The sequence below is a fragment of the Patagioenas fasciata genome, chromosome 16 (assembly GCF_037038585.1).
Source record: "Patagioenas fasciata isolate bPatFas1 chromosome 16, bPatFas1.hap1, whole genome shotgun sequence".
Classification (NCBI taxonomy): domain Eukaryota; kingdom Metazoa; phylum Chordata; class Aves; order Columbiformes; family Columbidae; genus Patagioenas; species Patagioenas fasciata.
This window is the reverse complement of record NC_092535.1, coordinates 15622738-15762604: the sequence shown is the minus strand read 5'-3', so window position 1 is coordinate 15762604 and position 139867 is coordinate 15622738. Positions and strand designations below refer to the sequence as shown.

Sequence of the window (139867 nt, the reverse complement as noted above, 5' to 3'; positions counted from 1 at the left end):
CGCCGGCCGGTGGTTGTGTCTGCTGGGGACCCTGCGGAGCCGCCAGCTTTCGTGAGTGGGGATGTGCCTTTGGAATTGTCATTCAAAGGGTAGATGAGCACAGCTCGGCTTCAGCCAGGACGCCTCTGTGCCTTTAGTTTTTGTTTTTCCCTCACCTTCCCTTTCGTGCGGAGCGGCCCGGCCCGGGACGGGGGGGTGTGGGTGTGTGTGCTGAGGGAACACCTCGTACCCAGCAGCCTGCTCCATGCCGCTGCTCCTTGTCTCTGCATTTATATACGATACACAAATGTAAAGCAAACGGGGGGGGTGCGTGGGAGCAGGAGCGGCTGGGGGCTCCTGGGCCGGGCCTGACGCCTGCAGCGCCTCACGCTTTCCTGCTCCCGTCGCGCCGCCATCTTCGGCGCGGGCAGTGAAGCTGCCGCACTGAGGCCGTGCCTCGTGCCGCCGGGGAGGAAGGGAGCTGGTCGCTCTGAGAGCCGCTCTTGGGAAGCGGGCGGCGCACCCCACTGAGGAGGGGGAGTTAACGTCCTTCGAGTCCTCCTCCTCGGGTACCGGCGCCGTTCGGGCGGTGGCTGATGAGGTGTCTGTCGCGGGGCGGGGAGAGCGCGGCTGCTGTGCCCTCACTACAGATGGCGGCGGGGCGGTCTCTCGCACGGACAGGACGGCGGCCGCGTGGAGCGGCGCTCCAGCCCCTGGCGGAGCTCGCGTGGCTGGGTGAGGGGACGGGACCCCCCCTCCAGCCTCGCTGCCTGCCAGGGAACCCCCTTCCCCTTTTCCAAACCTCCCGTTCCCCCTCAGCTCAATCCCCCTTTCCCAGCCAGAGGGAACCCGTTCTCTGCCCGGCCACCCCTATCTTGGGGTCACTTGTCCCCTGGTTCCTGAGGTTCCGCCGGGTGGGCGTGGGGCGGGTTTGGGTCGGGCTGAGCCGAGGCCCGGCTCCCGGGGGGATGCTCTGCAGGGAACACCCCCCGCCCCAGGAGCGCTGCTGCTCCGGTTTATTTTCATATTTCCCGCCCCTAGCACTGCGCCCCAGCAGTGAACCAGCAGACTGCAGGTACCGAAGAGATCTCCTCCTCCTCCCCACCCCTTAAGGGGCGGTAATCACTGCAGGAGTAAGAAAAGGATGCTGCAGGAGCTGGGGTTGCCTTCTACATCTGTTGTTTCTCGCTTCAGAGCTGCGCCGGGGCTGCAGGACTCTCTGGCCGTGATGGTGAGCGGAAACAACTTTACAACCTGTAAAGTCATAAAACTTCCCAACTCACAAGGTTATAAAGCAGGTGTGTTCATTTCGACGTCAGGCGCAAGGGGGATCGTTCCACCGTTCATGCGCAACTTCTAACAATATGAGGTGTGTTTAAATACAGTAAGGTGTTACGTATTCATAATGACCCCAGGAACGCCTCTACATATTCATAACCTTTCCCACTTCTTCTTAAAATGAGTCCCAGGTGATCATTTCCATAGTCTCCTCCTTGACCCCTCCCTGTTGCACCTGCGCAGTGCCATCTGGTGGTCTTGAGGAGGGGTCTTTGGATGAAGGCTCCTTCAGCCTCGTCACAGTGAACTCTTTACCTTTGGCTCATTATGTTGAATGGACTGGAACCCAAGCTGCCAAGTCGATTGAAATCAGACTGATTCCCCCCTTTTGCTGTAAATCTTCGTTATCTCATGTTCTCAAGTTTACATCTAGATGCTGTAAAACCTCTTACCTTGGCATTCGACGAGGTTCTGTTTTTTCTTAACATAATGGGTTAGTTAGTTAGTTAGTTCCCTCTATCAGTTCCCCCCCTTTCGGGAAGGTTAGTAAATTCTTGTACTAACATGATGATTCCCTATTTAACCTTTTCTCGGACCACAAGTAAGAAGGCTGCTTCGACAGGAGAAGACTTATCTTTCTCCCTCAAAGAACAAACAAATTCTCATGTTGAACAAAACATTCGTGTTGCTCTTCTGGGGCAGCTGATGACCGGGTGGCTGGTGCCCCGGTAGCAATGGCATCTGTTGGGCTGCAGCGGGAGCTCGCGCTCTTTGGCGTGGTGACCCTGCTCACTGCAGTTCCTAGCGCTTTCCTTTTGGGTTTCTTCTTCCCAGTGCGATGGCCAGGTCCAGTTTGGTGTTATCTTTTAAAATCATTAGTTTATACCCCGTTCCTTTTGCTGCCATTTCAGGATCTATAGGCGTGCCTGAGATTTGCATGGCTTGGACTACTGAATGTATTAACCGAACAAAGCACGGGGTCATACGTGGCACAAACAGTAATCCCAGAAATGCACATACTATCATGAAGCCTGTTTTCTTCCACCAGGCTCCCCCAAATAAGTTACCCCACCAATTACTAGTAAGTATAGAATTCCATTTCTGTACTGGTACATGTGCAACGCGTTTTATCTCCTCTGCTATTTTCATTATGGCTTCCCCATTGCCATCTCTTTCCAAACAACACTCCGAAGTATTCAGTTTCCCACAGACGCCCCCCTCTCTTCAGCTAAAAGACAATCTCACGCTACCTGATTTTGGTACACTGCAGCTCTGGTCTGAGACAATTGTCTCGCTCTGAGATTCAGTGCCTCAGCCGTCTGGTTGCTTATTATTTCAACCACTGCTTACAACCGAATAATTTGGTTTAGCGTATATATAGGGGTATGGGATCCCCAGTTTCCATCTTGGGCCCATGTGGCTGGATCATAGTATTCAAATACTCTTTGTGCAGGCCATTCATCATCGAGTCCACCTTTCTCTAGGTTAGTTGCTACCCATAATTTCTGCCCTTGGATTTCACACTTCTCCAATTTTGTTCTATCATAACATCCAGAATTAATACGAGTGTGATAATGTAGAACATACTGGGTTAGTCTTCCTATTCTCACACGCTTGTAGCACTTGGTACAGGGATTAGCCAGGCTAAGTTGGGAACAATAAGTCACCGCTCCTGGCAAGAGGATCAGGTCCAGGTTTCCACGCTCTCTGGCCAAGCAGGTTGCAGCCGGCAGCCGAGTTCATCGTCTTCTCGGCAGCGAGGGCCGTGTCCCCGCCTTTCCTGTTTTTGTCGTTAGCGTGGCGATTATCGTTTCCCAACTCTTGGCCTTCACTTCCTAGGAACAACAGGAGCAACACGGAATTTGATTTCTCTGTCTGCACTCTATTCTTTTCCTCACTGGTGGACTCTCTAAATTCCCATTCACCCCTTCAGTAAATACCTCCCACCATTCTTGGCTATTTTTTTTCTATTCTTCCAGTGGTAACTAGAATCCTCAACCGAGCTCTGGTTTCCTGATCTTCTATTCTTAGACATTTATTACACAATCCTGTTGGTAAGTTCCCTTTGTGGATATGCTTATACCACAGTCCATTTACAACCCCGAGTCAACTTCAATTTCAGTTCGCCCGGTTCTTGAGATACTTTCAAGGTTCTTTCTTCCATCAGGGGTCCTTTAGCTTGAGAGACGTGTGTCCATCTTTTCTCTGCCCTCCAAAAGGCTGGTTCTGTAGTTAACAAAACAAGAAAAAGGCCCCTCCCATCATGGGGTTGAAGTTTCTTCTTTCCAGGTTTTCATTAGTGTTGCCCCCATATCTACCAAAAATTCTACTTGTTTGTTATTTTGGGTTTCTTCTTCCCAATGTGGGAAGCACCACCCAGGCTGGTCCCCCAGAAGGACCAAAAGGTGATTGTGAAAAACAGAGTTTTCCAGGTTGCACCCGGGTTACCCTCCATGGTGTTTCGCAGGCTTTCTTCACTCTAGAATGGCGAATCCAGGCATTCTGTTCTCTAATATTGGTAGCAGTCAGGGGGTCTTGAAATGGACCTTCCTATTATGGTTTCAAAGTTCTCTGCAAAAGACTTCACATACTCGTCAGTAAAATGTGGCCCTCAATCAGAGGATCTAACAGCTAGGACTCCAAGCCTTGGTATTATTTTGTGTATCAATGTTCTAGTCACCTCCTAAGCTTTTGCTGTCCTGGTAGGGAACGCTTCTGGCCAGCCTGAAAAAACATCAGTTAATACCAACAAATATCGGTACCCCCCTTTTCCTGGGAGTTCTGAACAATCAGTTTGCCATTGTGGTCCAGGCCCATTCCCGTTCCCTATTTGACCCATTTCTAGCTTGGGCATATTTTTGGGATTAGTCTGGAGGCAAAGATCACACCGCTGTCACCCCTTCCACCGTGACAGACAAATCTCTAGCTCCTGTTTCCCTAATCAAATGTTTGCGTAGTGGTTCTAGTCCCCAAAGCCCCTTCTTCTGTTCTTCCCTTCCTAAAGGCCAAACCAGGTGAGAGGGGATGGTAAGTTTTCCCTGGGGGGTGTGAACCCACCCTTCCTTATGATGTGATTCCTCTGAATCTACGATGAGTTTCGATTCTCTTTAGTACACTCTGGCTTACCTGTTAAAGAGACCTGCCCGCCAAGGACGAGAGCACTTTGTGTTTTTACCTTGTGCTGAGCCGTTTGATTTGTCTCTCTGTCCGCCAGCCTTTTCCGATTCCGAGCTCGCTTTCTGGTGCGCCTTAATGTGCGTGATTGCCGTTTTCTTAGGAAGTTGAACTGCTTCAGTAGTTTCAGTATCTCCTCTGCATGCTTGATCTGTTTGCCTCGAGAGTTCAAAAGTCCCTTTTCTTTCCAAATTGCTCTGTGCACATGCACAGCCCTGAAAGCAGTCAGTATAGATGCTAACAGTTTTACCTTGAGCTAGTTCCAGGGCAGAGTAAGGGCAATTATCTCTACCTTTTGTGCGAAGGGATTTTTGGCAAAGGTCCAGATCACCTCAGGGCTGGCTGCTTCCGTCCATAAACCACTTTTCAGCGTTTTCAGTAGGAATGTCTTTTAGATCTGGTCGATTGGATGGTGTTGCTTCGATGGTCTCCAGGCAGTCACGATGAACTGGTTCTCCAAAGTTACCACTGAGGAAAGAAGCTGGGTTGACAATGTTGGTGACGATAATTTCTACACCATCTTGTTAGACGCTGGGGGGATACGAGCACAGTCATCTTCTGACCCATGGCAAATCTCTGGACCTCCTGTATATTCAGTACCACTGCAGCACCTGCCCGCGGGCATCCAGGCCACCCCTTTGCAGTTGCATCTAAGTGTCTGGAGAAATAGGCCACTGCTTGTCGATACGGGCCAAGATCCTGTGCCAATGTACCCAAGGGTATTCCCCGTTTCTCGTGAGAGAACAGGGAAAATGGTTTACTCGCATGTGGGAGTCCTAGATCAGGGGCTGACATCAAAGCCTTTTAAAGTTTTTAAAGGCTCATGTGGCTTCCTTATTCCATTGCAGGTGTTTCCGGTCCACAGGGTCCAGGTCATGCACGTCTCCTTGGTTCTAGTAGCGATTAAAATGCCATCCACGTATTGTAGCGTCTGTCCCTCATCAGACGGGGCTTCCCAGGATCCAAAATCTTTAGCAAGCTGATTTCAAATTCTGTCGGGCTATTCTTGAATTCTTGTGGCAACACCGTCCGTGTGAGCTGGGTTTGACATTTATTTTTAGGGTTCTCTCATTCAAATGCAGATATTGTCTGGCTGGCTTCATGGAGAGGGAGGCAAAAGAAAAGGCATCTTTTAAATGTAAAACGATAAACCAAGTGAAATGAGGTGTTAATACTGTCAGAAGGGTGTATGGGTCTGCTACCACTGGGTAGAGGTCCTCAGTTCTTTTGGTTATAGCTCCTAAGTCCTGAACCACCCATTATGACCCATCTGGCTTGCGGACAGGCAACACAGGGGTGTTATAACTGGACTCACATTCCTTTACTAACCCTGTTTGCAGGAATTTCTCTATTAGTGGCCGAATCCCTACTTCTGAGCCTGGGTCAGAAGGTGGGTATCTAAGGGGAAATCCGGGTGCTGTGTGCACGTTACACAGAACCGAGCAGCCCAGCAGGAACGGGCCAGGCGGCGACTGCCCCCCCGCTTCATCCCCCGCGGGCGGCGAGCCCAGAGGAGAGGAGCTGAGCTCCAGCTCCAGCAGCTGCCGCTCTCCCCCCCACACCTTTTTCCGCTGCTTTAGCAGGCACTCAGCTTTTGACTTCTTTTCTTCTCGCCGCAGCTGATCGAGGGGGAGCTGCTGGGCCCTGAACTTCATGTTCAAACTTCACAGCGTAGGCTGGGGCTCCTCTTGCGCTTTTTCTCTCTCCATTTAATTCCTGCGACTATAAACTTTATATGCACTTCCAATTAACTGAGCAATAGTTACGTCCCTCAGCTCCTACCTTTTGTAATTTCTTACAGGTGTCAATAAACAGCATATCAAGTGTCAATCCCTTACATTAATTTTAGATCCAAATCAGTCTGCAATACAGCTCACCCAGAATTTCACATTCACATCACTTCCCCCACTTATTCTCTCGCATGTGTACAGATGCATCTGAAGGGGGAGCAAGGTGGTACTTTAGTAATGGAACCGGTTCTCATTTTGTAATTACCTCCCCAAACAAATTCTTTTGGTACCAAATATAAATATACAAACTAAAATACTGAGCTCAGACACACAAACCAAATACCGAGTTCAAATATGCGAACAGATCACAGTTACAGTTATTCAAGACAACATCTCGATGTTTGCATTGCGCCTTTGAACCGCTCACTGCTCAGCCAGGCGGAGGCACCGCTGGGGCTCCTGACAAAACAAGGCAGTGCGGCTGGAGCCCCATCGGCACCCGCCCCCCCGCCGCAGCGAGCTGGCCCGGGCAAGGCTTTTATCAGTGTCCCATCTGGGGTGCTACGGCTGTTGCCCCAAACCAGGATTCTTTATCCGGTGTGCATACAGAAGAGCCAAATCCAGCACACCGAGATGAGACACAGCCTGTCACAGAGCTGCGCAAGTCTGGATGCTGGAATAAAGCCAGCGTGCTAGAAAGAGAAGTCACGGTTACCACACACCAAACCTTATCACCACATTCACCCAGTTAAGAGCTAAATTGCTCATGGTCACAAAATGTACATTTGGGTCAATCTGTGATCTTACTGTACCATGTAAGCGGCAAAAGACTTATGAAACTGTAATACGTTTAAACAGATACCTACAAAGAAGAAGAAAGTTACTATTAAAAACCATCTTCCATACAGTTCTGCAAGTTTTCTGCGATTCATTTGTTATCAGCTAATTCTCTCTCTGCTTGCTGAAGTTCACACCATTGTGCTTGTAAATCTGTATAAGGTGATTTAATGACCTCTTGCTCAGTTTGCTTGTCGTTCGTGGCAGCTATCAATGCTGCTTCCAAAACAGCAGAGATCTCAAATCTGCTTTCTTTTGCCAAGTCCCTTATTTGCTCAGTTACAGTATCTGGAGCCGACCAATGTCCAGAAGCCCACCTAAGACCCTCAGGAGTCCGGCAAGCCTTATAATCTTTCAGTAAACTCAACATCAGGGAGCAGTCCAGGCCTGGCTTGACCCGGGATGCCATGACCCACTGCTGGAGAACGCGGCACAGACCGATCAGTCCTCCTTTAGAGCCTCTGGCTCCTATCCCCCCCAAACCGCTTCTCACAGAATATCCCACCTCTGACACCCAATAAACTGTCCCGTCCCAACAGGTGGGATGAGGGATGAGTTAACTCTTGGTTTCTCCTTAGCTCTTTGAGTTTTTCTAGTTTCTTTCTTATATCTCCCCAGGACTTTGTTACAAACTGGGGGGTCCACTCCAGGAGCCTGTTTATCCTTTGCTTTTTCCTTGGGTGAACTTCTCTTCATCCCAGAATTGTAGCATGATCCTCCCCAAGAGACTGTTAGGGGGTCCAAAATTCTCACGTGACCCCCCCACCAAGGGACTGTCAGGGGGTACCTCTGGCAGGTCACTCCCCTTCGACCTCTTGTGGGGATCAAACCCACAAAACCTGGCTCACAAAGTGGGGCTCAAACCCACGACACAGAGTTCTTCACTCACTTTGTCCCTTCAGTGGCCAAGCCCCTCGCGGGGTGTTGGAAGCGCACTTAGAAGGACTCCACGCTCCCTTCGCAACCAGGTTGCATCTCAGCCAACACCAGTCACACAGTCACACTGCCCGACCCGGCGGTACTTACAGTCCGCTTTTCCCGTCGGGACCGTCGTGCACTCTGGATTACGGGTAAACTGCAGTATTCAGGGGGAGTGAGCTCCTTTCTTTTGCTTCTGCTTTAATTTTGAATAACGCTGGTAGCTCTCCGCACACCCGAGTGCAAGGGCCCCTGTTAAAGTGGGGCGCCTCCCTTGAACCTGAGGTAACACAGAGCCATCCAAGGTTGTCACGTCGGGGTCACCAATTGAAATAAATAGCTTACACTTTTTCTATGGATAAACAACGTTTAATCCAATTCCTTAGTTGTATTCCTTAAACACGTGTTCATTAGAGCATAAGCAAAACAGCGCTGGGTGCGCAGGGGATTAGCTCTGCCCAACACATACACCTTTTAACAATGGGAAGTGTGCTTAAATATAGTAAGGTGTTACATATTCATAATGACCCCAGAAACGCCTCTACATATTCATAACCTTTCCCCGCTTCTTATTAAAATGAGTCTCAGATAACCATTTCCATAGTCTCCTCGTTGACCCTCCCCAGTTACGCCTGCGCAGTGCCATGAAGATTGGAGAGCCCCGGAGTCAAAGATGGGTCCTCATGGAGGGATGATCAATGCTCGTTTTATTACAATTCTGATTCTATTCTATAGGGTTAGTCCAGTGTTCACGCGGTATATGACACAAGGTAATTAGTTACAACGTAATGTTCACCCGTTACGGCAATAGCAGGTCTTTGTTCTACAAAATAGCACGTCTTTGTTCTACAAGACAGCATACCTTTGTTCTACATCCTCTTTTCGTGTTTTACTTCTTGATAAGTTTCTTTCTATTGATTACCCAAGGACAAATCCTTGCTGTCCGACACGTATGCTGGGTTGTGCAAGTGGGACTGGAAAAGTACCGAGTGCCCTGTTTCTTCAAGCATATTCTCTACAGTGTCACTTGGTGATTTTGAGGAGGGGTCTTTGGATGAAGGCTCCTTCAGCTTCGTCACAGTGAACTTTTTACCTGTGGCTCATTATGATGAATTGACTGGAACCCAAGCTGCCAAGTCGACCGAAATCAGACTGGCGCCCCCTTTTGTTGTAAATCTCGGCTGTCTTGTCTCCTGAAGGTTACAGCTGGGGCTGTAAAACTTCTTATCTCGGCATTCGATGAGGTTCTGTTTTTTTCTTAACACAATTGGTTACATACAGCTCTAAACTGTAAAATTCATTATGTGGCTTAAAGTGTTAGTTCGTTAGTAGGCCCTTATAATGGGGTTGGGTAACCCTTAAAATGTTAGTTCCCTCTATCAATATAACTTCATAAACAAGTTTCATAACTTGTTACATAGAACTTAACCAGCTTTTCCTTTTCCAGGTTCAGAGCCTGTGCCTCATTTGGTTATATCTGTAAACACTGAACATCTCCTCAACAGGAATCACAACTGCATTTCCCACAGATCCAACTTTCTGCTATGCCCAAATTCACTTTATCCTACCTGGCCTCTCTCAGCTCTCAGTCGTACTCTAAATGCTCGTGAGGAGTGTTTGCAATACAAAGTGATGCAATTAAGTCTTTGAGATACTTCCCACTGCTTTACTGAGAGGATGGAATTCACTAGGGGGGCCTTAAGAACAATCCTGCCAACGCTTTGCTAAGCTGGAGCAGAATCGAGAGGCTGCTGCTGTGATACATTACACGGTGCGACGGCTGCTCCTGTGCGGTTGCTAAAGGGAGAGGATTTCACTCTCCACTGCCATCTGCTGGGAAAGGTGACTAAAACACAGCTTAGGCAACAGACAAAAGGCGTTTTCCCTCTGCTGGGAAAAACAAGCAAAGAAAGCTTCAGTTTTTGAATAACAATTAATTTTTCATATTAATTTTTTAAAATTTGCCATTAATTCTTAGAGTAGAATTTATTGACATGACTCACAGTGTCATTCTCCTAGTATTGTGTGAAATAGAAAATATGTATTTGCAGAACATTAGGTACTTGCTTTTAAACCCCACTAGAGAGATACACACCGATTTTACAATATAAATCCATAACACAGTAATAAAGAGCAGGCAATTTCCTGTAAAAAACTGGAGAAGTATTATATATAACACTTCATTAGGTTGCCAGATGTAAACTTCTGCCTGTCTCTCAGTGCAATAGCTCTGCATGAACAGGTTGTTATATACAGGTTAGGAGGAGTTCACGATACATCTGAGTTTGAACATTTTGATGGCTGGTGATGAAACACCAGAAACCAAGCAAACGTAGAACTGACTGCAGGTCAGCCCCGTCGGGCTTTGTCGGGCTCTGTCAGGCTTTGTTGGGCTCTGTCGTGCTCTGTCAGGCTTTTCAGGCTTTCTAAGACTCTGTCAGGCTTTGTCGGGCCCTTTCAAGGTCTGGCAAGCCTCGGAGGGCTCTGTAGGCCTCTGTCAGGCTCTGTTGGGCTTTGTCAGACCCAGTGGGAGCCTGCCAGGATTTGTCTGGCCTTGTTGGACTCTGTCGGGCTTTGTCAGGCTTTATCAGGCTTTATCAGGTCTTGTCGGTCTCCCAACTCTCCTGAAATACGAAGCATGACACTAATGGGATGGAATACTCTTCTTAATCAATGCAGCTGTCAGTCAAATTCTGCCCCTTCCATGCCCCCCTTCCTTGATGCCTTCCAAATAATGAGCGTGCTAGCTGTGATAAAGAAAGGTTTCTAACTGCAGGAAGGAAATTAACTCGTTTTCAGCCAGAGCAGCACAGCCACTGCAGACAAGGACACACAGGGCTCCACAGCTCTGCTTGTGTGGAAGAGCATCCCACTGCCGCTTCGCAGACAGACTCGGCCCCAGCGCCAGCTCTGCAGCAAGCACTTGAAATTCAGACGTGCCGAGACCTCCCTGGTTGCTCATGCAGGGGGTTCCCATGCTCTGCTGGGGACCAGCGTTTCCTCCAGCCCAGGGGAAACAAGGGTGGGCAGGACTGTTCCAGGGAGGGGCCCTGTCTGCTGCCGGGAGGGCTGAGCCCTGTTCCCGGTGAGACTTGTCCCTGCCAAGGTCCAGGAACTGCTCCAGAAGAGCGAGTTTAACCTGCATGACCTGTCAGGGTGGGAATGGCCCCATGAAAACCTCGGCATGGGCAGGGAAGAAGTCACCTGCCACGGGCAGGACCAGTTTGAACCTCAGTAAAAAAGTCCAGGCACGTTCACTGCTCTGCCTTGGGTCATTTGTCTCTACGTGAAGCATCTCAAATAACAAACGGCCCCTTCCTGGCCCACAGATCTTCGTGTTGTTTAAAGTGCCGGATGGATCTGGCAGCCCTTCCCCAGCTCCTACTGGTTTATAGTGAGCAAGGGGTGACGTCTGCCTGAAAACAATTTCCCTGATGAAAGTCAGGGCTTAACAGACATGAAGATTTCTCCCCCAGAGCCATATACCCTTTTGCACCAGGGCAGGCGTGTTTCAGCTTCAGTAGCTCACACAAACACTCTTGCATGTTCAGCCAGAGGCCGACAGAAGGGAGCATCAGAGGGTGAAATGTCCTCTGGAAGGAGCAGAAAGTTACCATCCTCTGTAGGTTTCTCCCCAACCGGCCCATGAATACCTCCGCTTTATTTTGAGCAATGGGCCTTGTTCAAATGCCTTGTTCTGGGGAAAAAATAAAATGAGTGTTTTTAAAAAGAGCTATTTTTTTTAGCGAATGACAGACTTCAGTGCCACACAGGGAACCATGGGCAGTGCGGTGATCAAACATCCCTGAGGACGTACCTCAGCTTCAGTGTCTTTGCATCTGGTGTTTGGGGAGAGAAGGAGCAAACTCAGGCCCTGAGCTCTGAGACCATGGGACGTGGATGGGGGGGAGTGCAGAAATACCTGCCCAAGACAGCAGAGAGCACAGGGCACTGGGGCTGGATTTTAGCAGAGGAAAAATGGGGAAAAACGAGAGGAAGGGAAAGAAATCTGCATTTGTTCAGATTTCCTTCAGTGCTGAAGGGTCCTGGTGCTGGACACAGTGGTCAGTCCCCCTCGCCGGTGAGCGGGCATCACCCGCTTCGGTTGCCAAGGAACCGCTGGAGCATAATGCAGCTGCTCCTGGCAACCATTCCACACCAGCTGGGCACCAGCAGCTGGTGGCCACAGGCAGGACCAAGGCGAGGAAGGTCCTGGGAAAGCAGAGGGAAGAGGCACCCAGGGGCTCATCCCCTGCCCGGCTGTCTCTCCCAGGCTTGCAGAGCAGTTCCTGGGTGACCCGGTAGAGCAGCAGTGCCAGGAGGACCTGGGCTTTCTGGGCCCTGCTGGTGGCTGAAGCGATGGCCGCCAAAGATGAGGAGGACCTGCCGGCCTATTTCCTCAAGCAGTACAGGCAGAACCTCCTGCCCTTGCTCAGGTGAGGGGACTCCTCCACCCACCTCCATGCCCTCCATCCTCTTCTCCTGTTTCCTCCATCCCTCCTTCCCCCACGGTGGCAAACTCCCCGATCTCCACCGCTTCAGTCTCCTCTCCTCCCTCCCTCGCCCAGCCCTGTTCCTCCCTGTGACCCACCTTGCTCTGTCCGAGGGTTCCCTGCTGGGGATGCCGTGCTGCCAGACGGGATCTGAGATGGTGCTGGGTTGCTCTGGCCCGTCATCCCACTCTGGACACAGTCCAGCACCCTGCCCAGGCACCAGACCCAGCGTGTAACCTTGATGGAAACTTGTGTGGCAGGAAACACAGCCTGACAGAGGAGGGCTCCCTGTCTCCATTTGTTCGCCTCCAGGAGAAGAGGAAAGAAGCCAAACAGGTGCAAAAGGCTCTGGAGGAGAAGCGAGAGGTGAGAAAGATGGGAGGGTGCTGGGGCATGGTAGGGGTGTTGTGTTTTGTTGGAGGGCAGCAATGGGCAGGTGAGTGGCTCCGGGTGCGGGCGGCCACGTCACGCTCGCTCTGGTGCTGCCAGGCCTTCAAGGAGAAGATGGCTGACATAGCCCGCCGGTGGAGGGAACTCCATGCCAAGAAGGACCAGCTGAAAAGCTACATGGAGAAATCTATGAGGAGGTTAAAGGTACGCCTGCTCCTGATCAGCTCCGCTGACGTGACCCTGAGCCACAGCGCCACCTTCTCCCCTCCCCTGGGGAGACAGTCTTGGGCCAGCACTTCTGTCCAAGCCTCCCTTGAGCCTGGCGGGGTGAGGAACAGGACTGGCAGGGCATGGGGGTTTGTACTGCAGATGGGGAAAGCCCTGATAGCGCTTGGGCAGCAGGGAGCTTGTCCAGTACCAGTGTGATCTCCTGAGGGCCCCAAACATCCCCCAAGAAGGATCTCAGCCTGTCCCCACTGTTGACACCCAGGTGACTCCCAAGGGCAGATCCCAGTAGGTCTGAAAAGCAGAGTTCTGTCCCAGGTGCCTGTCTCCAAGAGCCAAGGGTCAGTGCAAGAGGGGTGGCCATGTGTTGTGGGGGCGAAATTTAGGGTTCTGCTTACTGCAGAACAATGCTTAGATGTCTCAAAGAGAAGTGCGACGTGGAAGAGTTCGGTGGCAGGTTCACGCTGTTATTCACTGCGTGGGGGAAATATGTCAAGCCGAACGCTGCTGACCTTCTCTCCAGGAGCCTGCACCCTGATAACCGTTCACTCCGGAGTCTGTGTCTCGAGCTCCAGAGGTGAACTTTCAGGCGAGGCCGTATCCGTCACAGTGCGAACTCTCAGGATTCTTCTCTCCCTGAGAACAGTTTGCTGCAGAGTCTGTATTTTGGAGCTCTGGAAGCAAACTTCCAGGGCAGGCCTGTACCACACCATGTTGAACAGGGAGGGAAGATGTTCCCCGGGGTGCTGCAGCACTGCTCTGTCCCCTGTGAGTGTATCTCCTCCCAGTGCTGCTGGGTGACCCAGCTCCATCTGCCCTTGCCTTCCTTTCCTTCTGTGTGTGTGTGTATTGGTGGGGGAAACATCACTAGGAAGATGATCAGCTGCGAGTCCAAGCTCTGAAGAAAGCCGTGAGAGAAAGAGAGGAGAAAACACAAAAGGAGATGGAGCTTTTGAGGGCTAAGAAGAAACTCGAAGCCCTGAAAAAGGAACACCAGAAGCTCAGCAGCCAAGTGCAGAAGCACTCCATCTTCAAAAACTACCTGGAGGATGTGGTGAAGATCTCCCCACAGGTGAGTTTGGACATGAGAGACAGATCATGGCCTCAGGGAGGGCTGTATGTGGATGTTAAACCTGGAGGAGATAAGGCAAGTCCAGGGAAATCATGACACTTGGTCAAACCCAGAGACCTCAGGTGGGATGGGAGGAGGTTCCCTGCAAGCCAGGTGAGCCAAGGAGACCAGAGGGAGGGGAGGAAAAGCAGAAAAGGAGATGAAGGCTTGAGAAAACCCAAGAAAAAGTGTTAGAAGGGGGAACAGCACAGAGCTGAGGGGCATGGGGACCCCTTTGTGTCACTGTTTCACGTGACATGGATGGTTTGGGAGAAGGGCCAAGCTGCCCGAGAATGGGAGCCCAGGCAGCTGTCGGGAAAGCTGAGCCCTTCTCAAGGGTGTGCGGGCGTCCCTCCCTGCATCGCTCGCACTCCTGCGGCCCGGCTGCCCCACTCCCATGGCTGGGTGACTTGGCCCTGGCAGCTGCACTTGTGCTTTGTTTCCTATCAGAGCACTGGGGGGTGGTACAACATCTCCCCTTGCTGCTGGCAGTGGCAGCTCTGGGACCGGCACAATGGGGCCATCAAACAGGGAATGTGGCGACGCTCACAAACCAACTGGGGCAGCAGGCTCGCCAAGAGGGGAAATCTTTCAGCTGGGGGAGGTGTTGTCCCTGGTCAGGACAGGGTGCCAAACAGCACGGGACTTGCAGTCATGAGGGGAGGGCAGGGGCATTACTAAACCCAGGATCCTTGTGCTGCAGTTTGAAGACATCCAGGACGTCATTTCCCGCTACAAGCTGCTGGTGAGGACGCGCAAGGACCTGCAGCAGTCCCAAGAGAAGGACAGGGAAATGATGGAGCAAGCCAAGGTGCTCCTGGATCAGTATGAGGCAGAGAAAGCAGCTGAGATCCTGCAGTGCCAAAATGAGCTGGAGCAGCTCCAACGACGTTTTGCGCAGGCTCAAAGTGATGTCCGCTTCTGGGTGAGGAACTGCGGGATGGGCAGGGGAAGATCTCCAAGGCCTGGCTGGGTGAAGCCACAGGGTCATGGCAAGGCACAGTGGCAGACTTTGTAATTGGAGGAGATGCCTCATTTCATCCCTGCAGCAGGGGGCTGCAGAATGACAAATGAGAGACCAGGTCTGGAGCAGGTTATGTCAGGGCTTAAAACAAGGCCCTCACAAAACCGCCAGGATCTTTCCCTTCTTGTTTGAACTCACAGTCAAAAGAGATCTGCTACCCAGTCCTTGGGGAGGTTTGCCTTGGCACAGACCCCAAGCTTGCTCCATCACACGCCTGTTGGGTTTGTGTAGCCTGGTCAGACTCGTTTCCATTCACCATTCCTTGCAGCATCATCCCTGTCATGGGGCTTCAGTGTGGACCATCTCGTGGTCTCCACTGTTCATGGCTCGGGCCTCAGAGTGAAGCTGGTTTTGCTGATTTTTTATTTGTTTTCATCCTTTGCACAGCATCTGCACACCAGGGCTCACCCCTTCTCCTCCCTCCTTCCCAGTCCAACAATGACCCAACTGGTGGTCATCTGGGCTGTACCAAGGCACATGGATGTGTAGAAACGCGCGCAGCTCTGCTGGCCTCTGTTCCCTTTGCATCAGTCTGAGGGGGCCTTGCCAAATTCCCTTCCTGGATACTCCAGGCTGCAGGAGTTGAGTCCCACCAGGCAAAGCTGGAAAGCGCGTGGTCTGGGCGAGTGGTGGTGGGATGCGCTGCCCCCAGGGTGTCAACTATCGGGGTATCTGGAGGACCCACTAGAACGAGGGGTGCAGGAGCTGGCAGAGAGATGGGGCTGCTCAAGGAGCAGCTGTGGTAGTTCCTGGATCTGCTTCCACCACACCAAGCTGAACCAGCTCCAGCATAGCCCTGGGTAAGGACAGGTTCTTCCTAGCAAAACAAAGGAGTGTGGAAGCCAGGCCCTCCAGCACTGAAGCAGCATCTTTGCTGGGACATATCACCATGCTGTGTGTCTCTCCTTCTCCTCCCCTCCTCAGACTGCTCGCTGGGCCGACATCCAGAACAGGAATGCCAAGAATGCCCTGATGCTGACGACTATGAAGATGGCCGTCCACAACCTCTTCCAGTGCATGAACATGCAGCTGAAAGCCAAAGTGCCTGTGCCGGAGGATGACAGCCTCAGACAGCTGGACATGGTAGAGCCAAGCCAGACCCCCTCCCTGCCCAGAAAGAGGAGCAGTAATGACCCTCAGCTGCCCAAAGGGGGGGGAAAGCCCAGAGAAATCAAGGTGCCCAACAGACACTTCCCTTTCCCCCTGGGCTGTCTCTTGGGCATGGGGAATGGGCGGAGGACACCAGGCAAACCTGTCTCGTCCCAGGAGGCAGAGCAGGGGGTGGATGCCTGTTGGGAGCTGGGCAGGCTGGGGCAGGGGGTGCAGATCCACCCATGGCTATAGTCTGGCTTCATTCACCCCTCTGAGTCACCTGTAAAAGCCCATTGTGGTGGTGCAGATCCAGCAGGGCAATTGCCTTCATCCTCCTGCTCACTTTGGTTGGTGGAATTTGCACTCCAAAAGGGCCAATGGGCTCCTCTCTGCCTCTTGTTCCCACCCCTGCTGTGACCTCTGCCATCTCTCTTCCCTACCTTAGATTCAGCAGTCTATCCTGGACCTCAAAGGCATCGTTACGGAGGTGAAACGGAAGGGCATGGAGAGCCACCGGCGAGCAGCTAAGCGCGAGCATTAAGGGCAAGAGGAGGACAGAGAGCCCTAGGGATGTTGTGTTATGTCAGTGAAGTTTCAAAACCTTTCTAGCTGTTTTGTCCTGCCCAGTTGTTGAGTCCCTTTCATACTATTAAAATAACCAAAGATTTTGAAGTGTCTCTCTGTTTCCTGGGAGGGTTGGAAGCATCAGAGCATCTTCACCCCAGAGGCCGTGGGGTGCCTTTTCTGGCAGGTGGGATTCTGGTTGCAGGAGACGGTGTCCCAGCAAAGCAGGCAAAATAGGGAGAGCAGGCCGGGACAGGAGTGGAGCTTCAAATAAGGATTAGTACTGGTGTTCACATTGGGACCTTCCAGCCAGACTAAGCTCTGAGATGTTGAAGAGGGACGTCACAGCAGGGGGGGCCGGTGCTTTGGAAGAGCTTCAGAGATTTTCCACCACCCCACCCAGCACATCTACAGATGTGGGTTTTGCTGCACAGCCATGTGCTGCGTACTAAAACTCACCTTCCCCCTCAAGATGTTGGGAAGGTGTGGAGAATGGATATAGGTGAAGGATGAACCAGCCAGGGCGGTTGCACCGAGCATTTGGCTGTTCATGGCGAGGGCTGACATGACGAATGCAAAACAAGAGGCCTAAAAATGGCTCTGGAGTCCCACTGTGGAGTTCAGGCTGGGCTCAGAGTCTGTTAGGGAGGACATTTGAATGCACCAAAGACCCAATGACATAAGCTTACAGATTTGTGCATCAAAGAGACCATTGATCACATACTTGCTCCCTTCTCTCCAGTGGTTTTTCCTGTCCTGAGCCCAGAGCAGTGGATTCGGCTAATGCATCCTCCAGGAAAGTCTGAGAACAGAAGGCTGCTATCAGTGAACAAATATATCAAGATTTCAGGGCTTCGAGCATTAAAGGAGATTAACCTAGGGAGGCAGTTTCTTGCCTTTCCAAAGATTTCTCAGCCTGGCCCAAAAGAGAAACATTAGGTCAAGAGCCAGAAATGGAAGGGCTGGATGTCTCGCTGCTCTGTACTCTTGCAATACCAGAGAACTCCAAAGGATCTTGTTTCTGTTCCACTTCAACCACCCTGCTGTGACACAGCCTGAGACATCTCTCTGCAAAGGTCAGAGGTGCAGAAATCATCCAGGAGCCAAGCTTCCAACAGACATTTGTAGTGGCAGAGCCCCCCCCTGCCCCGGGGGGATGGGGTTGTCCCCAGCCTGGCTGAGAGGTGAAGCCAGAGGCAAAAGAAACTGAAGGAGCACCATTAGAAGGTAATAATGAGTGAGCAATCACCGGACACACGCGTGCAGAGCACTGGACAGTACATGCAGCCTATCATGTTATTGTATAGCACGAGTTACAACCAATCACGTTGTTGTAAGGCGCGTGGACAGGGCAGCTTTGCTATAAAGCCAGCCCGGTCCGACAATAAAGCGAACTCTGTGAACATCCCATTGGTGTGTCAGGTTCCGTGTCTCGCATGGAAAAAGCAACATTTCTGCTTTGCTGTAACGTGGGGGAGCCCCTCGCTGCCCCCCTAATTGGCTTGTGGGAGTCAGCAGCGTGGAAGGGAGTTAAAGCCTTGGAGCAAATGTCCTGCTTGCACTGAGAGCCCGCGGCCACCAGCCAAAATACCCTGGGTCTGTCCCCGCGGGGCAGCCACCCCCTGGCTCAGCACCGCCTTGTCCTCTTAGTCCCTGCAGCAGGACGAGCAGCTCAAGTGCCTCCAGGCCAGCATCATGCAGCTCCAAAAGGACTATGAGAAGTTCAGCTCGGCCCTTGCAAACCTCCAGCAGGATGGCCAGCAGGAGCAGAAGGACATCAAGGTGGGTGGCTGTAACCCGCAGGCAGAGCCCAGGCTGGGACCCCAAGGGATCTGTCCCCCTGCCACCCTGCTCGCAGCCCTGCACAGCTTCCCGATGCCTTTCCTGGAGGTTTCTGATGGGGTAGGGAGGGGAGGCAGGGGGTGCTCGGCTGGCCGGGGGGCAGCTCCGACCCTGCCGTGGCGTCACGGGCTGCTGTCTGCCTTGGGAGGCTCTGTCCCACGCCCTGGAGAGGCTCAAGAAGCAGAAAGCAGACAAGGAGCAGCTGCTGGTGCTGGGAATCGATGAGGTAGGGGCTCGAGGGGCCCTGGTGCCAGCCAAGGGTGTCCCGGGCAGGGTGACAAACGCCCCTTGTCCCTTGGGTGCCGGCTGGCAGAACCAGCCAGGGGGAGGGAGGATTTCCAGCCCGGCTGCGGGTCCCTTGCCAGGTCCCTCTGTGACCCCGAGTGCCTTTGGCTGGTGGGAGCAACCCCACGGGGGTGATGGGGTGAACAGGGCCACGTAGCCACTTGTCCCTCTCGTGTTGTCCCTCCATCCTGTCCCCACTGCTCTCCCGCCTTTCCCCGCTGCTAGAAAGCAGACAAAGCCGCCCTGGCTGACAAAGTCAGTCGCAGCCAGTTTGAGGCGTGCGAGGAGCGGCTGAACAAGGCGATGGAGGAGGTGACGAGCCGGGTGACGGGCCAGGAGGAGAGCTGGCACCGGTTCCAGAAAGAGCTGCAGAGACAGATGGACTGCAAGGTGAGGGCTCGTCCCCTCCACGCAGAACTGGCACCTTGGGGGCCTGGCAGCCTGAGGCAGCATCCTTGCGAGGGTGCCCCCTCCCGGCTGTCCCCCTGGGGACCGCCATGTCCCATCCTGGGGTAGATGGCTGAGGGTGTCACCCGTCCACAGCTGGACCGCCGGGAGCTGGGGGCGTTCCGGGAGCAGCAGGAGGAGCGGTGGAAGAGCCTCAGCGGGCAGCTCCAGAAGGCGCTGCAGCCAGAGCGTGACGATGCCACTGGGATTAGCACCAGCTGCAACCTTGAGGAGACAAGACAGCCAAGATTTACAGCAAAAAGGGGGTGCCAGTCCGGTTTCAGTCGGTTTGGCAGCTTGGGTTCCAGCCAGTTCTTCATAATGAGCAAAAGGTAAAAAGTCCACTGTGACGAAGCTGAAGGAGCCTTCATCCAAAGACCCCTAAAGACCCTTCCTCAAATTCACCAAGTGACATTGAGCAGGCGAACAGGGGAGGGTCAAGGAGGGGAATATGTAGATGGTTATATGAAACTCATTTTGATAAAAAGCGGGAAAGGTCATGAATATGTATAGGCGTTCCTGGGGTCATTATGAATATGTAGTACCTTACCGTATTTAAACACACTTCTTATTGTTAAGAGTGTGCGTGTTGGGTGGAGCGAATCCCCCGCGCACCCAGCGCTGTTTTGCTTATGCTCTAAATGTTTAAAGAATACAATTAAGAGATTGGATTAAACATTGTTTATCCATAGAAAAAGCGTAAGTTATTTATTTCAGTACCCAGGGCCCCCCCAGCGGGAGCACTGGCAGCAAACCGGTGGGCACCAGGGCAGAGCCAGCAAAGGCCCATCCTGCACCCCGGGTGGGGCTGAGGTGTCCATGGGCTTCAGAAACACCCCCTGGGACTAAATGGGGGGACGGGGTGAGGGGGTAACCAGGGGGCTGTGCAAGAAGCCGGGCTGACTGTCTGCAGCCAGAGGAAGGGAGCGCTTTGCTCTGGTTCGGGGGACCCAGAACTGGGGGGACGCAGCAGCTCCGCGCCCCGCCCCAGGGGGCCCACAGCCCCATGTCGCAGCACTTTGCAGCCGCAGGAAAGCGCCCGGCACTTCCGGTTGATGGGTGCTCTGGTCACGCCCACAGCCCTCGGCTGACAGACGGGGCCCTCGTTGAACGAAACGCCTGGGAGCAGAGAAGCTTCTGGAGCACTGACCGTATACGGGCCCAGCTCGGATTCCCTTGGGCTTGACAAGGAGGCTGTGGGAGCTTCCGGCGGTTTCGGTGCGGGGCTGTGGGCGGAGCGTTGTCCTCAGACTGGCGGACCCTGCGGGAGCTCCCCAGGCAGAGGCCCCCCCGCCCCGCCGGCCGGTGGTTGTGTCTGCTGGGGACCCTGCGGAGCCGCCAGCTTTCGTGAGTGGGGATGTGCCTTTGGAATTGTCATTCAAAGGGTAGATGAGCACAGCTCGGCTTCAGCCAGGACGCCTCTGTGCCTTTAGTTTTTGTTTTTCCCTCACCTTCCCTTTCGTGCGGAGCGGCCCGGGACGGGGGGGTGTGGGTGTGTGTGCTGAGGGAACACCTCGTACCCAGAAGCCTGCTCCGTGCCGCTGCTCCTTGTCCTTGCATTTATATACGATACACAAATGTAAAGCAAACGGGGGGGGTGCGTGGGAGCAGGAGCGGCTGGGGGCTCCCGGGCCGGGCCTGACGCCTGCAGCGCCTCACGCTTTCCTGCTCCCGTCGCGCCGCCATCTTCGGCGCGGGCAGTGAAGCCGCCGCACTGAGGCCGTGCCTCGTGCCGCCGGGGAGGAAGGGAGCTGGTCGCTCTGGGAGCCGCTCTTGGGAAGCGGGCGGCGCACCCCGCCGAGGAGGGGGAGTTAACGTCCTTCGAGTCCTCCTCCTCGGGTACCGGCGCCGTTCGGGCGGTGGCTGATGAGGTGTCTGTCGCGGGGCGGGGAGAACGCGGCCGCTGTGCCCTCACTAGAGATGGCGGCGGGGCGGTCTCTCGCGCGGACAGGACGGTGGCCGCGTGGAGCGGCGCTCCAGCCCCTGGCGGAGCTCGCGTGGCTGGGTGAGGGGACGGGACCCCCCCTCCAGCCTCGCTGCCTGCCAGGGAACCCCCTTCCCCTTTTCCAAACCTCCCATTCCCCCTCAGCTCAATCCCCCTTTCCCAGCCAGAGGGAACCCGTTCTCTGCCCGGCCACCCCCATCTTGGGGTCACTTGTCCCCTGGTTCCTGAGGTTCCGCCGGGTGGGCGTGGGGCGGGTTTGGGTCGGGCTGAGCCGAGGCCCGGCTCCCGGGGGGATGCTCTGCAGGGAACACCCCCCACCCCAGGAGCGCTGCTGCTCCGGTTTATTTTCATATTTCCCGCCCCTAGCACTGCGCCCCAGCAGTGAACCAGCAGACTGCAGGTACCGAAGGGATCTCCTCCTCCTCCCCACCCCTTAAGGGGCGGTAATCACTGCAGGAGTAAGAAAAGGATGCTGCAGGAGCTGGGGTTGCCTTCTACATCTGTTGTTTCTCGCTTCAGAGCTGCGCCGGGGCTGCAGGACTCTCTGGCCGTGATGGTGAGCGGAAACAACTTTACAACCTGTAAAGTCATAAAACTTCCCAACTCACAAGGTTATAAAGCAGGTGTGTTCATTTCGACGTCAGGCGCAAGGGGGATCGTTCCACCGTTCATGCGCAACTTCTAACAATATGAGGTGTGTTTAAATACAGTAAGGTGTTACGTATTCATAATGACCCCAGGAACGCCTCTACATATTCATAACCTTTCCCACTTCTTCTTAAAATGAGTCCCAGGTGATCATTTCCATAGTCTCCTCCTTGACCCCTCCCTGTTGCACCTGCGCAGTGCCATCTGGTGGTCTTGAGGAGGGGTCTTTGGATGAAGGCTCCTTCAGCCTCGTCACAGTGAACTCTTTACCTTTGGCTCATTATGTTGAATGGACTGGAACCCAAGCTGCCAAGTCGATTGAAATCAGACTGATTCCCCCCTTTTGCTGTAAATCTTCGTTATCTCATGTTCTCAAGTTTACATCTAGATGCTGTAAAACCTCTTACCTTGGCATTCGACGAGGTTCTGTTTTTTCTTAACATAATGGGTTAGTTAGTTAGTTAGTTCCCTCTATCAGTTCCCCCCCTTTCGGGAAGGTTAGTAAATTCTTGTACTAACGTGATGATTCCCTATTTAACCTTTTCTCGGACCACAAGTAAGAAGGCTGCTTCGACAGGAGAAGACTTATCTTTCTCCCTCAAAGAACAAACAAATTCTCATGTTGAACAAAACATTCGTGTTGCTCTTCTGGGGCAGCTGATGGCCGGGTGGCTGGTGCCCCGGCAGCAATGGCATCTGTTGGGCTGCAGCGGGAGCTCGCGCTCTTTGGCGTGGTGACCCCGCTCACTGCAGTTCCTAGCGCTTTCCTTTTGGGTTTCTTCTTCCCAGTGCGATGGCCAGGTCCAGTTTGGTGTTATCTTTTAAAATCATTAGTTTATACCCCGTTCCTTTTGCTGCCATTTCAGGATCTATAGGCATGCCTGAGATTTGCATGGCTTGGACTACTGAATGTATTAACCGAACAAAGCACGGGGTCATACGTGGCACAAACAGTAATCCCAGAAATGCACATACTATCATGAAGCCTGTTTTCTTCCACCAGGCTCCCCCAAATAAGTTACCCCACCAATTACTAGTAAGTATAGAATTCCATTTCTGTACTGGTACATGTGCAACGCGTTTTATCTCCTCTGCTATTTTCATTATGGCTTCCCCATTGTCATCTCTTCCCAAACAACACTCCGAAGTATTCAGTTTCCCACAGACGCCCCCCTCTCTTCAGCTAAAAGACAATCTCAAGCTACCTGATTTTGGTACACTGCAGCTCTGGTCTGAGACAATTGTCTCGCTATGAGATTCGGTGCCTCAGCTGTCTGGTTGCTTATTATTTCAACCACTGCTTGCAACCGAATAATTTGGTTTAGCATATATATAGGGGTATGGGATCCCCAGTTTCCATCTTGGGCCCATGTGGCTGGATCATAGTATTCAAATACTCTTTGTGCAGGCCATTCATCATCGAGTCCACCTTTCTCTAGGTTAGGTGCTACCCATAATTTCTGCCCTTGGATTTCACACTTCTCCAATTTTGTTCTATCATAACATCCAGAATTAATACGAGTGTGATAATGTAGAACATACTGGGTTAGTCTTCCTATTCTCACACGCTTGTAGCACTTGGTACAGGGATCAGCCAGGCTAAGTTGGGAACAATAAGTCACCGCTCCTGGCAAGAGGATCAGGTCCAGGTTTCCACGCTCTCTGGCCAAGCAGGTTGCAGCCGGCAGCCGAGTTCGTTGTCTTCTCGGCAGCGAGGGCCGTGTCCCCGCCTTTTCTATTTTTGTCGTTAGCTTGGCGATTATCGTTTCCCAACTCTTGGCCTTCACTTCCTAGGAACAACAGGAGCAACACGGAATTTGATTTCTCTGTCTGCACTCTATTCTTTTCATCACTGGTGGACTCTCTAAATTCCCATTCACCCCTTCAGTAAATACCTCCCACCATTCTTGGCTATTTTTTTTCTATTCTTCCAGTGGCAACTAGAATCCTCAACCGAGCTCTGGTTTCCTGATCTTCTATTCTTAGACATTTATTACACAATCCCGTTGGTAAGTTCCCTTTGTGGATATGCTTATACCACAGTCCATTTACAACCCCAAGTCAAATTGAATTTCAGTTCGCCCGGTTCTTGGGATACTTTCAAGGTTCTTTCTTCCGTCAGGGGTCCTTTAGCTTGAGAGACGTGTGTCCATCTTTTCTCTGCCCTCCAAAAGGCTGATTCTGTAGTTAACAAAACAAGAAAAAGGCCCCTCCCATCATGGTTTTCATTAGTGTTGCCCCCATATCTACCAAAAATTCTACTTGTTTGTTCTTTTGGGTTTCTTCTTCCCAATGTGGGAAGCACCACCCAGGCTGGTCCCCCAGAAGGACCAAAAGGTGATTGTGAAAAACAGAGTTTTCCAGGTTGCACCCGGGTTACCCTCCATGGTGTTTCGCAGGCTTTCTTCACTCTAGAATGGCGAATCCAGGCATTCTGTTCTCTAATATTGGTAGCAGTCAGGGGGTCTTGAAATGGACCTTCCTATTATGGTTTCAAAGTTCTCTGCAAAAGACTTCACATACTCGTCAGTAAAATGTGGCCCTCAATCAGAGGATCTAACAGCTGGGACTCCAAGCCTTGGTATTATTTTGTGTATCAGTGTTCTAGTCACCTCCTAAGCTTTTGCTGTCCTGGTTGGGAACGCTTCTGGCCAACCTGAAAAAATCATCAGTTAATACCAACAAATATCGGTACCCCCCTTTTCCTGGGAGTTCTGAACAATCAGTTTGCCATTGTGGTCCAGGCCCATTCCCGTTCCCTATTTGGAGGCAAAGATCACACCGCTGTCACCCCTTCCACCGTGACAGACAAATCTCTAGCTCCTGTTTTCCCTAATTAAATGTTTGCGTAGTGGTTCTAGTCCCCAAGGCCCCTTCTTCTGTTCTTCCCTTCCTAAAGGCCAAACCAGATGAGAGGGGGTGGTAAGTTTTCCCTGGGGGGTGTGAACCCACCCTTCCTTATGATGTGATTCCTCTAAATCTACGATGAGTTTCAATTCTCTTTAGTACACTCTGGCTTACCTGTTAAAGAGACCTGCCCGCCAAGGACGAGAGCACTTTGTGTTTTTACCTTGTGCTGAGCCGTTTGGTTTGCCTCTCTGTCCACCAGCCTTTTCCGATTCCGAGCTCACTTTCTGGTGCGCCTTAATGTGCGTGATTGCCGTTTTCTTAGGAAGTTGAACTGCTTCAGTAGTTCCAATATCTCCTCCGCATGCTTGATCTGTTTGCCTTGAGAGTTCAAAAGTCCCTTTTCTTTCCAAATTGCTCTGTGCACATGCACAGCCATGAAAGCATCCTTGGAGTCAGTATAGATGCTAACAGTTTTACCTTGAGCTAGTTCCAGGGCAGAGTAAGGGCAATTATCTCTGCCTTTTGTGTGAAAGGATTTTTGGCAAAGGTCCAGATCACCTCAGGGCTGGCTGTTTCCGTCCATAAACCACTTTTGAGCGTTTTCAGTAGGAATGCCATCCACATATTGTAGCGTCTGTCCCTCATCAGCCCATCAGACAGACAGCATGGTGATATGTCCCAGCAAAGATGCTGCTTCAGTGCTGGAGAGCCTGGCTTCCGCACTCCTTCGTTTTGCTAGGAAGAACCTGTCCTTACCCAGGGCTATGCTGGAGCTGGTTCAGCTTGGTGTGGTGGAAGCAGATCCAGGAACTACCACAGCTGCTCCTTGAGCAGCCCCATCTCTCTGCCAGCTCCTGCACCCCTCGTTCTAGTGGGTCCTCCAGATACCCCGATAGTTGACACCCTGGGGGCAGCGCATCCCACCACCACTCGCCCAGACCACGCGCTTTCCAGCTTTGCCTGGTGGGACTCAACTCCTGCAGCCTGGAGTATCCAGGAAGGGAATTTGGCAAGGCCCCCTCAGAGTGATGCAAAGGGAACAGAAGCCAGCAGAGCTGCGCGCGTTTCTACACATTCATGTGCCTTGGTACAGCCCAGATGACCACCAACTGGGTCACTGTTGGACTTGTTTTAAGCCCTGACATAACCTGCTCCAGACCTGGTCTGTCATTTGTCATTCTGCAGCCCCCTGCTGCAGGGATGAAATGAGGCATCTCCTCCAATTACAAAGTCTGCCACTGTGCCTTGCCATGACCCTGTGGCTTCACCCAGCCAGGCCTTGGAGATCTTCCCCTGCCCATCCCGCAGTTCCTCACCCAGAAGCGGACATCACTTTGAGCCTGCGCAAAACGTCGTTGGAGCTGCTCCAGCTCATTTTGGCACTGCAGGATCTCAGCTGCTTTCTCTGCCTCATACTGATCCAGGAGCACCTTGGCTTGCTCCATCATTTCCCTGTCCTTCTCTTGGGACTGCTGCAGGTCCTTGCGCGTCCTCACCAGCAGCTTGTAGCGGGAAATGACGTCCTGGATGTCTTCAAACTGCAGCACAAGGATCCTGGGTTTAGTAATGCCCCTGCCCTCCCCTCATGACTGCAAGTCCCGTGCTGTTTGGCACCCTGTCCTGACCAGGGACAACACCTCCCCCAGCTGAAAGATTTCCCCTCTTGGCGAGCCTGCTGCCCCAGTTGGTTTGTGAGCGTCGCCACATTCCCTGTTTGATGGCCCCATTGTGCCGGTCCCAGAGCTGCCACTGCCAGCAGCAAGGGGAGATGTCGTACCACCCCCCAGTGCTCTGATAGGAAACAAAGCACAAGTGCAGCTGCCAGGGCCAAGTCACCCAGCCATGGGAGTGGGGCAGCCGGGCCGCAGGAGTGCGAGCGATGCAGGGAGGGACGCCCGCACACCCTTGAGAGAGGGCTCAGCTTTCCCGACAGCTGTCTGGGCTCCCATTCTCGGGTAGCTTGGCCCTTCTCCCAAACCATCCATGTCACGTGAAACAGTGACACAAAGGGGTCCCCATGCCCCTCAGCTCTGTGCTGTTCCCCCTTCTAACACTTTTTCTTGGGTTTTCTCAAGCCTTCATCTCCTTTTCTGCTTTTCCTCCCCTCCCTCTGGTCTCCTTGGCTCACCTGGCTTGCAGGGAACCTCCTCCCATCCCACCTGAGGTCTCTGGGTTTGACCAAGTGTCATGATTTCCCTGGACTTGCCTTATCTCCTCCAGGTTTAACATCCACATACAGCCCTCCCTGAGGCCATGATCTGTCTCTCATGTCCAAACTCACCTGTGGGGAGATCTTCACCAGGTAGTTTTTGAAGATGGAGTGCTTCTGCACTTGGTTGCTGAGCTTCTGGTGTTCCTTTTTCAGGGCTTCGAGTTTCTTCTTAGCCCTCAAAAGCTCCATCTCCTTTCGTGTTTTCTCCTCTCTTTCTCTCACGGCTTTCTTCAGAGCTTGGACTCGCAGCTGATCATCTTCCTAGTGATGTTTCCCCCACCAGGAGATCACACTGGTACTGGACAAGCTCCCTGCTGCCCAAGCGCTATCAGGGCTTTCCCCATCTGCAGTACAAACCCCCATGCCCTGCCAGTCCTGTTCCTCACCCCGCCAGGCTCAAGGGAGGCTTGGACAGAAGTGCTGGCCCAAGACTGTCTCCCCAGGGGAGGTGAGAAGGTGGCGCTGTGGCTCAGGGTCACGTCAGCGGAGCTGATCAGGAGCAGGCGTACCTTTAACCTCCTCAAAGATTTCTCCATGTAGCTTTTCAGTTGGTCCTTCTTGGCATGGAGTTCCCTCTACTAGCGGGCTATGTCGTTCATCTTCTCCTTGAAGGCCTGGCAGCACCAGAGCGAGCGTGACGTGGCCGCCCTCACCCGGAGCCACTCACCTACCCATTGTTGCCCTCCTAAAAACCTCGACACCCCTACCATGCCCCAGCACCCTCCCATCTTTCTCACAGACTGTTAAGTATTACCTTGGTGGTCGGGGGCATTCTGAGAGGAGGGGTGAGGCAGAAGGAGGGGCCTCAGGACTCAGAATGGGGAATGTAAAGGAAAAATGATAACATTCCTCCATACAGTCCTTTAGGGAGGATGTTAAGGTATTGGGGAAACTTGTGATGTACAAAAAGGAAGGATAAATAGAAAATGATAAAGTATTGTGTTTTGTCTGGAAAAAATAGCCCATAATAGAGCGGAAGGTATTCTGACCAAAATACGGATCCGATGACAATTGGCTATGCTATGATCTTAATTGGTACATAAAAAAAAAACCAAAAACCAAAGCAAAACACAAACTGTAGGGGGTTTAAATCTTCCTCCATACCAGGGTGGGTTCCAGTCCGTCCCTTGCTGCAGCATGTTTATGAGTGTAAAGTGTGTGGCCTGATCAGTGTAAAGGGCACATAAAAGGGGGTTGAAGTCTCTTTTGAGAATGGGAAAATATCCTTAATACATAAACCATTGACCAAGTCTGAGACTAGGACTGGATCCAGCCGCACCTAAACTCCTCTCTGAAGGAGTTTAGAAAGCAAGGAGGTCCTTTCTGAACCTCGTGGCTCAACGGGAGGGTCTCCCTGAATTTTTTAGTGATGGGAAATAAAACTCGGCATAGAAAAGGGGACGTCCTGGGCTGAGGTATTGAAAAATTGGGAATTTTAGCTACGGTTGGGAGTAATTTAACTAAGGTGCTTGCAGAGCTGGTCTCTGCTTTCTGTATAACCTCTTGATTCCCTCCCCGACTTTCTTTGTTGTCCTTACTGCTTTTGCTGGGCTTTACCCTGGGATTGCTACAGTTATTTTGCAGTACAGCCAGCAGCAGATGTGTGTGTGTAGGGAAAGAAGTGTGAAGCGGGGGGATGTACATGTGAATGCCCTCCAGTGTTACATGGATGCACTCCCTGGCACCCTGGGGATTTGATTATGTGAGGAAATCCAACTCTTAAGGGAAGATGGGGATCGAGAGAGAAGGGGAGAAGGTGGCACTGTGCCTCAGGGTCACGTCAGCGGAGCTGATCAGGAGCAGGCGTACCTTTAACCTCCTCAAAGATTTCTCCATGTAGGTTTTCAGCTGGTCCTTCTTGGCATGGAGTTCCCTCCACCAGCGGGCTATGTCGTTTGTCTTCTCCTTGAAGGCCTGGCAGCACCAGAGTGAGAAGATTTAGACTGAAGTCGGTGATACAAGTGAGAGAATGAGAGAAAATGGAATGCTATTATTGTGGAAATGTGGGATATTTACCCCGAGGACGGCAACTGTTAGAAATGACTAAAGGAAGAAAACTCAATACACTTTGGAAAATCAGAGGGGCTGAAAATATTTGTGGTGTTTCTTTTTTGTGGGGCAACTTGTTTAAATCGCAAAGGGGCATGTAATTGGTAAAGTAGGAGGTAATGAGGTCTAGTTTTTAGTAAAAACAGAAGCTACCCTATCCCTTCTAAATTCTACCCTAAAAAGATCTAAAACTGAAGAAAGAGTTGTAATAAATGGGGTAGCAGGGAGGAAGGAGAGACAATTATGAATAAATTCCTATCTGTGATAATAAGAATTAAAAGTGTATGGGGAAGGAATATATTAGTGGAAGATTCCCCAGCTTATTTATTAGAGAAAAATGTTTTACAGGCTCTGGGTGTGGAAGCACAGTTACTGCCTGGGGGGGTGATAAGGAGAAAATTTGAGAGCTATTCTATTACCTGGAAGTTTGTGTTGGTTTTGGCCAGGGTGGAGTTAATGTTCTTTGTGGTACCTAGTATGGGACTATGTTTTTTGATTCGTGCTAAAAACAGTGTTGATAATACAGAGATGTTTTTGGTACTGTTGAGCAATGCTTGCACAGGGTGGCCTGTTCTGCCTCCCACACTGCTCCACCAGCAAGTGGGCTGGGGGGAAGCGACAGCCAGTGGCACACTTATCTAAGCTCTTAGACCCAGTGTCTTGAGTGTGTGCAAACTGCAGCAGTCACCGCTCTTCTGGTGAAAGAAAGCAGGAAATTAAACCCTGCTACTTTCCTGTGGAGAGATGACAATGAGCTGCACCTCCTCATAGATGAGACTTCAGGGATAATTCAGGGGAAAAGACACAATGGGTGTGCCATCGTTGAAGGTGTGAGTGGTGAAATAAGAAACGGGCAGGTTACCTAATAACTGGTCAGCTCAAACATGCCAGCTATACGCTGTCAATCAGGCACTGCAAGTGTTAGATGGAAAAGAAGGTACCATCTGTAATGGTTCTAGATATGCATTTGGAGTAGTGCACACCTTTGGGAAAATCTGGGAAGAATGGGGTCTAATTAATAGCAAAAGAAAAGAATTGGTTCGGGAAGAACCAGTTGGACAAGTGTTACATAATCTGATGTCACCAATAGAAGTGGCTGTAGTACATGATGTCCATTAGGACATCAGAGGGGAAACTCCTTTTGTGTCAGGGGAAATTGGTTATCAGATGAAATGGCCTGAGAAGCAGCCTTAAAACCTGAAGTAATAACTGTAAGTTATCTCACGCTTGAGGTCCTGGCCTCACAGGAAATTCCAGTTTTTGATGAAAAATAAGAAGAAGTCCTCCAAGAATTAGGAGCCAGGGAACAGAGTGGGAAATGGGTACTCCCAGATGGTAGAGAAATGTTAAATAAGCAAATCATGAGGGAGGTATTAGCGACTCTACATCAGGAGAGTTATTGGGGAACACAAGCAATGTGTGACGTAATACGGGAATTTATACTATAGCCAAGCAAATTTGTGAAAGATGGGTGGTTTGTAAAAGAATAAATAAAAAGGCACTTAAAAAGCAGCCTGCAGGAGGGCAGGGTCCAAGTTTACAACTCTCTCAAAATATTCAAGGTGATTTGCCTGTAGCTGGTCGAATTAAATACATACTAGTGTTGGTTGATCACCTTGCCAGATGGGGAGAAGCTTTCCTCCTGAGCACTGCCGCAGCAGCAGTGGTAGCAAAAGTTTAATAATAGGTGGACCTCCACAGTTTGAAACTAAGGATTTATTTCTCAAAAACTATACTCGGGTTGTCTTGCCTATCTTCTCTCAGGCACAAGGCCTTCTGGCACAAACTCTGCCTTTCGAGTTTGCAGCTCACAAGTTTCAGCCTGAAAACTGGGTCCTGGTCAAATCCTGGAAAGAAACGGAAGCTTCAGCCAGATTGGGAAGGAGCATTTCAAGTTCTGCTGCTCACCGAGACAGTGGTACGACCAGCTGAGAAAGGGTGGACTCATTAGACACGCATTAAAGAGCCAATCGAACCTCCAAAGGACAATGACGAGTGGCAAGTATTGACAACTGATGACCCCCTTCGACTAAAGATACAGAGATGAAAATGAAATGAAACTTTTGGGGATTGTTAATCCTGTGTATGTAGAATTTACAAATGGGTTACTTAACAAACATCACTGAAACTGAAGGTTCCCTAACAATTTGAGTAGATGATTGCCACATCCTTAACTGTGGGGATGTACAGAGCTAAAGAGAATTGTTATGAAAAGAAACATGTCCAAGGGGACTGAGTCTAAGGATGATTTAAATAAGTGCACAGTTTTTGTTGCTGTCTCTCATTGCCCCTCCTGGTACAGTGTTATTTGGACCACAGAGTTTAGGGGATGGACAGTGAGCAATGAACAGTTATAGAGTTGAAAAGAAAAATTACCCTATCTAAAGGACAATCTCTCCCAGGATGTGAGTCTCTGCAGTGCAACCCTTTGCTAATTGCAAGACAGAGAGCAGATCATTCAGTAAGTGGGGTTTATGGATCACAAATACACATTAGTAGAAAAGATGCCCTGGGAAGGTTCAAAATATATGGAGGTACAAATGCCTGGGTAGAATGGATCAAATATATGGTGCAAAGCCTAAACAAGAGCAATTGCTATGCCTGTGCAGCAGGAAGGCCTGTGGCCCAAGTGGTACCCTTCCCTCTGGGGTGGAGCGAAGATTGACAGGGGATGGAGTGCATCTTAGCCTTATGCCAAGACTCTACGGCATGGAGAAATAAGTCATGTCATACTCTCTCCCTACTATTTCCAGTTTTGCAGGGAAAAATATCAAAATTCCCCTGGCATTTTCAGGAATAATTGGAAATCATACTGCCTGTCTCTCACGACGGGGCAGGAATGATACCAAGTTCCTAGGAACATGAGTAGATATGCAGAGACACGGGAAGTTGGTTCTCATATGTCCTCAAATGCTTCTTGAGTGGATCTTTGGTGGTACTGTGGGAAGATGACACTTCATTCCATTTTATCCCCCACTGGGAAGGTACCTGTGACGCCGTACAATTGGAAATTCCTTTTACCCTGGCATTTGAACACTGTGATCCATCAGGGCAACAGAAAAAGGAGTTTAGGGCTTTCCTCTGATGACAGGGTTTATTTCAATTAGATTGGGGTCCCCAGAGGAGTCCCCAAGGAACACAAAGCAAGAAGTCAAGTTAGCTGCGGGTTCTGAGTCCGTTTTGTTTTGGTAGGTAACTACAAACAAGAATGTAGACGGGATAAATAACATTTATTTATAAGTTATACTAGACAAGCAGTTAAAGGAATCACCAAACAATTAGATGCTACTAGTAGAATGGCATGGGAAAATAACATGGTCCCAGATACGATGTTGGCAAAAAAAGGTGATACATGTCTAACCACAACTTCAGCAGAAGAATTGGCTGAGAATTCAGGTATAGATAGTCCACTCATGGGATTGTTAGAATCTTGGTTTAGAAAATTGAGAGAAATTACTTCTTTAATCGTAGTAACAGAAGCACTGATTTCTATAGCGTGCTACATCATTCCGTGTCTGCGAGGACTTGTTCAACACCTTATTGAGACAGCTCTATCAAAGCAAGTGCCTTTAGGACCACTGCCATGCTCAGATAAAATGACTCCTGCTAATAGAACAAGAAGAAAGAAGGAACAGCAAATGCATAACTCCAGAAGAAAAACGTGAAATCATCTTGTCTAGGCTTGAAGCCACCTATAGAACTGTATCATAAGAAAGTGCAAAACCTCCTCCATTTCAGTCCTGCAGCTCGGCACTAGTTTTTCCTCTTCCCTCCCTTTGCCTTGCTCCCTTCGCTTTCTCCCTTTGTTCCATATCCTTCTTTCCGACTTGTCTCTTGGAGACTTTTGGCCACTTTGGACTCAAGTCTGGGGATGTTTTTGCAGCTTTTCAGAGGCCTCGCTGGTGACAGGGGGGACAGCAGGCAGTGACAGGCCCGGGTCTGACAGGCTCCCCCTCTCCTAGGGGGCACTCGGCTACCACACCCAGCTGACATAGAACCTTTGTCACAATGCCCGCTACCGTGGTGAGGATGCGGGCACTCTGCGGGTGACAGAGACACAGCAGGACTTGGTGTCAGCTCAGCAATTTCTCAGTTCCCCAAAGAAGCTGAATTCTGCAAATTGCTGCTTTTGCTCTTGAAATGATGTCATCAGGTGGGTGTTTTGGTGTAATACACTGAAAACCAGAGCAGAAATGCTGAAATATTCCCACGGTATGCATGGTCTTAGGAGCAAACCACCATGACTCAGCCTAAGTAGATCTGCCGCTTATTCTTTTGTACTGCCAGCAGATTGTGGAAGTAGAGTATAAAAACCATCCTTATGGAGAGATCTTTGTGTTTTAGCCTTGTCTAAGTGTCTCAAGTAGCCGGTGTTTCTGTTTGGGCCTAATCCATAAGGTCTGATGGCTTTCCTCCTCATCTCAAAATGAATGTGGTACAAAATATGTAACCAAGGAAATGTCCTTTGGCCTAGCCTTGCCTTGCCTTGCCTTATTTCCTTCTCATCCTTTTCTCTGTCCCAGCCTGTCGAGGGTTAGGATTGTGGGGTGACAATCAAACCCTGGCAGATGTATTGTTAACCTCCTCTCCCCCCACTTCCCCCTTTTGCCCCTCCTTCTCCCCCCTTCACACTCAGGACAGGCGATTGGGAGGGAAAGAAGGACAGAGAGAAGAGAGTTGGAAAAGTTAAAGATGTTTTACTAATGATACTAATAAGAATAGAGAAAATAATACAAAATATACAAAACCAACCTTGTAAGTCTCAGCAACTGCAGAGCCAGCACCCAAAGTCCTGGATTAGGCTCTGTAGCCAACCGGAGCTGGATTCAGTCTCTCACTAGGCCTCAGTTCACAGGGACGACCAGCAAGGTCCTCTCCTAATGTCAGCCATGTGGAAAAAGGGAAGGAAAAGGGATGAGATCCTCGTGATCTCCCACTTCTATATGAAGTATTCATGTGAATGGAATGTTATTCACCGTCGGTCAGTCTCTCGGTCATCAGTTTTCTCGTTGCCCCTCTCGCGAGATGTCCATCCGTGCTTATAAATAAGTTTGCATTCCATTGCTGGGTGTAACCAAAACATGTGTTGGGTTCTCCAGGAAAATGCAGCTAACATGAAGGCTTTAGCTGACAGGCAAATTCACTAAAAGAGAAACTTGTTTTTAACAAAACAAGGACATTCCACCCCTTATAATATGCCTTTCACTGAATACTTAAACCTTATCAATACAATCTATCAATACAATCTAATTAATCACTACTACTGTATATATATACATATGTACATATATACACGGGAGTAATTAATCAGTGGACCATCCTTTGAAAAGTTCATTAAGTTCATTTTGTCACAACAGTCTCCCAGGGCAGGAAAAATGGTCCAAGTGCATCTCATGACCACTGTTTGTGGGTTAAGGACACCAACTTCGAAGAAGGTGTCGGGCGCCACTCGAAGAAGCCAGCGCTGGTTTCATCACCATTGTCTTGATCTGAAAGACACTTATTAAACATTGTTAGTGCGGCAATTCACATCATACAGTTCAGCATTGCATATTTTCACCTAAAATCAAATCCACTTGAGGTACACACCGAACTTCTCCATCCTTAAGCATCACCCACCAGGTGCTGCCAGGTCCCTGGGCAAAAACAATCCCACGAATAGGTTTGCCTTTGCCTGAGGCAGGAGTAACCCAGACTGCCTTTCCTAACATATTTTTCATGTGTACTACAGGGACTTTATCTCCTTCTACAGTCCATAGAATTTCTGATTGGGCAGGCCCGGCTCGATTGGTTGATCCCCTAGTGTTGACCAACCAAGTGGCTTTTGCTAAATGTGAATCCCAGTTTTTAAAGGCTCCACCACCAAGTGCCTTTAGTGTAGTTTTTAACAAACCATTGTACCTTTCAGTTTTCCCAGAGGCTGGTGCATGATATGGAATATGATATACCCACTCAATACCATGTTCTTTGGCCCAATTGTCTATAATGCTGTTTTTGAAATGAGTACCATTGTCTGATTCAATTCTTTCTGGCGTACCCGGCCACCAAAGGACTTGCTTCTCAAGGCCCAAGATAGTATTTCGGGCTGTAGCATGAGGTACGGCATATGTTTCCAACCATCCAGTGGTTGCTTCCACCATTGTAAGTACATAACGCTTACCTTGACGTGTTTGTGGAAGTGTAATATAATCAATCTGCCAAGCTTCTCCATACTTATACTTTAACCATCGCCCCCCATACCATACAGGTTTTAACTGTTTTGCTTGTTTGATTTCGGTGCAAGTTTCACATTCATGAATAACCTGTGAAATAGTGTCCATAGTTAAATCCACCCCTCGATCACGAGCCCATTTGTATGTTGCATCTCTACCTTGATGCCCTGAAGCATCATGGGCCCACCGAGCTAGGAAAAGTTCACCTTTATGTTGCCAGTCCAAGTCCACCTCAGCTACTTTAATCTTAGCAGCTTGATCTGCTTGTTGGTTGTTTCGATGTTCCTCGGTGGCTTGACTTTTAGGCACATGAGCATCTACATGACCAACTTTCACAGGCAGGCTCTCTAGCCGAGCAGCAATGTCTTGCCACAGCGTGGTTCCCAAATGGTTTCACCTCTGCGCTACCAGTTGCTTTTCTTCCATTGCCGTAGCCACCCCCCCAAGGCATTTGCTACCATCCATGAGTCAGTATAGAGACAAAGTATTGGCCACTTCTCTCGTTCAGCAATGTCCAAAGCCAGCTGGATGGCTTTCACTGCTGCAAACTGACTGGATTCACCTTGTCCTTCAGTGGCTTCTGTAACTTGTCGTGTGGGACTCCACACAGCAGCTTTCACCTTCGATGTTTTCCTACAAGACGACAGGATCCACCTGTGAACAGTGCATACTGCTTATCAGTCTCTGAAAGCGTATTATATGGTGGTGCTTCTTCAGCACGTTTTCCTTCCTCCTCATCTGGAGACATCCCAAAATCTTTGCTTTCTGGCCAGTCTGTAATAACTTCTAATATCCCTGGACGGTTGGGACTTCCAATTCGAGCTCATTGCGTCATCAGTGCAATCCATTTACTCCATGTAACTTCGGTTGCATGATGTGGAGAGGGAACTGTCCCTTTGAACATCCAGCTCAGCACCAGCAGTCGAGGTGCAGGAGGAGATGTGCTTCAGTGCCGATCACTTCTGAAGCAGCTCGAACTCCTTCATATGCTGCCAGTATCTCCTTTTCAGTTGGAGTATAGTTGGCCTCATATCCTTTGTATCCTCGACTCCAAAAACCAAGGGTCGACCTCGGGTTTCTCCTGGTGCTTTCTGCCAGAGGCTCCAGGTAAGTCCATTATCTCCGGCTGCGGTGTAGAGCACATTTTTAACATCTAGTCCAGTTCGGACTGGTCCAAGGGCCACCGCATGAGTTATCTCACGCTTAATTTGTTCAAAGGCTTGTCGTTGTTCAGGGCCCCACTCAAATTGGTTCTTTTTACGAGTCACTCGATAGAGAGGCTCACAATGTGGCTGTAGTCAGGAATATGCATTCTCCAAAAACCTACAACACCCAAGAAAGTCTGTGTCTCCTTTTTATTAGTAGGTGGAGACATTGCTGCAATTTTGTTGATCACCTCCATTGGGATCTGACGACGGCCATCTTGCCATTTAACTCCTAAAAACTGGATCCCTCGTGCAGGTCCCTTGACCTTGCTTCGTTTTATGGCAAAACCAGCATCCAAAAGAATAGGAATTATTCTCTCACCTTTCTCGAAGACTTCTTTCGCTGTGTCGCCCCATACAATGATGTCATCAATATATTGCAAGTGTTCTGGAGCTTCACCTTGCTCCAGCGTGGTCTGGATCAGTCCATGGCAGATGGTAGGACTGTGTTTCCAGCCCTGGGGCAAGCGATTCCATGTATACTGGATGCCCCTCCAGGTGAAAGCAAACTGCGGCCTGCACTCTGCTGCTGCAGGAATAGAGAAAAATGCATGAGCAATGTCAATTGTAGCATCGCACTTCACTGCCTTTGACTCCAGTTCAAATTGCAGTTCTAGCATGTCAGGCACAGCAGCATTCAGTGTGCTGTAACTTCATTCAGGCCACGATAGCCTACAGTTAGTCTCCACTCGTCACTAGACTAACGCACTGGCCAGATTGGGCTGTTAAAAGGTGAGCGGGTCTTACTGATCACACCCTGGCTTTCCAATTGACGGATCAGCTTCTGGATAGGAATCCAAGAGTCTCGATTGGTGCGATATTGCCGGCGATGCACCGTCGTGGTAGCAATTGGCACCTGCTGATCGTCAACCATCAGCAGTCCTACAACAGAGGGGTCACCTGGTTAGAGGCAGGGCACCTCTAATTCCTGTTTTGCACAGTCTCTGGGAGTGAATTAGAGGTTCCTTCAAGAGCATCAGAATCTCTTCTGCTCCTTTTGTAAACTGGAGCAACCATCTTCGTAAGAATTTTTCCTTTTATCTCACATACTCGTTCTTGAAGTTCTGAGGTAGGCCTTCCATGCCACTTATTCATGTTTTCTCCCTGCTCATGTAGGAAGAACCACAGTGAACCTCTCTTTGTGGGCTGTCTCTGCCCTCTCTCTCGAGATTGGAAACGCCTTCTCCTAACAGCTGAAACATAGGTTTGTGCAGGTCGTGAACGGTACGAGTCTTCTCTGAGCTCTTTGATTTCTTGCAACAGGTTTTCAAACCGGTCATCAGATTTTTCACACAGTTTCTCCACAGCGGAGACACAAGCCTGTAGAGAACCAGCAAGGCTGTCCTCAAAGTTCCGGAGCTGCTCAATCACTTCATTAATTTCTTGTGCACCTCTAGCTGACCAGACCATTCCTGCCAATGACTTAGCATATGCAGGTGGTGCACTTTGTACAAATCTGCGCCACATAGATCGTGTACAATTGATTCTATCTGGGTCTGTCCCCTCTTGGCTGTTTGGTCCTAGATAGATGGTCTCTCGCACAGCTAATTCTCTCAGGAACTGGATACCTCTCTCCATAGTATTCCATTTCCCTAACTTGGATATACAATCTTCCTTGTAGGGAAATCTTACTTTCATAGCTGCCAGGAGTCGGGTTCAGAGAGCAGTGGCATTAGACTCTACTGAAATTGCCCTATCAATGGTGGAATCTTTTGACAGAGATCCCAGCTGCCTGGCTTCACCACCTTCTAATTCAATAGTTCCTGCCCCATTGTCCCAGTATCGGAGCAGCCAGGTTAAAATATTCTCCCCTTCACGACGACTAAAATCTTTTCGCAGATCTCTTAGCTCACCTGGAGAAAAGGATCAAGTGGTGGTCACTTCATCTCCTCTCTGTCCTGATGATGATGCCCCTTGGGTTGATGTTGGCCCTGTGCCATCACCTGCTGCACGGGTAGTCTTTCTAGTGACTTTCTTACAACCGGCAACTGATGCTGATATGGGTTCACCATCATTTGATTCATTTTCAGAGTCTGAATGACTGTCACAGTGATTGCTGTGGTTACAGCAGCAACTGTGAGCAGTGTGTGAAGAAGCGGGGGCTGCCTTGTTAGCCTTTGAGGCTAGAGAGGTAACGTTATCTGCAGCGACCTTGGCAAAGGAGCTCTGTGTAGGAGCTGTAGCTTCAGCCTGTGAAGCCACGGTAGGGGGGCAGTGGCTGCAGCAGCAGCTTTGGCTGTTTTGCCTTTTCTCGAGCGGCTAGGAGTGCTTTTTGCTAAAGCTTCCGAAGACGCACCGCAGATCTCAGAACTAAGAAGAGACGCAAACCTCCTATTGAACCTCATTTCTCTTAACAGTAACACAAACTGACACACATTCAGCAAACCAGATAACACCATCACAGTTCTATCAAAGCTCCAAGGATATTCAAAGCTTCTAAAACATTTGCAAACTGTCCTAGCGAAAACACAAAAGTATTGTTAGTCAGCCTTTCTAAAGATTCGCTTGACCAATTAGCAAATATAGAGCCATTCTGCTCTTTAATCTCTCCTGGAGGTTTTTCAAGGTAAAGCAAAATCGAGTAGAAATTCATTAACGGCTGCAGTACAATAAAATAAACCAGTGCCAAACCACACAGAATCATCATGACCGCTGTCCAGTTTCTTGTTATATAATGAATACTTTGATTCAGAAAGAAACACCAACACAGATATGGGATCAGCGAGCACAATGTAGAAAATAACTGATACAACTTTTGCCATAACATCTTTCAATCAATGTAATTCACTTTGCCTTAATACCACTAAATAATATCCAAAGCAAACAGACGCGCGAGTATCACAACTCTGTGAGTTGGCACCGTGCCAAGAAAATTGAAAGGTACGTCAAAGCATTAGAAAAGCCAAAAATCTCCAAATTTACCTCTTTCTCTCACCCAACGTTGGGCGTCAATTATCTGTCAAGGGTTAAGATTGCGGGGTGACAATCAAACCCTGGCAGATATATTGTTAACTTCCTCCCCCCCACACTTCCTCTTTTTGCCCCTCCCTCTCCCCCCTTCCCACTCAGGACAGGCGATCAAGAGGGAAAGAAGGACAGAGAGAAGAGAGTTGGAAAAATTAAAGATGTTTTACTAATGCTACTAATAAGAATAGATAAAATAATACAAAATATACAAAACCAATCTGGAAAGTCTCAGCAACTGCAGAGCCAGCACCCAAAGTCCTGGATTAGGCTCTGTAGCCAACCGGAGCTGGATTCAGTCTCTCACTAGGCCTCAGTTCACAGGGACGACCAGCAAGGTCCTCTCCTAATGTCAGCCATGAGGAAAAAGGGAAGGAAAAGGGACGAGATCCTCGTGATCTCCCACTTTTATATGAAGTATTCACATGAATGGAATGTTATATACCGTTGGTCAGTCTCTCGGTCACGAGTTTCTCATTGCCACTCTCACGAGATGTCCATTCGTGCTTACCAATAAGTTTGCATTCCATTGCTAGGTTTAACCAAAACGTGTCAGGTTCTGCAGAAAAATGCAGCTAATATGAAGGTTTTAGCCGACAGGCAAAAATTCACTAAAACAGAAACTTGTTTCTTAACAAAACCAGGACAGAATGTTTTTGAAACTTTTCAGAGGCCTCACTGGTGATACAGGGACAGCAGGTTGTGACAGGTCTGGGGCTGACAGGTTCCCCCTCCCCTAGGGGGCGCTCGGCTGAATTCTGCAAATTGCTGCTTTTGCTGTTGAAATGATCTCATCAGGTGGGTTTTTTGGTGTAATAAACTGAAAACCAGAGCAGAAATGCTGAAGTATTCCAATGATATGCATGGTCTCTGCACCAAACCACCATGACTCAGCCTAAGCAGATCTGCCGCTTACTCTTTCGTACTGCCAGCAGATTGTGGAAGTACACTACAAAAACCATGCTTATGGAGAGATCTTTGCATTTTAGGCTTAGTCTAAGTGTCTCAAGTCGCTGAGGTTTTGGTTTGGGCCTAATCCGTAAGGTCTGATGGCTTTCCTCCTCGTCTGAAGATGACTGTGGTAGAAAATATAAATCAAGGAAACGTCCTTTGGCCTAGCCTTGCCTTGCCTTGCCTTATTTCCTTCTCATCCTGTTCTCTGTCCCAGCCTCTCTCACTAACCCCTCGTCTGGCTGCATGTCTTCTCTTTCCTCTCTCCTTTTCTCAAACTCTCTTGCTTCCTGGCTCTTTTCTTTCAATTCCTCCATTTCAGTCCTGCAGCCCGGCACTAGATTTTCCTCTTCCCTCCCTTTGTCCTGCTTCCTTCGCTTTCTCCGTTTGTTCCATATCCTTCTTCCCGACTTGTCTCTTGGAGACTTTTGGCCACTTTGCACTCAAGTCTGGGGATGTTCTTGAAACTTTTTAGAGGCCTCGCTGCTGACAGGGGGGACAGCAGGCAGTGACAGGCCCGGGGCTGACAGGCTCCCCCTCCCCTAGGGGGCGCTCGGCTGCCACACCCAGCTGACATAGAACCTTTGTCACAATGCCCGCTACCGTGGTGAGGATGCGGGCATTCTGCGGGTGACAGGGACGCACCAGGACTTGGTGTCAGCTCAGCAATTTCTCAGTTCCCCAAAGAAGCTGAATTCTGCAAATTTCTGCTTTTGCTGTTGAAATGATGTCATCAGGTGGGTGTTTTGGTGTAATACACTGAAAAACAGGGCAGAAATGCTGAAATATTCCCATGAGATGCATGGTCTCTGCACCAAACCACCATGACGCAGCCTAAGTAGATCTGCCGCTTATTGTTCTGTCTTGCCAGCAGATTGTGGAAGTATAGTATAAAAACCAGCCTTATGGAGAAATCTTTGCATTTTAGGCTTAGTCTAAGTGTCTCAAGTAGCTGGGTTTTTTGTTTGAGCACCGTGACTCAGCCAGAGTAGATCTGCAGCTTATTCCACAATTCCCCCTTTTTGTTCTTGAACTAGTCAGGCCCCTTAAACAACATGCTGAATCGTCTTTGAAATACACTGCAACATAGGACACGTGATTAACAACATAATTACAATCACATATAATGTAGCTAAACCTTACTTAATAAGATTAAACAACTATCTGCTTATACTCAAACCTTCATATCGTATGTAAAACCTTAATTCTACTTATGACAACCTTACCAATGCACTATTTTAGAATAGTCTAACAACTTAATACAATATTATCTCTTGAATTCCTAAAAGATCTATAACTGCGCAGTTTATAGAGTAACATACTTAATACCATCAGCATATGCTAATCATTGACTTAATGTCTTAAAACTTATATTAACCTATTCATATGCTAATTATTGACTTAATATCTTAAAACTTATATTAACCTATTTAAAAGATCTATAGCTTAATCTTAATATCTCTTTTAAAACCTTACCAGTTGCTAAATCAGGTTACCATGGTAGAAATATCTTATACCTTTACCTTATCTATGCATAGATTATCTAATTGTAATATCACCCTTTTGGAACTCTTACTATCTGTTCAAATTAGTATTCTCTATAGAAGATACCTTATCTGTTTACTAATAAGCTTTTAGACCGCTGGGTCTAAGAGCATCTATAACACTGAATAAGAATTCATGGTTTACATCTGAGACAATTCTCACAACTTATCTCCCTCCTGTCCTTCTGCATCTGTCGAATCTTTGTTGTCTTTATTCAGTCATGGCTTGATCCATTTCGCAGGAATCCATTTTGATCCTTGGTCTGTAATGACACAAGCATAACCCTTTCCCCAAGTTATTAATTGGAAAGGATCCTCCCATTCACCAGTAACTTCATCGCTTATTTTGACCTGACATTGATTTTCCCTAAGGTCTGTCAAGTGTCCTTTTAAGCTTGTTCCATGACGAATCATAGGTGGAATGTCGAACCCTTGAGGAAGGCGTAAAAAGCTCAAGACATATAATGCTTTGCTTAGTCTGTCATGTGGAGTAGTACAGTCAGTTTCCCCTTTTTGTTTGTCAAGCTGATGCTTGAGAGTTCAATTCATCCTTTCTACCAAGGCCTGACCAGTAGGAGAATTTGGTATCCCTGTAATATGCTTAACACCCCACAATTGAAAAAAGGTGACAGTAGCTTTGGCGATATAACCAGGTGGGTTGTCTGTCTTGACCTGTGCAGGAACTCCCAAAGCTGCAAAAGCAGAACGTAAATGTCGTTGCACATGTGAACTAGTTTCACCAGTCTGAGCAGTGGCCCATATGGCAAAAGAATATGTATCAATAGACATATGCACATACTTCAGCCTGCCAAATTCAGGGACATGTGTAACGTCCATTTGACACAATTCCAAGGCTCCTAATCCTCTTGGATTGACTCCTGCACCCAGCCCTACTGAGATGCGCTGACAATCTGCACAACTTTTAACAATACCTCAGGCTTCACTTTTGGACAATGAAAATTGCCGCTGTAAGACCTGAGCAGACTGATGGAGGAAACTATGAGAGCATATTGCTTGCCCAGACTTATCTGTTGGAGGTGGAACCCAGGCAGGAGATACAAGAAAATCAGCTCGGTGGTTTCCTTCAGCTAAATCACCTTGAATTGTAAGATGACTACGGATATGTGTTATGAAGTCTTGGTGTTGTCTCTCTTTGATCAACAACCATAGTTGCTTGAACAAAGACATCAGTTGTGCATCCTGAACCTCTTTGAGCAATGATCTTTCAACGCGAGCTACCACACTGTCCTGGTTTTGTTAAAAACAAGTTTCTTTTTTAGTGAATTTGCCTGTCAGCTAAAGCCTTCATGTTAGCTGCATTTTCCTGGAGAACCCAACACATGTTTTGGTTAAACCTAGCAATGGAATGCAAACTTATTGATAAGCACGGATGGACATCTCTCGAGAGGGGCAACGAGAAACTGATGATCGAGAGACTGACCAACGGTGTATAACATTCCATTCACGTGAATACTTCATATAGAAGTGGGAGATCACGAGGATCTCGGCCTTTTGCCCTCTTTCCCTTTTTCCTCATGGCCGACATTAGGAGAGGACCTTGCTGGTCGTCCCTGCGAACTGAGGCCAGTGAGAGACTGAATCCAGCTCCGGTTGGCTACAGAGTCTAATCCAGGACTTTGGGTGCTGGCTCTGCAGTTGCTGAGACTTACAAGATTGGTTTTGTATATTTTTTATTATTTTCTCTATTCTTATTAGTAGCATTAGTAAAACATCTTTAACTTTTCCAACTCTTCTCTCTCTGTCCTTCTTTCCCTCCCGATCGCCTGTCCTGAGTGGGAAGGGGGGAGAGGGAGGGGAAAAAGGGGGAAGTGGGGGGTAGAGGAGGTTAACAATACATCTGCCAGGGTTTGATTGTCACCCCGCAATCCTAACCCTCGACACACACCTACCACATACAAAGAATCACAAACAATATTCACTGGGCTATGAGCAAATCTGATAAACACTTCTATTACAGCCCTGAGTTCCAAATGCTGAGTTGATCCTTTCAGGTCAGTTAGTATCACATCATGCCATTTTCTGTCTGTTTTCCATGTAAATGCTGCTTTCTGCATTTTACCCCCTGTGTCAGTGAACACTGTGGGTCCTTTAACAGGAAATTCTGAGAGAAGAGGGGGACCCTCCTCCATTGATCCCATACTCAAAGCTGACATTAACTTGTGTGGAGGGGAAAATGTCTTAATTGAAGCTTGAGAATCTAATAACGCAATCTGAAAAGGTAAGGAGTTCTGCAAAGCCCACTGTAAATATTCTGAAATGAGGGGAACAATGATATATGCAGGCTCAGCCCCCGAAATTTCAACTATTCTCTGCCTACCTTTCATTATGAGCTGAGCAAAGACCTCAACCCTGGTTGTAATGGTTCCTTTGAGTTGAAAAGGCAAAAACACTCACTCTAAGATCTTTAATGGCTCCTTACCAGTTGTCCATTGCATTATGAGAGCAAAAGGTTAGTTAGTATTGTTTACAATTAGTAGTCTGATTACATAATCTGGGTTCCACCTATGGCTGAAAGTTTTTACAAGTTTGGATATAATCTTTTTCAGAGCAGCTTCCGCCTCAGCAGTAAGCGTTCTAGGAGAGTTAATGTCACTATCCCCTTTTAGCAGTTTTACAATTGGAGCTAAATCCTCATTAGTGATCCCACAAATGGTCCAGACCCAATTCAGATCACCCACTAGTTTCTGCACATCATTTAAGGATTGAATGACAGGTCGACATACTATTTTCTGAGGTTTCACTGTGGACTGAGAAATTTCCCAAGATATTTCCATGCTGGTTGAATTTGTACCTTTTCTGGAGCAATTTGCAATCCTCTATGCTGCAATGTATCAGATACTTCATTTATCAACAAATCAGTCGAAAAAGTTTCCCCAGCTATTAATATGTCATCCATGTAGTGGTAAATCACTAACTCAGGATGAGATTTTCTGATTGACTGCAAGGTCCAAGCTACATAAATCTGACACATAGTTGGGGAATTTTTCATTCCCTGTGGCAAAACTACCCATTGATATATTTTTGCCGGTTCAGCCTTATTTACAGAATTTATGGAAAATGCAAAACATTTACAGTCATCAGGATGCAAAGCAATGGTGAAAAAACAATCTTTCAAGTCAATTATTAAGATCTGCCAATTTTCTGGAATCATGACAGGGGATGGTAATCCTGGCTGTAATGCTCCCATGTCTTCCATGGTATTAATTTTTCAACGATCATGTAGCAACCTCCATTTGTTTGACTTTTTCTGAATAGTAAACACAGGAGTATTCCAGGGACTTGTAGACAGCTCTAAATGTCCTCTTTCAAGCTGTTCCTGTACTAGCTCTTCGACGTGGGCGAGTTTTTCTTTACTGAGCGGCCATTGATTTACCCACACTGGATCATCATTTTTCCACTGTAATTTCAGTACTGGTCAACCATCATCAATGGCCGCTTCTAGAAATGCGGTTGTTTTGTCAGCAGAGTTGCTCCTAGTTGTCCTAACACATCTCGTCCTAATAGAGAAACAGGGATAGACATCACATTCACACAGTAAAGAATGAAATTACTCATGTTCTTCTGTATTATCACAAAATGCACATTTTGAGTCAACGAAATCTCATGATTTAACAGATTGTGAACTTATCGTACCATATAACGAAGACCTACCAAAACTGCAACACGCTTAAACAGATACCCACAAAGAAAACAGGTTAATAAGGAAATAATCTTGCAGATTTTAACGAGTTTTCTGACCTGTGTGTTATCAGTTAAGTCTCTCTCAGCTTGTTGAAGTTCAAATCGCCCCGCCTGTAAAACTGTCTGAAAAGATTTAATGATTTCTTGTCCAAGTGCTTTCCTATGTTTTAAAACACCTCCCAATACCAATTTTTAGGAACACAACTGAAAACAATCATTCCTGACCCCATCTTGCAAGTAAGAACCTTGAGAAGGGAGGGGCGGGGGGAAGGGGAAGCACAGGGCTGCTTGCAGCCTGAGTGGGAAGAGTGGGGAGAAGGTTATATGTCGCACTTAAAAACAACTAGTAAAACAATTAACTCACATTCCTGACAAGCTGCTTGATTTTCAGAGAGACGGTACACAGGAGCACATAATATGTACTGTAAAACTCGCAAATAACATACTGATAGCAAACATTAGCATTCTCTACTGCTAATTTCAACACCAGTGCTTCCTTAACTTCTAAGTTTTCAACCTGCTTATTGATGGTCTCTTGAAGGTGGTCAATAAATTGCATGTAATTCTCATTGGGACCCTGATTAATAGTTGCAAATGATTTGGCTGCTTTGTTGGTTTCAGGCACCTCTCTCATAGCTTGATATGGCTGACTGTTGGATTCACTCACTAATAGCTGATCTGATCTTTCACACAGTTCTTTTGCCCATTTCTTATTCAGCGACTCCTTCTGTTCTCTTGTAGGAGTTAGAAGGGTAGAAGGTGGTGAAGGTGGACACGAATCAGTAAAAGAATTCATATTACACTTATTTACGACTTTAGTATTCTCAACTTTCACCAGTCCTTTTGACAAATTATCTGACTCCAGTTCTTTGGACTTCTTGGTCTCTCTAGGGTCGTGTGATGGTACAGGAGGCCATCCACTTGGTAATCTTCCTCCCTCCTCCCCAGACTGTTGTATCATTGGGGGTGCCGAAGGCACAACAGGGGATGGAGTAAGGGGGGTATCAAAAACACAAACTGGATAAGCTTCATAGTTATTTTTAGAGTTCCTATCAGGCTGCAATGCTGCAAAAATTCCAGTAACCGCAGCCTGCTCGGCCTTAAATTCTTTTGAGGTGGAAATTATAAGCTTCCATGTAGTCACTAATGATTTAGCATCTTTACCTCCATCGCTAACCTTATCCCATAATTTCTGCCCTATATCGTCCCAAGGTTCAATTTTAAAAGCTTTCTTTTGTTTGTTGGGTAGCCGTTAGTTCTACACCAAACCAACAGTCTACGTATGTTACTTTTTCATATTTCAGTCCTCTCATAGAGAGAATATGCAGGAGGAGTTTAACTATAGCTTCTTCCTCTGAGGATATATTCTGCCCCATAACTTCACTCTTCCCCTCTCCTGCTCCCAGCCACTCACCTTTTCCAGGGACTTCTTCAACAAAATTTATCTGCGGAACGTCCGTACGCCTCCGTCTGGTTCTCAGTCCAGCTGAGCCGCCTCCGGCTGGGCCGCTCCGGGCTTTTCCCCGACCTTAGTGAGACGCCGTTCGGAGTATGACGTCGGGGTCACCATTTGTTGGAAAGATAAAGGACTCAGCACTCTGAGTCAACGTGAATCACACAAAGTCATTTATTACAGAAACATGTCTCCTTACATATGCAACTATTCTCTAATCACGAATCCACGCTCCAAGCATGGATTCGCTAAATGAACATCAAGGGCAGTCCACACGCTGGAGCCCCACCGATGATAGGTCCGAAGACCCACGCCATGCTGAGGCCCTGTTAATGAAGAAATGCCCCTCTTTCTCACAGCAGATTCTGTTCTCAGCTTCTCAAAGTGGCCTTGAGATTCCTCTGGGCCTGACTAATTCAAGAACATATCTCCTTCTAACAAAACCCCTCCACACTTATGGAGAGATCTTTGCATTTTAGGCGCCGTGTAAGTTTCTCAAGTAGCTGGGGTTTTTGTTTGGGTCTAATCTATAAGGTCTGACGGCTTTCCTCCTCGTCTGAAGATGAATGTGGTAGAAAACATAAATCAAGGAAACGTCCTTTGGCCTAGCCTTGCCTTGCCTTATTTCCTTCTCATCCTGTTCTCTGTCCCAGCCTCTCTCACTAACCCTTCGTCTGGATGGAGGTCTCTTCTTTCCTCTCTCCTTTTCTCAAACTCTCCTGCTTCCTGGCTCTTTTCTTTCAACTCCTCCATTTCAGTCCTGCAGCCCGGCACTAGTTTTCCCTCTTCCTTCCCTTTGTCCTGCTCCCTTCGCTTTCTCCCTCTGTTCCATATCCTTCTTCCTGACTTGTCTCTTGGAGACTTTTGGCCACTTTGGACCCAAGTCTGGAGATGTTTCTGAAACTTTTTAGAGGCCTCGCTGGTGACAGGGGGGACAGCAGGCAGTGATAGGCCCGTGGCTGACAGGCTCCCCCTCCCCTAGGGGGCGCTCGGCTGCCACATCCAGTTGACATAGAACCTGTCGTGATTGAGACAGACAAACGACATGGACCAAGTTCTTCCAGGATGAAAGTAGTAGATGCCATTTATTGCCACAAGTGCATTTTTATACAGTTTTACCAATTCATGTGTCTCTTCACTATTGGTTACAAGTTACAGCAGTAACATCGCATTGGCTAATTTTGCTATCATCAGTGTTACTCTTCTACTCCCTTCTCTCTCACGAGTACATCCTTAATATCTCCGGATACTCTTTTACTCCCATCTTTCTCACAGGTAGGTCTTCATATCTTCAAGGCTAATTTCTGTTCCCATGCCCTCCGTCAGGGAATCCACGGACTCATCGTAGTCCCCCACAATTCCCGCTTTTTGTTTTTGTGCTAAAAAAAATTGCCTTCATTGTCCACTGCAGGGCCCTTTGCAGCAGAGAAATCATGCATGGCAACATTAGTAACACAACCACAACAATCATCAAAACAATCAGTCCCGTTTTCACTACTGATAGCAACCACCCTAAAAACCCCCAACCACTAAGCAATGCTAATAACAAAAAGTCTATCACGGCTCTACTCTGCCATGTGGCATGTCTTACAGAATCTACATCTAACAAAAGTCCACTTAAAGCCTTAGAAGTTCTGTTAGTTTCCTTAACTAACCAGCACCCTAATTTTTCTAAAGTATTTAAAGCTTTAGCTGTGCCAACACCAGATACACGAGGTTCTAAAACCCTGAACTCTGATCGCCAAAAGTCTACATTATCATCACATTTGACTCATATACATGCAAAAAGTATTTTTCTCGTCTTGCTCTTCTGTGATCTATTATCATAGATACATTGGGCATTAAGAGAATTAATCGTCCCAAACTACATGGTCCTCCAACAACATCATAAGGAATTCCTGTTAGGTTCTATCTCCACAGATCAAGAATACACCATACAGGCGGTTTTTGGGGTCACTGTCCCACATTATCAATGACACCCCTTGGATTCTTCTGCGAGGCGTTACACCATCGAGTTTCATTTCTATAGTCACCAAAGGTAGCACTAACATTTTGCAGTCTTATCCATTCATGTTCTCGTATATTGTTCTGACACTTTTCACAAACCAGGTTGATACAAGCGTCCATGGACATAGATGCCAGCAATTCCAGTTCCTGTGGTTCAATATCTGCTTCCAGGAGGCAATTAATCCAAAGTGCCATGTTGGTATTATTACAGCTCGTTGCAACGCCTTTGCACCAATCACTATTTTGAAACAGTTGTGTGATGCTGCTGTAATCATCAAGGAGGATGCCAACCAAGCATGTGTGGAACAGGTTTTCCGGAGATGCCATAGCTAGGCATATAGAGTCCTGGCCAGTCATGTTGGCTAAAGTAATCCACGTCAGTCTTTGTCTGTGCAGGCATCCAAAGCGCAGCAGCTGCAGCAATCATTGTCAGGAAGATAACACAGATTTCACATTTCATGCTGGCAACCATTGCGGCCCATGATCTGTAGACACAAGCATAGCCTCTCTCCCAGGTTATCAATTGATGTGGCCTTTTCCATTGGCCATTAACTAGTGATTTGACCACAACTAATGTAGGTTCTTTCTGATTTAGCATGTTTTTGGGTCTACTTGCAAAGTGTTTCATCACATACAATGCTTTTGACAATTGGTTTTGTGGTGTTTTCCCTATTTCTCCCCCCTTTTTGTTTAAAAAAAGAAAAAAACAAAAACACAGTTCAGAATCAGATACATACGTTGGACCTTGACTACGTACTCAGAATCACAAATCAAATTTAGAGGTTCCTCCTTAAAAAGCTCTAAGTAATGCAAAGTTGCGCCAAGTTCTATTAATTGGGTTGAACCTTCAATAATTTTTAAAGAATCATGCCAATTGTTATCTTCATGCCTGACCACTACAGCTTTATGAGACTTCCCAGAACCATCAGCAAAAACTGTGCAAGTATGTAGGATCAGACCAGATACAAGTATGGCCTATGACCTGATGTTAAAGAATTGCAAGTTCTGCAGCAATTTACATTTTACATTTATGCATGCCAAAAGCTGTGCTGTTAAGAAAACCAGCTAGTGCAATTTACAAAGACATAGATTGCAAATAAAAAAAAATCAAAATTAAACTTCACAAATGGTACATATATGACAAAAGGATCATGACCTATTGAGACTTAAATTCATTCCCTGCTTTTCTTGATCGGAGTAACAATCAGTATATCAGTCTGTTAGCAATCTCATCATACTGTCCCACAAGAGCCACAGGTTTTTTCTATGTTGTAGCTATAAACAGACAAATCTGCAAGTCCAATCGAATGCAGTCAGCCTGTAAGGTTGTCATAAATATATTCCTCTAACTCCATTTTGGCTGTCATATTTATCGGATATTGTTTTCCCTTACCAGATCGAAATCCTGTTTCAGATCTATCAGTGCAGTGTTTGCTTTATCGAAACATTGGCTCTTAATATTAGTGGAAATACAGCATTCAAAATTTCCTTGGAGATTTCTCACTTACACAAGTAGATCTGCACCATCTAAGCAGCTTCTTGTAGGACATGCAACTAAACAGAATTCTCAGAAAACGTTATTTCAGCTTACAATTTACTTAACAGATCTTGACCCAAGAGAGGTATAGGGCTTTCTGGCAAATACAAAAATTCATGTATTAAAACTTTGTTCCAAATTTGGTATTCTAAAAACACAGCTTTTCTTTCATTCTCTCACATGACCTCAAAAACTAGCACAGTGAATTTACTAAGAAGTCTCTTACAACCAGTTACCACAGAATGAGTCTATACATACATACATATAATATTTTTGTTTAATTTCCCAGCTTCATTAGAACTATGGATCCACTGGTGATGCCTTTAAATTTCACCCTCAGACTCCTTCATGCAGTATTACAGGTCTCTAGCAGTAACATTGCTTAGGGGAGGGGTGCGGGGGGGAATAAAACCTCCCTCTCACCCCCATCTGAGATGGCAAGACGTCCAGCTCAGCATGAAAACAAATCAGTTTGAACTCCACATCAAACCAGCCTGGCTCCACTCCACACCCAAATCAGTACCAGTCTGATCCAGAGAAGCACTGAGCGCTCTGACCCCCAAAAGCTGACCAGTGTGAAAAGACCAACTTCAGCAAGGAAGTAAAATGATGAGCTCTTTCCTCAGATGTGCCAAAACCTAGGAAACAAGAGAGAAGGAAAAAGAAACAACATCAACAACCCCTGATTCAAAGCCGAGAAGTAACACAGTGCCACAACAAGGATGGGTGACAATACTCCAGGGAAAATAAAAGACAGAGCGGGGGGAGTAAAGCCCCCCCTTTCTCCGCTTAGCAGTGGGAAAACAGGTTTTTCTTTTTTTTTTTTTTTTTGCTGCAGTTCAGAAGTACCAAGGCCACGCAGCTGGCGTAATCGCTGGTGTGAAGCAGGAGGCTCTGGCAAACTCCTCGCAGCTCGACACAGGCCTGGGATATTTTGGTTTTTTGTTTTCTCATTTCATTCCAACCATAATACACTTCATATGCAATTCCAAGTAGCTCAGCAATAGTTACATTCCTCAGCCCCATTTACCTTTCACAAGTTACAGATGTCAAAAACCAGCATATTAAACATCAATCCATTATTCCATTTTCTTACATCCAAATCAGTTCATATTGTAGCAACTTTTAAATACATCTTCATACAATACCAAGTTCACATCCATCGTAGCATTTAAGTGTGGTGGTTTTTTTGTGGTTTTTTTTTGTTTGTTTTTTTGGGTTTTTTTTTGTCTTTTTTGTTTTTTTTTTTTCCAATGTAAAGCAGAGTTTAACAATTTAAATTCTTTTCTGGTCTCAAAATTACTAGACAACAATAGAAGCAATTACTCTAATGCGGAAGGATGCATCCTAAGGGGGAGCAAGGTGGAATTTTACCAGTGGCACCGGTTCCCATTTTGTAATTATCTCCCCAAACAAAATTACTTTGGTACCAAATATAAATATGCAAATTAAAATACTGAGCTCAGATATGAAAACCAAATACCAAGTTCAAATATGCAGATAAATCAGAGTTACACTTATTCAAGACAATATCTCAATTTTTGCATTGCACCTTTGAACCACTTACTGCTCAGCCAGGTAGCGGTGCTGCTGGGTCTCCCTGACAAAACAGGTCAGTGCACGCTGGAGCCCCATCGGCACCCGCCCCCCCACGGCTGCAGCAAGCTGGACCAGGCAAGGCTTTTATCAGTGTCCCATCTGGTGCGCTACAACTGTTATCCCAAAACCAGGGTTTTTTAATTGGTGTGCATACACAAGAGCCAAATTTAGTACATAGTGATGAAACACAGCCCATCACAGAGTTGTGCAAGTCTGAATGCCAGAATAAAGCTAGCATGCTAGAAAGAAAAATAACAGCTACTACACACAAAATTTTTACCATCACATTCACGCAGTAAAGAACTGAATTACTCATGATCTTCTGTATTATCACAAAACGCACATTTTGAGTCTCATTCTCATTATTTAACAGTCTGTGAAATCACTGGACCACACAACAAAAGCCTACTAAAACTGCAACATGCTTAAACAGATACCCACAAAGAAAACAGGTTAATGAGGAAAGTATCTTGCAGACTTCAGCAAGTTTACTGTGACCTGTGTGTTATCAGTTAACTCTCTCTCAGCTTGTTGAAGTTCAAACCATTCCATCTGTAAAACTGTCTGAAATGATTCAATGATCTCTTGTAGAGTTTTATTTTTGTCCTGCTCTTCTTGCTTTAGAAACAACAAAGAGTTATACTTCAAGGTTCTATTCTCCGGACACTTTTCCCAATCATGAAACTTACACAGCAACCACCATTTATTACAATATTTCACAAGATCTTCTTTCCTCATATTTCCAAGTGCTTTCCTATGTTCTAAAACACCTCCCAATACCAATTTCTTATGAACACGACTGAAAACAGTCATTTCTGACCCCATCTCGTAAGTAAAAACCATGAGAAGAGGGAGGTAGGGGGGGAAAGCACAGGGCTGCTTGCAGCGCAAGTGGGAAAAGTGGGGAGAAGGTTTTACGGCGCACTTATACCACAAAGAAACAATTCTAACAACAACCAGTAAAACAATTAACTCACATTCCTGACAAGGTGCTTGATTTTCAGAGAGTCAATACACAGAAACACATAATCTGTACTGTAAAACTTGCGGATAACATGTTGATAGCAAACATTAGCGTTCTCTACTGTGAATTTCAACACTAGTGCTTCCTTATCTTCTCAGTTTTCAACCTGCTTATTGATGGCCTCTTGAAGATGGTCAATAAATTGCATGTAATTCTCATTGGGACCCTGATTAATAGTTGCAAATGATTTGGTTGCTTTGTCGGTTTCAGGCACCTTTATCATAGCTTGATATGTGAGGTCTGTTGACTGCCTCAGGATTTCAGGAATTTATCGTGTAGTTGTGGTATGCCAATTAGTATCTCTTCCAAGAGTTGGGGGTAAATCCCAGTTTTTTGGTAAGTTCGGTTTACGCTCTGAAATTCTACCCCCACCCTCAGGAATTTGCTCTGCAGCAGCGTGGGAGGGGGGCGGGGGCAGGCTGGGGGGACCCAAATTTATAGAAATTACGTTATTTGGCTCAGCCTGGCTCACCACAGGAAGATCTTCCCCACCTAAATCTCCAGGCAAGGGGGGATAGAAAAAAAAAAATGTCCACTTTTTCCTTCTGCGACTGGTAGCAGCGGGGCAGAAGGTTGAACTGTGATCAATGGCGGTGACACAGATGGCAGAACCGCAGTTGAGGATGGTGGAGCACACGTTTGAACCGTGATTGATGATGGTGGAGCAGTCAGTTGAACGCACTGCTCTGATCGGTGCTCTGGGGGCCCCTCCCAAGATCGTATGTAACCCAACACTGTTTTTTCATGTGAGTCTTTCATAGCTTTTATCTGATCTCGGGGCCACACATACGTACCCTCCTCCTCTATTCCTTTTAACTTTCCAAGAAAGTGTCATGGATCCTTATCCGTATCAGATAATATGGACTTGGGCGGTGTTGACGAACTTTTAGTAACAGGCGAGATCGGAGTAGTACTTAATCTCGCCTTTTCCTCCGAATCTGGCCCAGGAGAGCCAGGAAAACCATCGCTCCCCGCTGTCTCTACATGTTCCCGTTGCTCTTTAAATCCTCTCAAAGTCTCTAGAAAAAGTGACATGTTGTTAACAGTTCAGTTGTTTCTTTACATCTTTCACTAGTGCTTTGCCCCATAGTAACACAGTCCTTCCTTTGTAAAGTCAGTTCCAGAGGGCTAATACCCTGCTTCTTCAGAAGCAACTCTCATATAGATAATATAATACCCTCTTCTTTAGATAAGTTCCACCCGCCCCGTTCCCGGTAGCTCACCAACTCTTAGTGTGGTGTCTTTTCAAAGATCCGGATCTTCGGCAGCTCTCCTTGGCTGGTCTATCAGCTATACCAGGCTCCGTCTCCACAGCTCTCCTTCGGCTGTCACAGCTTCATGCTGTCTCCTCTTCATGCGAGATCCTCTTCAGGCAGGATCACAGCGGGGTCACCATATGTCGTGGTTGAGACGGACAAACGACATGGACCAAGTTCTTCCAGGATGAAAGTAGTAGATGCCATTTATTGTCACAAGTGCATTTTTATACACTTTTACCAATTCATGTGTCTCTTCACTATTGGTTACAAGTTACAGTAGTAACATCATATTGGCTAATTTTGTTATCATCAGTGTTACTCTTCTACTCCCTTCTCTCTCACGGGTACATCCTTAATATCTCCGGATACTCTTTTACTCCCATCTTTCTCACGGGTAGGCCTTCATACCTTCAAGGTTAATTTCTGTTCCCATGCCCTCCGTCAGAAAATTCACGGACCCACCATAGTCCCCCACAAGAACCTTTGTCACAATGCCCGCTACCGTGCTGAGCATGCGGGCACTCTGCAGGTGACAGGGACATGGCAGGACATGGTGTCAGCTCAGCAGTTTATCAGTTCCCCAAAGAAGCTGAATTCTGCAAATTGCTGCTTTTGCTGTTAAAATGATGTCATCAGGTACGTGTTCTGGTGTAATACACTGAAAACCAGAGCAGAAATGCTGAAATATTCCCATGATATGCATGATCTCTGCACCAAAGCACTATGACTCAGCCTAAGTAGATCTCCAGCTGATGCTTTTGTACTGCCAGCAGATTGTGGAAGTACAGTATAGATACCATCCTTATGGAGAGATCTTTGCATTTTAGGCTTAGTCTAAGTGTCTCAAGTAGCTGGGGTTTTTGTTTGGGCCTAATCCGTAAGGTCTGATGGCTTTCCTCCTCGTCTGAAAATGAATGCGGTAGAAATTATAAATCAAGGAAATGTCCTTTGGCCTAGCCTTGCCTTGCCTTGCCTAGCTTCATTTCCTTTTCATCCTGTTCTCTGTCCCAGCCTCTCTCACTAACCCCTCGTCTGGCTGGATGTCTCTTCTTTCCTCCCCCCTTTTCTCAAACTCTCCTGCTTCCTGGCTCTTTTCTTTCCATTCCTCCATTTCAGTCCTGCAGCCCGGCACTAGTTTTTCCTCTTCCCTCCCTTTGTCCTGCTCCCTTCGCTTTCTCCCTTTGTTCCATATCCTTCTTCCCCACTTGTCTCTTGGAGACTTTTGGCCACTTTGCACCCAAGTCTGGGGATGTTTTTGAAACTTTTCAGAGGCCTCGCTGGTGACAGGGTGATCAGCAGGCAGTGACAGCCCGGGGCTGACAGGCTCCCCCTCCCCTAGCGGGCGCTCGGCTGCCACACCCAGCTGACGTAGAACCTTTGTCACAATGCCCGCTACCGTGGTGAGGATGCGGGCACTCTGCGGGTGACAGGGACACAGCAGGACTTGCTGTCAGCTCAGCAGTTTATCAGTTTCCCAAAGAAGCTGAATTCTGCCAATTGATGCTTTTGCTGTTGAAATGATGTCATCAGGTGGGCGTTTTAGTGTAATACACTGAAAAACAGGGCAGAAATTCTGAAATATTCCCATGACATGCATGATCCCTGCTCCAAACCACCATGACTCAATCTAAGTAGATCTGCAGCTGATTTTTTTAGTACTGACAGCAGACTGTGTAAGTACAGTATAAAAACCATGCTTACAGAGAGATCTTTGCATTTTAGTTTAGTTTAAGTGTCTCAAGTAGCTGGGGTTTTTGTTTGGGCCTAATCTGATGGCTTTCCTCCTCGTTTGAAGATGAATGTGGTAGAAATTATTTGGCAAAACAACGCCCTGTAGTCTAGCCTAGCCTTGCCTGTCCTGTCCTTGCCTTGCCTTGCCTTCTTTCCTTCTCATCCTGTTCTCTGTCCCAGCCTCTCTCACTAACCCCTCCTCTGTCTCGATGTTTCTTCTTTCCTTTCTCCTTTTCTCAAACCCTCATGCTTCCTGGCTCTTTTCTTTCAATTCCTCCATTTCAGTCCTGACGCCCGGCTCTAGTTTTTCTCTTCCCTCCCTTTGTCCTGCTCCTTTCACTTTCTCCCTCTGTCCCATATCCTTCTTCATGACTTGTCTCCTGAAATCTTTGGGCCAGTTTGGTCCCAAGTTTTGGGATGTTTTAGAATCTTTCCAGAGGCCTCGCTGCTGACAGGAGGGACAGCAGGCAGTGACAGGCCCGGGGCTGACAGGCTCCCCCTCCCCTGGGGGGTGCTCGGCTGCCACACCCAGCTGACATAGAACCTTTGTCACAATGCCTGCTACCGTGGTGAGGATGTGGTGACTCTGCAGATGACACGGATGCTGCAGGACTTGGATGTAACTCAGCAATTTCTCAGTATCCCAAAGAAGCTGAAATATGCAATTTGCTGCTTTTGCTCTTGAAATGATGTCATCAGGTGGGTGTTTTGGTGTAATACACTGAAAAATAGAGCAGAAATGGTGAAATATTCCCATGATATGCATGATCCCTGCACCAAACCACCATGACTCAGCCTAAGTAGATCTGCAGCTTATTTTTTGTGTACTGCCAGCAGACTGTGGAAGTACAGTATAAAAACCATCCTTACGGAGAGATCTTTGCATTTTAGGCTTAGTCTAAGTGTCTCAAGTAGCTGGGGTTTTTCTTTGGGCCTAATCCATAAGGTCTGATGTCTTTCCTCCTTGTCTGAAGATGAATGTGGTAGAAAATATAAAGCAAAAAAATGTCCTGCAAGCTAGCCTTGCCTGTCCTTGCCTGTCCTTGCCTTGCCTAACTTCCTTCTCATCCTGTTCTCTGCCCCATCCTCAAGCTCGTTGCGTGATCAATGCGATCCATTTACTCCACGTAACCTTGGTTACATGATATGGAGAGGGAACTGTTCCTTTGAATGTCCAGCTCAGCACCAGCAGTCGAGGTGCTAGGAGGAGCTGTGGTTCAGTGCCGATCACTTCTGAAGCAGCTCGAACTCCTTCATATGCTGCCAGTATCTCCTTTTCAGTTGGAGTATAGTTGGCCTCAGATCCTTTGTATCCTCGACTCCAAAAACCTAAGGGTCAACCTCGGGTTTCTCCTGGTGCTTTCTGCCAGAGGCTCCAGGTAAGTCCATTATCTCCGGCTGCAGTGTAGAGCACATTTTTAACATCTAGTCCAGTTCGGACTGGTCCAAGGGCCACTGCATGAGTTATCTCACGCTTAATTTGTTCAAAGGCTTGTCGTTGTTCAGGGCCCCACTCAAATTGGTTCTTTTTACGAGTCACTCGATAGAGAGGGCTCACAATGTGGCTGTAGTCAGGAATATGCATTCTCCAAAAACCTACAACACCCAAGAAAGTCTGTGTCTCCTTTTTATTAGTAGGTGGAGACATTGCTGCAATTTTGTTGATCACATCCATTGGGATCTGACGACGGCCATCTTGTCATTTTATTCCTGAAAACTGGATCTCTCGTGCAGGTCCCTTAACCTTGCTCCATTTTATGGCAAAACCAGCATCCAAAAGAATATGAATTATTCTCTCACCTTTCTCGAAGACTTCTTTCGCTGTGTCACCCCATACAATGATGTCATCAATATATTGCAAGTGTTCTGGAGCTTTACCTTGCTCCAGCGTGGTCTGGATCAGTCCATGGGAGATGGTAGGACTGTGTTTCCACCCCTGGGGCAAGCGATTCCATGTATACTGGATGCCCCTCCAGGTGAAAGCAAACTGCGGCCTGCACTCTGCTGCTACAGGAATAGAGAAAACTGCATTAGCAATGTCAATTGTAGCATACCACTTGGCTGCCTTTGACTCCAGTTCAAATTGCAGTTCCAGCATGTCAGGCACAGCAGCACTCAGTGTGCTGTAACTTCATTCAGGCCACGACAGTCTACAGTTAGTCTCCACTCATCACTAGACTTTCACACTGGCCAGATTGGGCTGTTAAAAGGTGAGCGAGTCTTACTGATCACACCCTGGTTTTCCAATTGATGGATCAGTTTCTGTATAGGAATCAAAGAGTCTCGATTGGTGCGATATTGCCGGCGATGCACCGTCGTGGTAGCAATTGGCACCTGCTGATCGTCAACCATCAGCAGTCCTACAACAGACGGGTCGTCTGAAAGACCAGGCAAATCAGACAGCTGTTCAATTTTCTCAGTGTCCACAGCTGCTATACCAAATGCCCACCTATACCCTTTTGGGTCCTTAAAATACCCTCTCCTGAGGTAGTCTATGCCAAGGATGCACGGAGCATCTGGACCAGTCACAATGGGATGTTTTTGCCAGTTTTTTCCAGTTAGGCTCATTTCAGCCTCTACAACAGTCAGCTCCTGGGATCCCCCAGTCACTCCAACAATACTGATGGATTGTGTTCCTTTATAATTAGAAGGAATTATTGTGACCTGTGCATCAGTATCCACTAAAGCTTTGTACTCCTGGGGTTGTGTTGTACCAGGCCATAGTATTTGTACAGTCCAATAAACTCTGTTATCCCTTTCCTCCACCTGGTTGGAGGCAGGGCACCTCTAATTCCTGTTTTGCACAGTCTCTGGGTGTGAATTAGAGGTTCCTTCAAGAGCATCAGAATCTCTTCTGCTCCTTTTGTAAACTGGAGCAGCCACCTTCCTAGGAGTTTTTCCTTTTATCTCACGTACTCGTTCCTGAAGTTCTGAGGTAGGCCTTCCATGCCACTTATTCATGTTTTCTCCCTGCTCATGTAGGAAGAACCACAGTGAACCTCTCTTTGTGGGCTGCCTCTGCCCTCTCTCTCGAGATTGGAAACGCCTTCTCCTAACAGCTGAAACATAGGTTCGTACAGGTCGTGAACGGTACGAGTCTTCTCTGAGTTCTTTGATTTCTTGCAACAGGTTTTCAAACCGGTCATCAGATTTTTCACACAGTTTCTCCACAGCGGAGACACAAGCCTGTAGAGAACCACCAAGGCTGTCCTCAAAGTTCCGGAGCTGCTCAATCACTTCATTAATTTCTTGTACACCTCTAGCTGACCAGACCATTCCTGCCAAGGACTTAGCATATGCAGGTGGTGCACTTTGTACAAATCTGCGCCACATAGATCGTGTACAATTGATTCTATCTGGGTCTGTCCCCTCTTGGTTGTCCGATCCAAAATAGATGGTCTCTCGCACAGCTAATTCTCTCAGGAACTGGATACCTCTCTCCATAGTATTCCATTTCCCTAACTTGGATATACAATCTTCCTTGCAGGGAAATCTTACTTTCATAGCTGCCAGGAGTCGGTCCAGAGAGCAGTGGCATTAGACTCTCTTGAAATTGCCCTATCAATGGTGGAATCTTTTGACAGAGATCCCAGCTGCCTGGATTCACCACCTTCTAATTCAATTGTTTCTGCCCCATCGTCCCAGCATTGGAGTAGCCAGGTTAAAATATTCTCACCTTCACGACGACTAAAGTCTTTTTGCAGATCTCTCAGCTCACCTGGAGAAAAGGACCGAGTGGTGGTCACTTCATCTCCTCTCTGTCCTGATGATGATGCCCCTTGGGTTGATGTTGGCCCTGTGCCATCACCTGCTGCACGGGTAGTCTTTCTAGTGACTTTCTTACAACCAGCAACTGATGCTGATATGGGTTCACCATCATTTGATTCATTTTCAGAGTCTGAATGACTGTCACAGTGATTGCTGTGGTTACAGCAGCAACAGTGCCCAGTGTGTGAAGACGGGGGGGCTGCCTTGTTAGCCTTTGAGGCTAGAGAGGTAACGTTATCTGCAGCGACCTTGGCAAAGGAGCAATGCGGAGGAGCTGTAGCTTCAGCCTGTGAAGCCGCGGTTGGGGGGGCAGTGGCTGCAGCAGCAGCTTTGGCTGTTTTGCCTTTTCTCGAGCGGCTAGGAGTGCTTTTTGCTAAAGCTTCCGAAGACACACCGCAGATCTCAGAACTAAAAAGAGACGCAAACCTCCTATTGAACCTCATTTCTCTTAACATTAACACAAACTGACACACATTCAGCAAGCCAGATAACACCATCACAGTTCTATCAAAGCTCCAAGGATATTCAAAGCTTCTAAAACATTTGCAAACTGTCCTAGCGAAAACACAAAAGTATTGTTAGTCAGCCCTTCTAAAGATTCGCTTGACCAATTAGCAAATATAGAGCCATTCTGCTCTTTAATCTCTCCTGGAGGTTTTTCAAGGTAAGGCAGAAGCGAGTAGAAATTCATTAGCGGCTGCAGTACAATGAAATAAACCAGTGCCAAACCACACAGAATCATCATGACTGCTATCCAGTTTCTTGTTGTTATGTAATGAATACTTTGATTCAGAAAAATACACCAACACAGATATGGAATCAGTGAGCACAACGTAGAAAATAACTGGTACAACTTTTGCCATAACATCTTTAAATCAATGTAATTCACTTTGCCTTAATACCACTAAATAATATCCAAAGCAAACAGACGCGCGACTATCACAACTCTATGAGTTGGCACTGTGCCAAGAAAATTGAAAGGTACGTCAGAGCAGTAGAGAGGCCAAAAATCTCCAAATTTACCTCTTTCTCTCGCCCCACATTGGGCGCCAATTATCTATCGAGGATTAAGATTGTGGGGTGACAATTAAACCCTGGCAGATGTATTGTTAACCTCCCCTCCTCCCCCACTTCCCCCTTTTGCCCCTCCCTCTCCCCCCTTCCCACTCAGGACAGGCGATTGGGAGGGAAAGAAGGACAGAGAGAAGAGAGTTGGAAAAGTTAAAGATGTTTTACTAATGCTACTAATAAGAATAGAGAAAATAATACAAAATACACAAAACCAATCTGGAAAGTCTCAGCAACTCCAGAGCCAGCACCCAAAGTCCTGGATTGGACTCTATAGCCAACCAGAGCTGGATTCAGTCTCTCACTAGGCCTCCGTTCACAGGGACGAGCAGCAAGATCCTCTCCTATTGTCGGCCATAAGCAGAAGGGAAGGAAAAGGGACGAGATCCTCGTGATCTCCCACTTTTATATGAAGTATTCACGTGAATGGAATGTTATACACAGTTGGTCAGTCTCTTGGTGACCAGTTTCACATTGCCCCTCTCGCGAGATGTCCATCCATGCTTATCAATAAGTTTGCATTCCATTGCTAAGTTTACCAAAACATGTATCTGGTTCTCTAGGAAAATGCAGCTAAGATGAAGGCTTTAGCTGACAGGCAAAATTCACTAAAAGAGAAACTTGTTTTTAACAAAACCAGGACATGTATAAAACCCATCCTTATGGAGAGATCTTTGCGTTTTAGGCTTAGTCTAAGTGTCTCAAGTAGCTGGGGTTTTTGTTTGGGCCTAATGCATAAGGTCTGATGGCTTTCCTCCTCGTCTGAAGACGAATGTGGTAGAAAATAAAAAGCAAAAAAACGTCCTGTAGCCTAGTCTTGCCTTGCCTGTCCTTGCCTTGCCTTCTGTCTTTCTCATCCTGTTCTCTGTCCCAGCCTCTCTCACTAACCCCTTGTCTGGATGGATGTCTCTTCTTACCTCTCTCCTTTTCTCAAAGTCTCCTGCTTCCTGGCTCTTTTCTTTCAATTCCTCCATTTCAGTCCTGCAGCCCGGCTCTAGTTTTTTCTCTTCCCTCCCTTTGTCCTGCTCCCTTCGCTTTCTCCCTCTGTTCCATATTCATCTTCCCGACTTGTCTCTTGGAGACTTTGGACCAATTTGGCCCCAAGTCTGGGGATGTTTTAGAAAGTTTTCAGAGGCCTTTCTTGTGTCACCAGGCAGTGACAGGCCCGGGGCTGACAGGCTCCTTCTCCCCTTGAGTGTGCCCCATAAGTCCCTTTTAGTGACCCGTAAGTGCACCATAGTGGCCCCCAAGTTCCCCCTTCGTGCTCCATAAGTGCCCCATAGCACCCCATAAGTGACTCATAGATACTGGGTCCCCCCCTCAAACTCCTCGGTCCCTTGGGGCACTCCTGGGTCCCTCCCAAACTCTTGGATTATTCTGATGAATTCAATATTTCATAGTTGTTGACCTGCGTTACATCACCCTTGAAAAAAATAGAGTGTATGTGAAAGCACCATTAAATAAAAAGTTGAATGCAGTTGGGTGATTTATGGCTGAAAGCATATAAATGCATATAAAAACAAAACCAGGAGTGGTTGATTTGAATGATCGGTTTTGAAGGTCCAAATAATTTCCATCTTTCTCAATTAAATGAACAGTGGAGATCTTCTCCATCAAATTATCTAGAGCTTAAAAATACTGTATAATACAGATTTTTCTACACGTAGCTCAGAAGAAAATTGGATCAGTTACAGAGGTACAAACAGAGCCAAAACTTTTGAGCTCTCAACACGTAATATTTAACATTCCATTTTAATATTATCCTATGAAGAATTGTTTCTCTTGGGGTGAAATGCAGAGGTTGTCCAGCAATGTTGCAAAGCAACCCAGGACTTTGGGGGGGACCCAGGAGTGCCCCAAGGGACCCAGGAGTTCAGGAGGGCCCTAGGAGTGCTGCAAGGGACCCAGGAGTTCAGGAGAGATCCAGGAGTTCAGAAGGGACCCAGGAGTGCCCCAAGGGACCCAGGAGTTTGGAGGGGGACCCAGTCTCTACGAGTCACTTATGGGACACTGGGGCACTTATGGGGCACGAAGGGGGAACTTGTGGGTCGCTATGGGGCACTTGGGGTCACTAAAAGGCACTTAATGGGGCACTTATGGGTCGATAAGAGTCACTTATGGGTCGATAAGAGTCACTTATGAGGCTCCATGGGTCACTTGTGAGGCTCTATGGGTCACTTATGGGGCTCTATGAGGCATTTACAGGGCACTTGGGGGTGACTAAGAGTCACTTATGGGGCATTATGAATAATGTATGGGGCTCTATGGGGGTTCAGGTTTTGGGGTCCCTCCCGAACTCCTGGGTCCCTCTCTGAACTACCTTGGGAGTGCCCCAAGGGATCCAGGAGTTTAGGAGGGACCCAGGAGTTCAGGGAGGGACAACCTGGAATTCTAAATGTAATGTTTTCTTTTTCCTAGGTAATAGACAATAAATATGGCTGTAGATCATCCTCTGTGATCCTTCATGCCTGTTTATCTATTACTGGAAATTTTTCTGGTTTGAACTCTTTTTAATGACATTTTGCAGTTTTTAGGATTCCGTACAAAACTGAGATGTTTCTGTTGACCCCACCTGTTGGATATTTGTGTGTTCTCGTTACACAAGTCTTTTGCTGAATATTCATGCAGCCCTTATGCTTGGCAAAAGGAGAGGATTAAAAGCTTTTGCTAGTTAAAATCATCACTGAAATGTCACTTCAAGCGTGGGTCTTCAGACAAGAGATGTCTGCATTTTTGTTTGTAACAGGACAAAACTTTTGAGCCTGTTCCCAGGATTAGAAAGTGCACAGGAATTCCCAGGAGTTTCCTGATGGAGCTGAAAGATCCCAATACAAGGGGCGCGATGCTGACAAACACCGGAAAATATGCAATACCGATTATTAACACGTAAGTACGGAATTAATTAGACTGACCCAAAAGGCAACGAGAGAAACCACACGTGAGTGTGTGAGCGGCAATGCCAGCAAGTTGCAGAGCACCTGTAGTTATGGGGGAATAAGCGTTGTCACTGTCTCGTAACCTGAAAATTCCATCTATTATCTCCCTTTGTTCAAACCCAAACCTTGGAGAAGCTTTCCTTTGCCCATCTTCAACTTTTTGATTTTCCATCTCCTGCTCCAGGGAGAGGGAAGAAGGAAAAACCTCCATTTTTGCCAGAGGACTTGCCCTCCTCCTCCTCTAACCACAACCCTGTTCCCAAGGAGTTGTTATGTCTCATTTGTAAAAACATAAGGACCGATGCCGTCATTATTCCCTGCTGTGGAAATAGTTATTGCGATGAATGTGTTCGTTAATGCCAAGCATCACACCTGCTCTTCTGAAAGTAGAAATATAAGAAGGAAATACCATTTAAACTATCAGAAAAGAAATTTAAGAAATAAATATAATTTAATCCACATTCTTCTCCCTAAGAGAGAAGTTCAGGTCTCCAGAACTCAAACCTACCTATTCATGGTTTTTGAGATGTGTTTCATTCATTAGCCTTGAGGTTGGTGACTTCTCACTGGATGAGAAGGTAGAAAAAAGACCAGTCAAAACATCCAGACACAGTCTCGTCTAATGAGACTAATTAGAACACCAGGACACAGCCCAGTCTACATCTTCAAATGTTGTAAGAACAAAATATCAAAACTCTATAGCTATTTGTTGCATATGAGAAACTTTTTACACTATCGAACATTTAGAGCTTCATGCTCTTTATTCCAGATCATATTTATCCATTAATCATCTAAGTGTTCTTATAATTGATTAGAACGCACAATATGTCCTTAGTTTGGCTAAAAATACTTGGATGGCTCTAATTCTTCACAGGTATCAGGACAGCATTACTGGAGTCTGAGGAACGTAAATGCCCAACATGTCACTGGATGGATGTTTCTCCTGATGCTTTAGTTGCCAACAAGTTCCTACACCAGGTAATGCAGTGACTTCTACATAAGCTGTTTGTAAGAAAAGTTTGTTTGTAAAAAATATGGATTTACATCTCCTTAAGCAAGGCTGTATTGCTTAAGGCTGAATTTCCTGTTCAAACACGTTATCTGTTGCTCCAGAAGGTCACAACTCTAAATTTAGAGGTAATTTGTCCAATTTAATGTGACATGTTCCTATCTCTGTATGTTCATTTATTTTAGGTTTGATGACATCTGCAGAAATGCACAAGTAATTTGACTCCGCAGAGGCTTTTGTGTGGAGATCTGCTGAAGTTTCTGGAATGTATTCTGTAACGTTACCTTTCTGTAAATGGTTTTTCTGCCTCTAGGCTGTGAACAACTTCAGAAATGGAACTGGCTACACAAAAAGGATCCGTAAGCAGTTTTGGCAGCAGCTGCCACCACTCATGACACCTTCTGCTGCTCTGGTGACAAACGCAGAACTTTCCAGATCTTCCTCTCTGCCCATCAGCAGTTTGTCAGAAGAGAAGGTAAGTTTTACTTCAATATACACCATGATTTTTTTATTTCAGTAGGGCTTATTTTCCATGCGTTTGCATTTATTCCCCAGGACTATCAGGTTCCTGCTCCAAGACAAGCGTCTTGGAGGTAACTGATCATCTAAGGTGCATTTCAAAACATACAATATGCTGCTTTGGAACTTGCGCCAAAATGGAAAGTAGTTGTTCTGTATCCAGGAATTTTGAGAGAACTGTAAAACAAAAGTAAACAGATGAGAAATTGAATGGAAATTGAACTTTTGCTAATCTTTTTCTTCCATTCTATCACCTTCACAAATTATTTACCAGGGGAAAAAAACAGGTTAAAAATTGCTGCTATGTTGTCATAACTATACAGACTATACTAAAGCATGTAGTGATTATTTTACAGGTGGACATACATCGATTCAGCAATATTCTTTTAGTTTGATTGAATCATACATCTCTTGTGATAAAGATTAAGATTACATGATCCAGCTTCAGGTGGACTGACTCATACTCTGCTATTGTATTTTGTTTAGTTTGTCTGGACCACTATGAAGCAACAGGAAAAAAATCCATACACAACAAGTGTAACATCAGTGATGCCTTTATTTGTTTTTAATATATAGATTATGTATACTCGAATACTTCCAACTAGTCATAGAGGTAGAGACAAACTCCAGTTCTTTGAGAAAGGTATTGGTTGACTTCTACCCATTTAATCTCAGAAATTCACTTTTCTTAGCAAAATACTTGAGAAAAATATCACTATCATAATAAATATTACTTCCACTATGTGTCACCTGACAAATCATTAAAAAAATATTCAAACATATTGAGTCACATTGCATACTTTCGTAGATTAGAAAAAAGAAAAAAGTTTTAAAATAAATTTAATACGATGCATTAAAAATAAACTACTACCTAGTTGAAGACCAAAAAAGAGCTCCCCGTCCTGGAGTAATTCCTGAACACAGTCCAGTCTCATGTTAATTTTTTCAGCATCAATTAGTGGCTCCAGGATACTGGATCTAAGTCTTTGACTTCTACCTGGAGTTTTAATGTAATTCAGGACACCAAAAAGCGTTTGACCATTCCTTTGGAAAAAAAAAAAATAGTTGTGAAGAATACACTCAGAAAACCAAAGATGGTAAATGTCAAATGAGGTTTTCAGGTAAGAGTATCCTACAGATTTGAGGCGTGCTTTAGGAACACTCAGCGCCTCCGTGTTTACTGTTTATTCTATGAACTACAGCAGTTGAGACCCTGGGATGTGTAATATGCAAAAGCCATGAACATAAAGTAATATTTATAAATCACAAGCATATTATTTGGCTCCTCTATTGACTGAAAGTGACAAGAGTGAAGCATCTAGACGTGGTTTGTCCCACATTCATTATTCACCACTCTGCAGCTGTTTTAGCAGGAGCTTCACAGATGTTTTCCACCATTTAAGAGTAGATGCTAAAAGATCCCAATAAGAACCATAATGCTTGTTTACGTCTAGAATTGTCTTATGTATACGTCCTTCTATGCATGTTTCAGAGACCGCAACGCTGTTTTGTATATTAGCATGTAATATACACCACTAAAGCTGTTTCAATTAACAGACTAGACAAAGTTTTCCTCTGGAATTTAACACAGGTGCGTTAAAACCCCTTCAAACCAGAGCCCAGCTCCACTAGGCGACAGCTCCTCAGGGTCAGCTGCAGTTTGGCAGTTCCTCACTTGCCAGCAGCATCACCCCAGCTGCCTGGTTCTGAACCACACGGGCTCCAGCCCCAGACACAGCCCTGGAAATGCCAGCGGCACAAACTCCAGCTCAGTCCAAAGGATGGGAGACAGTGGGTGCGAGTCCAGTCACTGCTGCTGTCCTGAATCCCAGGGCCTGCAGCCAGCTTTCCACGTGCACCCAGACTCCTGGAGCTGGCATTGGACCTTCTCCTCTGCTTTGACAGAAATCCAAGTGTATGGCAAGAAAAACAAAACCAAAAGGAGTATCCTTCTTCCACCTTCCTTCCTTCCCTATAGTCACAAACTATAAGGCTGAACTTGCCAACCAAGCTGTCTCAACAAAACCAAACAGAAGCATCTTTCAAATGAAGCACATACCTGGACATGACCACGTTCTTAGAAGGTAAGAGAATGGGTGTCAATTCCCCCCCCCAGAAAGCGAGTCATGTCCATACCATTTACGTCAGTTCTGACAACTGGGGGCTCAGGGGCTGCTTTCCGGGTGAGGGGGCACTGTTCCTGAGGGCTCGGACCCACCGCCCGGCAACATCGCCCAGTAATACTGCCCAGTAATACTGCCTGGTAATACCGCCCAGCATCTCAGCACCGCTGCCACGGGAACAAAACACACCATGAGGAGCAACCGAGGGCTCAGCCACAGCTCCACTCTGGTTTTGAACATTCCCCAGCACAGGCTGATGTCCCCACTTTAACACACAGAGGTGAGGGAGAACCTCCCCCTCCCACATCTGAAACTCCATTTAGAATATAAAGAGATTTTACCAAGAACGTACCAAATATTAACACGATAGGATCAGACAGCACATCTATAACACACTATAACCTGAAATGGGACTTTCAAAGCTGCTGCTGTGATGTCTTCATTGCTGACACTGTGTGAGCTGACACAGGCAGGCGGCAGAACAACCAGAGGCCACAGGTGCAACACAAAGAGCAAACGTATTGTTGTTCATTGCTGCCAGGGGGATTCCCAAACAGCACCTCAGCTCCTGGCAGAGCTCACACCAGTGCAGCCGCAGGGCTGCGGAATTCAGGAGCATCCAAAGACTGGGGCAGTTCCCTTGGGGTGCAGCCTCTGTATCAACATCTTGCAATAACTGGTCATTTTGTTTTCCTAGATATCCAGGTTTAGAAAACCAATGTTTCCACAGTGTTTCTTATCGTCCTCAGTTAGGAAAGCCGTACCTTCCATTACCTTTTCTAAGCACAAACGTTTCTGTTTTAATACACACCAAAGTGATTTGTGTCAAAGCCAGAACAACGTCTTTAGGCCCTAACATTTGATGGAGGACACACACTGAAACTATGGAATTATACGGAGAAAGCACAGCCCTGACATTTACAAGTGTTCAGATACTTTTATGCCAAGGGTGTTTTTTGCAGGTTATATTCGTCTTGTGTGAAAAAGTGACAATGACTCACAAGCTTTGCTTTGGCGATACATCTCATCAAATACCAGCCCTGCCTGAAACCATTCAAATAAAAGCTGCAGGCCTATGTGGGCTGTACGTGTGTGTGCACGAGGAGTCAAAGGGAAATCAGACACCCCAGGAGCCACCCTGCAGCACTGGCCTTGGTAACTGCGAGGCTCTGGTCACTTCCCATGTGTTCTTCACCCTTTCCATTTCACAGAGAAGCTGTCAGGTATTCAGCAAGGAAACACAGACATCACTGGCAGTGAGTTACTGCAATGACAGCCTCTGTTTTCTTTTTATAGTTGCTCCACTGAAAAAAATATGATTTGAATTATTTTTTCCTGCCTGACAAGCCAGGCTTTGCGAACAGGCCCAGGTTTGCTGAGCGGGCTGAAGCCCCCACTCGGGGCACAGGAACCGCTGAGGGGTCTCGAACTCACAGAGAAGCTGCACACACAGGGTGGCACCTGCAGCTTCGGGGTCACAACATCTCAACACGTCCCAGATAATGGCCCTTAAAGCCATTGCAAAGGGCAAGCCAAGAAAACCGAACACCTCCAAAAACAACCAGCCAAAAAAACAATCACAAAGCCAAAATCCATAACCAGCTGAACGTGGTTCACATCTCCAGTAAAGCAATTCAGACCAGTTTGTTGATCCCAGCAGGGAAACTCGGATACTGCGATACTTAGTAGAGAAAAATAATTAGTTAAATATTTGGAAGAAATGACTACCATTGTTACAACAGAGGAGCTGTGCCCGTGCTTGGAACCGACCAGCAGAGAGGCAGCTGGGTACAAAAGGGGTAGAGCCCCGCAGGGAGACGGCAGCACCATCGCCCCGCCTCCTCAGCCGGGAACCGGCAGCTTCGCCCCGGCAGCCCCGCCAGCAGCGAGGCCTCCCCCGCAGGAGCTCCCCGGCCCAGCCCGGCCCAGCCGCTGAAGCATCCGCCGGTGCTGCCCCCATGCTGTGCAGCATCTGCAGCAGCCCCAAGGTGCAGCGGGGCTTCCGCTCCGCTCCCCGCTCACCCGGCACGGAGCAGCCCCGACCCGCACCCGCCTCACTCGCCATGGCCGCCCCGCCCAGCGCCGACCCCGCGCGTGGCTCCGCCCAACGGTCGCCTCGGCACCGCCCTGGCGACACAGCGGCCCGCGCACGCGCAGTGACACCCCCGTGCCACCCCCGCCCCGTGTGGGTTTGAACAGAAAAACCGCACAGGGGGTGCGGGAGCGGCCGTGGCTGGAGCAGTGGAACAGGGATGTGCAGCGCCGAGTTCTGCACAATGTGCAATTACAGATGATTAAATGCAACTAAACGCTCTGCTGTGCTCTCTGAAACATAAGTGAAGCATCTCAACATGATCTGTCCCACATTCATTCCTCAATACTCTGCGGGTGTTTTAGCAGGAGTTTCACAAGTTTTACCCCTGCTCAAGAATTTAGATACCAAAAGATCCCAATAAAAACAATAATGCTTGTTTACATCTAGAATTGTCTTAAATATACGTCCTTCTATGCATGTTATAGAACACTGTAAGCCTGCTTTGTGTATTGACATGTAATACACGCCACTAAAACCGTTTCAATTAACTGACTAGGCAAAGTTTTCCTCTGGAATTTAACACGTGCATTAAAACCCCTTCAAACCGAAGCCCAGCTCTACCAGGCAGTCCCACAGGCGCAGCGCTTGAGCTCTGGTTTGAGCCCGATGCCTCACACTCCCCGCGCCGGGCTGCAGTACCGCGTTGCGGCCACCGGGCGGCAGCAGCAGCGACACCTGGCGGGCGGTGCACGGGGGACCACCGGGGCGCCACCGCGCCTGCGCGGAGCCGGGGCTGAGTGGGTGGGCGTGTGCGGGGGTGACCTGCACCGGGGTGACCACCCGGGACCACCCACAGCAAACGAGTCACCCGGGACAACCCGCAACAGAGAATTCGCTCTGGTGAACCACCTCACCCAGAGAACTCTCCTCGGCGGAACCTCCCGGCGGCCCGTTCGAGTTCTCTAGTGCCCTATTTGCGTAGCCACGCCTCTGATTTGCATTTCTCCGCCCCATCCTCACCCCGCCTGTCATTCCTATGCACCCCGCCCCGCCTCTTACCTCTCGCAATCTGATTGGTAGGCTTCGAATCTCAATTTGCATTCTCTCCACCCACTCGCCTACCTGCCCAAGCCCCGAGGAGATTTGCATATTCGGCATGACGCTCTGTTCTGTTCTACTTCTATTCGATCCCATTTATTTCTATTATTTCTATTTCTATTAATTCTCGTTCTATTTCTTTCCTGTTTTCTGTTTCTTTCCCTGCGAAGTACAAACCACACCTGATCTCACAGATGGTCAGTGTAACCTGTAACTGCTTTTGGTAAATATGAGCAGAACTTCGCAGCACACGGCTTTCTCAGCAACATGAAGCAGAGAGCGTATTCAAAAAAAAAAAAAAAAGACGACACACAGCCTTATAAGTCTATGTGATTAATTCTATTCAGTACACTTTTGCTTAAGTTAGATTACACGAAAACTAAATTGGGCTCATCCAGTGACCTGTGAGTAGTAAAAAACATCACCACACAGTCAGTCATTCAGCAGAGAGCTCGCAGCAGCTCCCCGGCTGCCGCAGTTACGGAATAAAGCGTTTGGCTCACACACAGACCACACCAGCCCCCGCTCCCACCGCTGACCGGGTGCAGGTGCCGTTCTGCTCCCTGGGGCCAGCTCAGGCCTTTCCCTCCTGCGGAGCCTGAACCGCTGCTGGTTTGGCTGGAGGGTCGAGTGCACCCGCCAGAGACATTTCCAGGTGAGGATGAGTTTTTTAATCCTTTCTATAAACAGGATTTCTTTGCATTTTAAAAACCTCATACATCACTGACATTGAATCTTATGTCTCTTTTTACACATACATATGTATTTAGGGAATATATTTGTTTCATATATATCATCTATTTCCACCGTAATATATATCTACTTAGACATCTACACACTGGTATACATATTTACACGTACATATATGCTTAAACTTATACAGAATATCTGTTTATGCTTATATATCAACACTTATTATCTAGAATATCTATTTATACTCATGCACCTGTTTAGCCTTCTCTTTGGACACAAATATCTTTTTAGACTTGCAGATGTTGGCATATTATTACAATCATATTATTACAAGTATGTATATTTAGACAGAGATATCGATTCACACTTGGCGTGTGACACGATGAGCAGTGACAGGTGGCCAGCTGCACGGCCCAACCAAGAGGCACACCCTGACGTGCCAGGGAAACGTGCCACTGAAAGCCAGACAGAAATAAAGCACGTCAGAGCACTCTGTCAAAATATTGGGAAAAAAAAACTCATTGCATTCAGTTGCCTCTCTTTTTAAGTTTTTAGAACAAATACCCATCTGCTTAAGCACACCTAATAAATTAGATGCTGCGCCTACTCAGCAATTACACTTTTAACTATGGAAGTCAACATGTAAATTAGACCATTTTATATTTTTGTTTTAAGTTTCATTTATGATAGGAAAAATCAGTGAGACAGAAGATATGGGTTTACTTAAAAAAAAAAAAAAACAAATATCCCCATTCCTGCAGTACAGCATAAGGCTACGAAAAAGGAGTGTCAGACTCGCTAACGCTTTTGGCTGCACCGCAGCACACAGGGGAACACGTTTCTGTGACAGCTCGACTGTCACAACCGGGAACCCAAAGCCCAGCGGTGCCACCAACCTTTGCCAAGGCTGCTGTGCTGAGCTCTGTGGAAGGAAATGGACTTTGGTTGGTTGTTTCAAAGAAAATGAACAGTCCTGTTGATGAGGCCTACTGCCAATTACATCACCTGGGAAGACCCACTCAGAGGGCAGGTTCATAAAACGCAACTTATTGGAATGAGGAATACTGCCGTTTTGGAAGATTTCCTACCAACTGAAGTCAGAACTACACACTGTAGGTTAAGAAAAAAAAAGTCATCATTGAAACAATAACTCATCCAAACCACACCAGGACTCACTGCCACTAGTTACAAGGCTGAAAGTGTTTCTTGGCAACACCTGGCAAATGCACAGAAGCAAAACATATTTGCCCAGGTGCCTGTATCTCAGTCAGCTTTTTGAGTACTATTCTAAGATATTTTAAAAACCTACTGACTGAAAAAGAACAAAGGATTTGTCATTGAAGCAGGCTGTTTCTTCTGGACCTCTGAACTCTTACAAACACCACCTTTCCTGTTTTAGTACAAAATCATTTCCACTGTGTCATTCAATAGTAAGCCCACAGAAACAGAAGATTACGCTTTCAGGAAGAGAAAATAAACAGAGGGAGGTAAGCTCTGCACAGGTGTACCATGCTCCAGAACAGACCTTATTTTTAGTACTTGTGTTAAAATATTTCGTATCAAAAATATAGAAGACTACAGCTGAGTGGAGGAAAAAGTATTTTGCACCATCTTTAGTACAGTTGTTGATACGGGCCACTGGAGCGTTTGCGTTTTTTAGACAACCAGGCATTTTTTTTTTACTCATTGGCAGCCTGAGTTCCCTAGAACACACTTTCCCAGGTACACACAGAACACAGACCACAGACACAGATATCACCTAGGTATAGCCAGGATTTCCTTCCTCACCCTGAATGTTGGTACTGAAGAGTCCAGCAGCCCATCTGCCCTCGTGAACTGCCCCACTGAAAAAAAAAAAAAAACACAACCTTTTCAGGCCGTTTCTTCAAACGGTAAAGATATTTCAAAATTGCGGTTATCTTTTCCAACCAAAGTGATTTGTGATTCCTTCGAAAAGGAGGGTAAGGAGCAGATCAGCTTGCCAGAGAAAGATAGGGACAGGGAGCAAGACAAGGTGACACAGAGAGAAAGGCAAAAGGGCCAGGGAGGCATAGCAAAGGGAAGGAAATGTTAATGAAATATAACAAGGGCAAGTGTAGAGTCTTCCATCTGGGTAGAAACAACCCCAGGTTCCAGTGTAAGTTGGGGAATGACCTATTAGAGAGCAGTGTAGGGGAAAGGGACCTGGGGGTCCTGGGGACAGCAGGGTGACTGTGAGCCAGCACTGGGCCCTTGTGGCCAGGAAGGCCAATGGTACCTGGGGTGGGTTAGAAGGGGGTGGTCAGTAGGTCAGAGAGGTTCTCCTGTCCCTCTGCTCTGCCCTGGGGAGACCACACCTGGAATATTGTGTCCAGTTGTGGCCCCTCAGTTCCAGAAGGACAGGGAACTGCTGGAGAGAGTCCAGCGCAGCCACCAAGATGCTGAAGGGAGTGGAGCATCTCCCGTGTGAGGAAAGGCTGAGGGAGCTGGGGCTCTGGAGCTGGAGGAGACTGAGGGGTGACCTCATTAATGTTTACAGATATATAAAGGGTGAGTGTCAGGAGGATGGAGCCAGGCTCTTCTCGGTGACAACCAATGACAGGACAAGGGGTAATGGGTGCAAACTGGAACACAGGAGGTTCCACTTAAATTTGAGAAGAAACTTCTTCTCAGTGAGGGTGGCAGGGCCTGGTCCAGGCTGCCCAGGGAGGTTGTAGAGTCTCCTACTCTGGAGGCATTCAAGACCTGCCTGAACGCCTTCCTGTGTAACCCCATCTGGGTGTTCCTGCTCCATGGGGGGACTGGACTGGATGATCTTTCGAGGTCCCTTCCAATCCCTGACAGTCTGTGATTCTGTGAAGGAGAGGCCAAAATCAGAGACAAGGAGCAGGAGACAGAGACGGTGGGGAAAAATCCTAAAATGGGCAGCGGGAGAGACAGACAAAGGAGAAGTGGGCGCTGGGCCGTGGGACAGAAACAGGAAGGAGGAGACGTGGTGACAGGAAGCAGGGCAGAGCGACAGAGAAATTAAAACAAAGAGGGAACAGGACAGAGAAATGAGGAGAAAGACAAGGAAAAGGGCAGAGAAACAGGAAGGGGGGTGGGTAGGGAGCAGGACCAAGAGGTGGAGCAAGGATGGAGATGGAGGAAGAAACCTGGGATGGCCAACAGGACAGGGAAGAATATGACTGTGGGTAGGGAGCAGGACACAGGGACACAGTGAGAAACAATGGGACAGGGAGCAGCATTAAAGGTCAGAAAGAATAAGAGATGAACAGGAAGGAGGAATGGAACGCTGAGATGCTGAACAAAAAGCACCAGCAACAGTGAGCGAGACAAACGAATACAGAGAGAAGGACAAGGAAGGAAGGAAAGAGATAGCTGCACGTACAGGCACAGGGAAGAAAAGAACAGCAGGGAACAGGCCAGAGAAACTGTGGGGGAAAAAAAGACTGATGCAGATCAAGACAAAGAGCTGGAAAAGCGAAAAACAGCTATAGAAGTTGGAGCAAAACACAAAAATAAAGAGAAAAGGAGAGGTATAGGGAAGCAAAATTGAAACAAACAAACAAAAAAACCCCACCACCAAGCAAACACAGCAGTGTGGGAAAGAGAGAGGGGCAGGGAGGCACTGGGACGTGCAAGTGCAGGACAAGGCCCTGAGGGCCAGAGACTCACAGCAGCTCTTGCTCTCGGTTGCTGCCAGGAGGCTTCTAACAGCTCAGACGCTCCCGTCTCCTTCTCTCCTCCCGCTCTTCCGTAACTCCGGGCGCTGGGCCGTCCTCAGCCTAGGAGAACACATTGGGGTGTCAGGGCTCCTACGAGACGAAGCTTCAGGAAGACACGCAGCCTCACTGGCTCGCTCGCCACGAAGCCGTCTCGCTTCAGGATACGCGCATAGACCCTGCCGCGCACAGACCCTGCCGCGCACGTTGGCAGCCTGGCCCGCTGCACACCACGCAGAGGGACCCTTTGCAAGAGGGGCTCTCTCTCTTGCCCGCCGCAGGAAGCAGATGTTGGGCGGACGGCCCTGAATTTCTTCCTCTTTACCTCTCTCCAACCTCTCCGGCTCCAGCCGCGGCAGCACCCATCCACAGACGGGACGTGCTCCCGTCCCTTTTCGTGCCACGCTGAGAGATGAGCCTCGCCAGCCCGAGGCGGCTGCAGCCAACGGCAGCCCAGGGTGGGAGCGAATGGCTACATCCTCAGTGTGGCCTCTGGGAGAGGGAAAGAAGAAGCAGCGGCCATTAGCGCCGTAGCTCACACCTGCCTGAGCCTGCTCCTTCCGCAGGGGCCACCGGAGACGTGCCGAGGGCTGGCTTGCCGCCTTCACGACGGGGCTCAGGAGCGGCCCAGGAACACGGGACGGGTTCACAGGAGCTGCCGGAGCTGTGGGAGGCTGCACGGGGTGAGCGGGGCCACGGGAGGAAGCTCAGGGGGAGGTCTGGCGAGCTGGGGACACACCCTGCCCCTGGCCAGCTGTCGCCTCCTTCTCCTCTGCCGGCTCCGGGGACCTCCGCGGGGGCTGCCCTGAGCCGCCTGCCTCCAGACCCCCGGGAGCCGGCCGTAGTGAGCGCTCCACAGACTCCTGTCCTGTCCTGTCCCGTCCCGTCCCGCCCCGCTCCCGGTGTCCCCTGAGACCCCACAGACACGCGGGATGCAGCTACTGGCACTGGAAGAAGCCGGTGCGCTCTGATTGGCTGCTTTCCACCCCAACACGCCGTCCCATTGGCTGCTCCGCCCATACGAACCCTCCTCGGGACGCACCGGACCGAGGACCGCGCAATTCGGGCATATTTTCCCCAAAAACATGGCTGCCGGACCCGACTCTCTGCTCCTCTTTTTTTCCCGGCCGCTCGTCCGGCCGCTGTCCTCCCGCTTTCTGACGGGCACGACCCCGCCCGCAGCGGCAGCGCCCCCCTCGCCCCCCAGCACGGGCACCGGGCACCGGGCACCGCTCCCCAGCTGCAGTACCGATCTGTGGCCACCAGGTGGCAGCACCGAGCGCGGTCACGCAGCGCCCCCCGGGTCCCGCAGCGCCCCCCGGGTCCCGCAGGGCGAGCACTTTTTTTCAGACCCCCGAACCTTTTTCTTGACCCGTGGGCAGCCTGAGCTGCCCTGAATGCGCTTTCCCAGAGCCGTGCAGATGGCAGACACACAGATAGAAAGTAAAAGCCTGACATTTCTAAATTTTTTTTTTCCTAAAGATACCTTCTGGCCTAATAAAATACACTGCCTTTCCCTATGCCCTGTGTCCTGTCTGCAGCAATAACTCCGCTCATGCGCAGCTGTAGCAGCTCTGCGCCTGTTACAGGGTCAGTTCCAGCCCTTACCCTCGGCTGAGCAGCAGCCGGGCAGGCGCTGCTGCTCTGGACGCTTCGCATCCTTCAGGAACGGTTCTCAAACGATCCTGTGCAACGATGTCCAGAGCCAGGACAGCCCGCGGCAGTGGGACAGGAGCACACGGCCGGGCCCGTCCCGGCTCGGGGCTGTTTCCGCAGTCGCTGTGAGTTGCTCCGTGAGCTGGAACCAACCTCCCCATGCCCCGGCCCGGCCCTTTGTCCCCGGCTTTCCCAGGGCAGCTCAGCGGGCTGGGTCACACAAACTGTTCTCTGCTGGCACCACTCAGCTGGGTCACCTGTGTCTGCGGTTGTGGGGACACGCCACGGGCTCCCTGGAAAATGGACATCACAGCACTGTGAGGGGGCGTTCAGGAGCCTCTGCGCTTTTGGGTTGGTTTGTTTGGGGTTTTTTCTGCCTCTTTTGTTGTTTTGATCATTAGCTTCTTGTTGTTGGTTTGTTTTTAAGCTGTTACTCTATATAGCTCATCGATGCTGCTTATAGAGTATGAATAAATCTACCCTGCTTCCTCACAGATGACAATCTTGCTTTACAAGTCATCAAAACTGCTATAGAAAAGTTCAACCACCTCCTGCATAGTAAAGGATAAGAGAAAGCATGGATTTTTGTTGCATCTAATCCACAATGCAAGTATCAATTAAAAATACATTAGCAGTGGGTTCCTTCAAATATTCACTGTGAAGGTAGTTCCTGACACGATTATATTAGTGTTCTCACTATTTTACAGGAGAAACATAGGGCACAGCTGATTTTGCCCACGTGCAGCACAACGATCACACGAGTGTGGTGAACCGGGTAAAAGGCTCTAGAAAAGGAAAATCAGGCTCCGTGTGCAGAGCCAAAACAGAAATCCTTTTCAAACTATTTAATTTTTAAAAGCTACAATGGGTACAAAGCAGAAAAAAGAGCAGTGAATGCGTATAATGACACAATTAGATGGTTTTTCAGTTTCATGATGTGCTCTTTTACTAAAAAGTGTCTGCTGGAGTGGATATCCTGGATGCAAACAGGCAGGTTCCTGGTGTTGTGCCCATGGTGATTCATTCACTGTGGTCGTGGGTGTCAGGCCTTGATACAATATACACAAAACCTTGGGAGCGAGGTAATCACAGTAAAACGCTTAAAGATAATGAGGTAGCAGATTTGATTTAATATTATTTAAAAATACACATGGCTGCTGTCTTTTTTCCAGTTTAGCTAGGACAGGCGTCAATATCTCTGTTAATTCTAATTACAATACATGACAAAAATTAGGGGGAAAAGCTTTATTGTTACAATGGTAAATACAGTCTAAATCGTAATTTGGGAAACAGATGAAGGGGTGTAGCAAATGAGGCACAGACTCTCTTTAAGATGTAGAGAGACATTTAATACAAACTCAGGTTTGCATTTGAAACATCAGGTACCTCTGTCCTTGATGTACCGATCCTGTATCAATCCCTCTGTCCCTGATGGTTCATGTCCCATACAGTCTTTGCTGCTTGTGTTATTCCACCAGCGCTTGTTCTCACGCTGTGACTCTTGCAGTTTCTCACAGCCCTGATGTCACAACACTGCCACATCTCCCCCTTCTTTGTTTAACAATTGCACAGCCATAGCAGCATGTAACTGCACAGCCATTGCACCATTAAAGCTTTTTTCAATCATTCGTTGTACACAAGATAAGATACATGGTCTACAAATCAATAAGTACAAGGCTCCACATATAAACATTCTAAGCAGCGGGTTAAAGAAGGGCCGTGTTCCGCAATTTTTGTGGCACCCATAATTGTTACAGAATCACTAATTAATATTCCCTGCATAGCGTTTAATACAGAATAATGAGCTCCCAGTCAACTAAGAATTCTATTTCTCTGTTCTCTAAGTCAGGATCTATATTAATATATTTTTGAGCTGTCTAAGATGGTGTAAAAATTCAGTGGGACATTCCTCACGGTCCTGTTAAATCTCAAAAGGTTTTGGCATATTTACAGCTTGAGGCACAGCGTGTTTAATACCGTATAAAATGCACTGTCCATACCAATTCAGCCTGGTCCCCAATATAAGGCTGTCAGGCTGCCACCCTGGATTGATGGAGAGACAATTTTGATCTAATGTTCTCTGTGTATTCTACACCAATATCTGTTCTTCAACAAACCTTTTTCTAGTTTCAATTTCTTTCCCTGATTATCCTTTTTCAAAACAAATGGATCTGAAGGGGAGAAATACAATGCATACGTAACATTATGTATCGTGTAATATGCCTTATGTAATAGGCAATATATGATTTTAAATATATATCTTATTATATATTACATGTAATGCATTACTGTATTACACATTTGCAAAGACGCAAATGAAGACTCAAGGCCCTGGTTTCACCACACATTTTCTGTAGGCAGTATGCAAACCAAACCAAACAATAAAAGTGCCTTATCTCATTGATGGGGTTTTACCCACGTCCCGAGCTGGTCCAAGGATCTGTGGTCCCTTCCAGGAATTCCCTGGTGCCGGCATAGGGTCCCAGAGATCCTGAGATCCACGGGAGGTCAGGCAGATTATCCCATCCTCATCGCCAGAAAATGACATCGAAAAGTCAGCAGACAGACTCTCTAACACTGTTTTGAAAGTGTTAAAAAGCAGGCACATTTATTATAGCGCACTGGGCACTCTGGCGATTGCTCCTCTAATCGAGTGTGCGTTCCGCTTTCCTCTGGTTTTACATATTGTGGAACTCCTAAAACAGCAAAACATGCCAACCAATGTTTACAGACGTGCCGTGCTCTTTCACCAGTGCGTACTGCCGCAACGAGAAATCTGGAATGAGTGTCTACAGAAACATGTACGTATTTACCCAATTCAGAACAACGCGTTACATCAGCTGGCCGTACTTCATTTGACAGTAATCCCTCCTGGATTAACACCCTCTTTGGATGGCACGGGTGTCAACTGTTGACAATCAGGGCAGGACATAAGAACGCTCCGGGCCTGATCCACTGTAATTTGAAATTGTCGTTTTAACGACTTTGCATTCTGGTGAAAGAATTTATGTGATAATTTAGCTTGCTCCAAGGCTTTAGGCACAGTAAGCGGCACAGCTCGTGCACCGGCCCTCCTATTGCCTTCTGCAAGAGGTCCTGGAAGGGCCACTGCGAGAGCGGGTGTGCATTGCGTAATAACCATGACGTCTATGATTTATTAGAAACCATAGCATTCTCAATTCAGCCATCAAAAGAGGATTATCCTCTTCCTTAAGAAAAGAAGCTTCCAGGCGGTTAAGTATGCCAGCTGCATAATATGAGTCAGTTACAACATTCAAAGGTTCGTTACAGGACACCTCAAAAGCGATCCTGACAGCTGTCAGCTCAAGAACTTGTTTGACCCTTGGTCTCTTTTTTCTACCTTGCGTTTGCAACACTGGGTATCTGAGTTTAGTCACAACTTCACGTGAGCGACCAGAGGCATCAGTAAATACAGTCTTGTCGCTTACTGGTCGTTTCTGACAGCAGTATTTGCTGTACAATGGTAAATTACCAATTTCAGCCCACAGTTTATGCTGAGGGTAATAAACTGATATGTTCCCTGCATATGTTGCCAATGCAATCTGGAAATTCACATCTTCAGTTAATAACCGCTGCAAATTCCCTTTTGTTGGGCGAATCCCACAAACCATCACTTGCCAAAAGCGTTCACTGTAGTGTACATGCAGGGGCTTTGTTATCAGCCAACCCTTCCTCTGTTACTGCATCCATGGTTAGTGCATTTTTGCCTGATATATCTACAAGATCCCCCTCCTTCCCTGGCAAGGGAGGAGCAGAAGGTTCACAGTGAGTTGTGACCTGCGCAGCTGCTTCCTTCTGAGCCGCTTTTAAAGTAGTCATAATTTTTCCCCAAGTAGATAAATGTTCGCAAGCAGCTTTATCTGCAGTCGCGCTGCCTGTTCATGTAATTCTTGTTCAACTTTGTGCCTTGCCTCCAACTGCAATGTACCGCTTGTAGGAAAGTCTGGCACGTGATTAGCAATCCACTCTTAGAAAGTCACTAATCGGACTACGGGTACATCGTGACTTTGCTTTCTTAATAAACATTGAAGAACATCGAGGGTTTGTTTGCTTCAAGGGAAAACTTCCTTCCCATGGTTCCTGGTTCCCGGTCCGATTTGGCTTCGCTATCAGAACAGCTGCTGCCTTCAGAGCCGCACTGAAAGTCCCTGTTGTAACATCGGGATGGCGGGAGAAAGAGGGGTGGCGGGGGCGGCACGCGGCGGCTCATCCGGCGGCAGCGGCGGCGATTGGGGGGGGGCAGTCGGGGCTGGGCGGAAAAGCGGCGGCTGCTGCGGCTCCTCAGGCAGCGACAGCAGCAGCGATCGGGGGGACGTAGGGGGGCGGAAAAGCGGCGGCTCCTCAGGCAGCGGCAGCGATCGGGGAGGACGTGAAGGGGCGACTATGGGGCAGGTGCAGGGCTGCTATATCGGTACCTGTGGGGCAGCCATAGGGCTGCTATGGGGTTGGTTATGGGTCACAGATTGGGGGGGCAGCTGGGTGTGGCCCCGCCTACAGGGGGCGGGGGTCAGTGCCAGGGGGGTCGGGGCTGAGAGGACACGCCCACGGGGAGCCCCGCCTGGACAGGGGGCGGAGCCTCTGTGTGTCACGCCCCGTGGGAGGTGGTCTGGGGGTGGGCATTCCCTGGGGCACGCCCCCATGGGAGGAGCCTCTTGGCGTAGGGAGAGGGTGCGGTCAGCATGGGACGGCCCCCAGGGAGCGTGGCTTACCTCGGGACGAGGTGGAGCTGAGAAGGAGGTGCCGGACCCGGCTCTCCAGGGCGGCTGAGGCGGAGCGGAGCAGGCCGGGCGGGGCCGGGCCGGGCACTCACCGGGGCCTCGCAGAAACAGCGGCGCAGCGAGAACGCTCCGGGCTCCAACGGTGCGCGCACGTGGCCGCCCGGAACGCTCCGTGCCCCTCGCAGCGCCCATTTTTGCGCATGCGCATTGGGAAGCCCTCGAGACACCGCTTCCCCCGCGGCCCGCCCATTCTCTTCACTTTCCGCAATCTGATTGGACACTTTTTGTTTGGGCCTAATCCATAAGGTCTGATGGCTTTCCTCCTCGTCTGAAGACGAATGTGGTAGAAAATACAAAGCAAAAAAACATCGAGCAGCCTAGCCTAGCCTAGCCTTGCCTTGCCTAGCTTAGCCTTGCCTTGCCTTGCCTTATTTCCTTCTCATCCTGTTCTCTGTCCCAGCCTCTCTCACTAAGCCCTCATCTGGCTGCATGTCTCTTCTTTCCTCTCTCCTTTTCTCAAGCTCTCCTGCTTCCTCGCTCTCTTCCTTCCATTCCTCCATTTCAGTCCTGCAGCCCAGCACTAGTTTTTTCTCTTCCCTCCGTTTGTCAAACCACAAGAAGTGAAGGTATAACTATTCAGCAATGGTAATTTGTGACCAAGGAACAACATGGCGTGGAAGGTGAGGATGCCCAGCTGCAGAAAGAGTTATACTGGCTGGGAGCAGGAATGGCAGGAACATTGACTCCTGTCAGGGAGTGAAATTTCCCTTGCTGATGAGGTAAGAAGTGCACCCGCCTTGGCTTGTAGCCATCAGGGAATTAAATTACTGAGGGGCCACCTTTGGCCAGCTGAGTTGGCACTGGGGGATGCCACCTGTCCTACAACAGCTCTGGTCACACAACCCATCCTTTCCCTGCTGTCCTCGCTCCCACATCACTCAAAGGTGCAAACAGCTTCCCCTGTTTAACTAACCCTTTGTTGGTGCCAAAGGGAGCTCTGTCTATACCACTGGTCAGCCCAGACTACACAGCAGCCAAGGAAGCTGGAGACCAGCCTCCAGGTGTGGTGGAAGCGAGCAGTTATTTGGAGTAAGGAACTTGCCGTTGCTCCAGCTTAGGACTGGGGAGGCCTGGATAGAGGAGGAATGGTGCCAGCCCTCTGGGGTGGATCCAGGCCTGCAGGTAGGAGATATAGCTGTCCCTCCTCCAATGAAAGACACTATATGCCAGGTGGGATAAAACAGCCACTGAGGAGATGAAAAGGGAAGCCAGGTTACTTCCCTCCTATTATACTCTGTAGAGTCACCAAACCTGCACCACGGCTGTGGGGAAGAGCACAGCCTGGACAGAGCCTATGGTTGGACCCAGTGTTCTTTCTTCCTCTACCACCTGCTCCGTACTGCAGTGAGGGACACCATGCAGTGTTTCCAGGCATGATGAGCAGGCATGACATGGTGCAGAGGTCTTCCTGGGCCTCGGTGAGAAAGGCCTGACAACAAATGGAATAATAAAATTGCTGCCATAATGGCACAGAATGAAAAAGAGGAATATAGATCACAAGTAAATCTTACACCACTTCAGATGCTGGGCTCATCTCCACAGATGGGATTCCCACAGCAAGTTGTGGGAAAGTCTATGTGGGGTCCATCAGTGCTGCAGGAAAGCGGGGTGCCCCTCCTCCAAAGAGATGTAAGATTTACTTGCTATCTAATAGTCCCCTTCTTATTCTATCTTATTAAAACAGCTATTTTATGACATCACTGTTAGAGCTTCCTAACCAAGATTCAAAGAATCCCGTGTTGGTTCTTCTTCCCACCCCGGATGCAGAACATCACCCTATTTCGCAAGGGCTGAGAGGAAGCCATTTCCCCATCAACTGACCAGAGCCAAGAAAGAGAAACAAAAAAGTTCCGATAGCTTTTCTCTTCAGGTCCGCAGGATTGTAAGACCAGGTTGTGAAGGATACCCAGTCCTGGGCAGGTGATTGGGACGTTTTGGTTCCAGTTCAATCATTCCAGACCTGCAATTGTGTCTGCAGAAAACCAAACCGTGGGACAGGAAGTGAGTTGTGGCAACAAGGGTGTATCAGGACCCACAAGAAGCCACCCAGCTGCTCACTGCCTCCGGTCAACGCCTTTCTCTGAAGAAGCCGGGCTTGAGCTGAGGATGGAGGGAGCCAAGAGGGGCATGATGCTGCCCGTGACCCACGTGCTAGTGTTCGGTGAGTACCAGAGGCTGTGTGGGCTCCCAGTGAGTAACATGAGGCGTTCAGAGACTCCACAGAGATGTTACACAGCTGTTTCTCTTGTAGGTGCTTGGCTGGCAGCACAGAGCGAGGCTACACCAAGTGAGTATCAGGAGGAGGCAGACGCAGGGTTTGGACACATCCCTGGTCTCCTACCCATCTCCCAGGGCTCTTCCTCAGCCCCACACTAAAAACTTGCTCTTGTGCAGAGCTGGGGCCTGGAGCCACCTCCAGGCTCACTGCAGGGCAGTTGGGCACTGGGGACACCTGTCTGTCTGGCAGCATCTCTCTCCCTGTGCAGGCAGCCCCACAATCTCCATCTTCCTGAAGCCACCTGGGGTGATCCCACCAGGAGGCTCCACCACCATCTGCTGCAGTTGCCAGTGTGACAGTGGGAACTTCGTGCTGTATAAGAATGGTTACCAGCTCCTTACCCTGGAGCTGCATGGCAGCAGGGCCGAGTTCTCCATCTCTAATGCCACCCAAAAGGATGCAGGTCCATACAGCTGCCATTACCTAGATGGTGGAATTGTGCTGTCTCGCAGTGAGACCCTGGATGTCATGGTGCAAGGTAAGGGATGTACCGTTACCCCTTCACATGGCATCAGATGCCATATGGTGAGACTGGGATACATGTGGTTACTTGGCTTCCCCCTCCACATAATGGGCAGGGGTTTTCCCTGGTGGCCCCTGGCACCATGTCAAAGCCCTGCACACCTTCTCATGCCCTCTCTTCTTCCCACAGAGTTCCACCTGCCCAAACCTGTCCTCTCTGTTCTGCCTGGGCAAGAGGTGGCTGCAGGAGCTCACGTGGCTTTCTATTGCACCATTGCACACTCCAGTGCTAGCTGTTTCCTGTACCTGGAGGGCCAGAACAAAGCGGAATTATTCTCAAAGGAACAAGGTGATTTCAACCTCTCCCATGTACATAAAAGTAATGGGGGCCGCTACAGCTGCCAGTGTTACACCAAGGGTGCTTCTTTCAAGTGGTCCGCTGTCAGCAAGACCCTGGATTTGGTGGTGAAAGGTGAGACATTCCCCAACCACACTCTACTCTTCCTCCCTGGCATCTGCTATGTGCTGGGGGAACTAGAAAAGACAATGTGGGGGAAGAAAGCAGCTGCAAGAGAGGTCCAAGCAGAGCAGTACAGGTTCCTTCAGATGTTTTTGAGCTTTGCCAACTTCTCTGAGACCCTACAGATGACCTTACAGACACAGGGTTGCTAGGCTACCAGTTGCGGGGCAAGGACTAGGAGACACCTATGTCTGCACCTGCCAGCCTCAGGACAGTTGTACCTCTTGTCTCGTTGCAGCACAGTGGCACCATCTGGCTGGTAGTGACAAGTGAGGGTCAGCTCCATGTTCTTGTCCTCTCTTTGCTACCACTGTGGGGGGTTGACAGGTCAGAGACTGTAGGCAGGGGGTGTCCCAGGGACAGGGATGTGGACTGTAGAGCTGACAGGAGCCCCTGGGGCTCCCTCTGCTCCCAGTGAACTTCCCTTTATCCTTCCTCCAGCCCCAGGAGCTCCCCAGCACGTTCCATTGTCCACGTGTCTGTTTGCCCTGGGAGCCCCTCACAGAATCCCAGAACGTCAGGGGTTGGAAGGGACCTGGAAAGCTCATCCAGTGCAATCCCCCCAGGGAGCAGGAACACCCAGCTGAGGTTCCACAGGAAGGTGTCCAGGCGGGTTTGAATGTCTGCAGAGAAGGAGACTCCACAACCTCCCTGGGCAGCCTGGTCCAGTGTTCTGTTACCCTCACTGAGAAGTTTCTTCTCAAATTTAAGTGGAACCTCCTGTGTTCCAGTTTGCACCCATTACCCCTTGTCCGGTCACTGGTTGTCACCCAGAAGAGCCTGGCTCCATCCTCCTGACACTGCCCCTTTCCATATTGATCCCCATGAATGAGTCCCCCCTCAGTCTCCTCTTCTCCAGCTCCAGAGCCCCAGCTCCCTCAGCCTTTCCTCACACGGGAGATGCTCCACTCCCTTCAGCATCTTGGTGGCTGCGCTGGACCCTCTCCAGCAGTTCCCTGTCCTTCTGGAACTGAGGGGCCACAACTGGACACAATATTCCAGGGGTGGTCTCCCCAGGGCAGAGCAGAGGGGCAGGAGAACCTCTCTGACCTACTGACCACCCCCTTCTAACCCACCCCAGGTACCATTGGCCTTCCTGGCCACAAGGGCCCAGTGCTGGCTCATGCTCACCCTGCTGTCCCCAGGACCCCCAGCTCCCTTTCCTCTATGCTACTCTCTAATAGCTCATTCCCCAACTTATACTGGAACCTGGGGTTGTTCCTACCCAGATTCAAGACTCTACACTTGCCCTTGTTCTATTTCATTACATTTTTCCCACCCAACTCTCCAGCCTGTCCAGGTCTCTGATGGCAGCACAGCTTCCAGTGTCACCACTCCCCCCAGCTTGGTGTCAGCAGCAAACTTGCTGACAGTCACTCTGTTCCCTCGTCCAAATCATTGATGAATATATTGAATAATATAGCCCCAGTACTGACCTCTGAGGCACTGCACTGGATCCAGGCCTCAACTGGACTCTGTCCATTGACCACAACTCTCTGGCTTCTTCCCTTCAGCCAGTTCCCAGTCCACCTCACTACCCGCTCATCCAGACCACACTCCCTCAGTTTAGCTGTGAGGATGCTGTGGGGACTGTGTCAAATGCCTCACTCAAGTCAAGGTAGACTCCTTCTGTCCTCTTGGGTACCCTGTTGCCCCCATGGGACTCTTTTGGTCTGGGAGCTCCTTAAGTATCCTCCCAGGGGCCCCCACTGACTGTCCCTTCCTGTTCCCTGCAGATTACACCTGGAACAACGTGGTGCGCCTGGTCCTGGGGTTCGCGGTCCTAGTCCTGCTGGGGATGATGGTGGCTGAGGCCGCGCACAGGCCCGGGCCCAGCTAGGCCGGGGTGCGGCTCCTCTCTGCCCCGCGGGGAAGCGGCCGCGCTGCCCGCCCGCAGAGCTTCTGTGACCGGGCCGAACAAGGGGACACGGAAACACTCATCCGGCGACTGCGTGCGGTGAATAAACGATCCCTCCCTCCGGCGGCCCCCGGGAGTCACTGCGGGGCGGGCGGGGCCGAGGGAACGCCTGGAAGGGGGCGGGGCCCGGGAGGGGGCGGGGCTCTGGCCTGGGGGCGGGGCCCGGGAGCAGGGCAGCCCCTCCGCCCCGGCGCCGTGTCCGTGTGTCTGTCTCCGTGTGCCTGTTTCCTCCCACCCCAGCAGGGACAAGCGACTTTCCCCAGGGGGGGGGCATCAGGGCTGAATAACCAGTCTGCAGCTGCACAGTCCTCCATTGCTCACATCGTTTATTATTTAAAATCACCGACAAAACACATCACACCATGATCTCTATATATATAAATTTACTTTAAGACAGATGTAAATTTATATATATATATATATATAATATATATATATAGGACCTTTAAACTGCTGTACACTCAGGACACAAAGTTTGAGAACAGCTTCACTGGCTACAGCAAAAGTATGTTTGTTATGAAAACACAAAAGATGCAAATATCAAAAAAGCAGGAAAAAACAAACAAGTGCAAAATGAACGAAAGTGCAAAAAAGCTTTTGTTATCATAATCACACTCCTTCAAAAATATGCCAGCCCCCCCCCCCCCCAACTTCTCCCTCCAAGGACCAGTGAGCCTCAGACCCAGGGCAGACCAGAGGAAGGGAGCCAGGTCAGGTCCTTCTCTATCCCCTGCCCCAGGGATTCACTCCCAGAGGCTGAGGAGTGAGGAAGAGGAGCAGAAGCAGCCAAGTTGCATCCCTCTCATGGCTCCATCTTCTTCTCCAGTGCCTCTCATTGCACTCAGGTCCTCAGATTTGTCCCTGCAGGCAGCAGCTGCCTTAAGCCCTCAACCCTCCTAGACAATTTGGAGGGCTTATGTCTTTTCTGAAAGTGCTTGTGATCTACACAGAAATCCCTGGAGGAAGGCAGAGGCAGGCAGGCAGCTCCGCGCTGGCAAGGCAGGCACAACTGCCCTGCTTGCTGAGCTTCAGGCTGGCTGCTTTCACAGAAACGGGCACCTTGGCCTTGCACTGTCATGATTTCTGTGAGGAGGCTTCCTGAGGAGCTCCAACTGCTCCCACGCACTTGGAGCCACCTGTGGACCAGCCGCCCCAGGAGACACCCCGTGCCTCAGGCTGGAGCACGTGGTGGGGCATCTCCCATGGCTCCAGCTAAGCCCTGCCAACATCTGCAGCAGCAGGGACAGGAACGGCAGAAGCATGGGCTTGGGGGTCTTCCCTCAAGAAAACAGCTGACTTGAAAAATTCTTCACTGACCTAGAAATTTTGGCTACAGCCACATCTCTCAGAAAGACCTCAGAGAGGAACCTGTGGACCAGACTCAGCCACATTGTCCTCTCCAGATTCTTAGTGACATGGCAACAGACACCGCTGTGAGGAGTTTGATCAGGCAACAGGGGATGAAAAACTTTGGTGCTTCTGCCTTGGTCACAGCTGCCCTTGATGCTCCCTGAGGAGGGGGGACTCACAATCAATGCCCTGTGGAGATGGAAGAACTGGCAAGGCCAGTGATGTAGCAAACCTTCCTTCTCCTGGCTTCCCTGCTGGGACCACAGACAACTTCTGCTCACAGAGGACACATTGCCTGAGACCCTGGGACCAGAGCCTGCCACCTCCACAGCCACAGAGACAGACCACCACATTAAAACAGCGACACACCAACAGTAAAGGAAATGGCATCATGGTACTTCCATAAACACCCATTCACATGTACACAAAATGCTTTGGGTTTAGTTTTAAAGGAAACAAGAAGAAGGTTGTAAGTTTAAACAGTAAATAGCCCTTGACCACCTACAAACCCTGTAAGTCTTTCACCCAGATGAATCCAGAAGCTTTGTACCCAAACGGCTGAGTCAGCTCAAGAGGCTGATGAACTGACGCTCAGGACAGCAGAAAGCGTGTGACACACGCTCACACCGCCCTGCCAGTGAGGCTGGTGTTCCTGCAGCTGCTCCCCCACAGAGCTCACAACCAGAGAGCCGGGGCCCAGCTGTGCAGCCAGAGCCCACAGCCAGGGAGGAACAACTTGGCAGCCCTGTCCCGTTTTCATCTGCACTCTGAGGTGGAGGTCAAAAGAGTCCAGGTAAGGCAGTACCCCACAGGTGCAGCTTCCTGCTGAGCCCATGGCTGGCTCAGTCTGGAGCACGTATCTCTGCCTGCCTTGCTGGTGCCCAGGCAGATCATGGCTTGATTGCACCCAGTGGCAGAGCAAGAGCCAGTGGTATTGGTTGCACCCAGTCTTGTGCGCCAGCCATTGCTCATGGCTCCTCTTCCCCTCCAGCAGGGATATTCTGAGCTCCCCATCACCTCTGCTCTCCAGGGCTGCCTTGTGAGAGACAAGGCTTTCCATCCTTCAGACTAGTTTCAGATCTGGTTCTTAGGTAGCAACTCCTCTCACAGCACTCGGGGACAGTGCTTAGTCCCTGACACAACAGAAGGAATGACTTAGCATGAGTGAATGGGGCAGATGAGAACAGGATGATTTCCTACGACGTTTCCTTATAAGCTCAGTAACTATGTCCTGTGCAAGGGAGCCACTCTGTTCCAGATCACACCTGGAGAGGTCTCAGCACTGTTTGCATAGCTGTAAGACTTACAGCTGAAAGTCCCAGGGCTCGTCGTCTTCTCCCCCAGCATACAGTGGCCCACAAAGAAACTCGCCCCATCTACTGAAGAGACCAACCTCAGTACCATTTACCGTGGGACCAGGGTCATGGCTGTTCCTTCCCACTCCCTCTCTCTCCACAGCTGGCCACACTACAGTGCTTGAAGAAATGGAAGAAAATTTTAAAAGGAGAGGGAGAGCTGCCAAATGTAACCCAAGCATTGACAAAACAAACACATGGACTAGTTGTAAGTCCTCTGCGAAGAGTAAGCAGCAGACATTTCAGGAGCAGGTCAAATGTGACCTCAAATATTCAATAACAAGAGTCAAAATGCTACATTTCCATGGGAAGCCTAGAACAGATTGACCCAGGTGACAGTGACTCACAAGGCGGTGCTGCTCCAAGACACATTGCTGGTGCACTAAGATTCCTTCATGCCTGTCTTTGGGCACTGAGAAAAGGGAAAATATTGTTTTGCTTATGATATGTCATTCATGGAAAGGAGAAAGAAAGTGGACGTGGGACTTGGATCACATCACCTCAGACTGCGGAGTGGCCGCCCTCCAGTGCCACACCACTGCTTCCACAGCAGACGTGCACGGGAGGGTGAGAGGCCATGGAGAGAGCAGCGTGGCTGCTGCTGGGGAACACAGGGACTAGCAGAAGCTGCCTGGGACTGTGCCAGCATCCCCAGGCACGCTGGCTTTCCTGGCTCTGGAGTCCTAGCCTACTCAGCCTCTCCTCCATTACAACAGACAGTGTTACATGGGCACTTTCAAAGTGCCTGAACCCTTGTTGAAAAGGTGCTATGTTACAAAAAGGATGGCAAAAAACGCCAGCTAACTGCTGAATTTATTTTAGCTCTGCAGGTAAGGAATGCAGGGACAGCAGGAGATTCTGCTCTTTAGACACCAAAACCAGGGGCCTCATGAGGACAAAAAAATGGGAGAGGGCAGCTTGGCACAATGGAGTCTGCCAGCTCAGGAAGGCCTTCAGAAGTGAGCTGTGGATCTGCCTATGGAGGAATGGATGCTTCTTGTCCTTGGCAGCTGTCCCCATTCTAGAAAGGGCCTTGCTCCCAATACATAGACCAAAGAGGGCCAGACTCTCCCCTGCAAAGTATTTTTTAATTGCTGCAAGGGGAACAAATTAACCAAGCATCCTTTCTCCCACAAACGTGCTGGCCAAGACAGCCCAAAGTACAAGAGGAAACTGAGTTTGTTCTGCACCCTCCCAGCCCTGGCCCTGTGGGGCCTCGAGGCTGCTGCATTACAGTAAAGAGGAATAAAGCACCGACGCTGGTCGTGGGCAGAGCAGCAGCCAGGACACACTGCTCGCTGGAAGGGGCAAGAGGTAGGCCACTGGTTCCCAGTGCGATGAAGGGGCAAAGCAAAGTCAGCATCTGGTCTTAAAAGAGAAAGTCAAAAGAATTCAGAGAAAAAGGCAAAGTGAGCAGAAGCTCCTTTAGAGCATCTCTTGGAAATGACATTAGCACAAGACACCCCAGGGGATACACTCAGGGAAAAAAAATTCTTCTTTTAGCTGCTGAGTAAAGCCAAGACCAGCCTTTAAATGGGTGCAAGCACATACACAGGCCATCAGTCCCTTCTCTTTTCTGGGTGACCTGAGCAGCAGTGTCAGCCTCGGCTGGTATACCCTCTGCCCTGCTCCCCCATCCCTCAACACACCCCCCAAATCGGTGCAGCCACAGCAGGACATGCAGGGCAGCTGTCGTGCTAAGACAGGTTAGTCTCACGTCCACCTCCTGTCCCTGCAGTCGCCGCTGAGGCTTGAGGTCAGCCTGGTGGAGAAGGGCAGTGGGGAGTGGAGGGGAGAGGATGGGAGATGGACTGGTGGGAGAGTGGAGATGCGGCATCCGAGAAGACATGAGCAGGACATGACAAACTGCAGTCAGTTGGGGGGAATCTGTCCTGACCAGACAGTTTGGCAGCACTGCTGCTGAGGGAAGATCATGATTGGGCCAAGAAAAATCACTTTAAGGTGTCATCAGCATTCTTGAACATGAGGATGGCATTGTAGATCTTGAGTGCCGGGCCCAGCTTGACACTCATGATCTTGACGATGTCAGCCTGCGTCAGCAAGAGGAATGCCTCACCATCGATCATCTGGAGTGGAAAACAGGGACAAAGGCACCCACTGAAAATCCAGGCTGTGACTTTCTAGGGACAGCCAGCACAGGCACAACCTGGGGATGTGCATTGTCACACTCACCCTCAGCCAAGTGCCACAGATCATCCCAGGATGTAGGGCAGTGGTCACCCACAGCACTCCCACACCGCCCCAAACAAGCCAGAGCTGGGAGCCTGCACACCCCGGAACAGGGCAGAGAGGGGGACAAAACCTTGAGGGCCAACCTCAGGAGATGACTGCAGCCAGCCTGGGCTTCTGCACCAGAGTGCAATGGGCACAGCACACAGCCAGCAGGCAACCTGCTCTGGGCAGACACCCGTCCATTCCCTGCTCACATGGAGGTTGCCTCCAGCTCAGCTTCACATGCATGAGCACCCTTAAAGAACAGGGGACATTTCCTACCATGCTGAGACGCTTGCTGTACCCAGTGTGCCCAAGATCAGCTGGCTCTTTTCTGCCAGAAAGCAGCCCCTCTGTGCGTTTGTCCACAGAGGGTTCTAAAATCAATGAACCAGACTGATAGACAGCAATGCCACTGAACTGCTGTACTGGTGAGAGGATGCAGGCAGGAAAGCATGAATGGGTGAGGATCAAGCAGCTTCCCTCGGAGGTGGTGGTGCCGTTAATGCTGCAGCACAACCCTCCTCCTGTTCCCCGATCCTGACCTCCTCAGAGGGCCCCTCCCTCACCCATGCTGGGAGAACAGGGCAGGCTCCTTTGGGTCAGCATCTCCCCTACTGCCACCGTATCTGCACAGGCAGACAGCCACACACTTCAGTGCAGTGGGGCTGTGACCCCAGGGGTGCAAAGTGGGATCATTGTCAGGTGCTGGGTGTGCTCACGGCAATCAGCAGCAATCCATCAAAGGAAGGCCACTGACCAATTCCTCCCCACCCTGCTGGCCAACAGCTGTCCTTGGCCACCTGCACTCATCCTCCAGCCCTTCTCACCTCATCCTTGAAGAGCTTGGCTTGGTCCTCACAACCCGTCAGAGTCTGAACAAAGCTAAAGACCTTGGAATAAACAGAGAGAAATGTCAAGACAGAAGTAATGTTTCTGGCTGGAGACCCCCCCAGGAGCCCACATCCTCACTTCCACAGAGGCATTTTGTACCCGTAAGGTAACATGTGGCTGTTAGGGCAAAAGCTGCAGTTGCAGCACCCTGCCGTGCCTAGAGATCACCCTTGGACCAGGGCACAGGAGCTAGCCTCCTCCAGCCCAAGCAGAAAATGCTACAGCAGGTTCATTTCCAATAAGCCATCTCCAGCACAGCAAGACAATTCTCACTGAGGGTTGGGGATAGGAGGAGGGCACACAGGATGGTAATGAGGGAATGAGGCACGTGCCTGAGGTCCAGCTACTCAGGCCTTAAGAAAGGCCATCGCAGATGCCAAAGAAAGTGAATGAAGGTGACGATGAAGAATCTGAGGTAAAGATTTTTTTTCAGAGAAACAGGAAAGTGAGTTCTTATATTCTAAATTGGCAAAGATGAAACTGATACCTGTGGAAAACTCTTAGACGCTAAACGAAGACACTGCTCTTTGTCTTCACCCAGCTGCCCTGGGTAGGGTCCCAGACAAGCCAGTTGAGAACCTGGTAGTTCTGCATGTGCTTCCCAGAAGCTGCCATCAGGTCTCATGTCTGGCAGCTGTCTATACAGTACCCCACAAGCACGTCCAACAGACTGCCTTCTCGCTAGCCCAGAGAAGTGGCTGCTGAAGCACCTCTGTGCCTGGTGCATGTACCATTGTGCTGCACAGCCAGGTGGAGTGCTCCCAGCCATGCCATTGGGTTAGGAGCCAGCACACAGTCTTTAAAATCATCTCACCTCATCAATGGTCCACTTGGCCACTGTAGTTGCTGTGATGCCAGCCACACCTGGCAGCAGTTTGCAGTGCTGCTCCCAGCAGAGTGACAGGGAGCGGTCAGGGTGGGCAGACAGAGCAGACATGAAGAGCGATTGGTGCATATTCTCTGAAGCAATAGCTGGCAATAAAAATGCAAGACATGATACAAGGAGGAAGGACGAGAACATCCCATCTCATCTCATCCTTTCCTACAAGCCTTTGGGAGGGCCCAGGGCTGGTAGCAGATGGTCTCATGGGTCCAGATATCAAGAGCTAGAGGTTGTCCCTTGAATTAACAAGTTATCAGTGTAAACAAGTGTTCAGTTTGGTGGGATTAGGGATGGTGGGGGAAGAAGTTCAGAAACAAGTTTGACTTCACCTTATTCTCACCACCTCCAATCATTCATTTTTTATACTGAAATAGATTTCAATGTCAAACTTCACACCAGAATACCATCCTATATCATTCCATTTATTACACGTTTTCAACAAAACTTTTCCCTTGCTCTCTGCTCCAAGGAGTCAAAGATGACTCCCAAGAAGAGATCCTCTTCATTCACCCCCAGTACTGAGGCAGGCAGCAGAACAGCCTGTGGTAAAATGGATACTGGCTGTCAGTCATCGTCTTATATCAGTCATCAGAACTTAAAGCAAAGCAAACTGTTCATCATCAGTTTCTGCTCTGCACCAATAATTTAGCATTTCACAATCACACCAATGTTTTGGGGTAGGGAAGCCACAGGATGAAGGCACAGCATCCAGCCTGAAGAGGACAAGCACCGCAGAAAAATGCACTGTCATTGAGAGAGGATCCTAATTTCCTGCCCCTAAAGCACTCAGAGATTCACAGACATAAACCAAGAGACATGATGAGGGACCTAGCAGAGCTCTGGTAGGAGGCAGGGACATTCCTTGACAGAGGGTCAACTTTGGCAGTTGACCACAAGCTCCTCACTGGTGCTGACCCGTTTGAGGCCTGAGTGAGTGAGCCAAGGGAGACCTGCTTCCAACAGCCACCACCCCAGCTCCTTGAGCCTTGTCCCTGCAATGACACCATGGCAGAGGATGTCACTTACCCTGGAAGTCTTCTTGCTGGATCTTCCGGTACTTTGGAGGTCGCCCTCTAAAGAGACAGGAAGACTGATTTCCAACTTGGTTGGGACTGGCCCAAGGGCCCTCCTCCACACCGCACAGAGCGATGCCCTGTCAGTGGGAACAAGGACTACCTCTTGGACCCTGACCCAAAGGGTTGACAGCTAAAGACACAAAACACAGGAAGAAAAACCAAGAGAGATGCCCAACAGAGCTGGAAGGACAAATGCCAGCTGCCCGCAATCATGCTTCCCCATGGTCAAGGAGCCTTTCCGTCTCAGGCATCCCTCCCAGGGACAGCAGTCACGGCACAGGGACCCCGCACTGCTGCCCAGGGCTCAGTGGGCTTGCTCCTACCTCCCATGATGCCTAGATTTCTTTCGCTGAGGGAAGCCAATCATGTTCCTCTTGCGAGTTGAAGCCTCGGTGTCAGACAAGTCTGCCTTAAGCCTGCCCTGGTTCTTCTCTGCCAGCGGGCACCCTGAGAGGCAGTAATGGGCCGTGAATCTCCCAGTCACGTGTCCTGACCCATCACAACCTGGCGTGGGGCACTTCCTAGAGAACAGAAGGAGGTGAGCGTTGAACCCAGCTCAGAGCGGCATGGTGAGGGAGCCAACCCTCTACCCCCAAGCACAGGAAGCTATAGCCCTGGCCATGGAAAGCAGAGCAAAGATGTGCTGAACAAATTCCGCGGCGAGCGTGCCGGGATCAAGGGCAGGGCACACCAAGTCCTTTCAGGCACAAACACAAGTTCCACCTTCTCTGTTGCCATCACAGTGACCCCATGCAAGTCACCACAGTGCTGATCAAGCAGGTCACTGGGGTTCACAGAGTCTCTATCTTCCCATTCTTGGACCCACAGGCATCTGGACTAGCCTCAGAGTGAGGAGGAAGCAAGTGTTATGAGTGTGGTCAGTACAGAAATCCCTAGGAGCCAGATTTGCCTTTTCCATCCTCACAGATCTTTCACCATGCTCACTCTTGACACCAGCCTGCCATGCTAGAGTCAGCACTATACCATGCCTGGTTTCTCCTGGAAAAGGTCAAACAAGCAACTGACTGAGCTGGGGATGATGCACTGCTCCTTCTCAGAACTTCCCAGCTCACATCCTCACCATGAAAGGTATCCATGAGTGGTGGGAGGAAAATCATCCACGAAGCTGGTATCGGTGAACAGCATCTTGGAGGCATCGACCACTATGTAGCCCATACATCCCCACAGGTAGATGGGCACACAGGGCACCCCCAGAGGTTTTGGGTGCCACAGGACAGGCACAGAGTAAGAGCTCACAGGAGTTACACTAGCCATGGGCTCCACGCTGCCTTGGGGTCCGGTCTAGGGAGAGCAAGGGCTGCCCCTAAGCAGGGGGCAGAGCCAGGCGTGAGGTGGATGCAGGGAAGGGCTGGTTGCTGGTGGGGTTGGCAGGTGCAGAAGAGGAGAGGAAGGGCTGTGAGGGAGGCTGTGCCCCTCTGAGCAGTGCTGGGGAGCTCACCTGTGGTGAAAGCTGTACTTGGAGCTCTTGGTGTGAGGGATACTCTTGCAACCCAGGGTTGGGCAGCCCCCGTGGGCAGAGGAGGCTGGTTCCTTTGGCCCTAGACCAGGAAGAGAAACAGGAGAGAGACTGTAATGGCTGCAGCCCCAGGCAGAGCCAGGGCTCCGGGCTCCCGGCTCCCTGCCTGTGCCAACCAGGGAGGACTTTCCAACTAATAACTCCATGGAAAATCTCTTCCTCCCTGCCCATCCTTGGCCAGCACCAGCCCTCTCATTTCTGTGCATACATAGGCAGGTGGTCATGACAGTGGGGTCTGGCTGACCCAGGCGCAGGACTTACTGAGAGGAGGCTGTAGTGGGTGTCCAGTTTTTGAGCACCAGCCTATTGGGTGGATGTCTGGATGATCCGCATCAATCCAGAAATCATAGACATGGCTCCAGCCATCAAAATGGATCTGAGGAGACAAGTAGAGAGGTCACCCTTCAAACCTCAGGGCATCTGCCTGAGGAGCAGCGGAGCCATCCAAGCTGACAGCAAGCAGCAGGCTAGAGCTGAACTGCAGCACAAGGCTTTCCTCCACTACTGGAACCAGGCACTAGACCTGCCTTCCTCCACAGAGTGTGCTTCCACATCCTCCACACACTTTGCCACTGCAACCAGCAGAGAGTCGGGAAGGGCAGGAGCAAGCCAGCACAATGCTTGGACACAGACCCAGCACCAAGACTCTGGCACTCACCTTTATCCTGTGATCTTCCACATCCTCCACACTAGCCACTCGGATGAAGGCAGGAGTCCTCCTGTCCACTGCCTCCAGCTTCATGTTGACCAGAAAGCCATGAGGTGGGCGCTGGGGCCAGGAAGAACCCAGGTCAGTGGGGAGCAAGGTCTTGTTTTGGGCTCCCATGCCCCTCGACACCTTTCCCAGCAGCATGTGCTACTCAAATCCAGCTACTAGCCCTGGCTTGTCTGGGTAAGAGCTATCCCAGCTCACAATAGCAACAGGACAGAGTGGGGACAGGCCTCCTGGACCTGTGTTTTATCAAGGTGGGAAAGCTGTGTCCAAGAGAAGAACACATCTAAGAGACACATTTTGAGAGATCTATATTGCAGTCACATTTGGCTGGACACAGCTGCTGTTGCTGCAGTTAGAGACAAAAACTATCAAGCAAGCATAAATCATTTCCCAACACCTGGCTCCTGTCTAGCTCCTGTCCCCATTTTTCCCAGTTTTGAACTACTTCCCCAGGATAGCCCTGACTTCTGAATCTTGAGTGTACATCCAGAACCCAGGCCTGTGGCCCTGCATACTCAACAACACCTGACACTTCATATAAAAGCAAAGACCTGACAATGGAGAAAACCCGAATTCCAGCCCAGGCACAGTACAAATGATGTGGCACTCACCACTTTAAAGGCCCAAGCCGGGACAGCAGATGCTCCTGTTTCCTTTAAGTACTTTTCCCAGGTAAAGTTGTCAGGGTCAGGATAATCTAGAAGGAGGAAGATGCAGAAGGTGAGACACTCCTGCAAGAAGATGGCAAGTACCCCAGAATGTCCTACTGCCTTGAAGTACCAACCAAGTCTGTGCCAGGCACATGGGAACAGGAGAGACATCATGAAATGCTGTTATTTTATCACGGACCATGAAATCCAGGGTACAAGGAAGCAGAGACATCTGTGACTGCACAGGCAGCTTGGGTCCTCCTCATATCTCCACTCAGTCTGACACAGCCAGCATGATGCACCTGAACATGGCAGGAGCCTGCCACCTCCCTGGCTGTGGCCTTGCTGAAGGAAACTGCCTGCGCCTGCAGACAAGCAAGGGCCATGGGGTTTGTGTCCCCAGGCTCCCCATGCCAGCCTGGGAAGCCTGTTCCCAAGGGGATGTGCCAGTGAAGGCTGCACTCCCAGGATATTAACTCACCTTGAGGAGGTGTGAGGGGTTTGCCGTGCTCCTGACACCATCCAACTGGGTGGATGTATGGACTGCTGGGGTCACACCTGGAAAACACACCCAAACTCTTACAGAGGGCTGAGATGCCCATCTCATCACCACCAGGCAGCATGGGCTGCAGGCATCCAGGGCAGGCCATTTGAAGGCAGCCCCCAGGCCTGCACCACCAGCAAAAGCCCCTGCAGAAGCCAAGGTCTTCTACAGCACCCTTGTCCCTAAGTGACCCAGGGAACCACTGGCCCTGGCAGGACAAGAGCTAGAGCAGGGGGAGTCCAGCTCAGAGGAGCAGGACACAAACGCCCTGAGTGCAAGCCCTGCTGCAGAGTTGCCCAGGGAACAGCAGCCCTTTGCTGCGAGCAGGGAGACAGGCCATGCCTTTCAGAGCTCAGAACGGTGAGAACTGAGCAATCACAGGGGCTCATGTCCTGGTCACAGCTCCCAGTGGGTCACAGCACACTCAGGTGCTGCTGCTTTGCAGGTCTGCCCTGGGACAGAACAGGCAGCTGCCCAGCACCAGTGAGTGAGGAGCAGCCAGGGACAGAAACTGCTGCAGCCACACAGTTCCTCAGGGCAAAAAGAGAAAGTCAGAGTGTTCCAGCCACAAAGGAAACAGTTGCTCTCAGGACCGTGATTGTGTTAACTTGGCACGTTAATTGGCCTTAACCAGCCTCAACTGGGACCCATCCAGCCATCATCCTCTGCCTACAGACCCAGGAGCTCCTTTTAAGATCAGGCCTTCAATCTCTGCATTGCAAGTGGCCCATTTCCCAGGTGGGTTTCAGGGCAAGCCCACAGCATGTGATCATGTCTGTCTTTGCTCCTTGTTAACTACAGGGCCATGGCAACATCCTAGGAGGTGATGTGGCATAGGTGAAGGTTTGTCTCCCAGCACGGGTAGGGGGTCCCTCTGCCTCACTGGACCACTGCTGGCCTGTCTGCAGCAGCATGCTGGGATTCTCCCACGCTTTCCCGAGCACCTCATCACTCTTGCTGAAATAGTGGAAGGGTGTCTCCCCAGCACTGCCACCCCAGGAGCCTCTGTGTACTTACCAGTAGTCATAAGTATCATCCCAGTTGTCAAAGTGCACCAAAAAGCGATTGTCCACCACATCAGTCACTGTGGCAACACAGATCAAGGAGGGGTTCATGCGGTCCACAGCTTCGAGCTTCATGCCCACCTCAAAGCCTGGGAAAGCCTCATGCTGGGAGGAGAGAGAGGCAGGTTTCTTTCAGAGCCCTGGCCCCAGCACCTTCCTCACCACTTCCCTGGCCTACTGCAAAGAGGTCCCTGCCCAAACCCTCCCAAAACCAGACCCTCTGCCTCTTTTGTTGCACGCATAGCAGGGCACTGCCCTTCTGGGATCCTAAGTTGTCCTGGACCTGCCTGGAGGTCAGGGAAGGTCTGTGCAAATCGCTGCATCGCATATGCTAGCGGGATTATTGCAGTGATGAACAGGAGGGTTTAGACACAATAACTCAGAGAAGCTGATCTATCAGTAGCTTGAATTTCCTCTGCAACTGACAAAGAAACCATCAGCACTTTGCACTCTGCTTATTTTCCCACTTTCCTTATCCAAGTCGCCATACGAAAAATAAAGGTGGAGACAGAAACAAAGACACAAAGCAGAGACAAGAGAATTATACTTATGAAACATTAACTGAGGGTTTGGGGAAGAAAAAAAAAAAGAGAGTAGCAGTTGTTTCTCCTCACCAGTACTTTTGCAACAGATTTAACTGTGCATGAGACTAATCTGGATGAAAACACAATCAATTTTGGGCACGCCAAATTAGTGTCCAAGCTGCAGATCCTCAGCAGCAAAGTGTGCTACATCTCATTGAGCAATGGCAGGAGTACACTCTGCTGGCCCTCTGCACTGTGGGCTTAAAAAGCATGGGGTGGATAGAGAAAAGCCCAGCACTGGTGGAGGCATTCTGTGAAGCTGGAGGGGAAGAAATCACATCAGAACCTGCAGGCTCTGGCAGGAAGGTGAGGATGGTACTCACAGTGTTTCGGACCATAAAGAGATGTTTAGGAGCTGCCTGAGCCTTCGTTATCTTCAGGTAGTTTGTCCAGCTGAATTCTTCTTCCTTATAACCTACAACCCCTCAGAAAGAGAAATGAGAACAGTGAGTTCACAGAGAGCAGCGAGGAGGTCATGAGGCTGAGTCTGGCCATCCCCAGCCGTCCGTCAGCCTGCCAGACGTGTCCTGCTGTGGGTGGACAGGCCCTAGTGCAGCCCTGGCAAAGCCAAAGCCTGTGACTTAGACCCAATGGCTGATTTTGAAGGGGTGTGAGGAAACATTAGCAGTGGAGTTGAAATCTAGAGCTCAGCCGCTCCCTGGAGAGCATCAGTCCCACCTGTCATGGGGCACAGCCGCTCACTCCAGCCTGGCACTGGGACCTCCATGGTGACAGGGCTTTTCCCCAAAATAGCAGCAAGTAGAGATCTTTAGTGTGATGAGTGCTAAACAGGTTGTCCTGCGGAACTCCCCTAGCACACCAGCATCTGTTCCTGGGCCCCACGGAGCCACCCTGCCTTCATCTCCAGCTCCATGTTTGGGGGCCCACTACATCCCCCTCCTTCAACAAGACCCACCAACTGAGACTTGCTAACTGCTTACCTTTTGGGGGCTGGAGTTTGTGCCCCGTCTCCTCAAACCAGCCAGCAGGGTGGATGTCAGGGGAGTCAGCATTCAGCCAGAAATCATGGCACTCAGAGTAGCCATCAAAGTGCAGGCGCATCCGGTAACCACAAACCTACCAGCAGTGAGGGCAGGAGAAGGAAAGGACATCACATGCACCTCCTCTCCCACACACAACCTCAGCATTTCACTTGGGGAAGCCATGAGTTAATCACAGGCCAATGCCCAAATCAGGAGGCACATGCCAGTCCCAAAAGGTGTCCAGCATGGAATGAGGTAAGTGCAAGGCTACCGCAAGCCAGTCCTAAGAAGAAGAGGTTCAGGCTGGTGTGTGAGATGCCATGGTGGGCCACCCTTCTGGGTCCACCAAGTGCATGGATTCCCTTTTCTCTATCTGGGGGAGATGCTGGCACAGGGATTTTGGCTAAATGCCACACTGCTTTGGTGAAATCTCTCCAGCAGCAAGAGCTGCAGCCACTGTTACGTGGCTGATCTCCCTGGCTGCCTGGGGAGCACTATAAGGCCAGGCTGGTTCAGCTGCCACATGGCTGAGCAGAGAGAGGACATTCACAGACACAAGAAAGAGCAATGGGATGCCTCCACACCCTCCATCTCAAGGGCTTAGACCTGTCTGAGGAGCATCAGCTCAAAGATAAGAAACTGTTGCTGTCATCACAGCCTCTCCTCCCATGGCCCTGATGTGTCAGGGCGATGGAGGAACCAACGAGGCTGGGCCAAGACAGCTGCTCCACAGCACTGTCTCCTGCCCCTACAAACTGGAAGGAAACTCTCATTCACTTGACTGAGGTGCTGGAGCACCAGCTCATCTCATGCAGCGACACGCTCAAAGCCCATGCCCTTCACGGGCCAGCCAGCAGCATCTCCCCTCCCACAGAGCTTCCCACTGCATAGGTGGGAAAAGGAACGAAGGAACATGGGGACTGGAAGCACCTTACCTCAGCCACTGTCAGGATAAAGTACATAGATGGGTGCTGCGGATCAATCCCCTCCAGCTTCATCCCCACTTTAAAGCCATTCTTGTGCTGCGAAGCTACTTGGTACTAGAAACAAAAATTAAATTACAATGTAAAAAATGGCACAGGTAGATGGATCTAGAACCATCCCAAGGAGCAACCATCAGGCAACGGGAGCTGCTGGGACCAGGAGGCTGTGGGCCACAGGCTGTTTTTATCCAAATTTACTTCTTTTTCCTGTAGAAAAACACATTCTTCCACCTCCTTGTGGATTTGCTTCTCTTGCTACTGGCAGGGCAGGGTGTCCCTGGGCTAACAGCTGCAGTCAGGGAGAGTGGGGCACAGGTCTGGCTCCTCTTGTAAACTGGCAACCAGATGTCTGGGAGCGGGGGTGCAGCGCAGCAATGTGCCCTCAGGAGAGCCCACCTCTGGCTTCAAGGAAGGGCTGGAAAGGCTTCACCACCCTGCCAGAGCCACAGGGATGTCCTAGGCCAATGGGGGGTGCTTGGGATGCAGGACAGCATTCTGCTGGGGAGTGGGACTTGGGGCAAATCAAAACTAGAGGCTGACTGGTCACCTCCAGGTGAAGATGGGAGCTTGCTTATCACTCAGAGTTCCACAAAATAGGGAAGCAAGAAAGAGAGGAGAAGGAGGAGGGGTGGGAAAAAAAAAAAAAAAAAAAGAAAAGAAAAAAGGAAAGAAAAGAGAAGATGAAAGAGGGGAAAAGACAGGAAAATCCCAACTCACATCCTGGAAGAGATCTAAAGGGGCAGCGACAGCTTTCTGCTCCTCCAAGTAGGACGCCCAAGACCAGCCTTCTTTCTTCTCCTCACTGGCACCTGAGCGCAGCACAAATGCACACACAAGAGCGCTGCTGAGGGTCCGCTCCAGCCCCCACCCTGCCTGCCTTGGGGCAGCACGGGGGGCAGGTAAGCCCATGGGTCCCACTGGGGCCACGTCCTGCTCTCACGCGCAGTCCTGTGTCCCTGCAAAGCTCAGCATCACCCTACCGCAGCCCGTTCTCCAGCAAACCTGGCTGGCTGACCGAGGAGGGATAGAGCCAAGAGGGCCCCTCTCACACAGCTCCCAAGACTCAAATGTCCTGTCACTGTACAGCGCTCTCTTAGGCACCTAAGGAGCCTGAGAAAAGAGTCATCCTGTGCAAAGCAACCCCAAATCACCTTTGCAACCAGTCCTCCTTCCAGCCAGCACATCCAAAATGGCCACAGCACTGATGGATTTGGGACACCCAGCAGGATCCATCCAGAGGTCTTTAAAATCACTCCCAGCTGCAAGGGGCTCCAGGCCAGTCAAACCAGCAGTGGGTTCATCTCCCACTGCTGCTCCAGAGGCACCAGCTCTGCTACCCTCTGCTCTGAGACAACCACATGAGCCCCCTCAGCACACCAGGGCCACCCTGATGCCGTAGAAAAGCATTTACCCTTACAGTTTTCAGGAAAATAAGACAGCATTGTCTCTAATGGGCAGGGAGACCATCCTTCATGTCTTTGACCCCTTTGGGAAGGCTACAAAGGGCTTGCCTGAGGCACAGGAGACACAACCCAAGTCTCTTGCTCTCCATCCACTTTCTCTGCCTGCTTTGTAGTGCCTGATGGGACACCAGGAGTGCTGTGCCTAGTCCAACACTGACTAATTCACAGCTACAGGTCAGCCACACCAGGCAGCCCTAGGTAGGGCCGGCCAGAAACATGGGGGAAAAACAGACCAACTCTTTCCTCCCTTGGGCTTACGGGAAGTGGAGATGGAAAAAACAGGAACTTGCAGAAGAAATGAAAGCTGAACTTCAGTAAGCAAGGTTATTAATTTAGTTGCTTTGCTAATACTTAAGAGTGATGGAACACCTCCATTTTTCTTTAGGATATAGAAAAAAGTGGTAGGCATGTTTGGGGAATTCATAAGTACTTCTGGACAACGACAAATACACCTGGAGACAGAGCATACAGTCACTTTGCTGCACTAAAGCATCCAGTTGTGTATTGCTTGCTGATGTACTTCTAAAACAAGAGAAAATAAAATGCTGAAATAACAAGGCTCAGCACTGCTTATTTATATGCAGCAGGGAAGGTTACATGCTCAGGACTCACAATGTCGAGAAAAGGACCTGGAAATTGAGTATGAGATCCCTTCTTAACAGTGGTTAACTTGGTGTTATATTGGGAGTTAATGATATCCGTCCCCTGTTACTGTCTTTACATTTGGTTATGGAGAGGAATACGAGGTTGGAACAGTTTAATTTTAAAATTACTTTGAGTATGACCTTTCACTATTCAAACACAAATGTTTCCCATAAATGTTTATTTTCAGTGTTTTCCCAAGTTTTCCTTCCACTTCAGCCCCATTGTACTGCAATGAAAAAAAACAATCAAGCAAATACTGCATCCCTCCGCTTGTCTCCTTTCCCTGTGCCAACAGTTCTGCATTTGAGATCTCCTCTGATATGGTCCAGGTATAGATCCCCAGAAGACGAGACAACCCCAAATCACCTGGCTTCAGCATCACCAAATCTACAGAAGTAACTCCCAAATTTGTGAGCTCCTGATCACGTGAGGCAAGATCCCCGTAAGACTGTCCAAAGGGGAGGCAAATCCAGACACGGCACAGAGCCACATTATTGCTCAGGATAGTGCCTATTGGAGCAAACAGCTCCGCGAGCAAGTACCGAATTCAGCTCCCAAGGGGAGGGACCAGAAAGCACTGTATACAGTACAACCCAATGTCTGAAGAAGACACAGCTGTATCTGTAAGGGTGCACCCGTTCCATGGAGAGAAAGAGAGGAAAGCAGAGAAATGGAAAGAGACAGAGAGAACAGGATCAAGCGAACAGAGGAGCTCACAAGCCTTCAGTAACATGTAACAGCACATTGGACTGGGTGTTTGACCCTGCCGGAGCACCAAAATGCTGGCCCAGCCCCACAGCGGAACCCCAGAGCCGCAGTGGGAGCACTCACCCCACTGCCCACCCGATCCCTCCATACCGTGCTGAGTCCCGTTCCACGCATCAGCCTCCAGATTGCTGATGGTAGAGTCCTCTGCAGAGTTTTTCATCTCTTCCTGCTTTTCCTCCTAGACATGAGAAAAGACAAAACAGAAATCCATTGTGTTGGAGGTCTGCACAGAGGTTTATGCTGTGTGTTGTACTCTCACACTGGTGCCTCTGCAACAGCCATGATTTGACCGATGCTTGGCCCAGAAATGGGCAGCCAGGAGGATCTGATGATGGGAGCGTGAGGAGGACTTTGGTGCAGAATGGTAGCAATCTCACCTGGAGTGGGTCTGTGATAGTCAGGGCTGGTAAAGAGAGCTTTCCTGCCTTGTCATGGTCACTCTTCCTTCCCCAGGATACACATAATGCAAATACACACTCCCTTACTCCAGCACTTACTTTGGTGGCCCAGACTCAAGAGCAGTTGAGAGTGCTTGAAACCTCCAGCCCATTCAGGACATGCCTAGCACTGCCCAGTTGAAGGCGCCTGGCATGTCAAATAGCCAGCCAAGTGTCTAGAACCCCTGATGCTCCACACATTCAAGTCTTTCAAGCATTAACAGCCAACAGGTTACCCCTTCGAGACAGAGCTGTCATAGCACTGAAATGCACCTATGAGAACTGCACACACCTACAGTGCATACAGGGGAGGCCCATGGCCCATCCTTGACATTGGCATGTGCACACACATGCCCTCCCTGTCCTCTTCCTACCATTTGCTCAGATTCATATTCTTCCTCCGAAGGGCTCTGGTAGTCCTTCCTCTTTCGTTTCTTCACTGGCTTGAGGATTTCAGTGGCATTGGTGCTGCTGGTAGAGTTTTCCACAATGACAGACCTGCACGGAGGAAGGGAGAGTAAACCACTGTGGCATGTGGTAACAGCTGGGGCGTTGGTAAAGCAGAGGTTGCTGGAGAATCACTGTCACTCTATTTCTTACTCATACATGCTCCCATACCTCCTGACTAATGTATATGCTCCTCTTAGCACACAAATTGTTAGGAGGTTAGAACCAGGGTACAGACCAGAGTCACACTCACATGCCTGGGTATCAGAAACCTGAACCTAAGGATGGATCAAAAGTGATCTAATTTCATTGCAGGACTCTAAGCTGCATCAGACTCACATAGAGATGCTGGAAAACGAGTCACAGGAGTCACACATTAGCAAGCAGAGGGGCTGAAAATGCCCTCGTGACCCAGACCTCCCACTGTGGCTCAGCCTGGAAGCACCTGCTGCAGCAACCTCCTGCTGCACCCATGCTCCAGCAGATACATGTTTATGAGGCCACAAAGAGGACAGGAAAAAGTCCGGCACCCATGCTTCCTGCTGTTCCCTGGGACAAGTCTTCATCCCCTCACACTGCAGTCAGGGCACTCTGACTACAGAAAGGAGGGAAACAAGCAGGGTCCCCAGCACCTGCTGGAGACAGATGAGCTTGCATCCCTTGCTGGAGCATGTGGACCAGAGGAGGGTGGGCAGACAGACAGATGGATATGGCTCTGCATGGAGAAGTGTCCCCTTCCTTTACCTTTCTTTGAACTGCTGGTGACAGTGCTCACTGCAGAAGCCTCTGCCTTCCCGGGCTCCATCTGACACATGTCTCTGGCCACAGGTATCACAGTGGTACATGCTTTCTGCTGTTGGCAGCTTGGTCTGCTCCGGCACATCTGAGTCAGAGAGAAGAGGAGCAGTGAGACACAAGATGCAGCAAAGAAAGCAGGAAACATTTGTCTGGCTCATGGCCTATGCCAGACAACATCTGCTGGCTGATGGTACGCACCCCAGAAGTGCCACCATGGTGACCTTACCCTGAGCCACAGTAGGATTGTCCCTGCTGGTGGGTGCCACTTCTGAGTCCCCATCTTTCTCTGCGTGACCCTCCTTTATAGCTTCCACTGGAGGCATCTTATCAGCACTCACTACCTTCAGCGTCCCGTACTCATTTATTCGAAACTATGTAATTGAACCAAAAACCAAGGAAAAATAGTTAACAAGGAGGATAGAAATGAACCGAATAACTTGATAGCTAGTGGGTGCACATGAGCTCTGAGAATGAGAGGGACAGGGTTCAGTCACTGTTGAGTCCAACAAGAGGACAGCTCTTCCAGTGACAGAGGCAAGCATGGTACCAAAGTCACCTGTCCTGCTGCCCCTCCACACAGCACTGGCTGCTGAGCCCGCCAGGGCAAGCACACTGCCTGCACTTGGGTGAGACCAGCACCTGCAGGCAGCATGAGTGGCAGGGTGATGGCTGGAGGATGTGGCGCCCTGAGGATGAGTAGCAGCTGAGAAATTGGAGCATTTTGTTCAAGCTATTTCAGGTAATGAGGGGTACACCTCAAGGCACCTGCTGTCTGATGAGCACAAGGCCACTGTTTCCAGGGTGTGTGCAGGTGTTTGGTGAGAGCCAACTCCATGGCACAGCTTGGAAAGGAAAGATGCCCTGCACAGCAAATATCATCCCTCTGGCTCCCTGTGCAGGGCAGACCTGCTGCAGTCCCCCACACACCATGCGTGTGCTCTATCTGCCAAGCTCACAAAATGGGAGGGCTGCAGAGATGGGGCACAAGAAGCCTTGCAGAGCCAGGACAGCCGAGGGATCCTTCAGCTGGGGTGCAGGTACTGCCAGGGGCCAAGTCATATCCTGCTGGTCCCTGACTGGCACAGGCTGGGAGACTGCCATTTACAGCGGCAAGCAGCTGCAGGGACTGCCGGGGGTTAAACATGGTGGCCCAGGGCTACACTCTAGACAAGAGCAAATGGCATCAAGTTATACCAGTGGAGGTTTAGATTGGATATTAGGAAAAAAATATTAACAAAAAGGGTTGTCAGGCTGCCCAGGGAAGTGGTGGAGTCACCATCGCTGGAGGGGTTTAAAAGACGCATAGATGAGGTTCCTGGGGACATGGTTTAGGGACAGTGTTAGGTCACCAATTGGACTTAATGATCTTAAAGGTCTTTTCCAACTAAAATGATTCTATGGTTCTATGATTCTACGCTTACCCGCAGGTTACTCCCAGGCAAAGTAGCCACCCCATCTTTCCACTCCAGTACACGGACTGTGCTGCAGGTCTGCACCCCGCTGATCTGAGGAATGACAGTAGCTGTGATGGGCTCACTCCCCGCTCCCCTCTCTGGCCTCTCGGTCCCTGTGCTTCTCTGTGGTTCCCGGGGGAAACGCTGAATTTCTAAGGTGCTCGTGGGAAGGCTGATGGTAGCAGCATTTGCTTGAGAAGGGAAGAAAGCAAACAAACAACAAGAGGCATATGCAGAACACTTAACTGATGCAAACAAGACTCAAAGGCAGCACAAAATGACAGAGAAGACATAGTCTCCCAGATGAGAGCTCGATGCTAAGGGCTAAAGCATCCACAAGCAGGCAGCGTGACCTGACAAGATCTGCAGTCAGCAATAGCTTGTGCTGGGGTATGCCACCAATACTATCCGCATTCAAGGGCTCCGGCATCAGCCTAATCTTAGGCTGTTGCAATGACCAGGATGCCCTGATATGGCACTAATGTGCTGGCAAGCTCCTGGACTGCATCTTCCAGTTTAGTTTCATTTGAAAGGAACACACTATGTAGCCCAGGGCCTCTCCACAGTGGGAACTGAGGCACCAGGAGCAGGAAAACTTGGGAGATTTCCTTCTAAAGAACACCCCTGATCTCACCTAACACACATCTCTGCTTTTCCCATGCACCTCCTGAAAGACACTGGTCAGCTGGGCTGAAAACTGTTGTCCCAATTTTCAAGAAGGGTAAGAAGGACGACCCTGGTAATTACAGGCCTGCCAGTCTCACATCAGTGCTTGGTAAAATTATGGAGAAGGTTATCCTGGGAGTTACTGAAAAACACTTGAGAGACAATGCAGTCATTGCTCATAGCCAACACAGTTTCACAAAGGAAAAGTCCTGTTTAACTTAATTTCCTTTTATGAAAAGGTCACCCGTCGAGTTGACCAAGGCAAGTTAGAAGATCTGAGTTTTATGGATTTTAGCAGAACCTTTGATATCATTTCTCACAGTATCCTCCCAGGTAAGATGTTCAGCATACAGCTAGAAAAGCCCATAGTATGATGGGTGAACAACTGGCTGACAGGTCGGGCTCAAAGACTTACAGTAAATGGGATCACACCAGGCTGGCGGTCAGTCACCAGTGATTCCCCAGGGCTCAATTTCAGGGTCAGTGCTCTTTAATATTTTTATAAATTATCTGGATGCAGGAGTCAAACGTACATTCAGTTTGCTGATAATACAAAATTAGGAGGAGCTGTGGATTCCCTCAAGGGTAGAGAGGCCTTCAAGAGAGACCTAGGAAGACTAGAGAGCTGAGCAATTACAACCTGTATGAAATTTAACAAGAGCAAGTGTCTTATTCTCCACCCAGGGCAGGGTAATTCTGGTTATAGGTACAAACTGGAAGATGAGAGGCTGGAGAGCAGCTCCATGGAGAGATCTGGGGTTTGGGTTGGTGGCAAGTTGAACAGGAGTCACCCATGTGCCCTGGCAGCCCAAAGGGCCAGGCGTGTCCTGGGCTGCGACCAGCATAGTGTCCCCTCTGCACTGCCCTGCTGCGGCCCCACCTCGAGCACTGGGGACAGTTCTGGGGCCTCAGGAGCAGGAGGACATCAAACAACTGGTGTGTGTCCAGAGTAGGGTGACCAACATGGGGAAAGGTCTCGAGGGCAAGACTGATGAGGAGCAGCTGAGATCACTTGGTCTGTTCAGCCTGGAGAAGGCTGAGGGGTGACCTCACCACTGAGAGGTGACCTCACCACTGAGGGGGTGTCCTCATTGCAGTCTACACCTTCCTCGGGGGGGCAGCGGAGGGGAGGTGCTGATCTCCTCTCTCTGGGGTCCAGTGACAGGACACGAGGGAATGGAATGAAGCTGCATCAGGGGAAGTTCAGAGTGGACATTAGGAATAGGTTCTGCACTGGGAGGGTGGGCGGTCCCCAGAACAAGCTCCCTGGGGAAGTGGTCACAGCACCAAGCCTGTCCTGGTTCAAGGAGCGTCTGGTTGATGCTCTTAGTCATATGGTGAAGTTTTAGGTAATCCTGTGAGGAGCAGGGAGTTGGACTTGATGATCCTTGTGTGTCCCTTCCAACTCAAGATATTCTGTGATTCTGTGATAATGCGACAACACACTGCAGAGCGGGCACCCAGCATGCTGTGCTGCACTGGCACACACCCCCAAACATCAGGGCTTTGTTTTGTAACTCAAGAGATTTTGGTCACCCACAAATCATCCAAATGACATGGGATAGCCAGAGAGAACCTCTAAGATGGCAACAGCAGCACAGGCTTGCCTTACAAGGTTTGGGAGGAGCACATATATATAAGGACCGCGAGGCATCAATGTAGAGGGAGAAGGCTGGGGAGGCACCAGTTAGAGAGGACAGTCCTGCATACCTGGTATAATGAAGGCAGTTGTTGGCAGATGAGTGCTCTCAGTGGTGACCACATGGACGCTGACCTCCCCAGCAGCATTCCCCTTTGTGCTTCTCACAACCTCCATCTCTGCTCTGCTCTCCATCACCTTGCTTGGGCACAGAGTCAGTCACTGGAAGACAGCAAGAAAGAAATCAAGTTGGGTACAGGTACAAACATGACAAAGGAGTGACAAAGAGACTGTGGAGGATGGTCCCTCTCTTTCTACCATTTCCCAGCAGAAACCCCTATAAGATGTATTACAGGCACACTGAACCCAAAAGAGAAGGTCACAGCTAGTACAACATGACCTAGTAAACCCCCTGTTGCAAGATCCCAGCTCAGAGCCTGCAAATGCCAAAGCTTACCTGGCTCCACTATATGATGGTATGAGCACAGCAGGTCCACCTGAACTATGGTCACTCCTGGGTCCCACTGAGGCCTACACCGCTCTGACACAGACTGTGACTGAGGATTGGAAAATCCTACCCTGGAGAAGATGGAGGTCCCTGAAGTTCCCCTTGCAGTTCTCCCATTGGGCAGTCACCCTTGATCTTTTAACTTTCTGTAAAAGAGATTTCACAAGTGACAGGAGTTAACTGGGGGATGAGAGGGGAACATGAAAGCCACTGCATGCAGCTGAGATTCTCACAGGACTGTGAGAATCAACCCATTTAGCCATGAATTTCAAGGAGTAGGCAAGGCGTCAAGGCCCTGAGGGCACTACTGGGCCTTACTGGCACTGACCAGCCTCCCCTGGGACCCACGGGCTCCGTGTCAGCCCACTCTCAGCGTATCTATGCCACGCTGCAGCAGTGCCTGGCTGCAGAGGAACCTGATCCAACAGCTAGTGTCCTGGCTTGATCTCAGACCTTGCCTGGTGATCTGAGCTTCTAGCAGAACCTGGCCACAGTGGCCCTGCCAGCTTGCCTTCCTTGGTCCCCTGTCCCTGGGGCAGCAACTTGCCCCTCCCGGGCCCCAGCAGGCAGGATGGTGCCTACACCAGGATGTCTCCATTCCAAGACCTGTCTGCAAGCCGGAGAGAAGAAGGGCATTGCCTCCTGGTGCCCAGGGCACCTCGGCAAGGAACAGCTCTCAGTGCTGCTCCTGCCCTCACAAAAATGTAATGGACACACACAGCTAAGCAAAAAACAAGCAATACCATCAGATGTGCTCAGGGAAGGCGGATTTCTCCATGCCTCCTGAAAACGATGGTCTGAGTGTAACAGAGACTGCTGGAGACTGAGGACACTGGGCTGGGGAAGGATTTTGGACCTGCTCGGTTTTGCACACCCTCTTCAAAGCACTTGCTGCTGGGATGGAGGATGGGTTGCTGTGGGGCTAAGTAGGGGACTGCATTTGTGTCTCGGTTGCTTTTGATACAATCTGAACTTGAAAGAGAAGACAGCCATGTGCAAAACAGGATGATCATTTCAATGAAGCACTCTTAAATAAGAATTTGGCTACAAAGGACAGAGTTTGGAATTTTAAAACCTGAGACACTAAGATAAAGGTGTCACAACCAGAGGGTAAAGAGTGGCATAGTGGGCTCATGTTAGGGAGGATCTACTTCTTCCTCTCTCTTATAGTGCTGTCATGTTTGTGATCAGAAATACCTGATGTTCAACTGCAAATGGTATGGACCTTCAAGGCCCTCCAGGTGCAACATCAGAAAAGCACTGTTACATATCAGGAGAACTGATGGAACTCAGTAACTCAGCTGGACACCAGACTCCAACTTAAAGTCACAATGAATTTTGCAGCCAGCCTGTCCTGGTGCTTCCTAATACCATTCAGGAAACTATCTGCTTTCTTAGGCACTTAAATCTGATATTTATCCTTGATTCATCACTTGTGTCAAATGTTTCAGGGACAACTCCTTGTTTTGTGTGAGCTGTTGTCTTTTTTTATTGAAACAGAATTTGGGACTTGAAATGCCTAGAAAGGAAGAGGAATAACCAGATCCAGTGCCCAAGCTGGGTAATGCTCAAACTCATCTCTGTACAGCAGTCTATGATGCGAACACAATAGCAAACAATTGCACAGGAAATAACCAGCACTAATTATCATGTGTCAAACACTCTCCAAATCCTTGCGGAGCTGCCTGCCAATGCTGCTGAGATTGGTTCTCCTGTACCTTATGAGTTATGAGGGTGAACAGAATGAATGTGGATTACAGATTGCAGCACTATTCCTTAAAATAGGGAAAAAAAAAAAAAAAAAAAAAAGAGAGATTTAGGACTTAAACCTCCAGATAATCCCTCCTCCCACAACCTCCTTGGTTGGTGAAGGGTTTAGAGGGGAAGACATATGAAGAGCAGCTAAAGTCTCTAGCCTGTTTAGGCTGGAGGAGACCTCATAGCAGCCGCAGCTTCCTCAGCAGGAGCAGGAGGAGTAGGGTGAGCTCTTCTCTCTGTGACAGTGACAGAACCCAGGGAATGGCAGAAGATGTGCCAGGGAGGGTCAGTGGGACATGAGGAAAAGGTTCTTCACCCAGAGGTGCTGGACACTGGAACAGCCCCCAAGCCTGACAGTGTTCAAGAAGAGACTGGACAATGTCTTCAGACATGTAGTGTGAAGTGTGGGGTTGTCATATGCAGGGACAGAAGTTGTGCTTGATGATCCTTGTGGGTCCCTTCCAATTCAGGACATTCTGTGATTCCTGGGAAAGGCCTCACTGCAGCAAAGGGCTTGTCCCCTACTGCACCACAGCTGGGCAGCCCAGCTCAGAGGGTCAGGAGCCCTCCAAGGAGCTTGAGAGATCCATACAGACCACAGCCCTGTCCCACAACAATCTGTCACTCCTGTTCCTCTTATCTGCCCCTCAGCAGCGGTGTCTGTGCTCCCCCTGGTACCTCTAGGTCAGAGCAACCTCTTTCTTGTTAGCAGAAACCCTTTCTTAACACCCTATCCCAACTCCTGCCCTTCAACCACATGTGGAGCACAAACACTGCAAACAACTCCCCCAGTGTCCTGCTCCATCCTGCAGGAGAGCAAAGACTATGAGGTCCTGGACACCACAAAACCTTATGCTTACAGACATCTAAAGCCACGTTTCTCTCCTTTTAAGATCCATGGTGGGAGACAGGCCCGAAACTATTCCAAGGTCACACATGAAATGCAGGAACATTGTTGGTGGTAGAGGGAACTAACACTTAAAGGGTTAAACACATAGCAAGTGCCTAGCTTAGAGCTTTGTGTAACCTATTGTGTGAGAAACAGAATTTTGCTGAAGGGAGCACACTCTGCAAAGATAAGAGGCCCAGCAGCATCCTTGGGTGGACGAGATAACGAGAGTCTTCAGCACAAGGGAGGATGATGATCCACTTAAAACCACACCAGCAGTTTGAGCCCCGGCCAGCTCAGCATACTAGGCCAGAGGTGAAAATTCCACAGTGAAGAAGATGAGCAGCCTTCTTCCAAAGACCCCGGCCCACAACCCTCAGGTTGGCACTGCACGGGCACAACAGGGAGGAGCTGAAGGAGGAGACTATGGAAATGATTTCCTGAAATTCATTTTAAAAAGAACCATCTTTTCGGGGAAAGGTTATGAATATGTATAGGTGTCATGGTTTTGTTAAAAACAAGTTTCTCCTTTAGTGAATTTTCCTGTCAGCTAAAGTCTTCTTACTAACTGCACTTTACTGAAAGTTAGATACATGTTTTGGCAGACATAGCAATGGAATGCAAGGTCGCTGATAAGGGTGGATGCACATCCTGCAAGAGGGGCAAGGAGAAGCAGTGAATTGAAACTGACCAACTAAGTATTCCATCCCATTCACATGACACTTCATAGAAAAGTGGGAGATCATGAGGATCTCGTCCCTTTTCCCTATGGCAAACATTAGGAGAGGACCTTGTGCGTCGTCCCTGTGAACAGAGGCCTAGTGAGAGACTGAATCCAGCTCCGGTTGGCTGCAGAGTCCAATCCAGGACTTTGGGTGCTGGCTCTGCAGTTGCTGGGACTTTCAAGATTGGTTTTGTACATTTTGTATTATTTTCTCTATTTTATCAGTAGCATTAGTAAAACATTTTTAATTTTTCCAACTCTCTTCTCTCTGTCCTTCTTTCCCTCTCAATCACTTGCCCTTAGTGGGAAGGGAGGAGAGGGAGGGGCTAAAGGGGGAAAAAGGGGGGAATAGGGGGTTAACAAAACATCTGCCAGGGTTTATTGTCACCCCTCAATCAAACGTTCATAACAGGCATTCCTGGGATTACCGTGAATATGTAACATCTTGCTACATTTAAACACAATTCCTGTCACCAGGGTCTCCCGCGCTTGCCCGAGAAGCAGCGATCCCCGTGCGCCCGGCGCTGGATAAACACACCTTCTTTATAATCTCCTAGGCTGTCAAGTTTCTTCCCCGCATCAGTTGGTGTGCACTTGTAAGCACACCCTTGCCACAGCTGAAACCCAGCCACTCCGAGTGCTCTCTCACCTCTTGTCAAGGGCTTCCATGGTGTCAGACAAGAATAGACCACCAAAATGTGCTGACATGAACCATAGCACATTGTTCATCTAACTCTGAAACGACCCCAAGCCCCAGAGCTGCCCTCCTATGCTCTGAGGCCTTGCTGGTGGGCATGACACAACACCCAGGCTGCAGAGCTCCGTCCCCAACCCAGAGAAAAAAGAATCAGGACAGGAGACACAGTTTGCAACACACAGTTTTCAACACCCTGGCAGAAAAGCCCCTGGAAGCCCAATCTGCTGTGAAATATCTCAGGTCAGGAGCAGCATATAAGGAAAAGCAGAGAACATGCATCTCTGTGAAGGAGTACAGCCACACCTGTGAGCTGCCCTAGCATCACTGTCACAGCAGGGAAAAGGCACCAGCACACACCCCTTTGGACAACCCTGCTCCCCAACAGCAGGACCTCTGACAGATGTCACAGAGGATGACCGCATCTGAGATGTCTGCTTGCACCAGGGCATAGAACCAGAGCCTGAGCAGATACCACCACCCCGGGGATCACTTCAAGGGTTCTCTTGCAAGCCCCGGTATGACCCATTAAGGATCACAGGTTAGTTCAGGCTGGAAGGAACCTCAGGAGGTCTCTAGTTCAACCTCCTGCTCACAGCCAGGTCAGTGAGGGGATGAGACCAGGTTGCTCAGGACTTTTCTCAGTCTGGTCTTGAAAATCTCCCAGGATGGAAACCATACTTCCTACAAATAGGCACAATTAGCAGAACAAATTAATTCATTTCCTTTCTGGTGACTGCTCTAGATGATGAACAACAGGTTTATCTGTTTTCTAAATTTCTTATTTAGTTGGGATCTTAAAAAGCTTTTGGCCTACACGTGCCCTAGGGATGCTTGGTAAAAATCTGCCCACTCTGAGAGGACCAGAATCAAGCCAACACTTAGCAGCTTTCAAAAATCCCACCATCCAGATTTTAAAATAGCAAGCAACTGTAGCAGTGAAAGCTATTTTAGACTTGTCAGTGAGGCTCTGAGTTCTCCATTTTTTCCAGTACTGAGTGTAACTCCGTATGTCTTATAGAGGGTGTAGGTCAGTTCCACTCCCCAACAAGCCTGCCATTCAGCCTTTCCTTGGGGTCCACAGGGACCTAAAACTCTGCACACCCACTCCTCTTTTCTGCCTTCTGCTGAGGGACAGACAAGGACCTCAGGCTCCCACTCTGGAGAAGCCGGAAAGCAGAAAAGCCACAGAAACCTTAGCCACACACACACACACATTTCCTCCAGAAATGATCCCAACGTGCTGGCTGGAAGGAGGAATTTTTCAAGACAACTTTCATCCAGAGGACCTCTCTTTGTTGGCCTGCTTTGCTCCAGTAAAACAGTTCTTGCAATTGTTCTCCATGTATTAGTACGTACGTGCATATGGACATCTGTCTGCAGTCAGACCCCACCAAGCTAATTCAATCAGTTTTGACAGTAAGATCAGATGTCTCTATAACAGTGGTCTCTGTCAGAGTAAAGCCTCCAAGTTCAGGAAACCAAGCATCTGCACAGAGGACACGGGTCTGTGCATCGCCTCTCAGCGCACAGGGCAGGGCTGAACTTCCTGAGCAGCAGAGAGCAGCTGGGGACAGCTGATCTGTGCACACACCAGGGTACGTGCAGAGGAAACTGGCCACAAAACACATGCTGTAAGGCAACCAAGCTACACCTGCTCATCCAGCAAGAAGCACTGGGTGTTGGCACACCAGTGGTCCAGACCAGTGGCACAGAGGCTTAGAAATCAAGTATTTCTACAGTTACTACACACACAAGTCTCCAATTCTGCCACAATCTCACACCTGCCCTCTCACAAAACCACAGCAAAGCCAGCAAATGATCTGCTGTTTGGAAAGAGGATGGATACACTGTACGCAACAGGCCATCGAGGAGCATGGAGAAAAGCAGACCTGTCAGCACTTCATAAATACACATTTCTTTTAATCACAGAATTGGTTTAAAATAGTGGTGTTTCAAACAATATTGACATGTTTATTGCCTTTGTGGCTTCTCTGATTTCAAAATATTCCTGAAGTCCGTACAGGTATACACTGCAGGCCACCCAGCTGGAAAGCAGCTCTGCAGAAAAGGCACTGGGGGTCCTGTTGGACATCAGGTTGCCATCATCCTGCAAGAGCACGTTGTTGGCTCGTGTTCAAACAGCATCCTGGGCTGCATTGCAAGTGTCACACTACAAGAGAGACAGGGACATATTGGAGAGAGTCCCATGAAAGGCCATGGAGATGATGCAGGGACTGGAGCGTCTCTGCTGTGAGAGGCTGAGAGAGCCGGGACTGTTCACTGGAGCAGAGCAGGCTCAGGGAGATCCCGTCAGTGCGGAGACAGTGGAGGGAGGGTGCAGGCAGGACAGAGCCAGGCCCTTCCAGTGGTGCCCAGGGACAGGACCAGAGGCCCAGAACACAGGAGAGTCCCTCTGAACATCAGGAAACACTTTTTCACTGGGAGGGTGACCAAGCACTGCCACAAGTTGCCCAGAGAGGTGGTAGAGTCTCCATATGTGGAGACACTCAAAAGCCACCTGGACATGGTCCTGGGCAACTGGTTCTGGGTGGCCCTGATGGAGCAGGGGTTGGACAGGGTGACCTTCAGAGGTGCCTCCAACCTCAATCAGCCTGTGCGTCTGTGAATCATTTTACAGGAATTCCCTCAACCATAACAGAGAACTTATCTGTCCTCAACAACTGCTGAGGTATGGATTATTAATTACTTCCAGTGGCAAAATTGAGCCTTTAAGAAGAAACACCTGCTGCGTTTGTGCTAAAACTGCAAGTGATACACCAGAGCACTACAGAGACACAGCGGGTTGGGAGCTGCTCCCTTGGACCTTTCCCTGTCTCCTGGCATTGCCCAGGGCAGGCACTTAAGACACTCATGGCACTGCAGAAAGTATTTGCTCCACATTCACACAGGCGCACATTCAGTAGCACCCTTTCCACAGGCAGGTGGAAGGACCTCTTCTCTTCCAAATCTAACTGTTGCTTTAAACTCAGGAGGTGATCCCTCCTCTGGAATAAACCCAGGGCCACAAAGTCCTCCTCCATGCTGCAGTATGGGGTGAGGTTTGGAATGGACTGCAGTATTTATCAACATCTCAGCATAGGATGAAGTGTTCTTCTGTGCAGCAAGAGGCTGTTCATGTTGCACATTTCAAAATAGCAAATAGATTCTGTGAAGACAGAGATGGGAGAGAGAAGGGCAAGAAAGCAGAAAGCTGCTTTCAGTCCTCGGATACAGCTGTCAAAGCAGAGACAACTGGGTTGGGTGTCACCTGCAGTCCCCAGGAGCACCCCGCCACCAGGAACAGCTCTTGGGTCTGTGGATCTGCTCAACCCACAGGTGGAGAGAATGAACAGTTACCAGGGATCTCAAGTGCCACCCCAAGGGGCTCAAGGTGACACCATCCAAGCTCAATGCTGCGGCCAGAAGGCAGCCTGAAGCCTGTGCAGCTCTGATGGGTGCAGACTCCCAGCCACCGCTGAGAGAGGCACAAAGGGGACACCTGCATCCCACCTTACACGCTGGTGTTGTGAGCCACTGACTACTGGTAGTGCCAGATGTGCTGCAGTATCCAGACCTGCATAGAGTTAGGGCATAAGACAGGATATTTTTTCCACAAGTACACTTACAAGCAGGCAGAAACATCCAAAGATGATTGAAACATGATCCTGAAATATTTCAAAGCGTGTTATTCTCTTCTTTTGCAACTAGGAGAGAAATAAATCCAGAACCTGCCCTAGACCATGTGGACCATCCTCACATAGCCTGGGCTGTTTGTTCTGTGCCCTGCTAGGCTGGACTAATACCCTCCATGCTGCAGGACCCCTTCAAGGACTCCAGTGGCGTCATTCTCAGGCTCCACGAAGTCGTGTCCTCATGTGGTGTTCATAAACACCAGAAGGAACATGGTCAAGCACCCACCCTGGAAAGGACTTCCAACTTCTGTATGTCCCAGAGAGTGTCCCTTGGGAAAGCCAGGGAAGAACCGTCCCATTCCCTGTCTCTGCTGGACACCGTGTCACGCCTGGGCAGTGCCCGGCACCACACACACCCAGCTGAGACCAGTCAGCCCAGCAAGACCTGCAGTCGCACCGGTACAGAACTTGTCTAAAGGAGAAAAGCACCCGGGCGTCGTTTGGTAAAGTTTTTGGGAAGCCAGCCACAACTGTTGGGCATAGTGTCTTGCCTTGAGAAAAAAACACCTCGCTGCACGTAAGTGTTACAGTTGTAAAACGACTCGGCGCAGGCCCACCGTCCCCCACAGGGCGGGCAGAGCAGGCAGCTCCCGGCCGCTCCGCTCCGGGCCGCCCCCGCCGCCAGGTCGCAGCGCCCACCCCGCCGCGGCCCGGCCCGCTCCGTGCCCCCGCCGACCCGCTTGGCCAAGGCGCGGCGCAGCGGGCCCGGGGCGCCCCGCCCGCCCGGGGTGGCTTTTGAAAACAGGCGGCAATAGCGGAGCGCCCCTCAGCCGCCGGGCCCAGGGCCCTCCCGGCTGCAGGGGGCGGCGCGCAGCGGGCCCGGCCCCGCCGTCCCAGCCCCGGCAAGGCCCCGGCCCCGCTCGCCCGACCAAAGCGTTGCCTGTGGGGAAAATCAAAGGCGGCGATCCCGGGCGGGGAGGCGGCCCCTGGGCTGGGCAGTGCCCGGCCGCGCTCCTTACCTCCACGGCAGGGCCCGGCGGCCGGGGCCCGGCCAGGGCGCTGCTCCGAGCTGCAGCGGGGCTGCCCGGCCCGGCGTGCGCTGCGCAGACCGCGGTACGGCCGGGCCGCCGCCGCGGCGCCCGCACGGCCCTACCCGGCCCGGGGCTGCGAGCGCGGCCGCACCGGGCGGGGGGCTGAGCGGCGGGAGGTGCGCGTGTGTGAGTGCGCGCGAGTGTGTGCGCGGGGAGGGGGCGGCAATCGGCAGGTTGAAATGCAGGCACTTAATGAGCGCCGTCGCCATGGCAACCCGTGTGTTCCTCCACGCCGCAGTGTGCAATCCCGCCGCAGCATTTCGGGAGCTGCCTGGTGGGGAGGGGTCGCCACGGCAACGCCCGCGCCCCCAGCCCGGGCCGGCCGCCCCAAGGCCGCCACCGCCTGGCTCGACCCCCCTTCGCAGGGCAAGGGCTGGCGGACACGGAGCCGCCTGTCCCCACCTCGCTGAGAAGCCGGCATCTGGCGCTGGTCGCCTTAAGGCACACGTTGAGTTCCGGGGCCCCAGTGTCCCCCATCCTTGCCTTGCACAGGGGCTGCGAGTTGGCTGAAATGCAATTTTCCACTGTTTTCCTCTCTTGGGTTAGATGGGACAGGGGGCTTGAAAGCCAGAAGTTGCTTTTTCTCTGAGTCATTAATATTAACACCCTCAGAGAGCAATCGGACTACATCACTGGTGGTAACGTGTCCTCCTCGTTAACAGTCAAGAGGCCCCAGAGCCCAAACTGGTTCCCCAGCCTGACACAGGGAAAGCTTCTCTTGCTCAGCACTCGTACCACAGCATCAAAGAACAAACAGAAAAGTCACATGAAATCCCCAACATCGCTCAGAAGCAAAAGGATAGCATGAACTAGTTCTCTGGAGGAAATGCAGGACCTTCTCTCGTGCAGCGCTCAGTAGTTCTCTCTGCTCAAAAACCGGAGGAGTTTACATGTCCACCCTTTATTATCTTATGGCCACACAAGAAGTGTACATTTCAGACACACAGTGTCTGTCCCACTTACCCACAGGTGTCAGTGGAAGAACCCAACACTGGAAGCAGAAGGGCCAAAATGCAAGAAGCTGCTGAGAACTGTGCCCGGCGCGTTGGAGCAGCCGAGGGAGGCGAGCGCTGCTCAGCCCGCGGGACGGCTCCTGTGCACCGGCCCCGGCAGGGCCTGCTCCTGCTCGCTTAGGGAGCGCAGGAACAAGCTTTTTGTTTCTGGCATGAGTATCTGCCAGTTTTTTATCACCTTGAGTTGCATATTTTTTAAATACATTTAAAAAGATGAAGTCAAAGACTCTGATTAAGCAATCAGATCCTGAAAATCAGGAAGTACATAAGCAAAAGTATTTCCTTTGCTGCTGCTGCCTTCTTCCCCCTTTTCAAGTAAACTTTAAGTGGCACAGTATAGAAAAAGTTCTTCCCATATAAATCCTTTTATGCTGCAGTGGGAGGTTCAAATAGATTTGAATCAGAAGCAGAGTGAAACTCAGTCACTTGAAAAGCAACCCAGCATTCACCTTTCCTGTAAGTTCCCTGTTGTTGCTATGCCTGCCATAAAAAACAAACAACATTAATTCAGTATGATGAATTCTTGGGAAACAGCTACTTAAAGCAAAAACCAAAGAGGCATCCCTTGCTTCCCAGCAAGCCCTCTGGCTGATGTAATACTGCACCATTTCTCCCTCCTGTGCCTCTGCCCCACCTCGAGCACTGGGGACAGTTTTGGGGCCTCAGGACAGGAGGACATCAAACAACTGGCGTGTGTCCAGAGTAGGGTGACCAACATGGGGAAAGGTCTCGAGGGCAAGACTGACGAGGAGCAGCTGAGATCACTTGGTCTGTTCAGCCTGGAGAGGGCTGAGGGGTGACCTCACCACTGAGGGGTGACCTCACCACTGAGAGGTGACCTCACCACTGAGAGGTGCTCTCATCACAGTCTACACCTTCCTCGGGGGGGCAGCGGAGGGGAGGTGCTGACCTCCTCTCTCTGGGGTCCAGTGACAGGACACGAGGGAATGGAATGAAGCTGCATCAGGGGAAGTTCAGAGTGGACATTAGGAATAGGTTCTGCACTGGGAGGGTGGTTGGTCCCCAGAACAAGCTCCCTGGGGAAGTGGTCACAGCACCAAGGAGCATCTGGATGATCTCTTAGTCATATGGTGAAGTTTTAGGTAATCCTGTGAGGAGCAGGGAGTTGGACTTGATGATCCTTGTGTGTCCCTTCCAACTCGAGATATTTTGTGATTCTATTAACTTTTGTTTATTTAAATGTAGCTCTCAGTAATGCTTTTATTATTTAATTTATTCTGACATGGCTTACCAGACTCCACTATGCCATTAATACCACTAGACCTAACTAGTGCAGACTGCAACAGGGCTGTGCTTAACAAGAGATGCTCTGGGACATGTTAGGCCAGGATTGCCAGGACCCACCCCCACGCATTCTGCTGTTCAGAGGGTGGCAGCATCCACAGGTTGTTGTGCTTGCCGCTCCTGTCCTCACCCCCCGTCACAGCCGTTGCTCATCTGACCCAAAGCCTGATAAAGACCTTAAAAACCATGAATCACCAGGAGTAAGTCTGAACTAAGAACTGGCACCCATAGCTTTTATTCCCACTGGGCAAGTCACTGTAATTCCGTGTCTTAGTTTCACACTCTCCTGGGGGCTTTCGTGTGTGGAGTACTGCAAATCAATTCTGCTCTGGCTTGTCAAACATACATAGATGGCACCTAAATTATAGGAAATGGTGGATTATGCTTTCAGCTCACAGAAAACCATTTTTTTACTGCCAGCAAATAGACCCAGATGAGGCGAGCGGAGAGGCTCTTCCCAAACGCTCTCTCCTGTCTCCCCAGTCGCTGTCGGTGCTCACTCCGCGCCCGGGGGCTCATGCCAGACAGCTGAGCAGAGCAGGAGATGCCAGCCAGGGCGGCTGTTGCACCCGCCACTGCTGCCCAGGTGAACTGTGCAGCATCACTGCCACACCGCTGTGGTCACAATAGACAATTTTTGTGTTATTTTCCTGTCATGTCGGTGCTGACCAAGGATGTGGACAAGCAGAACAACAAACACCAATGCTGTGTAGGGGAAAGTTTTTAGCACTTTATCCATTTCCAGGAGCAACGCTGCTCTTTGGCTAGCAGACAGACCGCATGCAACTGTACGTTGTGACTACACCAAGCAGATGAGATGGGATCTATTTCACACCTACAGGCTTAACGGCACTAACTTTTCATAATCACATTTACAGGATAATTGTTTCAGGAGCTGCGCACACCAGTAATAAAATTTGCTCAAGTAATTCCCCCACAACTCCAACCACACGACAGCACTGGCTGCATCTTCCAACCCTTGCGTCACCTGCAGAGCTTTCCCTCCACTATTTTCAGTATTTTGGACTAAAATCACTGTACTTGGTTCTTGCCCAAAGGCAAAACATACGGGCAGATCTTAAGCTTTTGCATTTAAAATGAGTAAAATTACTAATTTTTAAAATGAAGTATTTGATATATTCTAAATTAGATCACAGAGTGATCTAAGCCACTTTCTGTGAACAAGAGGAAGAGGATGCAGCTCTTGAGTGAGAGAATCATCCAGAATCATGTCCAAAATTTGAGTATTAGCACGAACAGTTGTGAAGTACATCCTGAAACATACATTAGCTGTAGATATCTTCCTATTGACACTGCTGTTTCAGTGCAATGTATCACACCAACTGTTGTGATCCATTCCTTCCTATATAGCAGTGCACCTTTGTTCATCCAACCACCTTAGCTATGCAGAGATGTAGCTAAAAGTTTACAAACCACTTCAAAGCAGTTTATTTCAATTTTTTATTGGATTATGAAAAAAATGAAACTTCCCCTCCAATATCTACATAAGCATTTAGCAAAAATAATAATGCATGAAGCAGCTTTCAGAGCTAAGAGCCCACTTTCTGCTATTTGATTCTTTCCACCTCACCACAAAACAAAACGTGGAAAAAGGGCTGATCGCAGTATTAACAGATACCATTATGAGCCCAAGAAGAGATAGTTAAAATTCTTGAATCATTAACAGCTGCATCTATGCAAAACAATATTCCTATTACTTTTGCTTCTCACTTTTAAAGTAATGCATCCCTATTCACATTAAATAGACATTACAAAGTACACAAGAAACACAGCAAAGATGTGCTAATTGTGTCACAGGAACTTTACCTTCTGATCAACAAATAACATTTGAACTATGCATCTCTCAAATGATCACAGCATTGTGCATCATCCGAACATCAGATCAGCTAAACTGTTGGCATTTCCAGGCTTCTGAGCCAAATTCCTACTTTTCCAGATTTTGCTCTTTAAGTAATTGCTACATGGATGTTACAATGACAATCAGAACTAGATTTAAGTAGGAATTGGTAAATGTTAAAGTTATTTCATGTGTGAATAATAAATCCAGCAATCATGTTTTAAATGCCCCTCCCCATAGCTCATGCAAAGATGGTTACAACCTTATTTGGGACAGAGTAATCTCCCAATTGGAAATGGACCCTGAACCCACAAAATTTAGAGGTAGAAATGCTATAGCAGGCAAGAGGAGCATCACCTATTCTAGACACTCACTGTTTGACTTTAACCATAGTAAGGTGAGGTACTTATTTTAGTGTATGTCAGACACAAGTTGTGCTCTTCCTTACAGCAAGTCAACCTACTGTACCTGTTTTTTTCTTAGTGGTGTAATGTAAAAGGCTATTTCAAAGGGTGTTTTGTGACAGCACAGTTTAAATCCTCTTGTTCTTAGCTCATCTGCTTTTTCTTCAGCAATGATTCCTGAACACTTGGCAAAAGACAGGCCGGTGTATCTGCCTATTAAAGCATGTTGCATTCTTTTCCATGCTGGCACAAGGACTTGCTGAAGCAGAACCACTTGCACTGGACTCCAACAGTAGTAGTATCAGTTGCTGAAAATGCCATGTTGTGGATGTAAATTCCTTTCTGGGCCTCAGCATGGCGGAGGGAGTCAGCATCTCTATTCATCTGCCCCCTTCACAGCCTTTGGGAACAATCAAATTACCTTCCTTGCCAACTAGATGCTCAGCACCGTCCTCAAAGCCTACAGCACAACCTCGTTTCGTGCTGAGGACTGGAGGCCATCACCTACCTAGATCAAGAATGATCACATTTTGCAGCTTGCTTCCTCATCAGATCAGATGCATCAGGGACCAGTTCTTCAGTAAAACATGGGGCTAGAAGCCAAAGCATGGAAGAAAACACCTTTTGAGCTGTGAAAAAGACTTCTCTTCCATAACCTCCTGACACTGGCAGTGAAGGAGATTAAGTTCAAAGCACACAAATGACAGGTCACCCAGAAACTCTGAGCAAGAACAAATTTTGTTTAGTACCAGATGTCCCCACTTGTGCATGCTAGCCGGTATCACTGCTGTCAAAAGGAAATGGTACAATTCAGACTTTGTTTCAGGTCCAAAGCTTCAGCGGGCTTCACGAAGAGTGCACCGAGTCACCACCTACACAGCAGAAACTTTCCTACTACCTGCCAGGGATTATGCAAGACACACTAAGGGGAGCGTTTTCACCATCCAACTTTAAAGCAGATATTTTGCATTACATTAATCACTGACTTAAGGACAGAACTTGCAAGGAGGGAGCAACTTTGTTTAAATACAGGAAAATACACGCTCCAAATACAATCCCATTTTTTTTTTAACTGTTGAGCCGGGGTGTCCAACCCAGTTCCACCATGCGCCGTGTCAGCCTCACAGTTGCCTTCAAATAGCCAAATGTAATTCTAGGATTGTAAAAACGTAACTACTCCTGCATTTATAGTCCTAAAATCACATTCAGCCCTCAATGGCAACCACGAGGCTGATGTGGGCCCCAGCGAAAATGAGTTTGACACCTTGGCTGCAGAGCATTGATTTCCTATAAGACACACTTTAAGTGAAATCTGAAGTCCACGTTTGATGAGAAGGCATGCTTCCCTTTTGTCTTTTTAAGAACAACCTTATGTTGGTCATACCAAATGCAGAATAAGAGTCAGGATGTCTCATATTACTAATGCACATCCCTTAAACGATGGCTCCACACGTTAAAAACTAAGAGCAGCACCTGATGGTTTTGCCATCAATTCCTGCTGCTCCTTGCAGGCCAATGCAAAGCACATGCTACAGATGCAGAATGCAGGAAGCACACAAGTCTTCTACCATGTCGTAATGTCTTAAGACATTTATCCAAACCATGCTTTCGTAACACCTACAAGAGATCTCAGAAATAATCATGTTCGTGATCACAAATCCACATCAGATTGAGTCTTCCACTTCTACAAAAGATGGTGCTGACAGAGCTAGAGGGACCGGTCTTTGTGTTTTGTTGGTGGGTTGGTTATAAAGTTATCCCGAGCCTTGCACTCAACTGCACTGACTCAGTATCCACCACTCCTGAAATCCTACTGGCTTTTCAGAGGAAACAAATCCAGAAGGATGCAAGTCATGCCAAGGAATTCCTGGTTCATCTGCACAGGAAAGGGCCATTTCTCTTCTCCATAGGAGCCACTGGAGACACTGCACGCAGTTCCAGTAACAGAAAAATAGATCTTTGATATTTAAAGGAGTCACAGGCAAGTTGGTTTTATCCAATTTAAGCCCCACCCCCAAATAATTAGTAAATTAAGATTCTTCAAACATAACCATTGTCATAACAACCTAATTTCAGAATGCTAAGAATCCAGCTAGTAAAACCTTCATTACGCATTGCTGACTAAGACTGGGGTGCTAATGGCTACTCTAAGGACATTCTCATGCTGGCACTGGAAATCAGTTTTAGAAACAAGCTTTTGCTAATATGTACAAGCACGTGTAAAAAACGAATTAGAATCTTACCACAAAGACACACAAAGGTATTGAAAATATGCATAGACACCTTTTTACCTACTAAGCTACAAGCTCAGCTCTCGTTTTTGAGGAGTGTGACACGTACGTATTTTACTGAAGAGCCCCGGAGACCAAGGAAGAGGAACAGTTCTCCATGAAATCTGACCTACTCCATGATCAGAATCAATACGGTCAAGAGGGCACCATGTTTTTGTGTCAACAAGTTTAAGACGGGTAAATATTTCCACAAGTGTGCCTTATGGCTGTAAACTTGCATTAAAACTCTTCTCACAGTCTGACTTGTGTAGAAAGCCCCCAGGGCTCCTCCACATTTGAAATCCAATGTCGAGGTTTTACCTGCAGTGATCAGACTACAGCATATACTTTTTCCAGGCATTATTCTTTAATACACCTTAACTAAAACAGTTTCAATCTAAAACAAAACAAAAAACCCCCACAACCTTGTAATAAATTCATACAGGAGTCACCTCATTCCACATGCAGAGAATGAGTACTAAACGTGCTCTGAGGAAGTGTGGATTTAGTCATGCCCGAAATATCTGTAAAACTCCATGGTTATATGAACAATCATGGGGAAGTTTGGCTTGGCAGTTTAAATGCAACTGCTTTTCCACGCCTGGGATAGAAACAGCCCAGAGAAGCTACAGTCAAACAGCAACTGTAACCAGATCTTAGGGCAAGCCAAGCCATCTAACCCCTTCCATTCCAGTTCCATTAGGAATGTGAGCTTATCAGGCAAAACCAACTTGACTCAGCCTGGGTTCCCTTCTTGTACTAGCACAGCTACTGACACAACAGGGAAAAGCTCAAGCTTTCTAGGTGTGATCAGGAAATGCTACATGAGTATTAATTTTCAAGAGAACCGTTTAGACAACATACTGTGACACAGCGTGCTGGGGCAGTTGTCGCAAGCCCAAAAGCAAGTGCACTTCAAGAGTGCCCAAGTCTCTTACTAAAACAAAGCAGCTACTCCAGCAAAAGAGATAAATAGGATGAATTGTGATTTCCCCACCATGGAAGGGCAGATAAGGAATCCCATTACACTGCAATAAACACAAAGAGTTTGAGTCACCAATTTAATTTTATACAAGTCAAACTACATGTTGTATAAAGAGTACAAGGCAGTTCTAACGTTTGCTATTGCATGTTACAAAAGTCAATTTAGCTATAAAGGGGAATTTTTGGGATGAATCCTATTCCACAATTTAAGTGAATTGGCAACTGTGGTTTAGCTAAGACTTTGTTAAGACTAGAACTCTAGCTCAAAGAGATAACATTTCCAATGAAGTTCAGACTCGCACACAATAGGAATATAGTTCTAGTCTGAAGCAAAATGTTAACATAAATGAGGGAAGACATTTTTATTTACCTAGTTTTCATATCCAATAGGTATTCAGAGGCTGACAAACCATACAACATACTAGTGACTTGGACCACATCCAAGAGACATGTTAGTGTGTGACAACTGAGTGACACTCCATACTCAGGCAAAAAAAAAGTCTGAAAGCTTTCTTTCAAGTTTGAAACACAGGATTCTTCAGCAATACTGTACGATACAGTTTCCAGACTACCTTTATTACCTTTAATACAGTCACAGTATGGGGGGGGAATGTTCTTTTGGCAAGTTAAGATACAAATGCTCCAACTTGAGTTTATTGCTGGTCTAAGATCTTCCTAGTATTGTTACCAGTCTATACAGTTTGCAGCCTGCTTCCACAAACTAAAATAAACCAGAGAATTATGTGACCTGCTCAGCAAGGCAATCCTGCCTTTGGTAGCAAGCTGTAACCTATTAAGCTAATGATACCCATAGTTCTAAAACCACGAAAAAATAGGAAAAAATGATACTTCCAAAAAAGCCCAGATTTAAGCCTGTTTATATTGTTTATTTTTAATATAAAAACCACTGTGCACTTCAGAGGAGTTCAAGTTACTCCTGCAGAAATGCTACAAAATGAAACTTTTAGCTGAATTTCTACAAAAGGGGGACTTTTCCTGCTTTGTACCACCATCTGATCTCATATTTTCAAATTTGGGATACAAATTAAGCCTCTATGCTTCATTTCTTAGTTCTTAGGCCATTCACTCCTGCAAGAGAAAAAACCAACTTCTGAAGTACTAACGTAACACTAATGGCCTGACAAGTAGGAAAATGTTCTGTAATAGTGTGCAATGTAAGAGGAGAGTTCTAGTCTTAATCTCTTGAACTAGATCTTGATCGTGAGCGAGATTTTGAACGAGACCTGGAGCGGGACCTTGATGCAGCTCTCTTGGGTGGTGACTCTGAACGAGCCTTGGCAGATGGCTGCTGCTGCGGAGAATTGGAACGAGACCTACTCCTTGACCTGGACTTAGACTTAGCATCTCCTTTACCATTTTCTTTTGGAGATCGAGACCTGGACCTGGATCTGGACCGAGACTTCTCAGACTTCTCCTTGGATCTGCTGTGAGAGCGTGAACCCCTGTCAGACTTGGGTTTTGATTTGCTCTTTGATCTAGACTTCCTGCTTTTAGATCTGGAGCGTGAGCGGTCTTTGCTTCGTGACCTGGATTTAGATCTTTTAAAAAGAGACACAGTTTATTCTGCATGAACTGAAGTGCACTTATAGCAGTTATAAACTGCTACCAATAAGTAGCAGTTCCTGTACTAACAGAAAACAATGTATTACTTACCGCGAACGGCTTTTGGAAACACTACGGGACCTGCTGCGGCTGCTCCTGCTTCTACGACTTCTGCTTCTAGACCGTCTCCTAGATCGTGACCTAGAAACATTTAAAATGTAATTTGTCCCTTAGTTTTTGTCTGGTATGCCCTGCTATGCTATCTATTAGAGAAAAGCTAAAAAGAACTTCTCAAAAACAAGTATGGCCACATAAGATGAAGTATTAATCAACTAAGATTTGATATACTGTCAATGAATCATACCTGAGGTTTCACATGTAAAAAACTCTTAAACCAGACTTAGCTGTATTACATAATTCCTTCTATATTCTCAGGCATCATCCTATTCCTAAAATACCAACTAAAGTTAACTACTGCAGGTACCATTTCATCACGTAAGTAGTTTTGATGCAGTGACTGGCGTGCCCCCGCAGTTACCTTGACCTGCTCCCAGAGTAGGATCGCCTGTGGCTTGACCGTGGCTTGTCTTCAACCAGCCTGATCTTCCTGCCGTTGATCTCTGTGCCATCCAGTTTGTCCAGAGCACGCTTCATGTCCGAGTAAGATCGGAACTCAATCACTCCTTCATTTGTACGTTCTTTGTGAGCATCTGCATAGGTTACCTCCCCAGCTTGCCTCATGAAATCCTTTAGGGAGCATATGCAAAATTACATAACCATTCCACATGCTTATGCTCTACAAGTACTTTAGCTTAAGACAAGTCTGAGCAGATGCAAGAAGCATTAACTGTGTGTAAACAAATCATGCACAAATACTTCTCCATTACTTCTACCTAAATCAAATGAACATTGATATTAAAGGCAGCTATTCCTTCCTGCTAGTCACAACAAGCTCTATGATAGAATATGAATACATACTTTCAAATCCTGCCAACTACAGCGACTGGAAAGGTTTTCAACAATCAGTCTGAACTCTGTACGAACAGGCGGTCCGTATTTATCTCTTCCAGATTGTCTCCGACTGCTATATCCGCCACCACCCCCACCTTTATTGTACAAAGAAATAAAGTTAGATTGTCTCCTAGCATGAAGAAAACTAAATGTTCTGAAAAAGTTAGTTAAACAGTTATATTTACTGGAGTAGGACTTTATTGTTCTAAGCCTCCAATAAACTTTGTAATTTTGCCATAATCTATATTAATGGCAAATCAAACAGACTAAAATCCTACAAGTTTGTCCTCCTAAGATCTGTTAGAGAGTGACTGCTCCTTATTAGATTCACCTTGCTAAGTTTTATTTTACAGAACATTGTAAAATATAAAACTTAACTGATTACATGCATTTCTACATTTTTACAAAAACGTTTACTAGTTACACTAAGTACTTACATCACAGCATGAGGTTTTTGGTGGTGGTTTGGCCACAAAACACGCAAGGTAACAGTCACCTAGTTCAGTTTAACCAGTTTTGTCTAACCCTTGGGATCCTCACCATCACCCTGCGTCTAATGGCAAAAGGCTGCTGTCGTCATGGCTTCCGGTAAGGTCAGCCAAAGGGTCATAGGGCAAGGGTCACACAATGTATGGAAAAGCCATGGCCAATCAGGAAAGGCAGTCATCTTAGCCTCAGTGGACACAGCCTCAGCCCCACTGGTCACTTTTAAATTGAAACATCAAGGACTTGTTAAAAAGTTTGAATTGAACATGCAACAATTTTAAACAACATACATTTGATTCTTTTTTAAACAGACCGATACCACCCCCCACCCCCAAATACCAAGCTTCCAGAGATTACAGAAAGATGAACCTTAGTACTTTTAATTATAGTACTAGGCCAGTTAAAGTCTGTACATCTCAGTTCAATAAGCTATATAAGTTAGCTGAACACAAATATCTACAAAATCCCCCACTTAGTACAACAGATTTCTGCTTGAAAACCTCCCCCCTTCTAAATTGTCAACTGCAACAATCACATTAAAGTTTACAGTTGAATGCTTCTGTCCCGATTATGCAATGGTATTTATCCATTAACATCAGTGATACAACATCACTGTTTCATCTAAATGCTCCCAAGAACATCAAAGCCCTTCAGTTAGCAGAGCACGTCGTTTCTATTTAACAAACCCTTTCTAGAAGGCCACAATTTTGTAGCCAGAATTGCTTCACGTATTTACCCTCCTGAATTTCTTAGGGATACCTGGCACCGGGCCAAACGCCCGGAGCACTGGGACGGCAGATCGCTCGCTCCCAGCCGTGCACCAGGTATCCCCACTACCGTGCAGACAGCCCCCCCATCCGCGAACCACCCCGGCTCTGCCCCGCAGCACGGCCGAGCCGCCCCCCCGCCGCCAGCCCCGCGCCCGCAGCGGCCCCATAACCGTAACCGCGCCGCCAGCCGGGCCCGCACTCACTGCGGCTGCTGTAGCTGTACCCGTCCCTGTCGCGGCGGGGCCCGCGGGCGTGTTCCACGATCACGCGCTCCCCGCACAGATCTTTGCCGTTCAGCTCGTAAACGGCATCGTCGGCGTCTCGGGAGTCCTCGAACTCCACGAAGCCGTAACTGGGGGAATAAGAGAGGCCGCGTCAGGTGCCGGCCCGGCCCACCCGCGGCTTCCGGGAAAGCGGGGCCGCGCAAGCCGAGCGGGACAATGGGAGCGGCCCCGCCGCAGCGCCCCCGCGGCCGCCGCCATCTTGAGCTGCGCGCCACGCGGCAGCGCGGGCGGGAGCCGCCGACAACATGGGGGAGACGCAGCGAGGGGGCGGCGGGGGCGGTCCGGGCAGCCCTGCGGGCGGCACAGTCGGGGCTGAGGGGGCGTCCGCCGGGCGGTGCCGGCCCTTGGGCCGCGGACGGCGCTCACCCGTTTTTGAGGTCGACCTCGAGCAGGCGGCCATAGCCACTGAAGAAGCGCTGGATGTCCTTCTCCCGGACGTGATAGCTCAGACGGCCGATATAGACGCGCGGCATGTCCGCGGCGGAGGGGGCGGGAGGAGGAAGACGGAGGGAGGGAGAAAGAGAGGGAGAGAGAAAGAGGGAGAAAGAGGGAGAAAGAGAGAGAAATAGAGAGGCAGCGAGAGGGGTGCGCAGAGCGACACTACAGACCCGCAGCCTGCCCGCCGCGGCCTGCTCCGCAGCACAATGGCGCCCGCTGCCCGCCGCCGCTTTTATAGCGGGGGGCGGAGCCCGCTGCGGACGTTACGGCGCAGGCCAGAACAGGAAGGGGAGCGCAGCGTAGACGTCATCACGCTCCCGCGAGCAGGGCAGGGCAGGGCGGGGCGGGGCGGGGCGGGAGGGAGGCGGGCGGGGTGGTCACGCGCGGGCGTCGTGCACGCGCTGAGCCCCAGCGCGCTCCGCGAAGGGGGAGGGGTGTGCTGCTCTGCGCACGCGCAGCGGCGCCTCCTGTGGGCGCGGCCGAGCGGGCCCGGGCCCGGGCCTGGGCTTCCCGCGGGGTCTGCCGGGAGCAGCGCGGGGTGCGGGGACCCTTTCGTCGCTGCAGAGGTGGCCGCAGGCCGGGCGGCTGGTCTGGCTTTGTTAGTCAGCTCCGACCGGGTCGCTTCACCCATATCTGCGTGACGGCTGCGTGGGCCCGGGCTCTGGTGGGACGGCGCGCGGCCTGGCTGGTGGCACCGCGTGTGTCGTGACTGGGTCGGTCACGGCACAGCCCCGGGGTCGGGCAGCTCCAGCTCGGGAAGGTCGGTCAGGCCGGGAAGCCCAGAGACTTCTGGCTATGGGGTTGCTGTCTAGACACCGTCGTAATAGAGCAGTCCCTAACACCAGCCCGAAGTTACCAAGTTCTGTGTCCTGGTTTCCCTTTAATATGTGTTCTGAATTAGAAAAATCCTGCCAATACATAATAAAACCGCTGTTTCTGTCTGCTGGGTTTTACATTATAAGACTATTTTGTAGTTTATCCTACCGTATTTGATAGAAACTATCAATGTATATGATATTCAAATACATATGTTAATGTATACAATATAAATAATTTAAGGTGAAAAGGCCCTGTTTACTCCTCTTGGATTTTTCCCAGCTGCATGAAAAGCAGTTCACGTTCACCTAATGCTTCACCACCACGAGCGTCATGGCAGTAGCGCTGCCCACCAAAGACATCTCAGTTGGCCTCAGTTCTCAGGATGTTACCTCGAGTTAATCTGTAACAAAGCAACTGCTGAGTTTCAGTTAAAGAGGCGGGGGAAATGCCTTAAGTCTCATTTTTTTCTCATTTAATAAAAGCTTTATTCACATAGTACAACAGACAATGGATGACCTCTTCCATTATAGGGGGCAGTACTTGGAAGATTTCATGAGTTCATTGAGTGTTTTCTGTCTGCTTTATAAAGACTTCAGCAGATAAGTCACTAACTTAAAGGCCTGCTGTAGTTTTTTCATACAATATTGCTGGGACACATTTTGATTTGTGGGTAAATTTAGCCATTAGCCAGGCTGTAGTGTTCATCAGCTCTATGTGGAGAGTTCAAAAAGGTTTTATTCAGTCCTGAATAGCCCAGCACAGGGGAAAACAGCACAAGATACGCTGTACCTTGCCCTGACCCTACTGAAATAAAAGCTCTTCTGGAAGAGCTGGGATGTATCTCACACTCATGGTCTTTAACTTTGTGCTGTTCCGTTTGGAGAACAAACCCTGAACCACCAAGTAATTTCTCAGAAACAGGTAACTGAGAAAAGTATTATAGCTATTTACTCCTAGAATGTAACAGTGTCTCAGCCTCTCACATGGACAGCAGCCTTGAGAACTAAAGGGTGGCTTCTCCTACCAAACGCTTGTAAAAAAATCCACTGGTTCAAGTTGTCTGTGTCTTCTTTGACATAACTGCAGGCTATAATGTCTGATCATGAAGGTCCTCTCCCCACTACAGCTGTATGCTGTCATCTTCCACTCCTGTTCTCATAAGAAGATTATGACTCATGGGCCCAAATTTTAAAAACCTTGGATATGAGCATTCATCTCAGATTGTCTGTGCTGGCACTTGAGGAATAGGAGAACTGTATGCTAAGACTCACTGGAAACAGCCCAAGGAGTTCTTGCTAAAACATCCTGTGTTCGGTTGAAGGTAGTGTGTAAGCTTGTGCTGAAGTTCAAGGATAAGAAAGAAAGCTAAGCCTGTTCTTAAGGCCTTCCCTGGAAGTGGATGCTCTTCAGGATCATAGCCTTAAATAACCGCCTTTCCTGAAAGATCTACACTTCTGTGTTTTGCTCACAGCCCATAAAAGCTGCTTGCTTGTAGGTGATAACAGTAATTTCAATATCTCTGCCTCTTAGTGTAAGGAATTTCTTTCCCCTTTGGTCATGGAGGCAGCCCAGAAATCAATTTAGGCAGGCGGTAAGCTCCACACAGGCATTATTCTAACCATAACTGTTTAGTGGAGAAATAACTAGAAATGGGGTTTATTCTAAATTATTGAGCACTTCAGCAACATTTAATAAACTGCAGGTTCAATGTACCAGCTGGGGATATTATCACCATAAGACCACAAAAGACTGATGACCCATAGTGTGCCTGCACTCACCCTCAAAAAGAGGCCTCTTTCACTCAAAGGTACCCAGAAGAAATAATTGCTTGCCAGGGGAAAGAGGGGGGTCAAGGGCTCTCTCAAGGATATATCCAGAAGAAAATCACTCACCAAGGAGCAGGTGAGGGCTCAATCCCAGGAAGTCTCCTTAGACAGCATCCCTGATCTCAGGGCAGGGCTCTGATCACAGTCCCGCTGCTCCGAGAAGACACTCCAAGCGGGTCTTTAGTGGGGGTTGTATTTTTTATAGCCTTTTTTTAATAACCTGTTCAGATCCAGCTGTGGTCATTACGAGCTGGTCCAGAAGCTTCTCTGGGCCTGGGTACCTCCTTGGATTAGGACCCTGTCTGTTAACCTGGGGTCCTTGCCCTGCCTGCTCCCCAAGCCAGGCAGAGGTGAACGTGAGGAGTCACCATGTCCAGGGGTGGGGGTACATGACTGCTGGCCAAGGTGCATAGGACATGTACAGTGGGGCACAAAAAGTGCTAAAGAGCCATTGACTGCCATATTGAAAGCTCCAGATCTCATTGGAGATTGTACAACTACCACACAATCCACCCTGTGATGGCAGTCGTGATCCGCCTGGTTACTTTGCAGCGGTGGTGTGGCCACCTCCAAAGTTGAAAGGGGGCACAGTGTTAGTGAGTTTTAATGCTCTGTATGAACCATCACACCTGAAGTGTCTTTTAGCTGGTATGAATTGTCATTATTAATCAACATGCCAATAACCAATCAACAGTAGAAATAATGCATTTTACAACAATTACAATTGTAGTTATTAGCAAAGATGGGAGGGGGCTGGCTAGTGTGCTGGATCGGCCGAGATATGGTTAATTTCTACACAGCCAGGACAGCTGGCCCAAAACCAGCCAAAGAGGATGATTGGTACCACATAAGGTCATGCCCAGTTACAAAGGGGGCTGGCCAGGGAGGCAGTCTGGCTCTCTCTTGCTCTCTCACTCTTGCTACCAGGATCAGGGCAGTGGGGATGCTTTTGGTTTTCTCTGGACCACGTGGTTTGGTGCGTGGGGCAGTTTCTGCGTGGGCTGTGACCAGGAGCCCACTTGCTGCTTTGGAGGGGGGTGAGCTGCTGAGGGGGGGCACCCTGTGGTGGTTGTGCTGTGTGTTCACTGCTTTGCAGGTTCTTTCATTATTGTGGTTGATACTGTTTCTTCATTTTTCTTCGCTGTTCCATTAAAGAGTTCTTATCCCAATCCATGACTTTTGCCTTTGTTTTCTGATTCTCCTACCCATCCCAGTGAGGGTGGGTGAGTGGCACATGGGTTTAGCTGCCAGCTGGCAGGGCCTGGGGCTGAACTACAGCAGATGGCCCTCCTGGTGAGGTAAACCCAAATGCATTGAAAGTTTTTCCACCAGTTAGCCTCAGTCCAGCAACAATTGCCTCTGAGTCCTTTGTTATTTTCTTTGTCTCGTTGATTTGTTCTTGTAGTGGCACCAAGATGTTCAGGGTATAGACGCAGCAGTTGCCTACTGATAGATTCAGCTTCCTGCATACATATTTTTCCTTCGATAGTATCAAGTCCAATATGGCCTGGTTTTGGATAGTCCTTTTGTTCTCATGTAGCTGATGATTTAGGAAGCCCATGCAATGTCATGCATAGAGTTCATTAGTGTTTCCAGTTGCAGGTTCACCCCCTGGATGGCCTGTTGTTTTTGCCCTGGTGTGAACCTCATTCCAAAGACTGACTCTAACCCCACCCCATCCCAGCTGCAGCCTTTTGCTTATCCGTACATCGCTTGGTCCACCAGTGGGAGCAGCAGAATTTTCCATCTTACTCTTGTCCTGCAAGAGAACACGAAGATGGGCCTCGATCCCTTGGAACCACGTTTTGGGTTAGAAGTCCGGAATTATCTACCGGACACTAATGCAGTGGGTTTTCCCGTTTTCATTGAGGGCCTCCCAAGCGTACAAGCCTCTAGGTGTTTCTGGGGTCATTGGCACAATACCAGTGGAAGGTAGTTTCACCATGACGGGCTGTCCCACATGTGTTTTTAGTGGAGGCTTGTCCTTTCCTATGTTTGCTATAGAGTCATTGTCTGTTGTGGCCTCTTGGGGCAAAATGCCCTGATTTTGGAGCTTCCATAACTCCCCCGGTGGTTATTGACAATGAGGAGTGCTTGTGTTAGCCATGTGTCTCAGTTGGGTCACAGGATGTCAGTATGGTTTTTAATCACACCATGAGTCCACTCAGTGATCCCATTGGCTTGGGAGTAATATGATGTATGGAACACCCACTTAATACCTTCCTCTCAAGCTCAGTCTTGAACCACTGCAGCTGTAAAGTGTGCCTGTTATCTCTTTGAGTATTTTCAGGGCTGGATAAAACACTGAACTACTCACACAACACTCACACTAGTTGGTTTCCTTCAATGAGGTGGATTAGATCCAGAACCCTTCCAACAGGGAAAAATAAATTCTTCATGAAAAAAGCACTGTCCACACATCCTCTGAGCACTGAGACCTCAGCTGGTGTTCGTATCACTGCCTTTTCTTGGGGAGAATATCCCCACACAATGCCCTAGAAATGGATGAAAAACAGTCTTTTCAGCTAAGGGCCATATGGAGCATGAATGAGCATAGGCAGTCCGGGCACTTTCTGGCCTGTTTTTATGCAAGCAGAGAACGGAGCCTGTCCTGCACAGTGGGGTGTCAAGCAGTAGCAAACAAAAGCAAATGAGTGAGTCAATTGTCCTGTAATGAGACAATCAGACAAACTCACTCCCAAACCCAACATCAGGTTGGAAAAAATTGCCAAATGAGTAAGCAACAAAGCGACACAGAAGAGAGAGGGGTCAGGAAAGGGACAAATGGCACTAGGAATTATTTTGGTGGGTCAAGGGACTATCTAGGAGGTGAAAGGAGAGACAGTTGCCTGGTGCTGTTTCTGCTTGGTCTGACTCATGACTAGCAAAACCACATCTGCTGATGAGGTGAGCAGAGACACCTGGGCCAGAGGTGCTGGGGAGCCCTCCAGTTCTGGACCAGCAGAACAACTCTCCACCATGCATGGGCTGTGCGCATCCAGTGACTAAGTAGCCATGCGGGTGTCTCCACATGTGCAGCGCCTGTTTCTCCAATGAAGTATCAGTGCCTGCATACCATTTGCTCTTTAGAAGTGTACAGAGAATGTTGACCATGTAGGGGGTTTCACATTAGGATCTTGCAGCCGTGTTTTGTTTTTCTGTTCCTATACCTGAAGAGGGATGAAGGGTCTTCAAGGTGCCTTCTAACTGGGTGCTTTGCTCTGTGTCCCCTGCCAGTGCCCTCTCAAGCCATTTTCAAATCCTTGATACTCACACCCCTGCCTTTTATTCACTGTTTGTCCCACAGAATCAGTTACCTGTTTTTCACTTTGTTTCTTCTTCCTCTAGCCTTCTCCCACCTTGAGGGGATTTATGGTTCCTGGTGCCTAGAAGAAGCACATGCAGCAGCAGGTTCAGCCTTTGAATCAACAGAATTTCCCACACAGGAGGATGTTTGTTCCTTACCCCTGGGGACCCAGGATAAATATCTCAAATGCATTTGGTTTATGGCCTGATCCACCAAATCTGCTGGCACTGTAGAACTGGAAATAGCAACTCTGTAGTTCAAACCTTCAGTGCTTTTTCCTGGCCATTTAAGACAAAGAGAAAAATAGAGAAAGATAAGTATTACAGTCTTTTCATACCATTTCCACAGTGGAAGGTGGGAGGAGCATCATAAGAAGAAATTGCGATTAGTCTTTTTTCCTCCAAGTGCAAAAAGTCTCTGACCTCTTGGTACACAGGCTTGAAGTCTGTATTTAATCATAATCTGTGAGATAAGAAGCAGAACTCTGGCACGTGGGTCTTTATTGTTAGTCCAATAAAAAGTATGACATAGTAATTTGTCTGTCTTGTTGAGGGCTAATACTTGGCTAGTGGGTATCAGAGGAACCCTTTGGTGTGAAATTCATGTTCTTCCTCCAGTCTTGCCAGCAGTGGGCATGGCCATATGCGAGTATCTCATGAAAACAGTATAAAATATACATATCATGAATTTGTTATGCACCAGCTGTTTGTTGCAAGACTGGCATCTCATGATGCTGCTGTCAAGTGTCTGTTTCTTTCACACTTCCCTCTCCCATCGTCTTGTCTTTTTCACATCTCTTTGACAGAACCTGGTTCTGAATCTGGGTGCTGCTCAAGAGGCAAGATGAACAGGCTGGCAGACTGGCATGTTTTCTCACATTTTCCCGTAGATCCTTTGTGAGAATCCCATAGGCACCGACTATGAAGGGCAAGTCTGGATTCACATGCAAAACGGGTAATTCAGTTCAGGCCTTTAGCAAGTGTGTCTGGGTACTTCGATTGTTGGACATTTTGCTGCTGTGATCATACCCATCATCAGTGGGTATTTCACTGCGGATGTACCTGCATCTTCATTTTGTTTGTAGGGATCAGAGGCTTAGGGACAGCAGAGAGCTTGAGGGGTCCCTGTGGCTGTCTGGCAGGCCCTACCTATGAGGGTCCCTTCTCACACATGGCTCCTCCTCCCCAAAATTCAGGGTCAAGGAGCATTGCAGGGGATAAAGTTCTCTTTCACAGGGTGGGAGGAAGAAAGCAAACTGACAAAGAGGTGCTGTCTCAGAGACAGGTCACTGCAAATCAGCATGCTTTAAATTGATGATTTACTATGGATTTTTAGACCTCCAGCTGCACCAACCTGTTAAAACATGAGACCTCCAAAATCTGCCATCTTCCAGTCACGGCACAAACTAAAAACCAACTCTAAGTAAGCCAAGGCATGGCAGACGTTAACACCTCCCAGGAGCTGTTCTTCAAGCAACTCATTCATCTGCTGTGCCTTAGCAACTCCTTTGGAGCCACTACGCTATGTCAGCCCAGCCACTGACTCATGAACATCAGTCTGGGCTTCAGACCAAAGCAGTGCCTCCTGACACATATGGAGAGAACTGCTGAACTGACCACGACTGTTTCTGTGCGCTAGTGGCTGGGATGTGACTTTTTTTCTACTGTTTGTTCATTTATGATCTGTTTTGGTATTTTTGTGATAAGCAAATGAATGTCTTTATATGCCTTTTGAGTCCCCTCTGGGCACAGTCTTTGAAGCACCCACTTCAGCACCCAGTGAAGCACAGATGCACGTGGGCTTTAGTACACAAGGAGACTGAGGGCAGAGCTCATGGGGCTGCAGGTTCCTCAGCAGGAGCAGGAGGGGCAGGGCTGAGCTCTTCTCTGTGACAGTGACAGAACCCAGGGAATGGCAGAAGATGTGCCAGGGAGGGTCAGTGGGACATGAGGAAAAGGTTCTTCACCCAGAGGTGCTGGACACTGAACAGGCTCCCAGGGAGGTGTCACGGCCCAACCTGACAGTGTTCAAGAGGAGACTGGACAACGTCCTCAGACACACGGGGTGACCTGTGGGGTGTCCTGTGCAGGGACAGCAGTTGGACTCCATGAGCCTTGTGGGTCCTTCCAACTCAGGACATTCTATGATTTAGTTACTTTCAGTCTCTTGCTCTCTCTTCTGCAAATGGGTTTCATT

General features: G+C 48.9%; 4 protein-coding genes, 5 long non-coding RNA genes and 1 pseudogene across 15 annotated transcripts in view; 4 read left to right on the top strand and 6 right to left on the bottom strand.

Moving 5' to 3' along the window:
• LOC139829225 (uncharacterized) overlaps window positions 1–2556 on the top strand; it is a 2611-nt gene extending 55 nt beyond the window's left edge. Inside the window, exons 1-3 of the long non-coding RNA XR_011741616.1 lie at window positions 1–51; window positions 1174–1277; window positions 2169–2556. The exon at window positions 1–51 is cut by the window's left edge and continues 55 nt beyond it. This is a non-coding gene — a long non-coding RNA (uncharacterized lncRNA). The remainder of the gene's footprint in view (window positions 52–1173; window positions 1278–2168) is intronic.
• A 9717-nt stretch (window positions 2557–12273) lies between these two features.
• Window positions 12274–16841, top strand: LOC136108084 (coiled-coil domain-containing protein 42-like; annotated as a pseudogene).
• A 1368-nt stretch (window positions 16842–18209) lies between these two features.
• Window positions 18210–19902, top strand: LOC139829192 (glutamine-rich protein 2-like). Its single transcript, XM_071815539.1, has 4 exons — window positions 18210–18597; window positions 19168–19332; window positions 19486–19579; window positions 19886–19902. The coding sequence occupies exons 1-4, from the start codon at window positions 18511–18513 to the stop codon at window positions 19900–19902; spliced, it is 363 nt and encodes a 120-aa protein (XP_071671640.1). The 5' UTR covers window positions 18210–18510.
• A 28307-nt stretch (window positions 19903–48209) lies between these two features.
• On the bottom strand, window positions 48210–57669 carry LOC139829187 (uncharacterized). Its single transcript, XR_011741544.1, has 3 exons — window positions 56847–57669; window positions 54515–55454; window positions 48210–51306 (listed from the first exon to the last, which is right to left on the bottom strand). It is a non-coding gene; the product is annotated as an uncharacterized lncRNA (long non-coding RNA).
• Window positions 57670–63134: 5465 nt separating this feature from the next.
• Window positions 63135–70743, bottom strand: LOC139829186 (uncharacterized). Its single transcript, XR_011741543.1, has 3 exons — window positions 69727–70743; window positions 66453–66625; window positions 63135–65758 (listed from the first exon to the last, which is right to left on the bottom strand). It is a non-coding gene; the product is annotated as an uncharacterized lncRNA (long non-coding RNA).
• Window positions 70744–71154: 411 nt separating this feature from the next.
• LOC139829185 (uncharacterized) lies at window positions 71155–76362 on the bottom strand. Its single transcript, XR_011741542.1, has 2 exons — window positions 75188–76362; window positions 71155–73374 (listed from the first exon to the last, which is right to left on the bottom strand). It is a non-coding gene; the product is annotated as an uncharacterized lncRNA (long non-coding RNA).
• A 1758-nt stretch (window positions 76363–78120) lies between these two features.
• On the bottom strand, window positions 78121–81846 carry LOC139829201 (uncharacterized). 2 transcript variants are annotated; one of them, XR_011741575.1, is made up of 2 exons: window positions 81621–81846; window positions 78121–81059 (listed from the first exon to the last, which is right to left on the bottom strand). It is a non-coding gene; the product is annotated as an uncharacterized lncRNA (long non-coding RNA). The 2 variants fall into 2 exon arrangements; XR_011741574.1 differs by having other exon boundaries at window positions 78121–81326; window positions 81621–81755.
• Window positions 81847–82290: 444 nt separating this feature from the next.
• Window positions 82291–86930, top strand: LOC136108308 (osteoclast-associated immunoglobulin-like receptor). Of its 4 annotated transcripts, none has more exons than XM_065849990.2 (6): window positions 82291–82408; window positions 83668–83850; window positions 83941–83976; window positions 84176–84445; window positions 84620–84901; window positions 86686–86930. In XM_065849990.2, exons 2-6 carry the CDS (start codon window positions 83796–83798, stop codon window positions 86787–86789), a joined length of 747 nt encoding a protein of 248 aa, XP_065706062.2. In that variant the 5' UTR covers window positions 82291–82408; window positions 83668–83795; the 3' UTR covers window positions 86790–86930. The 4 variants fall into 4 exon arrangements, with proteins under 4 accessions (XP_065706062.2, XP_071671677.1, XP_071671678.1 ...); XM_071815576.1 differs by lacking the exon at window positions 82291–82408 and adding an exon at window positions 83472–83581; XM_071815577.1 differs by lacking the exon at window positions 82291–82408 and adding an exon at window positions 83482–83559.
• A 246-nt stretch (window positions 86931–87176) lies between these two features.
• L3MBTL1 (L3MBTL histone methyl-lysine binding protein 1) lies at window positions 87177–119462 on the bottom strand. Of its 3 annotated transcripts, none has more exons than XM_065849819.2 (23): window positions 119262–119461; window positions 110492–110688; window positions 110106–110256; window positions 107697–107920; window positions 106502–106646; window positions 106222–106360; window positions 105405–105528; window positions 104684–104771; window positions 102435–102526; window positions 101670–101774; window positions 100693–100828; window positions 100075–100175; window positions 99121–99272; window positions 98041–98117; window positions 97521–97606; window positions 96853–96963; window positions 96456–96570; window positions 96117–96216; window positions 94981–95178; window positions 94608–94654; window positions 93513–93670; window positions 92635–92697; window positions 87177–91659 (listed from the first exon to the last, which is right to left on the bottom strand). In XM_065849819.2, exons 3-23 carry the CDS (start codon window positions 110227–110229, stop codon window positions 91525–91527), a joined length of 2520 nt encoding a protein of 839 aa, XP_065705891.1. In that variant the 5' UTR covers window positions 110230–110256; window positions 110492–110688; window positions 119262–119461; the 3' UTR covers window positions 87177–91524. The 3 variants fall into 3 exon arrangements, with proteins under 3 accessions (XP_065705891.1, XP_065705892.1, XP_071671606.1); XM_065849820.2 differs by having other exon boundaries at window positions 100075–100166; XM_071815505.1 differs by lacking the exon at window positions 110492–110688 and having other exon boundaries at window positions 119262–119462.
• Window positions 119463–127230: 7768 nt separating this feature from the next.
• SRSF6 (serine and arginine rich splicing factor 6) lies at window positions 127231–131949 on the bottom strand. The gene is made up of 6 exons (XM_065850176.2): window positions 131648–131949; window positions 131201–131349; window positions 129709–129836; window positions 129269–129477; window positions 128842–128931; window positions 127231–128726 (listed from the first exon to the last, which is right to left on the bottom strand). The coding sequence occupies exons 1-6, from the start codon at window positions 131752–131754 to the stop codon at window positions 128363–128365; spliced, it is 1047 nt and encodes a 348-aa protein (XP_065706248.1). The 5' UTR covers window positions 131755–131949; the 3' UTR covers window positions 127231–128362.
• Window positions 131950–139867: the final 7918 nt, after the last annotated feature.

Bases quoted from the DNA above. Each gene is read 5' to 3' on its own strand.
- LOC139829192 (XM_071815539.1), top strand. From the start codon at position 18,511: ATGCAGCTCCAAAAGGACTATGAGAAGTTCAGCTCGGCCCTTGCAAAC. The intron at 18,598-19,167 runs GTGGGTGGCTGT...CCCCGCTGCTAG, and splicing joins AGGAGCAGAAGGACATCAAG to AAAGCAGACAAAGCCGCCCT. The intron at 19,333-19,485 runs GTGAGGGCTCGT...ACCCGTCCACAG, and splicing joins AGAGACAGATGGACTGCAAG to CTGGACCGCCGGGAGCTGGG.
- LOC136108308 (XM_065849990.2), top strand. From the start codon at position 83,796: ATGGAGGGAGCCAAGAGGGGCATGATGCTGCCCGTGACCCACGTGCTA. The intron at 83,977-84,175 runs GTGAGTATCAGG...CTCCCTGTGCAG, and splicing joins ACAGAGCGAGGCTACACCAA to GCAGCCCCACAATCTCCATC. The intron at 84,446-84,619 runs GTAAGGGATGTA...TTCTTCCCACAG, and splicing joins CCTGGATGTCATGGTGCAAG to AGTTCCACCTGCCCAAACCT.
- L3MBTL1 (XM_071815505.1), bottom strand. From the start codon at position 110,229: ATGGAGAGCAGAGCAGAGATGGAGGTTGTGAGAAGCACAAAGGGGAAT. The intron at 101,775-102,434 runs GTGAGTTGGGAT...TTTTGTTTCTAG, and splicing joins CTTTAGATCTCTTCCAGGAT to TACCAAGTAGCTTCGCAGCA. The intron at 100,829-101,669 runs GTAAGGTGCTTC...CACTGCTGGTAG, and splicing joins TTATCCTGACAGTGGCTGAG to GTTTGTGGTTACCGGATGCG.
- SRSF6 (XM_065850176.2), bottom strand. From the start codon at position 131,754: ATGCCGCGCGTCTATATCGGCCGTCTGAGCTATCACGTCCGGGAGAAG. The intron at 131,350-131,647 runs GTGAGCGCCGTC...TTATTCCCCCAG, and splicing joins GAGGTCGACCTCAAAAACGG to TTACGGCTTCGTGGAGTTCG. The intron at 128,727-128,841 runs GTAAGTAATACA...TCTTTTTAAAAG, and splicing joins GTTTCCAAAAGCCGTTCGCG to ATCTAAATCCAGGTCACGAA.